This window comes from Rhinolophus sinicus, chromosome 14 (assembly GCF_057876585.1).
Source record: "Rhinolophus sinicus isolate RSI-liver-muscle chromosome 14, RSI-T2T, whole genome shotgun sequence".
NCBI lineage: Eukaryota > Metazoa > Chordata > Mammalia > Chiroptera > Rhinolophidae > Rhinolophus > Rhinolophus sinicus.
This window is the reverse complement of record NC_142514.1, coordinates 81,264,848-81,409,026: the sequence shown is the minus strand read 5'-3', so window position 1 is coordinate 81,409,026 and position 144,179 is coordinate 81,264,848.

Genomic DNA, 144,179 nt, shown 5'->3' with positions numbered 1-144,179 from the left:
TGACAGACTAGATTTAGTGTGGTGATCACATTGTATGGTATATAAAGGTCAAATCACTATGTCATACACCTGAAACTAACATAATGTTGTATGCCAACTATACTTTAATAAGAAACTTTTTAAATACTGGCTTACTTCTGGTTACCTGGGTTCAGCCTCCATATTTCCAGACACAAATCTAAGTAGACATATTTACTAAGTGTATGAAGACTGAGAAAAAAAGAAAGAAAATATATGTGGGACATGCGTAGGGCTGAAAAACAATTCACAGTGAAACACACAAACTCCTCTGAAACCCTAACTTTAAGATAGCAATAGTCCTCTCTTGTTGGAACCTAATATTTATCTTTATGCTATAACAAGGTATTGCCCCCATAACAAAGGTGTTGTTATTCCCATTTTACATGTGAGAAAATCAAAAGTGTAAGATAGGGCAAGTTGCCCATGATCTCACAATTACAAAATGATGCAGCTAGAGGAGATCCAAAATGGCAGAGTAGATAAACACTGTGCCTGCTTCCTCCTGTGAACACATTAAAATTATAACTAAATTATAGAACAATCAACCTTGAGAACTATCTTAAGTTTGGCTGAACACAAGTTCTATAACTAAGGATATAAAGAAGCCATGTTGACACTGATAGGAGGGGAGGAGACATGAAACAAGCTGGCCCCAAAATTCCATGCAGTGGGAGGGACATCTCGGCCACAAAGATATCCCCCAGAGCAGTAAGAGACCTCAGCCCCACACCAGCCTCCCCAGTCCAAATGCCAGGAAGAGTAGCCCCCACAACATCTAGCTGTGGAAAAACAGTGGGGATTCCAACCATCCAGGTGAAATGGAAGGCTGCAGGAAACCCAAACATCCTCTGAAACAGCCTGTGCACAGATTCTCACTGACAGACACTCACCTAGGGCTCCAGCGGAGGGACAGTAACTTGGGGAGCATCAGAGGCATACAAGGGACAGACTGAGGTATGTGGCTTTGGAGCAAGGACTGGAGGACAGTCACTATTTTCTTTGTGGTGGGTCTTTCTCCCGTGCAGCTGGCAGGCAGGCACCAACATTCCTGTGTTGAGCCCTCCCTCACAAGCCAAATCTGAATCTGATAGGCATGGTGAGCTCTGCTGCTCCACACTGCTGAGTCCCTGAGGCCCTGCCACACCTAACTCCCCCAACACTACAGGCACTTTCTCTGAGAACAGCCAGCTCCACTCTCATTGCATTCTTTCTTGAAAAACTATCAGAGTCCAGAGGACTCAGGCGAGCAGCAGCTGACCTCAGTGTGCTCTGTCTGAAGCTTCTGCTGAGTCAGTCCATGTTCCACAATGGCACCAAACCAGAGTCTGCATTAACCTGTTGACCACAACTCTTCCCAGTCTAGTGACTCCCTGATACCCTGCCTCAATCAACTCATGTACCACATGAGGCTTTATCAGGGACTGAACCTTAATGGATCCAGCAGGTGGCAGCAGTCTTCAGGGGGTCATGGCTTTTGGGGGAGCTACCCCAGGCCCAGTACTGATGGCAGCCATCCTCAGTTTGCAGTGTGGCCTCTCCCACACACCTCCAGGGTTAGCACAGGTAGCAAACAACTATGGATCACTTTGTAGCTCCTACTAGGTAGTACCTGGCCAGTCACAGGCAGTGGGTGACCTGAGCCTGCACCAGAGCCCCCTTGCAAGAGGCCCCAGAACCAACATATTTGGAGATTGGCTTTAGACTACAGCAGAGCACCGCCCAATTAGCCCCACAAGTGGGACACCCAAAGGGTGGTCACAACAGGCACCAGAGCCCGCTGAGATGAATCCCACTCACTGGCGTAAGAATCTGCACAGCAGCCCATAAGCTGTGGATGTGACCAAACCTCACAGCCAATCAGCCTGAGAGTCAATCCCCTCCCACTGACGTGCCAATAGCAATAAAGTCTCAAATATAACAGGAGAGCACACACAACCCACACAAGGGACACTCCTGGAGCACCTGGAACAGGTGACCAAGGAGACTGTGCCACACCCCATAATGGCCTTACCACATAAGGCCACCTGGCCAAGACTGGGAGATATAGAAGACATGCCTAATACATAGAAACAAACACAGACAGGCAGCCAAAATGAGGAAACAAAGAAATACATCCCAAATGAAAGAACAGGAGAAAACTCCAGAAACACAACTAAACAAATGGAGGCAAGCAACCTACAAGATACAGAGTTCAAAACAATGGTTATAAGGATGCTCAAGGAACTTAGTGTGAACTTCAGCAGAGAGATAGAAAGCGTTAAAAAAGAAGTGGATGCAAGTGAAGAATTCAATCACTGAAATGAAGAATGCACTAGAAGGAATCACCAGCAGATTAGATAAAGCAGAGAATGAAATCAGCGATTTGGAAGACAAGGTAGCAGAAAACATCCAATCAGAACAGCAAAAAGAAAAAAGAATCCAAAAAAATGAGGGTAGTTTAAGAAACCTCTAGGACAACATCAAGCATAACAACATTTGCATCATAGGGGCACCAGGACAAGAGAGAAAGCAAGGAATTGAGAACCTACTTGAAGAAATAATGACTGGAAACTTTCCGAACCTGGCAAAAGATAAAGGCATACAAGTCTAGGAAGCATAGAGAGTCCCAAACAGGCCCACACCAAGACAAATTGTAATTAAAATGTCAAAGGTTAAAGACTAAGTGAGAATCCTAAAAGCAGCAAGAGAAAAGCAACTAGAAACTTATAACTCCCACAAGATTTTCAGTGGATTTCTCAGCAGAAACTTTGCAGGCCAGAAGGAATTGTCACAAAATATTCAACATAATAAAAAGCAAGGACTGCAACCAAGATTACTCTACTCAGCAAAGCTAATATTCAGAATCAAAGGACGGATAAAGAGCTTCACAGACAAGAAAAAGCTAAAGGACTTCATCACCACCAAACCAGTATCACAGGAATCTTAGAGGGACTTCTTTAAGATGAAAAAATAAATAAATAAAATGGCAATAGCTACATATTTATCAAGAATTACTCTCAATGTGAATGGATTAAATGTTCCCCTCAAAAGACATAGAAGGGCTGAATAGATTAAAAAAAAAACAAGACCCTATATATACTGCCTACAAGAGAATCACTTCAGATTGAAAGACACACACACACACCTCCACACACACACACACACACACACACACACACACACACACGGAAAGTAAAGGGATGGAAAAAAGTATTTCATAAAAATGGAAATGAGAAAACAAAAACAAAAAGCTGAGGTAGCAATACTTATATCAGCCAAAATAAACTTTAAAACAAAGGCTATAACAAGAGACGAAAGAGGACCCAGTAATCCCACTTCAGGGTATTTATATAAAGAAACCAAACACTACTTCAAGGGGACCTGTGCATCCATATGCTCACTGCAGCATTGTTTACAATGGCCAAGATGTGGAGGCAGCCTGGGTATCTGCCTATGGAACAATGGATACAGAGGAGGTGGTACATATATACAGTGGAATATTGCTCGGCCATGGATGGGAGTGGGTTCTTGTTGTCACGGATGGACCTGGAGGGTACTGTGCTGAGTGGAGTGTCAGAGAGAGAAAGACAGATGCAATGTGATTTTGCTTATATGTGAAATCTAAAGAACAAAATGAACTAACAAAACAGAAACAAACTCATAGATACAGAGATTAATGGTTGCCAGATGGGAGAGGGGTTGGGGGTGAGTGAATAAAGTGAAGAGATTAAGAGGTACAAATTGGTTGTTACACAGTAATCATGGAGAGATAGGGTATAGCATAAGGAATATACTCAATAATATTGTGATAACTGTGTATGGTGTCAGATGGGTACTAGATTTGTTGGGGTGATAGATGGGAGAGAGTTAGGGGACAGGGTGAAAGGGTGAAAAGATTAAGAAGTACAAACTGGTAGTTACAAAAGAGTCATGGGGAAGTAAAGTAAAGCCCAGGGAATATCGTCAATAATATGGTAATAACTATGTATAGTACCAGGTGGGTTCTAGACTAGTCAGGGGGATCACTTCTTAAATTTTACAAATGTCTCACCAATATGCTGTACACCTGAAATTAATATAAATAATATTGAATGTGAACGCTGCTGAAAATTTTTAAAAGGGGGAAAAGATGAAGGGGAATAAGAGGTTCAAATTTCCTGGTACAAAAAAAGTAAGTCATGGGGATATAAAGCACAGCATAGGAAATATAGTCAATAATATTATGATAGCGTGGTACGGTGTCAGATGGGCACTGGACTTATTATAGTGATCACTTCTTTAGGTATATAAACATTGAATAACTATGGTGTACTCCTAAAACTAATATAATATTTTGTGTTAACTATATTTTAATAAAAACCTTAAAATAAATTGAAAAGAAAATTATTAAGCTGAGTTTCCAAACTAAGTTTAATCCCTGCACTTTCAACCTCTAAAAGCTATCAAAAACATTAACCAAAGAGTTTTAATAAGATTTTTGAACAGAAAACAAAGAACATCAAAAGAAATTTGAAAAATGATTTGTTCCGAGATCTTAAGTTAGTTATCTTATTATTGTCATGTTATTCATGCTACTATTGACAACCTAACTTCCTTTATGTAGAGAAATATTAAAGAAAATACTTAACACTCTGATTTCTTCTTAAATAATCTCCTTCCAGTTTCCCTTATTCTTCTTTCTCTCAGCTCATTTCCAGGTTGGCCAACACATCTCCGCAGTACCTTATCAGCATAAGACTGCCTCCACCTCCACCTCCAACCATCTCCTAACCCAGCACACTCTCTTCCCATTCCTCCAGATTCCTCCCCCAAGCTCACCAAACCTTGTACTCAACAACTGAGACTTCATCTTCTCAGGCCTTCCCTTCAAGTCAGCCTCACCTATTCCCCATCTCAACATCTGGAGTTACAAAACGCAATTAGAGGAGAGCACATAACCCTCAGACCTGGCCCACCGCGGGCTCACACCATTCCAACACAGCTTGGCTCTGGCAGGTGAGAAATAATCCTAGCATTTGTCCCTCAACTACTTCTTGGCTCCTTTCCCCAGTATACCTGGTACAAACCTTCTCATCTTGTCTTTAAGACTTCAACCCTGGCCAAATACTCATCTACTTCTTCACCAAGTAGCCAGAGACCTTCTAGAGTTAGTTTTGCCTCTCCTATCTCCTGCCTCTACCCCTCTCTCTTCCCTTGCCCCAAATCTATTTCCCTTTAGCATTCCTCTACAAAGCCTGTCCTGGGTATTTCCTCCCTCCCTAAAGTCCGAAAGTACTCCTTGTTTGTACGTCTCATTTGGCTTTTAAGGTCCAGTTGCCAAGTATTTATCTTTTTTTTTATACATTGAATATTCTTTTTAATATTTTAATTGCAAAACAATCTGACTTATCTTTTATGCACATATCCTTTCTACCCAACCAGATTGGGTGTCCTCCAATGCTGTGTCCTTTCCCATCTGCTCAGCTCACTCTCTAATGACTCCCTGGGAGAGAGCTCATCCACTTGCAATCGCCATTTATGCTGCACATATTCTTGCCACCAAGCCCCTGCTCAGGTCCCCCCGGCTTTTGGTTCTTTCCCCTTCCCCTTATCAATCTAAATCCATACTCTTTTCACAAGGCCACTTCAAATTCTAATGTAGCTTTCTCCAGCAAACACAGGTCCACAATGATCTGTTCTTTCTTTGATTTTTCTATTGCACTCCTGTCTATCCCAACATTCTAATGCTTATATATATTCTTGCTTTATTGTGTCTGTAGGTGTGTGTACCTATTTCCCTAAATAGATTGGGAGCTTCCTGGGGAGAGTAACCAAATCTTTGGTTTCGCATTTCCCATAGTACCTAGCAAAGTGCTAGATATTCTGAAGGTGCTTACTAATTATCTTCCACCTACACACATACTACATTTCAAAAATTAAAACATAACTTAGATTTGTTTGCTTGTTTCAAATATAGCACAGTAAACTAAGGTGCCAGCAGCTCTAAACAGTAAAATCTGGAGCTAAAAGTGAGCAAAACCTAAACCCTTAGAGAGAGACATTTGTGTGCTTAAGAATCTTCTTTCACGGGACACCAAGTTCAGTGACAGTGTAGACAACACCAAAGTTCCCAGGGTTGTCTTGTTCAGTTATCCAGTCCCAGAAGCACAACACCTTGAAAGAGCCTGTCTGAATCAAGAATTCAGCACTCATTTGCCCAAGTGGAAAGGTGCATGTAGCCAAGCAAAGCTGACCTGATGAAAGCCAGTGTGCTCAGCTTCCTTTCAAATCAGCAACCATAATTGCCACTAGCATTTAACATGGCACCAATCACACCTGTGTTCTGGGGCCAAGAACAGTGGCCAGCTCAGCACCTTCTGAAACCCAGGTGGCTGAAATCCAAGGCAAACAAGACTGAACAGATGAATTGCAGCAATGAGAACCCAGCAACTGCTATTGTAATCCAAGGAGCTTACCCACAATCCATCAGGGCAGGGTGTAACCTGTAATGAACTGGATTTAAGATTGATTCAACCTTCAACACTGGGAAGTTGGGACTTACCATGCTAATGTTAAGAAATTACCTTGTCTCTTTTTTGAAACAGTTTTATTTTTAAATTACAGTTGCTATACAATATTATATTACTTTCAGGGTACAAAGAGTAATTAGACATTTAGATAACTTACAAAAAAATCACCCCAATACTATACATACTACTCATCTGGCACCAGACATAGTTATTACAATATTACTTACTGTATTCCTTATGCTAACCTTTGCACTGTATTACTTTACACGCCATAACTATTTTGTAACTACCAATTTGTACTTCTTAGTCCTTTTCTCTTATTCACCCTTCCCCCAACCTGCTTCCAATCTGGCAACCCTCAAAGTATTTTCTGTATCTATGAATTTCTTCCTGTTTTGTTTGTTTGTTTATCATGTTCTATATATTTCACATATAAGTGAAATTATATGGCATTTGTCTTAATCTGTCTGACTTGCTCCATTTGGCCTAATACCCTCTAGGTCCATCCATGTTGTTGCAGAGAGCAAGATCTCAGTCTTTTTTATGACTGAGTAATAATCCATTGTATATCTGTACCACCTCTTCTTTATCCATTCACCCATTGTTGGGCACCCAGGTTGCCTCTGTATCTTAGTTATTGTAATAATGCTGCAATGAACATATGAATGTGCATGTCCCTTGTAAAGAAGTGTTTCCAGTTTCTTCAGATAAACACTTAGAAGTGAGATTACTGGGTCCTTCTTTGTCTCTTATATCCTTCGTTTTAAAGTCTATATTTTTCTGGTATAAATATTGATACACCACCTTTTTTTTTATTTCCATTTTTAAGAAATACCTTTTCCGACACTTTATTTTCTGTCTGTGTATGTCTTTTAATCTGAAGTGTGTCTCTTGTAGGTAGGATATGTAAGGGTCTTTTTTACTTATCCATTCAGCCCCCATGTCATTTTTTTTTTTTTTTTTTAGTTTCAGGCGCACCCTATGTCTTTTGATTGGAGCATTTAACAATTTACATTTAAAGTAATTGTCGGTAGATATGTACTTAGTACCATTTTATTATTGATACTTTCTATCCTTTTTTTTCTTCTTCTTAAAAAAGTCTCTTTAGCATTTCTTGTAACACTGGTTTGGTGGTGATGAACTCTGTCATGCAGGGTATCAGGCGGGACGTCATGCGGGGTCTCTAGTCCCACTCTGGGACTAGAATGCAGGACGTGGTGAGGCCAAAGTGGGACACCCACGGAGCCATAGATAGGGGAGTCATACCACTATATTCTCGCTGGCGGCTGGGCTCGAGACACAGGAGGCAGGAGCCACACTATCCACAACCCGCCATCCACTTGTCTCTGCCAAACAATCTCACTTGCTAGCAATCCACTTCTCTGCAATCTGCAATCCACACTCCGCCGCTTGCTAGCTCAGCCACCATCTTCTTGCTAGCCCCCATTTTTCTGCTAGCGTAGCCACGGCAGTTATATTAGTGGCCAATGGCTCACTGATTACAGCTGATGGCCAACTAGCCACAGCTGATGGCCATCCAATCACAGTTGATGGCCATTTACTACCTGAGCCAGCACCCTTTAGCGTGAGGCCAAGAGCCTGGAAACTGCACTCCTGGCTCTGTCCCCACAAACTCTTTTAGCTTTTCATTGTCTGGGAAACTCTTTATCTGTCCTTCGATTCTAAATGATTGCTTTGCTGTGTAGAGTAAGCAATTCTTCATTGTAAGTCCTTGCTTTTCATCACTTTGAATATTTTGTGCCAATCCTTTCTGGCCTGCAAAGTTTCTGTTGAGAAATCAGCTCACAGTCTTATGGGAGCTCCCTTGTAGGCAAGAAACTGCTTTTAAGATTTTCTCTTTGTCTTTAACTTTTGGCATTTTAATTATGCTATGTCTTGGTGTGTACCTTTTTGTGTTCATCTTGTTTGAGATTTTCTGTGTGTTTTGGGCTTGTATGTCTATTTCTTTCACCAGGTTAGGGAATTTTTTCGTCATTATTTCTTCAAATAGGTTTTCAATTCCTTGCTCTCCCTCTTCTCCTTCTGGTACCCCTATGATGCAAATGTTGGTATGGTTGGTATTGTTCCAGAGGCCCCATAAACTGTGCTCATTTTTTTTTTATTTTTTACTTTTTTTCTTTTTGCTGTTCTGATTGTGTGTTTTATGCTACCTTATCTTCTAAGTTGCTGATTCAATCCTCTACTTCATCTAATCTGTTGATTGCCTCAAATGTATTCTTAATTTCAGTTACTGTATTTTTTCTTTCTGACTGTTTTTTTGTTTGTTTGTTTTGTTTTGTTTTTAATGTTTTATACCTCTGTGTTGAAGTTTTTATGTTTTCTATCTCTGTGTTGAAGTTTTCTCTGAGATCACTGAACACCCTTATAACCAATGTTTTGAAATCTGCATCTGGTAGATTACTTGTCTCCATTTTGTTTAGTTCTTTTTTCTGGAGCTCTGTTCTGTTCTTTCATTTGGGACATGTTTCTTTGTCTCCCCATTTTGGGTGCTTCCCTGTTTGTTTCTAAGTGTTAGGTAGGGCTGCTGTATCTCCCAGTCTTAGTAGAATGGCCTTATGCTGTAGGTGTCTTATGGAGTACAGTGGCAGTCTCCCTGGTCACCCAAGCCGGGTGCTCCAGTTGTGTCCCTTTTGTGAGTTGTGTGTGCCCTCCTGTTGTAGTTGAAACTTGGTTGCTGTCTGCACATCAGGAGGAGGGATTGACCCTCAGGCTGATTTGTTATAAAGACTGGCCATGATGACAGTGGTGGAGCTGTGGTGCAGGGGCTGACCCTACAGAGCAGGCTTTGCTTTAGCAGGGCTCTGGTACCTGCCCAGTCTGCCCTTTGGGTGTGTCATTTTCAGAGGCAGGCAGCTGTTCTCAGCCTTGGTCCAAAGCCAGACACTGGGCCTGCAAGCCCTGGGGCCTCCTGGGATGGGCCCCACTGCAGGCCACATTTAGTCACAGTCTGTGCTTTGCCTGGGGCCATCAAGAATGTGCCACAAAGCAATCCACAAATATCCACCACCCATGCTGAGCTTGGAGGTGCCTAGAAGAGGGTAAGCTGTGAAATGAGGTGAGCTGCTAGTACCAAGCTTGGGGTAACTTAGCAAGAGGTACAGGGCTCATTGAGGCTGGATGCTCCTTGCTTGGGAATTTTGACCCTCTGAGAGATTTTAGAAAAATACAGAGACTTAAGTCAAGACAGGCCATTTGTATGGAAAATCCATGGGAAACATCATGGAATCACCAGGGAGGAGTGAACAGTGTTAGTCAAACTCAGATATGGCACTTGCCTATGTCTGCATGCTGGGAGGGGGAAGGCCTTACCAGAGGAACAATGGCTTCTACCAGCACTTCTGTCTGCAAGAAAGTTGCCTCTCCAACTCACCCTGAAGCCAGACAATTCACTTCCTCCCCATATGTCTCTGGCCCCTTTTGAGTTGCTGCTCTTGTGCTGGAGCTAAGAGCAAGTTCATCAGTGAGTAGGTCCATGCATGGGCCCTTTAAAAGGAATTTCTGGGACTCCAGCCACTCTTCTCACTCAGTCACAATCTCCTCTGGTTTTCACAGTCAGAAATTGTGGGGACTTCTCTTCCCAGTACTGAAACCCTAGGCTGGGAATCCTGGTGTGGGGTTGGGATCCCTTACTCCTCAGGGGGATCTCTGCAGCCAAGATACCCTTCCTCATCTTTAACTGCCACATGTGGGTGTGGGACCAGCCTGTTCCATGTCTCCACCCCTTCCACCTCCACAGTATCAATGTGGCTTCTTCTGTATATTCTTAGTTGTAAGACTTCTGTGACTTTAGGTGATTCTTAGTGATGATTGTTTTATAATTTAGTTGTAATTTTGATGTGGTCATGAGAGGAGGTCAGTACAGCATTTACCTACTCCACCATCTTGACCAGTAATTTCAGAAATTCTCTTGACTCTTCCTGGTCTGTTAGCCCATGTTGTTAGCCCTCCTGGATTAGGGAGCTAGTCCCCATCTTAGAAGTGAGGTGCAGCAATCCACAGACACAGTGTATACACACATGACAATGAAAAGCAAACAACCAAAATTCCCAGGCTCTTTCATAATGAATTAAACTCATAGGAGCTGGTAACCACTTAGAATTTCCATAAAGTTCTTAGAATGGTGTTCTAGCAATACAGACCCTCAATGTCCATTACTTCAAAAGCCAGTCAGAGTAGAAATTGAGGCCAAAGTTCAGATATCACAGACTCAGCTGCTTCTAAATTTTGTTGTAGTTTTTTTGTTTTCGTTTTTATTTTTTTGGTGTTTTTTTTCAGTCTAGCAATAGCAATTGGGAGAATAGAAAAAAAAAATTATTCATCCAAGTGCATGCCCCTTGTGGGTGCTAACACTGCCAATCTAGCTCTCTTTTACAAATCAGTGGAGAAAACAACTATAGTCACTTTCCTAGGAGGCCAGCATCCTCTAAGGCATGATAGCAGAGCCACCTAAGCTCAGGGCACATTAGTCCTACTCCTGAGAGTCCAGAACTTTAATTCATTTATTCATTCAACCAATAATTTATCAAACATTTACTACATCCAAGTAAAAGTCTGGGGTATAACAATCAATAAAGTAGGAAAAATCTCAACCCTGTTGATTTTATTTTATAGTCAGGAGGACATAGGCAATTAACAAATAAACAAGTAAATATATAGACCATCAGATAGTGACATGCGTTATGGGAAAAACAAGGCAGATTAAAAAGTACAAGAAATTACCCAGGGCAGGGGAATGTGGATTATGCAGGATGGTCAGGGAAGCTCTCACTGAAGAGGTAACATTTCAGAGCGACTCTAAAAAGTGAAGGGGAAGCCATGCAGAATTTTAGGGAGAGCTTTTCAGGCAAAGAGATCAAAAAGCATGAAGACCCTGAAGCTGGAGAAGAGGTGGTGTGTTTGCAGAGGTGCAAGGGGCCAGAGAAGCTAGAAGAGAAGGAACAAAGCGGAGCGTGGAAAGAGCTGAGATAGGAGAGTTGGCAGGGAGCCAGCTCATGGTGGTCCTTACCAGTCATTTTAAGAACTTTGATTTTTGACTCAGAATATTAGTCAGGGCCCAGTCAGAGACAGAAGCCACACCAGTTATTTCAGTAGAGCTAATTTAATATAAAGAAATATTAGTTAGGAATAAAGTCATTAACCAAGTAAAAGAAATAGCTACTGCAGGAAGCTGTCTCCATCTCTAGGGTTGGGGGAACAAAGGGTGAATTATTAAAATTTAGAAACTCAGAAGAGGATGGATCCCATGGGGCTGGAGTCCACACCATTGAGAGGGGGCAATGGCAGCTGGATTGGTGTCCCTGAGGAAGCACAATGAGATTGGTTCTTGAGTGTGAAAAAAGTTGCAAAATGGATTTAACTGCTGCTACAGGAAAGAACTGCCACTACCAGGATGAAGAAGCAGAGCTGAGACGCCACTCACAGGAGCTACAAGCTGCAGGAAAACTCAGAGAAAACAAAACAGGAAGGAGCAGCTCCCTGTCCCTCCTCCAGTGGTGCCATCTCTCTCTAGCACCCCCTACTGACCAAGCACAAGAGGGAGCCAGCTGACAAAGGAGAAGGGTGGTTTTCAGGGGCCCAGGCCCAGCAACGTAAAATCAAGTATAGAAGACTGGGTTTGGAGTTGAGAGGCAATAACAATAACTGACACCCTCTGGATGGGACAGGAGGTACCAAAGGATTTTGAACAAGGGAGTGACATAAGCTGAGTCACTCTGACAGCTGTGTTGAAAATAGGCAGTAGGAGGGCAATAACAGTGGTGGTGGGAAGAGGTGGTTGGATTCTGGATATTGTTAGTTCCATTGGGTTTGCTGATGACGTGCTTGTGGGCTGTGAAAGAAAGAGAGGCATCAAGGGTGACTCCCACAGTTTGGCCTGAGTAAGTGAATGTGCAGAGAGGGGAGAAGACTAAGCATGAACATACATATAAAGGGAAAGAGTGATCTGGAGCTCTGATTGGGGCAGGTTACGTTTGAGGTGTTGGCAGGCCGTTGGCTACCCAAGTCTGGAGCTCAGGGCAAGGGCTACATTAGAAATGTAAATTTGAGATTCACTCATCATATAGATGATTAAAGCCATGTGATTGGATGAGATCACCAGTGACATGTCAACATGGCTCAGATGCACAATGACTAGGAATAAGATTTGGAGTCAGAATGATGCAGATTTGAATCTGATTCTACCACCACTGGATATTCCCAGGCAGTTCTTTATCACTCTAAGTCTTGATTCCCTCATCTGTAAAATGGGAATGATAGTAATCATACTGATTACATTGCTTATATGAGGACTAAATGTGACAAAGTAAAGCCATTACGCCAGTGCCTGACACTCATTCTAAGCTGGAAATGGGGTAGCAGTCAAGTTTGTCCTCCTCAGTGAGAAAGCTAAGGACAAAGAACATCGAGAAGGGAACGTGAGGACCTCCTGATGTCTATGAAAACTAAGATGGAAGAACTGTTTCTTTCACTTGTGAATAACTGGCCAGGGAGTAAGAGGAGACACCAAACAACCATGAGATATGAACAAAAACAAAAGACAGATTTACCAAAAAAAAGTTCCCAAAAAGAAAAAAGCAATCTTTTAAAATGCTGACACTGAGTTTGCAAGGCAAGATCCACATGGAAACAGACTCCTTGCTGTGGAATGAACTCCTGAGATATCCGTGTGCCTGGCGTGAGCCGAGTAAGCTGTAGATGAGTCAGGAGCAGCACTGTATCACCACGACTCAGCCCCCACACACCAGTCATCACTCGCTCCACGTCAGCCTGGGAACGGAGCCCCATCCTCCTCCCATTAATTGCTCACCTCTCATTAAGCATTTTCACATGAGGCAAGCGTTTCTTTCCAAGAGCTCAACTGCAGGGTTATGTAAGGTTCGACCGTCTTCCTGGCCCAAGAACTGAGACCAGCTGTCTTCACAGAGTGCTCCCTTCCTAGGGGGTAGGTCAATTCAGGAAATCAAACCTTAGAAAATCCAGCAGTGGAGTGAAAGAGACGGACTGCCCTCAGAGTTTGCTCTTCTCAAGCGTAGTGAGCACCTTGCTACTGGACCCCAATGTGTGAAATCAAAGTTTCCTCTCTACAGGTCAGCATGAGGGACCTGGTCACAAAGTCCCTCCATGGCTACCTCGTTAGGTATCAAAAGCTCTTCACATTGTTTTGCTGACAGCAGCCTTTTCCCACACAAGTTCCCAACACTTTCACAATGTAAAAAACTCTACTGTGCAGGGATTATTTTCCAAACAGCTGTTTCTGGATGCCAGGACGGATCCACCTAGCACAAGGATTCTGAACTTCAGCTGCAATCAGAAACTCCAGGGGGAGACTTCAAAAGTGCTGATGCCCAGGCCCCAGCCAGGCCAATTATTGTGGGCTGCATTGTGTCCCCCCCAAATTCATGTGTGGAAGTCCTAATCCCCAGTACCTCAGAATGTGACCATATTTCAGGTAAAGTCTTTAAGGAGGTAATTACGGTAAATTGAGGTCATTAGGATGGGACATCATTGTAATATGACTGAAGTTCTTATAAGAAGAGAAGATTAGGACACAGACAAGTGTAGAGAAGACTTTAGGAAGACACAGGGAAAAGATGACCAGCTACAAGCCAAAGAGATAGGCCTCAAGAGAAACCAATCCTGTCAACACCATGGTCTCTTACTTCTGGCCTTCAGAACTGTGAAGTAATAAGTCTTTGTTGTTTGAGCCTCCCGTCCTGTGGTATATTGCTATGGCAGCCTCAGGAAACTAACATACCAATTGAATCAGAATCTCTAGGAATAAGTTCCCGGCATTAGTATTTTCTGAGGTTCTTCAAAAGTTTTGACTATGCATCTGCATTTTAGAACTTGCTATTCTAGACTATAAATTCCCTCCAGTCTGCTAAAACCAATGCTGACTCTTTAGCTTGTTTCTCTAAGACTGCATCATGCATGATACGTGGCATAAGTTTCCCCCTTCCTTCCTACCTTCCTTCCTCTCTCCCTCCACTTCCTTCCTTCCTTCCTTCCTTCCTTCCTTCCTTCCTTTCCTTCCTTCCTTCCTTCCTTCCTTCCTTCCTTCCTTCCTTCCTTCCTTCTTTCCTTCCTTCCTTCCTCCCTGCCTGCCTGCCTTCCTTCCTTCCGTCCTTCTCTGATAACAATGAAGAGCAGAGACCACAGCCCTCACCTCAGCCTCAAACTCAGTGTAATGGAAGCTAAGTCCTATCTTCCATTAAAATCTGAACCACTAAGTGGCCCCTAAAAAAGTCCCTATCAGAGCCAAAGAGATAGAATAGAGCTTTAATCTGATGAAAGACTCCAAGTGAGGAAAAAGACCCTGTGCAAAGACTAATAGCAAAAGATGAGGCAAAGCTTTCCCTTTTGGAGAATTCCCCTGACAGACAGAAAGTCTTTTTTTTTTTTTTTTTTTTTTTTTTTTTTAACGTCTGCCTCATTTAGCTTTTTGAATGGCCCATTGTCCACAGCAACATCTTGCTAGAAATGGTCAAATGGCTACTACAAGGGCAGCGAGAGATGGAGCTAAAGAAAGACATTGAAGACAGATCTGGGTGAATGGCCAGGCTTCATTTTTCTGCCAATGGTTGGTTCAAAATAAGCCACCAGCAGTGACCTGGTCCCTGCACCTCTGTAAATAATGATACCAAGATGAACTGGAGAGCTAGCAAGCCTGCTCTCCTTCCCTATGCCTCTGTTTCTCTACCTGTCACACAGACACCGGAAATCTCGACATCTGAGTACCACTCAGGTAAAGGTGAACGATTAGAGTTTTAATCGTCCTTGTTTTCAACATCCAAACCTCATCCATATATGTTTCCAGGCCCTTGCTTAACAACCCCTCCCTCTCTTTTTTCTATTCATTCCTGAAAGTTTCTGTTATCAATCACTGTGAGGGGTAAATTTTCGAATCAGCAGTCAGAGTTTTTAAGCTACATGATTTCTATTATAGCCAAAAGGAGGCAGGTGACCAACACCAATGCAGTCTCAAAAATCTACTCCACAGCTTACTTCCTTCGTGTTCATTCATTCATTTTCATGGCATATATCGAGGTTGGGTTTTCACAAAGCCTCCTCTGAGGACAGGTCTATGTTTCACAGATGGCCCAGGGGAAGAGGGAAGTGGAGACGTCTCACTGAACTAAAAGAGAGAAAGGAAGGAGAGTGGGTTTGCAGAGCATGTTTCTTAGGCATTGTTTCACATCTACCAGAGCCAGTTCTGCTAGGAAAGGACTTGTGTTGAGATTGGGTGCCTAGGTCTCTCTCCATCATTCTAGCTTCCTTTTTCCCAGTCCTTGAAGTGGCTCTAAAGGATGCCTTCCACCCACCGGCAAAGCCATCACTATACAGGAGGTTCTGGCCTACATTCCAGCAGCTCTGGAACCCTCTTGACTCTACCTTTCTGTCCACTGAGGAGGCTCTGTCTTGGCCCCCTCCACTCTGATCTCCTGCTTTTTCCTCTCATGCAGCCCTTTGGACCAAACATTCATCTGTACTGCACCTTCGGTATCTGACCCCATATTTATACCCAGACACTACCCTTCATGACATCTGTAGGTTAAGTAAGACCCCCCTGGCCCTTAGAGATTTGGGTAACTGCTAGGCCACCCAATTCTAGGCCACTGAATGTCCAAAGTCTTCCCTGCAATGTCAGCCAATTTGGGGGATGATCCCCTCTGCTTCTGGTTCCTACACCTTCACATGTTGTTTCTGGGCTGCAGCATATTGACAGCCCCCCCCCCCCCACCATTCAATACCACTCCTACAAAATAATTAATAAGTACTATAGAGAGGGGAACAAGAAGAAAGATTTACATCAGGCACAAATTAAGAGTCCATGATATATCCATTTATGTATATATATATATATATATATATATATATATATATATATCCTCTTGTCAACCCCACAATGTGAAGGGAAGGGGATGCTCTTTCTCGGCTCTTCTCTGACCCAGCACCCAGGCTCTTTGCCTCTCCAGTATTTCTCTGCAGAAATTGGAATCTTCTTTCCTCTATTACGTGCAGCAGTGCAGCAAAAACTTGTAGACACAAGTGGCCAGCGCAAAGGTCTCCCCTTTACGATGGCTCACAGCTTTCCTCTGAGGAATGGGCTCACCTCGAGCAATTTCTTGTTCAAAGGCCACTATTATCTAACAGGGTCCTGCCTCCATCTCCTCTCCTCCTCTGATGTAAGGAGCAGAACCTGAGTCAAACAAGAGATAGCCACAGGGCCGGAAGACTCTGCCAATAGGGAAACTCGCTACTATGCAGTAACCAATTGGGTCCCATTAGACGTTCTCTCTGGAAGCTGGGTTGCCAAAGTCAGTCACAGCCAGCCAGCAGTTGAAGCAACGAAGGTTGCAGCAAGTAAGCCATGAGCTATCACAAGAAGAGGAAATGAGCAGAAGCTGGGAAGCCTAGAGGCACGAATAAGCCAATCTGTGAGGTGCAGAAGGGATAGGAAAGCTTGCAGTAGGTAGTGGCAGTTGAAGCAGAGAAGGAGAGAGGTAGCCCCACAAGACTACTCAAGGCGCTTTGGAATGAAAAGAAGCACCCTTTTCCCACCCTTTTCCCACCCTTTTCCCAGTACAGCTCCAGTTGTCCAACTGCAGGCCCAGTGTCCTCTGCTTGCTGATGTCCTTGTGTATGCATGGGATAAATCCCCATTGCCGCTGGTGCTCCAAGGCCTTAGAACCTCAAACAGAGGGTTTAGGACCCTGCTGTGTACAAACTCTGCTTGCCTCTACCAGAGCACTCACCATCTCCCCCATCCCAAAGCGCAGGGATCAGATTTACTGACTCATAACCTTATGGTCACAGCCTCTGCTAGCACAGAGCTGACACTCAGTTTGAATTTCTTGCAGCCCTGCCCTCTACATTATGCCCATGATATTAGCCTAATTTTCTATAATTCCTCATATGTTATTAGCCAAAAATAAACACTCCAAAAGAAATGCCCAAATACAAGACTTTCATCTTTCCTCCTCCAGGTTGATAAACCAACTGAAGGGATAGTTTAAACTAGAATTACAACTGTCTGGGCCCAAGGAAAGAAAGCCAGAAAAGACCTTGTGGTAAAAACAAAAGCTGTGATTCCTTCCCCCAACACCTGGGCAGCTATCCCATCTCTGTGGCAGCAAATTGGAGAGTTAGGGGACTATTGGGTTCCCCTGTGTTCAGATAAATTGTGAAATGGTCAAGCTTGAAAGTCCTCAAGTTACATACAAATTGCCCAGGTAAGGGAAGAATTTTCTAGTTCTACCATAGTCATTCTACACACACACACACACACACACACACACACACACACACGCACATCTACAGAGGAGTTGATTCTGTAAAACTCAGAGAGGGAGCGAATGACTCAATGAAAGCTATGGAGCTAGGAAAAGAAAGACCCAGCAACCTGCAAGGATGACGCTTTCCATTGAATGTGACTGATGCCAAAGAATGAATGCCAGCCTTTGCCTCCTGAAATGGTTATATGTATCAATAGGACAAATTTCAGCTACCATTTCCTCTGAAGGAGGCCTTCCTTCTATTTTCTTGCTGCAAATTTCTGACTCCATTGATAACCAATGTTTGAATATAGTTTATGTAGGTTCAACTCACGTGGCATTTACATACCACATAAGAGTAACCTCAATTGAGTCTTAACTTCAAAAACTCAGGTTATTACAGGGGGATTAAAGTATGTAGACCCATACTTCACTGCCACCCTCTTTCCCTACTGACCATTAACTAGAGTGGCCCAGTAAGTCACTCTCCAATGCAAACCAACCATATCCTCTGAAGGCCCAAGTAGTGGAGGCATGAACTCTCATGGCAGACCTCTGTGTCCCTTCTGACCCAGCCCACAGCCCGGATAATGTTCACACCAATATGGCCCCACAGGCATGTCTGCAAGCCAGATGTATACCCACCCCTTCCTCTCCCACTCCAGAAAGTGTATCAGAATGCAAGAATCTAAGAATAGCATTATTATGGGGGCTCACTTTGAAATTTATTATAATTTAGCAACAAAGTAAATTATTTAAAACTTTGATATTTCAATTATTATTGTTAGTTAGCAAATTCCTTCCCACAGCCAGTGTGTTCACCATGGCTGAGAACACTGACTTCTCAGACACCCTAAGATGCCTACTATTAGAATTTTTGATGCCTAATTAATTACTAAGCAAAAGGAATAAACACTACTATTAACTGACTCATAGAAGATTCCAGAACTTAAGAGGGAATCAAGACAACTCACTCTCTGTCAGAACACGTTCAAAAAAATTCCACAGTCTCCAGTGGCAATAACAAGTATATGGTTATACAATAAAGGCTCTATTGCCCTCTAAACAAAGGAAATGGGATAAAACATGACAACCTTATCATCATTATGGACAATTTTTATTTTTTGTGGCTTTGTATACTTTGTAATTCCCTAAAAATGGACATCCATCACTTTTTTTAATGGGATATTGTTTAAAACGTTATGTAAAAAATGAAATATTAATATTTTCAACACTAGAAATGGAAAGTCATGTGATTTGAGAAGATTCTATAGGATACTGGCTCATCCGCATATTTATTTAAGAACAAACTTAGGGATATGAGAAGAGGGGACATTTTAAAAACACCTCCAAAGAGAGGGGGGAAATCAATACCTATCACTGTTTTAGTAAGAGATTTCTTTTTTTTTTTAATAAATTTTATTGGGGAATATTGGAGCACAGTGTGTTTCTCCAGGGCCAAGTAGTTTTCCTTCAATCTAGTTGTGGAGGGTACAGCTCAGCTCCAAGTTCAGTCGCAGTTTTCAATCTTTAGTTGCAGGGGGCGCACGAGCCCACCATCTCAGGCGGGAATTGAACCGGCAACCTTGTTGTTGAGAGCTTGTGCTCTAACCAACTGAGCCATCTGGCTGCCCCAACTAAGAGATTTCTTTACTGCTTCCCGTTGTGATAGATATTATAACACTCCTACCTTCCCAATAAATAATTAAAAGACACTTTTCTAAGTGCCTATAATATGAGCCATGACTTCTAGGATCTGGTATTTCAAATACATGTTTTACAAGTCATCCGTCAGCTATGCTTCTATGAGTAAAAGGCACTGGCCTCTAGAAAAAGGAGGTCCAAGTACTGGAAATGAAAACCAATCAAAGGTACATACGCTGCTAACTGACACCAAAACCTATTTTTGGTCACTGAGCAAACAAGGGCTTGGGCTATTTCTTTCCAACTATCTGGGCAGCAGTTGAATCAAAATCAGGTGGTTCAGATGCTGAAAATTCAGAGGACCATTGGATAGTTTTTTTCCATATAATTCACCATTTCTGGTGCTGAAAGATGTAAGCTTTGAGTTTGGGTGGTGAGCAGGATGGAGCGGGTGGGGTCAGGGAAAGGGTGAGACAGTTACATAGAGGCAAGTAGTTACAGCAGGAAGAAGAGCAAGAATCAAGAGAAAGAAAAAGACAAAGAGGGAAGATAACGATAAAAATGAAGCCAAGGATATCTTCTTTTCTTCATTACCAAAGTTGGGAAGATGATCTAGTCTGTTCTTCAAACTCATTAGGAGCAGGAGCAGTAACTCACAAAAGTCACAGGACACAGAGAGGACCCCTGGATAACCCAGGCTTTGCAATGAAAATACACCAGGGAAGCAGTGGGCAAACATCTGTGCAACAAAGCTGAGGGAAGCCTCTGCAATCTTTCCCGGTCTTAGTCCTGTCAAATGACAAATGTCTCTTTCATGTAAGGATCAAACAGTGTCGGAGGCAGTCACATAAGCAAAAACTTCAGTGACATTGATTTTGCATGTTAGCTGAGTCGCTTCTAAAGAGGAACTCCCACACCTGCCAGAGAGTTTCTCCACCTGAAAACTGCGACTGTGGCACTCACTTAGCAGCCACATACAGGCCAACAGGAACACATTCATCCAGCCTTTCTGACAGTGGCACATTGACACTTCAATTACCTGATAACTGCAGCAATGTTTTCCTAGCTGAGCCGGAAAACTTCAAAAGAGCTTAACCTTTTTTACCTCTTCAGCTTTCACTAACCTTCCACCACCTTCTGCTTTCACTGCTGAGTCTCCATGGTAAGGTTATTATCCACACATAAATAGAACACACAAAAAAAGTCCCGGATCTGAATTCAAATCCTGACTCCACTGTTTATCAGTGGCATGACCTAGGGCAAGTTGCCGAGACATTAATGATCTTCAGTTTCCTCGTCTATAAAATAGAAATTGCTGTGAAAAATCAAATAAGACCTGTTTGGAACACACAGGGGCTGTGATGATTCCTTGTAATGCCAATAATAGTAAGTAAATAAGGATTCAGTTTACTCTAAAACCCAACACGAAAAGTACATTTCTTCTCACCTAAAATGCTCACTACCTCTTGAGCAGGATATAAGTAGCCAATCTATCTTTAGTTTTAAGTAAAATTGTTCTGCTCCAATTATACTGAAAGTTTCTCAAGGGAAAACTAATGTTTAATCCGATAACATCAGCCTCCCAATATAAAAAATACTCAATTTTGCATATCCAGAAATAATTATAGGTGATTAACATGATGATAATGTTAATAATGAAGAAAATATGTTATGGTCAACACCCCAAATTTACTTATAAGGTTTTTTTTGTTTTGTTTTTGGGTTTTTTTTGTTTGTTTTTTCAGTCTAAAGATGGCAGCAGAGAATATTGCAAGTATCACTGGGCTCCATTCTACTTTCTACAGATGTCTACTAAAGCAACTGGAGTCCCGTTACTGCATTGGTTTGTTGGTCCCTCGTTGGAAGGTCAGCTTCTATGGGTAAGATCTATAGCTACATAGATCTACATACCTAATGCCTGGCACATAGTAGGCCAGGATGGAAGGGTAAATGATCAGTCCACCTGCACTGGCCGGCAAAGTGAGATACAATCTTGAAAAGAAAGCTATTTTATAAGTTTATATAATATTTGTGTCAGTTACGATTCAGCTTAGCAGCAACCATCAAAACTCTAGCAAAAATGGCTTAATCAAAGCAGATGTGTGGTGGCCGGTTAGCTCAGTTGGTTAGAGCCTGGTGCTCTTAACAAGGTTGCTGGTTCGATCCCCACATGGGCCACTGTGAGCTGCGCCCTCCACAACTAGATTGAAACAACTACTTGACTTAGCGCTGATGGGCCCTGGAAAAACACACTTAAAATAAATACAAAGTTTAAAAAGCAAAAACAGATGTGTATTTCTCTCACATAGAGGTCTAGACATATTTTTGTCCACAGCTCCAAAGTGCCAGGGACCCATGTGCTCTGAATCTTATTGTTCTACTGTGTGGGGCTTTCATTCCCAACTTTACACTGGTCCAACGTGCCTCTGAAGCTCCAAACATTACACTTGCAATCCAGGTAACAATAAGGTAGAAGAAAGGTAGCATGGGTATTTGGGGAGCAAAATGGTGAACTGTGTCAAAGAATTTGCTTTTCCCCTCAAAATCCATGTCTCTCCTTTTCAATACCTATTCCAATAACCTTAATTTTTATTCCAGCCTATTGCCATCCATAATAAATACTATATTCCCCAGCCTGCCTTGCAGCTAAGTGTGGCCATATGACTAGATTTTGGACAATGAAATATAAGCAGAAGTATTGTATGAAATGTCTGGGAAGTTTTTCCTCTTTAAAAGAAATACAGATATGATGGCTGGAGCTCTAGCAGCCATCTTGGACCACAAAGACAAAAGCTTCATCCTAAGAATGACAGACTAATAAACTAGAGGGAAGCTGAGTATCAGAAAACCTCAGGGAAGAACCATACCAGCCCTGGATTGCCAACTCTGGACACTTTTTATGAGGGAGAGAAATTAACTTTTATCTTTTCTATGATACTATTATATTTCTGTCTACTATAAAGCCAAATCTAGTCCCAATCTGTCTAGTACAGAAGTAATAGTAATTTTTTTCCTCCCCTTTCCTATATACCAGTTACCAGCAGCATTATTCTCCAACAACGACAGCTGTCAATGAATCTTTCTCTACTTTAACTTTTCTCATAGGGAAGAGCAAATAAAGGACATGTAGCTCATAACTTTTATTTTTGCAAACTATGAAAATTTTATAACAAAAGGAAATAAAACATGAACCATCAACAATTCCCTGTACAGCTATTGTAAGATGAAAAAAATTAAAAGATTTCACCTCCCAAATCCCAGAAGCACTCCTGTAACTACTTAACATTTATGGCCATGTTCTCAGTGTATACTTGATAAGGAAGAGAACATATCTTTAGGTCAATGGTTCTTAATTATCTAATGCACTTAAAAAAATGAACTCAGCAGGGTAAAAAAAAAAAGTTATTGTTCTATATCAAAGAAGCAGATCAAGACCTCTTTGCCACTTGACCTCAAACTCATATTATCAAAACAACTTTATAAATAAGTTGGTGCCAATACCCAGGAATACTACAAATACTTTTCAGGCTAACAGTTGTCTTCCCCTAACATTCTATTGGAAGTATGCCTATCCCAATAACCTCAATTAATAGTTTATTTTATACATATTGAAACTAGTTCAGCGTGCCCACAAGTATACGAGTCAGATGCAGAGGTTTATACATTGACACCACAGAGAGATCAAGTTTAGTAAGTTTTTATGAAGGCAGTGAATTGGTAGCTTCCTTGAATCTTTCTGCAAGGGGACATCTGGCCTCCAGTGATCACTGCAGATCTTATGGTGGAGGAGAGAGACCTGTGGTGGACACAGGGTTTATTTCAAAGATCTAGATTTTGTCCCAACTCCATTTCCAACATGTAGTGTAAATCTGAATGTGTTTTAATCTCTCCAGCCTCTTTTCTGTTAAATGAAAAATAATACCAACTTCAAATGAATTTGATGAGGTTCAACAATATGTGAAAGCAGTTTATAATAGTTAAGAGTTGCATAAATGTGTTATCTGTATGTTTGTATTAATTGGTAGTGTTTGGATTCTTAGTAGTAGAAACTAAACTGTGACGCCGCACACATTTGTGTGTATATATGTACTTATATGTGTGTGTGCATAATATGTATAGATGTTCTAGAAGAAGAAAATGCTAAATAATAGCTACTCTTTGGGGGAGGGCATTTATTTTTCTTTCCTTTGAACATTTTAGGTGGTAGTAATACATTATTTTTAAAATTAAGAAAAACCATATACCATGACTGAGGGTTTTTTTTCCCCATGATTAAATGGGAAAAAGCCAAAGCAATTTAGAAGAAGTAGGACATTCTTTTAACAATAATAATGAGTCCCCCAAATCTACAGTCCTGAAGGTACCTATCCTAGAGACCCACATAACGTCTACTTCAAATAAATATTAATGCTAGGTTGGTCCTAGCAACAGAGCATCAAGATTTGGAAAACAGAAATACTTAACATTGCTTGAGGAAGCCCCTGAATATTTAATACAGGGGTACTTCCGGCATTAGGGGCCAGCACTAAACCCACACTACAGCACCACATTTCCAGGGACTACCGTTTTATTCAGGTAGCACCCATCTCCTTGCAATCTCTGTTGGGGAAGAAAGTGTATGGCTTCCACAATTATTTTATTGATTGTTATTTCCCTCCTCTCCTTCACTGTCTGTTCTATAAATATTCTAGCACTTATACCTAAAGTCCCAAAGAAACTTTGGAGGTGATACACTGAACAGGTGTTCGCCCTCCAACTCCCTAGTCATCAAGAACCCTCTTGTCTTCCATCCTTCCACAAACTAAGGCAAATTCATTTATCTTTGTACAAAATAAATTACTACCCCTCTATTTACAGGAGTCTTCAAGTATCCACCATGGGTTGCTTGTCTCTAGCCTCTCTTGCCTCTTTTGTTCTAAATTCCCCAGGACAGGTACATAGAGAGTCCAGAACACCATCTTAACAACGGCCACCACCTCCATCCATACATTCCACTTCCTCTAATGTCACTCAGGAGGCTGGTCAGGAAGCAACATCCCGGGTAAAAAGAATGCCAGAATGATATTTTTATAGCCGCTATAAAAAATAGTACAGAAGGGAAGTCCGGTTAGCTCAGTTCATTAGAGCACAGTGCTCTTAACAACAAGGTTGCTGGTTCAATCCCCACATGGGCCACTGTGAGCTGAGTCCCCCACAACTAGATTGAAACAATTACTTGACTTGGAGTTGATGGGTCCTGGAAAAACACACTCAAAGTAAAGTTTTTTTAAAAAAATAGTATGGCAATTCCTCAATAAATTAAAAATGGAACTACCATGTGATCTAGCAGTTCTACTCCTGAGTATATACTCAAAATAATTGAAAGCAAGCTCTCAAAGAGTTATTTGTATACTCATGTTCATAGCAGCGTTATTCACAATAGACAAGAGGTAGAAGCAACTGAAATGTCCACTGAGGATGAATGGATAAACAAAATGTGGTTTATACATACAATGGAATATTATTCATCCTTAAAAGGGAAGGAAATTCGGACACATGGTACAACATGGATGACCTTGAGGACATTATGAGGACATTATGCTTAGTGAAACAAGCCAGTCACAATAGGACAAAGAGTGTATGATTCCACTTACATGAGATATATAGAGCAGTTAAATTTGTAGAGACAGAAAGTACAATGGTGCTTGCCAGGGGCTGGGTAGGAGGGGGAGGTGGGGTGTCATTGCTTAGTGGGTATAGAATTTCAATTTGCAAGATGAAAAGGGTTCTGAAGATTGATTGCACAGCTATCTGAATGTACTTAACACTACTAAGATGTACACTTAAATTTAGTTAAAACTGTAAATTTGATATTATGTATATTTTACTATAATTTAAAAGAAAAAAGGATGCCAGAATCTTCTAAGTTTTCCTTAGCAGCCAAGAGCCCCACACTTGCAGCCCACCTGGGCCCTCTAAAGTCCAACCTCAGAAAGCCAACCCAGGTCACACTCAAATCCCACCATGAGCAAATCCCTTCCAGCCAATGAGAACCTTCTGTCTCTGAACTTCCATAGCCACATAATTAAGAACTAAATCTCAGTCCCAAACTGTGTCATAGAAGCATAGTTTTAGATGTAATGGGGTGCCCACATAGGTAGAACTCTAAGAAGCGTCTTCTAGGTGCTGTAATGTTCTGTTCCTTGAGCTTGGTGATGGTTATATGAATGTGTTCACTTTGTGATAATTCATCTAGCTGTATACTTAGGATTTGTGCACATTTCTGTGTGTAAGTTAGACTGATTTTTTTTAAGTTACTTTAAAATTTGTTCAGCCCTATTTTGCTATTGTTTGCTTTATTCACACAATCTTTGGTCTCTCACAAGATGATGAGTTCCTGAAAGCCTCACAGAGTCTTCTGTTAAGAGCTTCATATTTGCCTATTGACTTCATTGAAATTTGGAGATCCAGCAGTATCAGAGGAAACAGGGCAGTGCACAAGGCAGTGGCATAGTTTTCCAAAGTCCTTCAGCATCAGGGAAACAAAAGCTTCCTGACCCCAAAGCTGCAGGTCAGTAATACAACCATAAATATCAGACAGAGGAAACTCAGCTGGGCTGATGATAATCCACACCCTGTCAAAGTAACAGTTTTTATTTTAAAAAGATATATGCATATACATACACACACGCACACACTCACACACACACATCAAAAGCATAGTGTCAATAGGGCTCTACTCCAGATCTCCCACAAGAAGAATTAACACGATGGGGTGAAAGTTAGTGCCTATATGAAGAAGTGGCTTAAACCAAAATAGATTTGCAAGTAGCAAGCTCTGTTGAACCCTCTGATAAGTCTGTCATAGCTGATTGTCAAGGAAAATCAAAGTTTGAGCCAGAGTTCCTTGGTCTTGAAAATGCTGATGCCTACCATTTATTCTAAGAAACACAAGGGCTGGCCAGGAAGCAGAAGGGCTGCTTCCATGGGCCCTTGGGTTTCATGGGCCATGGGTTTCATGGGCCTCACCAAAGGGGTGAGGTGAGGCCCATGAAACCAAATGAGTAGGAAGGGGTCAGTTTGAGCCTATAGCTGGAGAAGACCTTTGAACTCGTAGACACTAAGCCTTAACACCTTCTCATGCACTGGAATGAGAAGAGTGCAGGGGTGTTTCCCTTTCAGCTATTTCGACATGTTCCAGAGAGAAGTGTCCTGTCTGGCCAAACTGGGGAGAGTGATATCTAAAACACAGACCTGACTCCAAGAGAGGCTGGAAGCCTCCCCCATGTTCTGCTGGTGTCCCTCTGTACATGGGTGGAGAGGGAGGCATGGAAAGCAGGAGGAGGATTTGGTGCCAGGGAGATGACTAAGGTCTGACACAAACACCATGCCTGTGTGGGACTCACAAGGCAAACGGGTGTCCTAGTCATGGCGCAGGGAGGCCACACAGCCCCCAAAGCTCATTAGGGAAAATGTACATGCAGTGTCTAGGTCAGTTTAAGATGGAAGGTGAATCAAGACGCCCTTAGTTCTACTCATTTTTTCTCTCTTTCTGGTTTTCTCTTGTTTGACAAATCAAACAGAATCCCAAAGGAAATGCATGGGAGGAGGGAAGAGGCCTCTTTCTTCAGGCCGATTTATGGCATTCTGGATGCAGCTTGCGTCTGTCAGGCCAAAATGGTTAGGGTGGGCTAATAGAGTAGAATTACAGCTTCCTAGAATGGGGAAAGTTAAATAGACAAGCTCTCCTACCCTGAGGAGAACGAAGCAGAGGTCATTGCTGCTGGCTTTGAACATGAATGGCCCCTTCCCCTCCATTCCCTTTCACATGTGGCCTGGCAACAGTAGCAGACAGATGCGACACAAAGACAGACACACCTGATTAACCATGAATACAACAGCTGTCGTTTCCCCACCACCGCCACTACCCACACCCTGGCTCTTTCCGCTTAGTTTTTTCCCTTTCTTTCAGCTAGCGTGAGGAAATTAAACCTACCATTAAAACCCAAGTTAGTGGGAGGGTGTCAGCAGCCGGGCCTTTGTTTCTCTGCTCACAGCCTTGTAATAGGTACCTTCTGACTTGTCCTTTCATCTGAAGAAGAGTTGCCGTCTACTGCTGAGCACTCAGTCAACTCAAAACCTGAGACCCAGAGAAAGGCCAGCGGTGGGTGGGGTAAGATGGCGCTGACTCAAATGAGAAAGGAGAAAGTGGACTGAAACCAGCAGTTTGGTGCGTCTGAAAGTTTGTCTCCCTTCTCCTCCCTCCTCTTTTTCATTCTCTTGTCTCCAGCCAGCCAGAATTCCCTGCTGCTAAAAACATCCGCCCTTAAGACAAATTGGCAGTCATGAATTTATCGATAGGAAGTGGAACTCAATGCAGCATTGTCTTTCCATGAGAACTTACTTATTTTGCCCTATTTTGAGCTGGCTTTAACAAAGAAAAATGAGGGCAGGTGTTTTGGGTTTTTTTCTGTCTTAGGTAGCCAAATTCTTAATTCTAGTTAACTTCTAAGATCTTGCAAATTGGGTAGAGGAGGAAATCTAAGTATTGAAATGCAAATAATGTCTAATGACATAAATAAAACGAAATGTGATTATATGAGCCTCCAGGAATCTACAGCACAGTAATTAGAGGCCTGAGTGTGAGCTCTGATTTTCCTTTTCTTTTCTTTTATTGTCAATTTGAGTTAATCATTTGACCTCTCTAAGCCTGTATTTCTATTTCTTAAAATGGCTCTCTCTCAATTGTCAGAAAGTCCCTTAAGTGGTTATAAATAGAGACTAATGGAAATGACCAGAAATCGCTCAGCAAATACAAAGCCTTATAACAATGGGGTGACAACTGAATCTCACAAAAATTCAACAAAAATCCTTTATTTCCTCATGAATGGAAAAATAATGGAAGAATTCAAGCCTGTCATCTGAAGTTTCACTAGCTAATGAAGCCTCAGGTCCACGGCATACTTCTGACTTCTACTAATAACTCATGGGGTTATCACCATCAAGATAATCAGGAAGAGATCTACCTGCCTAGAAAATTTTGTTTCAGATAACATAGTAGATATCCAAAGGGCCACGTTGTATAGGACATTGGAATTTACCCTAGAACACAGAGGGAGTCTATAGAACTTCAGATGCATTTTTCATCCAGTTGATGAATAGCCATACCCACCGTCAAACCAACCTAGGGATCCACCTCAGAGCAATTTGAAAAGACCCTGCTCTTTTTGCCATCAAACCATCTTCGTAACTCTTCTTCTAGTACCCAAATAGCTTTTTCCCTTGCATCACAGAGTCCACAGTTTAAGCAGAGCAAGCCTGTCTGTTTTCAATTCTTAACTTTTCACACATGACAAATGAGTGGAACTTTTGAACACTGTGATCATCTGGCTGATGAGCAAGCTGTTTTCCATTTCTGGCAACAAATACTTCTGGCTTATCTTGACAGGATGAAAATATACTCTAGTTGGATATCATTGATAACATTTGTCATCTTTGCAGCTAAAAAAAAATTAGCTTAGAAAATTTTTCCTTGGTGTTGCAGAAATGGCAAAAGCACTGACACCACCATTGACATGCCAATTAAATTGAATTCATAAATGAAGTAGCCTACTATGATCCTTTCCATAACAAATACAGCATCATGTCATGCAGCGGGATGAGGACTGGAGCAGGAATAAGGATCTTGGGACCTGGACCTGGAGCTCCATTAGCGGACAGAGCACCTTTAAAGGCTCACTTCACATGTCTGAACTTGCCCCCCTCTGTATTAGTTTCTTAGGGTTGATGTAACAAAGTACACAAACTGGATTACTTAAACAACAGAAATGTATTGTCTCACAGTTTTGGAGGCTAGAAGTCTGAGATCGAGCTGTTGACAGAGTTGGTTTCTTCTGAGGCCTCTTTCTGAGGCCTGTAGATGGTTATCGTCTCCCTGTATCTTCACATGGTTATCCCTTTGTATGTATCTATATCCAAATCCCCTCTTCTTATAAGAACACCAGTCATATTGGATTAGGGCCCACCCACATGACTTCATTTTAACTTGATTACCTCTTTAAAGACTCTGTCTCCACATTTTTAGGTCAGGGGTTAGGACTTCAACATATGAATTAGGGGGAACATGATTCAGCCCATAATGCCCTCTGAGGGATTGGGAATCCAATGCCCTCATTCAACTGAGTAAGCTCGAGTCTATGTCAACTCTGACACAATCTACACCTGTGGCCCGGATCCTCAAAAGAGTGGAATGCTCATATGGCAGCCATCTTGCCATGATTCACTCATAACAAAACATGAAGGAAGTGAAATGGATGGTCATGTCATTCAAAAAGAGGGAAGTCAATTTCACGGATTTCAGAAACTATGCGAATCACGATGCCACCTCTCAAAAGAATCAGCAAGACAAATAAATGAGATTGCTTCTGGTCTAAGTTGAAAGTATCTTATGACTGTGTTCTCTCACCCTCATTGACCATGCCCATTCTCCAAAACCCTTAACAAAAGGGCTTTTTTCCCCTTCTAACATTTAGAAATGGCAAAAAGCAAAGGAATGAATCATCAAACAGGCAGAACAATCGTCCTATGACTCTTTACCTGAGCAAAAACATTACTTCCTGAAAGAGTCAAAAGAGAGAAAAGTGACAAGAGATGACTCACAGAGGTGACTGAGCTGATGCAAAGAACTTGAGGACAGCATGAACTTTAGAAACAGGCAAGGTTTAATGCTGAAATAAAGGTGGGTGAGCACACTCCCTTAGGGAAATAGGCTTGGAGGAGAATTGTGAATAAGAGGCTCCTGAAAAAGACATGTGAGCGTAATTTACTTAATAGTTCCACCAACGTTCAGCAGTGGGTTGGGTATGGTGGTTCTAAATACCCTGTGACGTGTATTTACAAAAGAACGGGTTGGCTTTATTTGAAATGACAAGTCCTTATTCTCATTCATCACCCCCTTTGAACTGCCTGTTTCCAGCACTGCTGGTCATCAGGTTCTTGGCGCAGCACTGTTTAGTCATGTCCATGGGCCGGCAATGGCTGGGAAGTCAGTGACGGGAAGGCCAGCAGCTCACAACTATGGACTTCCATGGAGAGGAAACAGCTTCTCATGATGGCATGTGTTATGGGGTTGACTTGTGTCTCCCGAAAAGTTATGTTGAAGCTCTAGCCCCCAATACCTCAAAATGTGACCCTATTTGGAAACAGGGTCATTGCAGGTATAATTAGTTCAGAAGCCTTCTCTTTTTCCCACTATAAAGTTTTCCCACTCTTCTGCTTGCCTTTGAGTCTCTGTCAAACACAGTGATGGTGGCTGACTCCCTTGTAGAGCAAGCTCTGAATACATAACCTTTGATTGTTCATATCTGGTTGCTATCTGTATATTTCCATACTACCAAATGCAAATAAATTCGATGCTAGAATTTGGAAGGTAAGGAAAAACACAAGGATGTATAAAATGTGATCCTTATACTTAAAGTTTAAAAACTTTTTTAAAGTATTTTTTTTATTTAAAGTCCTTAAACTTTTAAAATTTGGGCTTTGAGATAAAATACACAAAGAACAAGAGCCCATACCACCACAACAAAGCAAGTAATCAAGCAGTCAAGAATAATAAGCCTCAAGTGCCAGTTCTAGTCAGTGGGTATAGATGTTTGGAGGGACGAAATTACTTTTGTCTAGGAAAGTCAGATATTAACTGGATTTCAGTACACAGAAGGAAATCATTCTAGTAAATATTGAGATTCCCCCACTCACACGGTTACTTCAACTTGAAAATCTGTGGGAATAGAAAAGAATACTGGCAAGAAACTTGTTTGTTTCATGACTACTGTGACACTCACTTGAAGAGAAGATGATTGATTGGGAAGGCCCCTTCTTTCTCTTCAGAAGCCTCAAGTGAATAGGACCTTCCCTGAGTCACTCCAACTGTAGACAGGACACCCTTGCCGAGTTAGTCTCTTAGTTAAGTTCACCTGTGTTCCTATTCCAAACTCTCTCCCCCAAATTCTTGGCTACGTGCCAAGAGAAGATCTTTAACTTTACCAGCTCATTATTGGAGGCCAAACAGAGGAGCCCTCACTGAAGCTGAGGTTTTAGGGAACCCAATAAATCCCATCCTCTTCCCTACTCATGTTCTGATCCTATTAAGAGACATGAGGATTTGACAGAGCTAAAAATGTCACCTTTTTTTTTTAATTGATGAAGTCTTGGTTGGAGACGATGACTTCAGGTCTGTGGGCTGGTTAATGATGTACCACTGAACTGAAGTCAAGTAGCCAGTGCCAGGCTTTCCTGGAAGACAAGACACTTGGCCAGATGGGGAGCTGCCCCCTTAAGACTTACGGATTGAACGAGCAGAGACTGTCCACTTTCTCCGGGCAATTCCCAAAGAGAAAGAGAGGTGAGTAGATGAGGCAGCCATGTTCAATTGTTCCTGCCAGAATGATCACTCTCCTTTTCCTCCAGTGAGGTGGAAAGAGCCCAGGAGATCTACCCAATGCAAACATGTCCCCCTGGAAACAAGAGCAGTGGGGAATAAACGTTTGCATGTAACACTTTCAACCAGCAAGGCTAAGTCTCTGCAGGATTGAAATCTCTAACACACACACACACACACACACACACACACACACACACACACACCTACCAATATTGTGGACATGCTTGTAGTTCTGGGATTAGTGATGACTTTTAAGTCTGAGGTGAATTAATGCCCTCGTGGAGAAAATGTCCTCAGTGAAGGACTGCCCTCATCATGGACAAGTGTTAGAGGTGTAGACCCATAAGTCAGGAGTCCTGAATTCCTGTCATAGTACTGGCATTAGGTGGTTCTATAACTATTTAAGGCTGCTTGCCCTCCAGGTGTTCTGTCCCCAGTTATGCACTGAGGATCACAGCACCTGTCCTACATTTGTAAAATGGCAGATAAAATGGGAAAGAGTTACTGGATAGCTCAGCACCACTTCACAGAGGCACCAAGGTGGTCCCATGTGAAGAAAAAGTAGTTTCTCTTGAAAATAGAATAAATGTGGAGCACCCTTCTTTCACTATTGAGAACTTTTTTCAGCACTAGAGAATTCATTCTAGAGTGGACCACCTGAAAGTAAAACGGAAGGGAGAGGTAGGGTGGTCCCTGAACCTAGAAGCTTAAGTTGGGCCGGGTGTTACTGACTCAACTTGGATAGCACGTAGCCAGGGGCTTAATAACACATTTGTGATTAATTACACTGATAGCGCTGAAACCTGGGACAGATTCTCTTTTACCCTCAGGGAACATTTACCTGAATCATTCCTTAGGAACAAGAGACCAGAACACCCCTACTCCAAGAGTTATTCATCAGAGAATGGTCTGAATTTGGAAGGGTATCCAACTTTCCCCCCTGCAGCTTCTTAAAGAATAATAACTTGTCAGATTAACTCTTGGTCCTGACTTCTTTACAACTCCTTTGAAAGCAAATAAGTCTTAGATCTAGTTTGAAAAATGGCGGGAAGAGAGGAAAGGAGAAAGTAGGGTTAAGGAAGGAGAGGAGAAAGGAAGGTTAGTCTTGCAAATACAAGACAAGAGGAAAAATAAAATGCGGATTTCTTTTAACTCCTGACTAAAATTTCCCGAGGTGCCCCTGAGAGCAGCTGCTCAGGACCTCAGAGTCAGAGCTTTGTTTATTGGTGGATATATAGAAAGGCTCAAGAGGAAATGTAATTTCATTGGATGATGTAGAAGGACCTGTATTATTTTGTTTTGTCGATAGGCTCTCATTCAATTTCTTCACCTTTATTTTCTCTATTATCTGCCTCCCTTTCATGTACTCATTCATTCCATACAGTGGCACTGAGACAGGTGCTACAGACATAAAGAGGAAAGAGACACTGCCTCCCACCCTCAGGGAGAGCCCAGTCAGGTGGAGGGGGCTCTAGAATTGTGCTCTGTCACAGGACAATGAGAAAAGCGCTAAAGTACAGATAAAGGGCTTTGGAGGAGCCCAAAGGATGGGGCTGTCACTGAGGGAGTGAGGTAAGGGATCATAGGAGGGGTTCTCATTGGGTTCCCCAAGAAACAGACTCAGAGGCAGACTTGTGTGCAAGAGGCTTCCTGGAGAGTACTCACTTACGAGGGAGAGAAGAAACAGGACTGGGCAGAGAAAGAACGCCAAAGAGTTGCCAAAGAGGCCTCCGCTGACCCCCCAGGGAGGCTGAAGCTGTCACTGTTTGAGGCAAAGGGGCCAGGCCTGGGTGCCCTGCATTGAGCACTCAATAGATGTGGGCACTCCCAGGGGAGGGACAGTACCCCAGGCAAGGCTGCTCCCTGGGCCAAGGGCAAGTCCACGGGAGGGATTCATCTGTGAGCCAAGAGCAGGCAACACCCTGACGGTGGGGGAATGAGCACCTCAGGCCTGACCGGAGATGGAGACGCACAGCACACCAGACCATCCACTACAGGAGGCGTACAAACGAGAAGAGACCTGACTGCATTTTGGAGTATGCGAATCCTGGCAAGGACAGAAAAGTGTCCTAGGCCAAAAGAACAGCAACGTGCCAAGGCAAGGGACCTTCAGAAAGCATTGTCCATTTGGAAAACTACCAGCAATTCAGCAGACCCATGAGACAGGTTGAAAGGCCGGGCCTAAGGAGAAGCACAGAGAAAGATGACCTGGGAAAGTGGACAAGCCAGATCATAAAGAACCCCATTTGCTGTGCTAAAGAGTCTGGATTTTATCTTGGAAATAAGGGAGAAGCCAGTGGAGGATTTTCAATATTGTTTATAAAGTTGTTTTCTGATTTATACTCATAAAGTTTGGGAAATGAATTAAGTACAAAGAAGAAAATAAAATATACCCACAATCCCACCACTCAGAGATAACCATAATTAACATTTTGATGGGTTTCCTTCTGGTATTTTTCTATTTATAGATACATGTATCTAGGCAGAGAGCGAAAGGTTTTCAAAAAATCAGACAGATTATACCATAGGCACAGTTTTATATCTTGCTCTTGCAATTTATATCATAAGCATCTTCACACATCATGAAATGTTTTTCAAACACATGATTTAAATAATGACATAGAATTCTATTAATTGGATATAATGCTTTCCTTATTATTGGGTGGTTCAGTTTCTTCCCAGATCTTTATCTAGGACCCTTATCATATCCCTAAGATAAATTCCCAAAAGGAAATTATTGGGTTAAAAGATACAAACATTTTAAGGTTGAGAACACTGATGGAGAAGATTTACGAGATAAAGCTGGATGCATATAAATTTATTTCCTTTATTTCCTTTATGTTCTGTTAACTTACCTCTTTGTCGTCAATGGAGAACAGAGGGAGAGACACAAGCAACTAACAGGTGTTTCAGTTAACTGAAGGTGAGGCATGGTGATTAGGAGGTTATGGCACAAACCCACCGGCATTGCATGGAAGCTCTGACTCAATCGGTGTTGCAAGACCACGTAGGTAGTGCCTATTTGCCACATCTAAAACTTACTTTGTCCTAACCTTCAACCAATCGGACTATTCTGATTTTATGTTTTCCTTCCTCTTGGAAAAAACCCAAACATCCAAAGCCTTAGCATCGGATGAACTTTAAGGTCCCTCTTCCCGCTGAAATTCTCTGACTGTATCTCTGCAAATGCTCCTTACAATTGAGCTGCATTACCAGCAGTGCTTTCAACATAATGCCCCTTCCCCTCAGGCAGACAGAAGGAAGACCTTCAGGCCTTCTATGGGCATAATAGAAGTTGTCCTAAATACTCTCAAATTTATCTTTATTTGTGCTGCTGCCTATAAATTACTTCCTCATGGGCTATGGTTTGAATTACAGAAACAACCCAATCCTTCCCCCATTGGTTGCCAGCCCTTCCCCAGGCTCACCAAATACTTCTTTTTGATGTTCATATCCTAATTTTAATCCAACTGTTATGTTCTGCTGATGGTCCCTGGAGCCTACATCAGACATAATTCTCAGGCAATGGGAAGTTAGTTTCCGGGAATGTGAGCAGTTCCATTCGTTAGGACCCTTCTGACAATGAGCTCTCTCTAAAACAGCCTTCCTGACATGTGTTTATAATCACTGGGACTTATCTTTGTGGCACTTGAGTTGCCTTCCATCTGAAGTGGCCCTTGGGGTCGTGCTCATTCATCGAGCCTGCCCCTGCTTTTGTTGTTGTTGTTTTAATCTGGCATCTCAGGAGGCACAATCGTCTAATGAAAAAAGCACCAAACTCTTATCAAGAGGTCTAGATTCTTGGCATAGTTCTGCCGCTAACCATCTAGGTGACAGAGAAGAATTTGCCTCCCATCCACCCAGCTCACAGAGTTGTCATGAAGATAAAACCAAGTAATACTCTCCCAAACAGAAAACAATGTGCACACTTGCCTAGATGAAGGTGGTAGTTGATTGCAATAATCTCATTTATATGAATGGAGCAAGAAATACTATAGTCCACAAAGAAAATGTAGTAGTTCAAAAAGTGATTCTTAAGCCAACCAGAAACAAAATCAGGCACCTAGAGGACAAAGAAACACAGAATACAGTCCATGCAGTGAAGGGGATCAGAGACCAGTTGGAAAACAGACTCAGGAACATCACTTGTAGTGACGATAAGCACCTTAACGGACATGTATGTGTATAGTGCAATCTGGGACCACGGAGGAGGAAGCAGCTGACCCTGCCTGGGAAAGTCAGCATAAGTCCACAGGTGATGTTTGAGCAAAGTCTTGAAGATGAAAAAGACAATGTCCAGGCAGATAAATCAGGTAAGAGAGCATCACTGACAAAATCCCCAAGAAGAAAGAGAATATAGCATATTCAGAAAACCACAAGTCTGTCAGGGTGCAGGGGTGCACAGTGTGTGTTGGGACATAGCAAGGCTGAAGTCTTGTTCCCCTGCCATGCGATGTTGCATTTGTCCTCTAGGTAATAGAGCCAGTGACATGCTGTACGCATGGCTATGTTAGTCATGGTCCAGGCAGAAAACATATGGCACACTGAAATCGGTAATTGAAGAAGAGTTTAAAAGGTGCTACGTTCCAAGGTGTGGGCAGGGTGCAGGGAAACCACAAGGGGGCCTGTTGCCATTTTTAGACCTGGAAGGGTGAGGGGAGGAACAGTTACTGAAACTGGGAAGCAAGAGTCATGTGGAGACGGCTGTGATGAGAGCTGTGAGCATCAGTCGAGGGAGGCAGCCAGTGTGTGATGAGCTAAATGGCCCCTCTCATGCTCCCACCCCTTTATCTGCCTCTCATTAGCCAAACTCAGCAAGAACCAGGAGGGCAAAGGAGCTTTGAGAAAAGAAGCTGGGTGGAGAAGGATGGCTCTAGAAACACAAATGGAGCTATCTAGCACAAGGCAAGTAAGACCAGATTGGAATTTCATGAAGCTCATCTCCCTTCATATGTAGAAATGGAGATGTAGAGAAAATGGGAGAAGTAAGACATAATCCAGATGAGAAATGATGGGGATTTGGTAAGGAAGTGATGGAATGCAATGGATTCAGAGACTATTTAGAAGATACAATCTAATGGTTACTCACTGGTATATCTCAAAAGTTCTTTCTCATACATGTACAGTTCATCAGGCAATAAATATAACAACAAAGAAATAAAATGATTCTGTGTGATATAGCCTGTCATTTCTGATGTCTGAGACCCATCTTTCTTCAAGCAGTTCATTTTGGTGATGACACCGATCCTTGGATTTGGAAGCCAAGAACCTACGACAGGCAGTACCATCCTTGTCAAATACCTCAATATCCATCCACCATCTAAGAAACATGGTGATTGTAGCAGGCTGAGTGGTAGCCCCAAAAAAGATATGTCCACATCCCAGAACCTATGAAATATGACCTTATTTGGGAAAACAGTCTTTGCTGATGTAGTTAAGGATTTTGAGATGAGATCATCCTGGGTTATCTAAATGACCCTAAGTCCAAGGACAAGTGTCCTTATAAGAGACAGAAGAGGAGGCCCAAGGAGACAGAGAGAGAAGGCCAAATGAACACAAAGGCAGAGATTGGAGTTAAACAGCCACAAGAGAAGGAATTCCTGGAGCCACCGGAAGCTGCGAGAGGCGAGTAAGAATTCTCTCCTAGAGATTCAGAGGCCTTGATTTCAGACTTCCAGCCTCCAGAACTGGGAGAGAATAAATCTCTGCTGTTTAAGCCACTCAGTCCATGGTAATGTGTTATGGCAGCCCTAGCAGACGAACACAGCAATGAACCAAAGAAAACCATATTCTGACGGCATCAGGTCTGGGCCACACTCAAAATGAGGCCAAACTTCAACTTCATTTTTTTTTTCCTATGTCTAACTGTTTGGTGAGCTAACGTAGTGCCTGATTGAAAAGGTACATGTTTTAGGCTGACAAAAACCAGGCAGCAACGTTTTAAAATTCCACATTTACACCCCAAAATGTGCAGAACATTATGTGATAGTCATGGCACAACAGGTGAAACCAATTTACCTGCAGAAAACTTCTAAAGTTCATCAACACTCCTCATCATCTGTGCCCACAGAGAACTTGCCAAACCACCAGATGAACCTTTGGCTCAGTTCACCATCAGCTCCATGTGTGTGCCTTTAACTTCAACTGCTAAAACACTTGCCCTGAAAGAAAAACGCAAGGACTACACTTGTTTATTTGACGTCACACATTCTGGATGACAGCCGGCCCCAATGAAACGAAATTGCATGAAAGACAGGTTATCAAAGACATCTTGAAACGTGCTTCAAAGTGGTACCAAATATGTTAATGTCAACTTTCACTTTGCCAACTAAGTTTGATCCCATGATGTGAAAGAACTTCGGAGACACTGGCACATAGAAGTACAAGAGATTGCTAGAAAATGTTCCAGTTTTCTGGCTTGGATGTTATCATTGAACAAACCAGAGAACCCAGTAGGAAGAGCATGTGTAATGAGGTGGAACAAAGATATGATGGGCGCCATTTTGAACATACTGAATGTAAGATGCCCGAGTTCATCACGAGGTCTAGATTTCTGGCAGCAGTTTGAACTATGTCTGAGCTTAGGAGCGAAGTTGGAGGGGACATTCCAGATAATTTTTGTTTTCCCCTGAAAAAGCAGAAATTATTCTATTTTTTGGATGTATCTCTTTCTAAATAACATTACCTGATAAATCAAACACAGAAACTAATTTCACTTCTCTATAGCTCAGGGTTTGCTCCTTCCTACCAAAAGCAAGATTTCCATTTGAATACACCTTGCCTCTGTGCAGCCAATTGACCCCATTCCCAGATCCCAGAGTGTTCCCTCGTTAGCCTAAACCTCTAAGGGTAATGCCATCCTCCTTACTGAAGTCACAAATTGGCCATGTGACCCAATTCTGGCTACAAGATGGAAGGGCTAATGGTTTTCTGGAAAAGGAGGTACACTGTGTTTCTGGAAGAAGTACTGGAAACCAGCTCTCTGTCACTAACTCTCACTCTCTGGACAGAATGAGAGAGGATTGGCAATGACCCCAGCCCACAGGAGAGCCAGCCTTAGGATCAAGTCGACTGACCCACAGAGATGGAGACAACCCGAGTTCTTATGATCATCGTTTGATCAGCCTCTCCTGAGCCAATATATGTCCTTATCACTTAGACCACTGTCATATTTTCTATTAACTGTCATGCAAGCACCCTAACCCATACCAGTGCCTTCTGACATTTTGTTCCTAAGCCAAACTACCTCACACCTTCCTTGGTGAGGTTCCTATCGCTTGTTAGCTGTCATTTCTTTGTGGCATACGGGACAACCTGTGTTAAAGCCCCTGTCAGAGAACTTAGCACACATTAGGCACTGGGTAAATGTTAGTTACTGCTGCTTTGTCCTGTTCTCAGCTTTGAGTATTATGTCTCCCAGGTCCCCACCTCTGTTTCTGAAATGTGTTCTGTACTAGGATCCACGTCCAGCAGGCCTCGAGGGTTGGGTGGTGAGATGCCTCACTGTCACGGAAGACTGTAACTGGGAATGCTTTGGTCCAGAAACACCAGTGAGTGGGCTGCCTTCCTTCTTAGACTGCCACCATGGCTGGTTACCGAGATTCTCACTTTTCAAAGGAATCAAATAAGATGAGAGAGGATCAACACCAACACACTTGTAAGCTCGGTAAAATCTGGCTTCCCATCATTCAGAGCCAGCTCAATATGTTTCACACCTGAATCATGATTGCCAGTATCAGTCTTCCCATTGCAGATGTGCAGAAAGACTGATTAATAAAGAATTCTGATTATTAGAATGTTCCCAATATTACTAAAGGAAAGGCCAAGAACTCAGACCAGTAACTATTTTTGAAAAGGGGTCTATTGAATTTCCCCTTCCCTTTACCCGAATGTTCTAGTTTGGGCATTTGGCCTATCAGAGGTTGCATCAGTCCTCATTTAGAGCTGCATCCATCTCAAGCTTTTGTGAATTACAACACTGTCCAGAATGCTCGATTCTATAACCTATCCTAAGAAACCTTCCCAAAATGGTTTTGTTTTGCCCTTATGCTGTTTTGTTAAAATTCCTTCAAATTGGATCTGACTCTTCCGGTAATCTCATGAGACACTTGAAGATGCCTTGGGATGTTGTGGAAATAAAAGCTGAAGCACTGGTCTGAGAACACTAGCCTGGGTGGAACGTGCCCTCCCCATCGTGCCAGTGACTCACTTCTGTGCCTCAGTGCTTGTCACACAGCACAGCAGAGATCCACTGGACCTGTCTGTAGCTCACCTTCCTCTGCCTCCCTAGAGGGAAATGAGGGATCCATTAGATAAATTAGAAAAAGTGCTTTCAGTTCTTCTGGTTATATAAATACAAGGCATTATCATCTCCCAGGGGTTAAGGAGCAGTCAAATGAGGGGAAGTGAAGGTGGGGAAGGTAGGAGGTGAGATCTTACTTTCATAAGTGTGTTAACTAAAACTGAATGCCCCCAACACAGCTAAGACCTAGAAACTTCAAAAAATGGAGAAAATTCTGATTATTGCTTTAACTATTAAAATTTAAAATTTACTGCAAACTTCAAGAAACATAAAAGATAAAATATTGATGTCCCAGTCCAAACTTCTATTTCAATCCTCACATTGCTGATGTGCAGACTATTTCACATGTGTGAAATCCCCTTTCAACCCTGAAAGACTATAAAGTATATGGTAATATTTTAATATTTACACTTTTATTTCTCTGCCACATAATCACCTCAGCTTGGACTTCATGCAAATATGTGAAATCTTCAAACATGAAAATGAAGCCAAGTTACTCACAGAAGGGAAACTCCATGTCAACCCTCATTACTGCATGCCAAAAATGTCAAGCAAATCCATTAATTTACTAGAACCAAGATAGAACTAGCCCAGCCGTACTCAGGAGTTCCCTCTCAAACATATGCAGAGCTAACAAAATACTGAACTTTAAACTCATTTAGAAAATAAGCCTGTGACTTCTTTTTCTTTAGCAAATGCCACTGGATGACCTCGCCTTCAAGTTAAACAGCTAAAGCTAAGCTTGTCCCCTGAGCACTGAGTTCTAAAGGCCACTAGTTTCAATAAATTTTGCAAGAAATAACTTGAAGGCTTTCTTGAACCGGCACTAAAGCCCTTGTAATGATGTCGTCATTTCAAATTAACATCCTAACTTGAAATAACTAAATGTGATTTTTGTTTGTGATCAAAATTTACATTGGAACACCTCTGTGGAGGTGAAATCCAGTACATTCACCCCAGTCAGGGCATTTATGACAAACAAGAATTGGAACAGAAGGTTGAAGTCCAGATGCCAAAATCAAGACTGTTTCTGGAAAGTTTATCTACATTGTCAATCACTGTGGGTTGAACCTAAGCCTCAACTAGGCAAAAGAACCCAGTCTTTCTCTTCCAAACTATTTTTCTTTTCCTGCAAGCATCTGCTAGAAAATAGCGACCTGGAAGAAAAATATCAAAAGAGAGAAAAGATTATTTGTAAGCCAAAAACTGGAAACAACCAAAATGTCCTTCTAGGTAAATATACATCCATGCCATGGAATACTATTCAGCAACAAATAGGAACAAACTCTTGATATATGTAACAACTTGGATGGACTTCAGGGCATTCTGCTGAATGAAGAAAAGCCAGTCTCATTCTCAAAATGGCAAAGTTACAGAATTGAGGAACAGATTAGTTGTTACCATGGGGTGAGGGATGGTGGGGGTGTATAATTATAAAGGGGTAGCATTTGTGAGAGCTCTATGGTGATGGAATAATTCTGTATCCTGGTGGTTACATGAATCCACACATGTAATAGAATGGCATAGAACTCTACACACACGTTGTACGATTGTCAGTCTCCAGGTTTTGATATAGTACTTTAATTATGTAAGAGGTGACCATGAGGGAAACTAGGTGAAGGGTACCCAGACCACTCAGTACTACCTTTGCTATCATTGCAACTTTTTGCAAATCTATAATTATTCCAAATTAAAAAGTAAAGAGAGAGCAAATAAAGAATGAGGGAAGATATAAAAGAAAGGAGAAGAAACAACTTGGGATGAATATTGACCACTCCAGAGATGAAAGGTGACAGGGAATAGTTGGAAGAAGGGAAAGCAAGAGTAAATAGTAGAGGTTACAGTCAGGCAAGCTGACAACCAGAAACTATTTGGATTGTAAATTGTAAATGAACTCAGTGGACACAAAACGGGAAAGATCATTGCACGATTACCCCTGAATGACAAGGATAGAAATGAAGCACAGTGAGCAAGAAGACATGGAGGAATTGTGGCAGCAGTAGGTATAGGCAGGTGCAGTGGGGAAGGAGGGGTGCGGAGGAGGGGGACGTAGCAGCGGATATTCCTTAGTATGTGCCACGTATCAAATGAGAAAAAGAAGGATAACTAGGGAAAATGTCTGACCTGGGAAGAAATACTGGGAAGGAAGACGCATCATAGAAATCAGTAAGTTGAGAAAGAAGAGGCAAAATTCTTGGGCACAAGCAGAATTACTGATCAACTAATGATGAGGGGATCAAAGAATAGGTAAGTGAGTCAAAGGAGAAAAGAGTTTACTTCGGTTTGGGACAATGACAGAAAACCAAAAAGAGCAGCAAAATCAATGACCTCTGGAAAGGTGTTCCCTACCCAGGTCTTAAAAACCAACACATCCTGAATTTTCCAGATTTATTTAACAAGTAGCTTTGATAGCCTCGTACATGTCAAGTATACATCCAGCATGATTTTCACTTCAGAAAGTATGAACTTAAAGATCACAAAGTAACACAAAACGGCAGGAGGGTGAATTGCTGTAAGGGAAGAAAGATTTTACAAGCCAACTTTTGAGCAAAAATGTGGGAGTACCCCAGGACAATGGACCGTATGTAGGACCACAATGCCCCAACAGCATAAGCAACCAATAATATTAAAATCTGGAAATTAATACAGTAAGTCTAAGATCTTAGAATCTGCAATCTAGTGTGGTACTAAAGGAATTCTTATCAAATGGTAAAAGCCCAAGTTTATGATCTCTGTAAGAGACACTGGAAAATTCCCAAAAGAACAACCGAGAGAGAGAGAGAGAGAGAGAGAGAGAGAGAGAGAGAGAGAGAGAGAGAGAGAGAGAAGTGAGAAAGATGGTTGGCCACTCCTCATGGATGGAGAAGTTAAAAAACAAAATACCAGTTTCTCTCCCAGCTACTGGGTAAATATCAACTCAGAATTCTTTGGAAACGTTCACTCAACAGTGGGGAAAGAATTGATGTCATTCTGAAAATGTGGTTAAACAGGAATCCATTTATCTCCACTGCTACCAAGCCCCGACTTCTAGCCTTGGATAGGAAGTCAGCAAGTAACCTAAAAATTAAGACACCCAAAGCATACGGTAAACTTTGTCAGATATCGTTTTCTGATAAATTACGTTCCCGCGGCAATACAAAAAAATCTCATTTTTCTTAGTTTTACATGAATCCTTTGTAAGAAACAGAAATGTACATAATTAGGAGGAATGCTTTGACAAACCTGATCTAAGCCTGAGTGCCCAGGCCCTGTGGGTGGCTGGTGCCAAGGACTGAGAGAGGTGAGGGAAAGCTAAATTGTTCTGCAAAAGAATCATGGTGGGTAGAGAGGAAGAATTTTCTAAAATGGAGAATTTGAGACGCTACTTTGTGGAATGTCTAAAAGACCCAAATACCAATAGCTGAGAACAGAATTGGGAAGAGATAGTACCGAATGGCAATTTGGGTAATAAAGTCTGGGCATTGTGATCTGTAAATTTCCTCTTTAGACTTCCTTATAGACTCTTCAGTAAAACCTGTGTTCTCTACCTTGTGAAGAAAATTTGCATTGAGGGAAGTGCAGAGCCCTGCTTCAAGGCTGGCACGAGGGCAAAAACATAGGCTGTAGCAGTTACTTTTTCATTAACTATTTTTTTTATTAGTTGCAAGTGTACAAAACAATGCAATAGTTAGACATTTCACCCCTCATAAAGTGATAACCCCCATCCCCAATCTATTGCCCCTCTGACATCATATATAGCTGTTACAATTTCATTGACTCTATTCCTTATGCTGTGCTCCATATCGCATGACCATATATATGTATATATAATTATAGTTGACATACAATATTATTCAACTTCAGCTTCGGGTGTACACTGCAGTGGTCAAGCATCTACTCCATCAATGAAGTGGTCTCCCTAGTAAAACTTGTCTTATATAAGATATGAAGAATCTAAGGAAAACAAAGCACAGGGAAAGGAAATGGGTGGGGGAGGTTGTAGGTGGAGCATTTTCTTTTACTGAGCTTTTTAATTCTTTAGTCACTTGCTGTTTCTTGGTTTCCAAACAGGCTCTGTTGGAAGAGGTGTAATCACCTAAGGTTTATTATGTGGGTATCGTCTCCTTCACTTCCTCCAAACCCTCAGGCAGCTTTAAGTATTACAAAGATCCTGCTCAGCTCTAATATCCTTTTCCCCTCCCAGTATCTCAAAAGACTTCCTCCCATCCTCTTCAGAAAGAAAGCTAGGTGACTTTAAACTGATTACATATATTTCCGTTGTTCTGTCATTGCTTCTTCCTATGAGTTATCATCTGATGACAGTTCTTTTTTTTCTTTGTAAAATATTATGGTTAACTATTTTACCAAATCAGATAATCTCTTTGCCACTGCCTTAAATATTGTTTTTTACAGAAGGGTTAGACATTTTAGGAAATTAAAAAATGGAAGTGAGTCTGTGTCTTTATCCCTTTGCAAACAAATTCTATCACAGAGGCTCACTCTATATTTATTATCATTTATGTTGAATCCAGACTATAAGTTTCTTTTTGTACCAAACAGTAAAATAAAATACTATACATGAAAGCAATAGACTGATCTGTGTTGGTTTCATCACGGTCCACATCTGTGACACTCAAGAGAAAGTTTGCTGAGTAGCTTTTCAGTAGGGAGACAGCAGCCTGGGACGTGGATCTACAAGACTTGGAGCAAGAAAGACCTGTTCTCCAATCCTGGCTCTGCCCTTGCTCCTGGAAACTCTTGAGAAATGTTCTTAACTGCTTAAAAAGTCATTAAAGTAAAGATAAAGGTTACCTTACAGATAACAGAAACAACACAAGCACATAGTTCCGTATCCCCCAGCCCCGCCCCGCCCCCCGCCACAAAATATCAATTTATTAGGGAAAAAAAAAAAGGAATTGACACACTACTCCTCAGTTCATCTATTTTTTCTCTATTTTCTTCACTCTTTTAATGTCCTCCCTCCCCCATTATTCTGCCTCTTGTTTTTTCCATAAGTTGTTCCTCCAGTGTATAAGTATTTTCAGAAGAAACAGAGCTATAAGAATTTGCTATAAAAATCACGCGTGCTCAGAGCACCCTGACCTATGCGATGCTAAGTTACTGAGGGAGGAGGCACGGCAGTGTCAGGTGTTACAAGTGCGGATGGATACTGAGGCAGGGGCAGCCCCATCACAGCAGATAGTTGTTTTTGGGGGTTTTTTTCCAGTTATCAAAGGGGCCTTATTCTCCTTGTTCTCCCACACAACGCCTCCAAAACAGTTTTGGTAAAATATCTTTCATCATGCTCTCCCTGCTCAAAAATTTGTCAGTCATCCAATTCACAAATACCTATTGATTGTTTCTCCTAGGCTCTCCCTCAGTCATCAATCAAGATAATGTTTACTTTACCCCAGCAATAAAACACTAAGGTACCCGCCACCTTTCTTTTCTGCCTGTCAGAAAGCTTTCTTTGCAGTCTCTGCAGTCTCCTCTAGAGCTGAAGCAGAAGCCCTGATTGCCAGAAGCCATCACAAAAGGTTATAGATAAAGAAAACCACTAGAAACAAATATTTAATACTGTTTTGCTTTTAGTTCTCGAGGTGAACATTTTGCTCTAGCACCATGGTCTCTTCTAGCCTGTGGCCATTCTTCTCCTGTTCTGTTTCCTTCAGTTCTAACTCTGTTTTACATCTCCCACAGCTGTGAGCACAGCACTTGCAAATACCTCGGTTCAATGTAGATATAGTGTCTTGATTTGATTTCTCCTAGGATCTCGGTAGATTGATTGGCTTGGTTTTTAGACCTTGGGCTCACCTGATGGGTAAGGTTGCCAGATTTGGCAAATAAAAACACAGGATGCCCAGTTAAATTTGAATTTCATATAAACAATGAAAATTTGTATATGTTCCATGCAATATTTGGAGCATATTTATACTAAAAAATTGATTGCTTGTCTGAAATTCAAATATAACTAGGCATCCTGTATTTTATCTGGAAACCCTACTGGTATGTCACCCAAAACTCAGTAAGGGAGTAATCCATATATTCAGTCAGTGACACTTGGACAACAGAGACGACTTCTGTGCAGCAAAACTCTGATAATCCCTGACTACAAGAAAGACAGAAGGGGAAGGAGGATATAGCAACTCTGGCAACTTAGCACATAGGACTAATCTGTCTGGTAAAGAGGGCTTTGTCCCATTCTACTGAGCAAGGTAGCCAATGGCATTTGAGTGATGGGGCAAGGTGAGTAGAACAGGGAGATGTTGAAATAGAAATTATTGCAAAAGAGTGGCATACAGCAACTACTACCCTCCTACGAATGTGAATTCCTCCACACAGAGCCCCACTGGCTCTGCCTTGTAAACATGTCCTAAATCAAGGTTAAATGGAGGCAGGCAGTGTGGTCCAGTGGGCTCCCTGGAAAGTCATCACTGCCCACTAAGCCATCCTACTCCTCAGAGGCACAGCCTTGGATATTTTTAGACAGCAGAGAAATAAACACCCATGCCCAGAATTCAGGAACATCTCCAGAGATTCTGGGCAACTCCTGCAGTATCCAAGAGCGTTGGCAGCCTATTTTCTACCTAGAAAATAAGGGCACTTTTTCCTTTGTAATGTGATTTCTTGGTTGCAGAGGATCTGTTAGGCACCCTGAGATGCTCTGTAGAAATGCAAGATGATATTATATTGTATTAATGTCACTTAATGGTAGCTGTCAATGATAGTGATGAAATAAATATGGAAAGGAAGTTACTGTAATTGATTGACAGTCTGGAATCTTCCATATTAGACCTAATGAGAGAAACCTATGAGCAGCAGCTTCCAGTGCAGGCTATTAATGCAAATCATATGCATCGAACTGGCATGCTGAATTATGCAATGGCATGTGAATGTCTAATCCATTTCACGAGACTTGTCTTTATCCAGAAAAAAAATATTTCACTGACATGCTGATTAGTACATTAGGAGAGTTTAAGAAGTTTGGTGCTAAAGTAGGTGCCATCATGGTGTTATTAATTTAGTTCTGAACGAGACAAACAGCTCTGTGCAGCCATCAAAATCACTACATAAGTCTACAAGATAACTTTGTCAAGACTGATGGGAATTTACAGAAAAGTCTTGTGATATGTGGAAGGAATTAGCAAATAGATAAGGAGCACATCATTTTTCTAGAAAACCACTGTCAGGGACTCAGAACCTGCACAGAACCAGTCACCTGCCAAGACATCTACAATGTCTGTATGTTCGCTTCCTCAGATGCTTAGAAACTTGTGAACTTAGAACAGAACCAGATGTAGGAGGTCAAGGGAACAACAGGTACAAATGAGGTTTAAGGCTGCCTTTGGGGACTCTGGAGATTTAAGTAGTGCCCAGGCATCCCAACACAACAATACTCCCCATGGGGATATACTTTATATGGGAAGAAGTCTTTCGGGACAGAAAAGCAAGTTGCCAATTACACGTTATTTACACATCCCAAGATCTCATAGCTTTGAGAATTCCACAGCCCCAAGCTCTTGACTCCCTGCACGTATCAAGTCTTAAAATTTGGATCAACCGAGGAAATAGCCAGACTCTTACCTATGTATCCCACAGCTTCCTATGAGTTACTGGTGACATGACTGCTATGGGATAGAATAAAGACAAAAAGAATGTGTAATGCACTGCAATTTTCCAGTAGAGTAGTCTGGTGATAGTAGTAGGTCAGTGCATAGATGAACTTTTCATCTAACTCTGCAAAAAAAATTTTTTTGAATACCTTTTGTGTTCCAGGTAATGATATACAGTGGATATACAAACACAGTTTGGGCTCTCATAGAGCTTATATTCTAATGGAGGAGGCAGATATGAGGTGATAATTACAAGAGGTGTGAAGGGTACCGTGTTTTCCTGAAAATAAGACCTAGCCGGACAATCAGCTTTAAGGCATCTTTTGCAGCAAAAATTAATATAAGACCCAGTCTTATTTTACTATAAGACTGGATATAATATAATATAACATAATATAACATAACATAACATAACATAACATAACATAACATAACATAACATAACATAACATAACATAACATAACATAACATAACATAACATAACATAATATTGGGTCTTATTTTACTATAAGACCCAGTCTTATATAATATAATATAATATAAGACTGGGTCTTATATTAATTTTTGCTCCAAATATGCATTAGATTGTCCGGCTAGGTCTTATTTTCAGGGAAACACAGTATTACAAAAGAGGAAGCAAGCATATATGACAGGGGGATAGACTTGGTCTGGGAGGCTAGGGAAGGTGTCATTAAGGCCTTCCTTAAGCTTAAGCCAGCACTCCATGAATATTGTTTTTATTTTTTTTATTTTAATGATCATGTAATAAGAATGTCATTATATATACTGATGATACACATTTTTCCTTTTCAAGTAAACCAATTTAAATTAAAAAGTGAGTCAATTTAAAGAAAATATTAAGAAAATAATAATGCAATTGGTACTCAAATATACCACAAATTGTGAATTTGGTACACGAATGACTGAAGTTTGGGAAACCTGTATGAGGGAAAGGTGACAAGAAAAGTGAAGGGCTGCTGGGAGGAAAGAGCCTCAGGCAAAAAGTTGAAATAACAAAACAAAGGAAAAGAAAGGCGAGACAGAAAGTCCCTCAATGTGCTTTCACATATATTATTTCATTCTTTCACCATCACCAGTCCCCTGTAGTGTAATGTATTCTCATCGAATTTTCTATAGAATAATTGAGGCCTTTACAAGGTTAAGTAAAACACTAAAGGTCACCCAGCAAATTAGCAGCAGAGGTAGAATTACAACGCGGGCCATCTCTCGCCCAGATGAGAACAGTTTCTCTTGCTTCCAAAGTTCCGAGTGTGCAGCAAGGTGGAAAATGAAACTTTATACTATTAAGCAAACTAAGTGAAGTAGAGGACTTCAAAGGGAAAAATAAAGGCTGCACCTAGTTTCAAAAATATAACACTCTTTTCATTACTGTATGTCCTTTAAAATGCCTCCATTTCAAGACCCTTGTAGAAACTTGCTACATATTAATATTTGTTTGTATCTTTTCAAGGAAGAGATAAGCCCTTAAAAACAGGAGTGGCCACATGGTTGAGGGGGGGGGGCCGTGTCACATCCAGCCCAATGCCTGGCTCTCACAGAGACCCAAAGCGGCATTCCATGGAAGGTGGGCTTGTCCTTCTTAATGTCAACTTTATAGTTGTGTTTTCCACACCTGGCTCCCAATTACCCTGAGAAATCATTAAAAGGCAATGTGTCAACTTTCATTCCTGAGTTCCTCTAAACCATAGGGAGGCTAATTCTATTTTCTAGTCTCCATCGTTCTGGGGATAATAAACTCTACAAGCTGATTCCTTGCTGCTGTATGAAGAACAAGAAAGGGCACTCCACCGAAAGTTCTTCCAGGAGTCTGTGCACTCTGTTTCGTGGTCTGAGAACATCTGGAAAGTCCTGCTGCTGTTAAATTCGCTGTCCTAGCAGTGCCTTCTCATGTCTCCCACCAGATTTCACCATCGCCATCTTCTTCCCTGCCCTATCTCTTCCCCACTTCTTCCCTTCCTTTCTCTCCAACCCCAGGCTTTCATGGATTTCTAGCTTCAAAGGTCATGACTCATCCATTCAACCAACATTTCTATATGAGCATCTCCTATGTGCAAGGCCCAGCTCTAGTACCTGGGCATACAAACAAAGTCCTTGCTCTCACAAAGCTGATATTCTAGTAGGAGGAGATAAAACAAATAAACTGGTAGGTTGTTTTTATTTTTTAAATCAAACAATGATAATGCTATCTCTATGCAGAAGTAATTTTTTAAAGACTAATGTGAAAGTAAATAAACAAGTGGAAGCTTTGCAGTCTGGGAAAGGCTCTCTGAGAAGATCTCATTTATGTTGAGATCTCAACCATGGGACGTGCAGGTGGGGAGCATTCCAGACAGAGGGAACAGCTCATGCAAATGCCCTGGGCCACAGGGAATGAGGGCAGGTGCACGGAATTGAGTGAAGGCCAGTGTACAGTAATTCCCACAGGGACCATTAGTGGCAATATTGTGTGGGACACTTCCTTGCCTTTGGGAATTTCTAGCATCCCTGGCTTCACCTCCATGAAATGCCAATAGAGCCCCTGTTTCTAACTACAAACCTCCTTCCACATTTCCCAGTGCCCTTTGGGCATCCACAGTGTTGCCTCAGCAGAGAAGCATTAAAGCACAATGGGTTAGAAGTACGCATAGTTCAAGGGGAGGCCAGAGAAGAAGGTGAGCCCAGATCACACAGGCGTTGTAAGCAGGTGCATTGGTTTCCTGAGGCTGCTGTAACAAAGCATAAGAAACTCGGTGACTTAAAGAACAGAAATTTATTCTCTCACAGTTATGGAGGCTGGATATCTAAAATCAAGGTGTTAAAAGAGTTAGTTCCTTCTGAAGGCTGTGAGGGAGAATCTATTTTATGTCTCTCTCCTGCTTCCAGTGGTCTCATGCATTCCTTGGCTTATTGATAGCATTTTCCCCATGTCTTTACATTATCTTCCCTCTATGCATGTCTGCCTCTGTATCCAAATTTCCCTTTTTATAAGGACACAAGTCATATTGGATTAGGGCCCACCTACTGACCTAAACTTGATCATTGGCAAAGACCCTATTTTCAAGTAAGTTCATATTCATGGTACTTAGGACTTCGACGTCTTTTTGGGAGGACACAGTTCGACCCACAGCACAGAAGAAGGAATTCGGATCTTATTCTAAATTTAACCTGTTGGAGGATTCTAAACAAGTGAGGAAAATCATCTGATTTCTGCTTTCAAAAGATCACTCAGGCATATTTGTGGAGAGTGAATTATTCGGGGGCAAGAGAAGAAGCAGGGATACCAGTTAGTACAGAAATGATGATGTTGGCTTGAGAGAAGGTATGTTGATACCTGTGGTGAGGTATATACAGCATGTAGCCATGTGTGGCCTCTCAAAGAACTACACCTGGAAACGGGTCTACACTCACCTGGAGAACTTCTGCTCAGTGAAGGAAAGCTATTTGGGGATGGTCCACCAAAAGAGGTCAGTTGGAACCTGAAGACCATCAGCCTTCAAGTAGAAACCAGAAAATGACTTGGCCAGGTCTCTGAGTGCAGAGGTCAGAATTAGATGGTTTGTTGAGCGCCCTTCCAACTGCAGGGGTACATAGTGCTAACAATTTCCACACCGTAAGTCACGACAAGGAAGTTGCACCTGGCAACTCAGGCCATGAGAAGGCAATGGTGCCCTGGTTTCCTCGTCATTCCATTCCTCTCTCCGGTCCATGCTGGTGCACTCCAGGGTTGCACACTGCCATTTTCTTTTCAGAGCTGTACTGATCCACATCTCCAATAAATTAATATTTCCTTCTCAGTGAACAAATCACGTTAACATGCCAACAGTGTGGGTTACCTTCCAGAGTTTGTGTGCTGACAGATCAAAAAGTGTGTCAACATGGCTTGATATTAACAAATGTTGTGAAGCAGAAGACTTTGTTTGCTTGGTTTTGTTTTCCTGGTATCATGGTAATGTTGGTGAACCCACGCCTACATCCATGCAAAGGAGGACAGAGCATGTTAAGTCAGCCTGGACGGGACCTTGATATGTGAAAATGTCATCAAATTACAGCTGTCTGTGGCTCACTACTGCCAAATGACTCAGCCAGGAGAGCAACATCAAGGTGAGTGGGTGTGTAGTTTCTCTGTTATGCAATTTGGGGTGATGACATGGCTGTCATAAGATGCACTTTGAAGTGCCAGAGTTTTCATTTCAATATCAAAGGAGGAAGATGGCAACGAAAGAGCTAAGAGATAGGATAAGCACTTGGCAAGTTTTCAAGAGTTTTACTTAAAAAGAAAAAAAAGTTTTAATTATTTAAATAAGGCACTAACTCTGGACCTTTTCTCACTCTCCATCCACAGTGCCTGCCTGTGCACAAATAGTGATGAAGGGCTGACCTTGACCCAGTGTCACTGGATGGGCAAGAGTACACGGCTGCTCTAGAGCAGGGGTCAGCCAACCACTCACTGTCCATAGGTCAAATCGGGCCCACTACCTGCTTTTGTACAGCCCACAAGCCAAGAAAGACTCTCGTATTTTTAAATGGTTGGAAAAAAACACAAAAGAATCATATTTTTTAACATATGAATTACATTTTATGACACATGAAAATTAAAACTGTACGAAATTCAAGTTTCAGTGTCCATAAAGTTTTATTGAAACACGGCCCTGTTCATTTGTTTATGTATTAATATTACCTAGGACTACTTTCATGATACAACATCAATATTGAGTAATTTTGTCAGACAGCACATGGCCTGCAAAATCTTAACTGTTTACTACCTGGCCCTGTACAAAAACGTCTACCAACCACTGCTCTAGAGGTTTGAGGAAGTAGCCTACTGGATCCTGTTATGTGGTCTCCCAGCATTTTCACTCCCCTCTTTGTGAATTACTGTTTTATTCATTTGAAAATATATATTGAGCTCCTACTATGTGCCAGGTACTATGCTAGGTCCCGAGGGTACAATTGTGGATAATAACAGTCTCTGTTCTCAGAGCTCGGAGTCCAGCAGGAAAGCAGGTATTAATCAAATGGTCCTCCAAATGCAGTGTACTAAAAATGATAACCACAGCAAGTATTCTAAAGAGGAGGTACCTGAAGCCATAAAAGCACATAATAGGTGAATTGACTTCCTGTTCTGGGATATCAAGCAAGATATGCCAAAATATAGGTTAATGATTGATTTGGAATTTGTAGGAAATGTTGAAATTAACAAGGAGAACTGAAAGAGAAAGATCTCTTATTTCAATTTGTTCAACATACCCTCCTTACTTTCTTCCACCTGTTATCATACCTCTGCTTGGGATGGAGTGACAGAAGCACAGAAAAAGAGGGACATGAGGAATGAGGTGAGGATATAGAGTTTGGTAGGGGCCAGGCCCTGCAGAGACTATAAAGCCACATGACAGATTTTCTCTTTACCCTAAGAACAGTCGGAAGTTGTACAAGAATATTCTCAGCAGCACTGCCCCCATTAGCAAAACCTGGAAGCACCCAAAAGACCCATACATTGGATAAACAAATTATGGCATATGCACACAATGGAATATGAAGTAGTTAAAACAGACCTACTACAACTGCATGCAGCAGTATGGATGAAACTTAGCAAGATATTATCAAATGAAATAAGCGAGTCTAAGAAGATAACACATAAAATGATACAATGTTCATAACGTTTAAGGTAACTAAAATTTAACAGGACACTTTTTAGGAATACATTTAGGTAATAAAACCGTATTTAAATAAAGCAAGGGAATAATTAAATATAAGGCTCAGCACAGTGAGTTAGCAGCATTATGGGATGGGGCTCAATGCCTAAGTAGATGAACGTTCTTGTTAATATTCCAGTTCTTGTGGGCAATGAATTCATAGATATGTATAATATTTAAAAATTCAAAATTGCAGTAAGAAGTGTGAGATAATAGAAAATATATACATTGGTCTCTGCTCCCAGCTCCTGGCAGAAAGCCCCTGAAACCCTTGTCACTTCCTAAGTGATAAGCATACTAGGAACATCTCTTATTGTAATATTGGTCTTTGGCCTCTGTACCTGACACAGAGCTGCTGAAACCCCAGTAATTTCCTGGATGATAAAAGTGTCACTTGTTCTAATGAGGTGCCTCTGGGTGGCTCCTAGATGGCTCCTGGATGAGGGCTGGTCACCAGAAAGACCAAGCCATGACTATAAGCTCAGCCCCACCCTGCCATCCCCCTTCTCTTGAGAAGGAAGAAGGGCTGAAAATGGAGTGAATGATCAATCATGTCTATGTGATGAAGCCTCCATGAAACCCCAAAAGCACAGGGTTCGGACAGCTTCCCAGTTGGTAGACACGTGAAGGTGCTGGGAGAATAGTGCACCCAAAGAAGTCGCCCCTTCCCTCATATCTTGCTCCACACATCTCTTCCATCTGATGTTCATCTGTATCCATTATCATATCCTTTTATAATAAACCGGTAAGTACACTGTTTTACTGAGTTCTGTGATCCACTCCAGCAAATTGAACCTGAGGAGGAAAGGGGTCGTTGGAACCTCGGCTCTATAGCCAGCCCATCAGAAGGACAGGGAACAACCGGGACTTGTGAGTGGTACCCTGAGTTGGAGGAAGTTGTTGGAACCTCCAGTTTGTAGCCAGTTGGTCAGAAGCACAGAAAACATCCTGAGCTTAACACTGGCATTTTAAGGTGTGGGGAGAGGAGCAGTCTTGTGGGACTGCACCCTTACCCCATGGTGTCTGCCGTTATTGCCAGGTAGGTAGTGTCAGAATGGAGTTGGATGCTCAGACAGCCTGCTGGCATCTGAGAATCGCTTGTTGGTGTGGAGAACTCTTATGCACACATGTTGGAAGTTGGGCCCAGGAACCCAAAAGCAAAGCCATTAGAGTAATTTATAACAAAGTTGTGACACCATCTGATCTGCAATTCAAAACAATCTCTCTGTCTGCATTGAGGAGGCTTCTTTGGAACAGGACAAGAGTGGAAGCAGGTAGACAAGTCAAGAGGCCACTCTACATGGACAGCAAGAGTAGGCTCAGGCTGGGGAGGTGGCAGAGATGGACGCTGTCATCCCTTTGCTCAGACTGACTTGCTGTCTGTTTTCACATTTAAGGCATCAGCATTAAAGAGACAGTAACTCAACATTTTATCACATAGATTGTAAGAAAGGCAGATAGGCAAGAAAATAAATCAGGATACTCCCTTTTACCAATAAATGTCCAAGCCTCCTCATATCAGATGAATAAACATAGACTACATCTAAGTGATGATTTGGAGACTATTAGGAACATTTTCATCAGCAAGGGCAGCCAGCTTGGGAAATCTCATAGAAAATCCCCATATCTCCTAGAAAAATAAATATGAGAAAATTACAACAGAACTACATGCAAAAAATGTCACCCACTCTCCCAGGGCAGTTTTCTCCCCTCACTTGTGTTGTTCTTACCTCTTACCTCCACAAACGTACTTAAAATTCTCCCAAGTACCTATTTTGGGAAACTGATTTCTTAACTGGCATATTTTGTTTGGTTAGAAACTCATTTGTGAATGCAATTTGAGGTTCAATGATCAAGGTTAAAGTCCAGTAAAGGCCAGTGATGATTCTAATACCCATTCTCCCAAGAACGCTTTCATAATTTAATGGGAGGTTGCCTTCTTCGTTAGGCAGTTGTTAGGACAGCAGAAGGCAATGAGTTTTAGGCCTTTGAGATTTCGGCTGCTCCATCGCTCGAATATTCTTTACTATGAGCAGTCCAGCGAAAACCCTTACTGGCTGGGCTGGCTGGGCACCAACCTATGACTCTGACAATACTGGGCCCATGAAGACCCTCTGTAAGCGGTGGTCACCTACCCCAAAGAAGCAATCTCAAAACAGCACTGCCTATGTTAGTTGTACCCTGTTCTCTGCGTCATCATCAAATAGTCCACAATAACTCCAACTTCTCAACCAACTGGTTTTATTTTCTCTTACAGACTCAAGACCCAGACAAGAGCGAAGCCAGTGAAAGCTGTTCCTGGAGGTGACAAACTCCTCTTTTTAAGCCCTAGTGTGTCTCCCACCGTCACCCACTGAGTTGAGGACTGGACTTATCCTCTGGATACTGAACGGCTTCGCTTTGTTTTTCCTTCTGCTTGGTTTTTCATATCTGATTACTTGTTGGTTATTACACTTGTAAATCAAACAACTCAAAGAAAAGAACAACAACAACAAAAGTTAATGGGTCAACCACCCTTCCCTCTGAAGGGAACCAAAATGTTGCCACCCTGATGCTGCCTTTTTTGGGATATTGATTTTAAGCTGTTTATTAAGAAATAAGATTCAGAACCTTTGGCTCTCCCCCCTGCCCCCCGCCCTTTTATACCTAAGAGATTCAGAAAGGAAAATCTGCTTTAGGAAGGGAAACTTGGTTTAATCACCTTAAGAATCTCCACCTTACCATTAAGCAGGAAGACTCTGCCTGTTAGCTAGATACCCCCTGTGTCCCATTGTTTCTGAGCTACCTAACAAGAATTTTCCTGCCATGTATGCTCCACTCTCCTCATTTACCTGTAAATCACCCATTCTCACTTCTGAAATCTAATATGCCTTCCTCTCTTTCTCTGTTTTGTCCAAAATGTTTTATATACCCAATGTTGCTTCACTATCTTTGGAATTTTCACGCTTATGTGAATTCCCCACGTGTATGTATTAAAATTTTGATTTTCTGTTAATACATCTTTGTTCATTTGATTATTAGCACAGCTAGAAGAACTTAGAAGGTGGAAGGACAAGTATTAATTTTGTTAGCCCTTACACTTCCACCACACTCCACCTCCTTACCCAATATGCCCCCATCTCTCCTTTTCTCCCCCTGACCCAAGGAATCGCAATGACATTATTTACTAAGCAAGTTTCACAGTGTCAAGCTTTCAAGGCTTCCAAGTGAGTTTTCTGAATCTGTGCGATGTAAGATAAGAAACTGCCCCTCAAATAATATGAATAATAATAATGGTAATCTTTTTAAATTGCTGGAATTACAAAGGCTATGAAAGCCCTGCAGAACAGATTTTCAATTCTGAGAAATCGGGAGCATGGTTGTTTAGACAGCCTCACACATGCTCCAGGGATGCGGGGATGGGGCCAGTGGTTACAATTCTCACTCTAGAGCTTCCTGAGCACGTGATGCTTACATGCCTAGTGGAAATGGGAATTACGCACTCAGGTAACCCTCATTTACATTGAAACTTGAACAGATTTGCCCCCAAGTAACAGATAAACACATTGACATGGATTGTAAACCGCAGCACTGCAGAGATGGGAAGGGTCTAGAGATCATCTAACCAAACTTGCTCGTGTTACGGAAAAGATAACTGAGGCCCCCAAATCCCAAATTCCTGGCCCAGCTGCACCCAGTGGCTACCAGTCCAGTCCACTTGGCTCACACGCCCCCATGTGCCTCTGAACTTGAGTGAAATGATTCTGTTATCTTACAAGAGACAGAAAAGTAATGAGAGAAACAAGATGAAAAAAAGAAATTGAAACAGAGAGGGAAGGATGGAAGAGATAGAGAGTGACGGGAATTACAGGAGGGACTCTCAGTCTGCCCCATCTGTCTTTATCTGTCTCTGTATCTGCCTGATCCCATTCTCTTCTGTAACGTGTCTCTATCCTGTCTCCCTCACTGCTAGCTAACTCCCACAAGAGCACAGCATTATTTAATGCATTCTAAATACTTCTGAAGAGGGCCTGCAAATGAGCAGAAGCCTGGTGAGGATAGGAGAAGTTTGGACAAATATTTCAGAAACTTTGCACCGTGCCCATCTCATGCCCAATTCCCCTGCACTGCCAATGAAGGGGTGAGAGCGGAACATGGAAGCCTCCAACTGTGGCTCATGACCATCGCCTGAAACTGTGACAAATGCAGACTCTTGGGCTCCATCCCAAACCTAAGAGATCAGAATCCACATTTTAACAAGATGCCCGAATGATTCATAGGCACATTAAAATTTGAGAAGCAATGGATACGGAGAACACTCAAAATGTTTCTTCACAAGGATTCCTCCTTCAGTCACAAACTTTCTTCCAGGTCCGGGGAGGAGGACAAGACAGAGAATTGAAGGTGACCTAATTTTGCCACTCTAAAGCTGCCTTTTGGGATATTGATTTTAAACTGGTTATTAAGAAACAAAAGACTCCGAAAGAAACTTCGACCCTTCCTCTTTTTTGCCTAAGAGAGTCAGAGGGAAAGACCCACTTCAGGAAGGAAATCTTAGGATGTTTGCCTTAGTGGATTAATTTGAATTGAGTACGGTGGGTGGGAGAAGTCACGCTGGGGTCTGTTTACTGAGATCACCACCTCCCTCCCCATTGTTTCTGGGTAGCAAAAATTTACCTGCCTGGTGAGTTCCGTGCTCCCTCCACTATGTAAGCTGCCTGCTTCCTTTGAAATCTCAGACCACTACCTCCCCTTCTCCTTTCCCAAAATGTCAAAACTTCCCAGTTTTACCTCACAGTCTTTGGGAATTTTCCTGCTTATGTGAACTCCCTTTGCACATGTATTAAAATTTACTTTTCTCCTGCTTCTCTGTCTCTGTTAATAGCAGAACTTAGAAGGTTGAAGGGAAAGTATTATTATTTTTTCTTTAGCCCCCACAAAATTTAAAGATTCAGTACAATTTTCAAAGTCTTTAAAATGCTAAAAATCCATCTTGGGATATGCCTCAAGAACAGATACACTCATTTTAAATAGCTCATTTCATAGCAGTTGTGGTTTTTGGTCTTTACTCTTCAGGGTGATTGTCATCTGTGACACATTCACAAGAATTCCTGTAAAAGGTTGGGTTTTGCAAAATCCAAAGGGATGTAGGATCTCAATATTCCCAGCCATTCCTGAATTGACGAAGTATAAACAGCAGGAAGAACTTAAATATTTTCAACTTGAAATTCTCTGGCAAAATAAATCTCCTTCCATGCCTTGGTAAAAAGGTATGAAGTTGGAAGGTATGGATAGTTCTAGAGTTTAGCAAAAGCAATCTTGCAGCTAAGGTTTTCTAACGAGCAGCCTTGTGCAAAATCACAATACAAAATTAGTAGTAGAAAAATTTCAGGTGTCGTTTCCAATCAGAGAGTAACAGACAAGGAGTAAGAAGCATTTTATGTAAAAGCATTTCCAACTTTGAAGCCAGTAAGGGAGTGCTGACTTATATTTTTATTTTTCACAAGTGTGATGTCATCCCATGTGTCATGGTGAAACTGACAAGGACTTCTTGTTAAAGAATCCCTTTGCCAACATCGGGGAAGAGTCCTGCCCTTTGATCTAAACAGATGTAATCTGGAGACTCGCCCTGCTTACACATCTCCAGTTAGACTGCTCCAAATAAGATTTCTGAAAGAGAAGAGAGGAAGAGAAAAGTACACATAAAAGTAGAATGAGTAAGTGAGAGAGAGAGAAAACAAATTCTAGAATGTGCATCCTATGAATAGACACAGCTTTATGCAATGTGTATAAAGCATTCTACACCCTTCACAGATTTTACTTAATCTGCAGTTTTGCCAATCACGTTCATATTTATAGCCATTTGCAACTCTTCATAATGCAAAAACTAAAACAAAGGCCAAAGTTCTACCCTGGAGAATCTGAATTCTGTTGCTTTCCCTTCCTTACACACACACACACACACACACACACACACACACACACAGACACACACAAACATATACACACAGATACACACACACAGACACACATATACACACACACAGACACACACACATACAGACACACACACACAGACACACATATACACACACACAGACACACACACACAGACACACGCACGCACACACACACACACACATAATAAAACTCTCCTGTGCTCATACAACATTAACGTCGTGTCATGTCTCAGTTCAGTCATCAAGACTAACAGCCTCACTCCCACATCGGATTCTTCTTCGTCACATGGAAAGGACACATTAATGTCACATGGATGGAAATGCTGGTGTGGTGGGTAGCTTCAGGATGGAAACAAAACTCCAAAGTTACCCACCATTTCACTCACTGTAATGCAACCATAAAATAAGACACACACACATACTTATGCCCACCTATGTTTCCTATGCTTTCAGAGATATTTTTCTCTATTTTTATGGGACATGGGATCCAGTAGCAAGACACTGACAGTCTGACAATATTTCAATCTGCTTCATGTACGAGCTGGCTCCAGGCAAGACAAGTAACTTGTCGGTCACTTCCATCCTGCTATAAAAACCAGCAAAGCTGAGCTCAGTCTTCTCATGATGGTCAGGTTGATTGTGGCCAAGACCCAGTGCTAAAGATCGGGGATATTTTGCCTCTTCAGGAGAAGTTTGGGGTACACAAAAAATGAACAATACTTTAAGGAATCAGCCCTCTACATTGAGAGGCAACGCAGGGGAGTGTTTGGCTCACTGCCATTGTGCAAGTGTGTTTTCAAAACGAATTATGATGCTGTGATCAGGCAGAATATCTGTTCCTATACCTGACTGCTTACACTAGTAAGCTGGGGCGGGGGGGGCTTTGCTAAACTCATCTCATCCTTGGGGGGGGGCACTTTTCTGTAGAAGCCTCTTGATGGAAGAAAGGATTTCATTTAAAAAGCACCTTTTTTCTTTTCCCATCTGTTTCTTCTCACAGTACAATTTGAGCTCAAGTCAGGTCTTAGAACATTCTGAAGGAAAACTTGGCACTTTCCTTCTATAAATTTGAATATATAGAAGACAGAAAAGGGCTTACGTTTACTACCTGTTTCACCACAGAGAAATACAGGGCTAAAGGGAAACTCTCCAAGTGCCTCTAAGGAAGAATCTGTTGTAAGCAGACACGGAGCGAATGACTTTTGAAGGGGGGAGGGGAAGGACACCCCAAAGAAAACGGTATTAATGGAATTTGTTCTCAGAAACTGCAAAGTCCTGTATCTGCTCAAAGCAAATGAGGCATTAATGCTACAAAGACCATCATGCCTGTTTCACTGAACCTCCCCAAGTAGAAGGGGCATGGGCGGCCTCTCCCGCACACCTACTTTGCCTTTGGAAATGGTGAGGTTTGGCTCCTGGAGTTTAAGCTACTGGGATATGGCCTGAGGTTTCTGTGGACACTTGGTCACAAACAACTTGAAACCTTTATATGAATCCAAGAAAAAAGAGAAAAAAAGCCGAAGAGACTTTTTATCTAGCTGCTAAACAAAATGAACTCTCCCTGCTCCTGGCCTTCTTTCCCTCTTCACATCAGCCAGCCTCAGGGGGCACCCTGAATGGAGAGGTAATCAAGCTGATGGTGGCACCGAAGGAGTCATACAGCTTCCATCACCACCATCGCATGTTCCCTGGCTGTCTCCCCAGGAGCAGATGTCCCCCCGCCCCTCCTCCTCTGCAAAACTCAAAGGTACAAGAAGCAATTCTCTCACTACAAGCACAGTCCTGTTTTCTATTTTCAAATATATGCTGAAGAAAAATTGAAATAGTTTACAAAATGGCCCTTGTGAAGGAATAACTAATTCTACACAATGCGTGTAGCCCAGGTAAAGGGGAAAATGGAAAGGATATGAAAGAGAAATACGGATTTACTTAAATGGGTAGGTAAGTTTTCCACATGACACCAAGGAAAATGATGAAATTCAAAAGTTAAATTTTGAAAATCAAAATGATGTGAAAATTGAATATTCAAATTATATTACATATTACATTATATCAAATAGTAAGTTAATATAATAAATTAGCTTCATTTTTTAAAAAATATAAGTATAAGTGCAATGTTTAGGGGAGTTTTGGGTCAACTAGAAAGCGCCAGTATCTGCTGACGTGGTTTAAAATCAAAGGCCAATACATTCTTGCAGAACAGTAGAGCCCTTGAGCTAGTTTTCTTAGAAAGTACTTCTGCCCCCCTCTCCATTCAGTTCATGTGACTATCACCCTCCCCAGTGATGTCCCACCAGGAAGGAGAGTTTTTTGAGGATGGACCTGACTCGAGCCTGGGCTGACTGTTTGTATTCAAAATTTATATATTGAAGCCCTAACCCACAGCATGATGGTATTTGGAGGCGGGGCCTTTGGGAGATAATTAGGTTTCAATTAGATAGTGAGAATGGGACCCTCACTACGAGATTAGTGGTCTTCATAAGAAAAGACAGATTCTCTCTTTTTCTCTCTCTGTCTCTTTCTCTCTTTCCTCTCACCCCCACCCTTTGACCACCAAGGAAAGGCCATGTAAGGACACAGCTAGAAGGCAGCTGTCTACAAGCCAAGGAGAGAGCCCTCACCAGAACCCGGATCTGCTGGCATCTTAATCTTGGACTTCCAGCCTCCAGAACTGTGAGAAATACATATGTGTTGTTCCAGCCCCCCTTGTCTGTGGTACTTTGCTATGGCAGCCGGAGCTGACTAAGACACACCTAACTCTGTTCCTACCCCCACAGCCAGCCAGTTTCTCTAGGTCACCTTCCTCCAGCTGCTAAAAATAATCCCCGCCTTAACCAGGCCCAACTGATCTTCACTTCCTTCCTTCTAAATATCTAAGCTTCTGCTTCTGGGAGGGAAAGACAGAAACAAAAAGTGTGTGTGTGTGTGTACACCCTTTCTTTCAAAGATCAACTAGAAAAACACAACAGCTACCAGTGGGTTTTCATGAACATCATTCTATAGAGAGGAACACGCTCCACATCCTTCCAGCTGTGCTTGGCCTTCACTCACGTTATCTCTCTAATATGTGTGCTGTGTCTGGTTCTTATAAATATCCTCTTGAAGAGGGTGAAAAGGTCATCCTGATTCACATCGACCAAAACAAGAGGGCATTTGGTGGAGCTTGTCTCCGTCAATGATATATTTTCGAAACCTCCTAGCAACAACAAGCCTCTTTGTTATTGAAGTGAAATGTTTTTGAAACAAGGAGACACAAAAAATACACAAAGTCTGGTACACTCAGACACACAGAACTCTTGCACTTGACAGCGTGGTTATGTTTCACTGAAGTGAGTGTGGTGAGAACTGGCGGGGCAGACAACAGAAGGACAGAGCCCAAGCTGAGATGCGATTTCCACACTGTTTCCCTCCACCTGTCCCTAAATATTGCCCACTTCCATGCAACTTGGAGATTTTAGCTCTAGACTACCCAGGTGATGAGCCTTGGTTTTTCCAAGCTTTCCCAAAGTCAAAAGCATCATGAAGCATGCTATAATTAAACCAACAGTTGTCATCTCCTTCGCATGCTGCAGTAGAATGTGAAACTATAAGAAAAAGAAGGTGAGGTGGCAAAGGAGGAGGTTTAGAGGAGAAGAGAATTCTGGAGACAGCTGAGTAATAGGGGAGAGGCATAGACCTCTGCCTTCCAGGGAAAAATAGGAGAAGCCTTGCTGACCAGAGGGGGAGCCTGGGGGAAGATTAAAAGCAACCCCTAAGTAGACTGGGTCATCACAAGTTTCAGGAATGTACACAGGAGTGGGGGGAGGCAATGTAATCCCACAGGCAAGCTAACATTTACTGCATTCCTCTTGACAATCCCATCCCAGGGACATGGGGCCCCACAGGCAATGTCCTACTGTCCAGACAGGCCTGAAGAGTGTCCAGTCAGGATATGACTCAGGTCAGGTCTACTGGGAATGGCTCACGTTTTGTGGGACAGAAAAAGGAAGGCAGGGCAAAAACTCTGAGGCAGGGCCATTCCAACCACTTACTCTGTGCCTACAGCAGCATGTCTGGCCCTTAACAAGGCTGTAGCTCCTGGATGCTCTCATTTTCCTCTTTTCTGTGGCTCATCCCCCCATCATTGGTGGTGTGCACACTACACCTGCCTCTTATTGCCCTCCATGGCTTCTTCTGGCTGCCCAGCCCCTCTACCTGTGTTCTCAACTCCAGACCTCCCACCAGGGGCTCACACTTCCTGCTCTCTTCTCTATCTTCTGGTTTTTTAACCTTAGTGTGAGAGAGTGGCCTTGTTTCTGCCTCAAAGATAACCAGGAAGAACATTCAAGGAATTCACTCTTACAGCCCCTCGTACTTGGAGGGAGTTTTTCTCAGCTACTGCTCTAATGCCTGGTGATTCCACCCACTGATTCATGGCTAGTCTGGTGCCAGCCCTTCCAGACCCAGCTCTCTTTTCCTTCCAAGACGACTAGGATGGTGGTCATCTATCCCCCAGGTATCTCCTGACTTACTGATCTTTATCACTCAACTCTGATGGATGCTTAAAGAATTCCTTCCTGGCAGGTCAGTTAGAGCTTGCTTTAACCTTAGATGTAACACCAATGGATAGAATCATACTTGATAGCTCTGGGCACAGTATCATCTTTGGTCCATATGGGCCTTTCTCGCGACTGTCTCTCTGGGTTTTTGTTTTACCCCTCCCCTTTGTCTCCACTTATTACTTCATTAATTCTTCCCCATAGGCAATTATTCTAATGTGTTTAACATCCATCTCTTTGTATGTTTTTCTTGTACGGTGCTCTTTGGTGTGCATGTAGTTTTAACTTACAGACACAAATTGTGTTGCACATTTTCTTCTTTTTCTTACTTTTTTCAATCAGCATTGTGTTCTTTAGACAATCCGTGTTGCTAATGTACATTTAGCCCATTGCTTCTAATTACTACATAGCACTTAAATAGAAGACCTACATCTATCACATTTTACCTGGTAATTCGCCTAGTAATAGACAAAGTCTCTAACTCTCGGTCAAGACAATAGTATAGCAACATATTGATATGAACATTCTTATATATTTCCCTGTCCAGAACAGTGTGAAGATTTCTCAGGGATATACACCTAGTCATGAAATATCTGGGTTATGGTTTATGCCAATCTTTAATTTACCTAAGTAATGCAAGATTACTCATAAAAAGAGTTACACATCAGTCTAGACTCAACCGGCAGTACGTAAGGGATGCCAGATAACCCAAATCTCATTCTCCATCATCAATTGACATCATTTGGTTTCTAATTTTTTCCAGTCTAAGTTGGTGTAAAGCAAAATCTCATTATTCTTATTTGCATTTCTCTGGGTATTAGTACATATCAGCATTTCTTTATATGTTTATTGCCTTTTAGGTTTTCTCCTTCATAAAGTGCCTGTTCCTATCTTTTGTTCATTTTCTATTGGAGTTGATCTGTAAGCCTGCTTTGCGTAGTCTACATACTAACCCTTTGTCAGTTTTAGACATTGCAAATACCTTCTCCCATTCAAGCAGCTCAGGTCTATCTTTGAGCTTCCTATTCTGTTCCATTGGTCTACATGTCTGTTTGTGAAGACTATTTGTATTACTATGACTTTGTTGTATGTTTTAATATTTGAATAGTTCAGTACCCCTTTTACTTTTCCGTTTCTTTTTAAATATTCACTTAGATATTTGTAAATCTTTATTCTTCCATAAATTTATTGAGTTCCTGAGGAAAAAAATACAACTGGAATTTTGACTGAGAGTGCGTTGAGATTATATATTAATTTGGGAACAGTTGCAATCTTCATAACATTAAATTAGTCATCCAGAACATGATATTTATTGATATGATTTTCTACATCTTTTATTAGTTTTAAAGCTTTCCCCCCATGGAGGTGTGATGTAATCTTGATTAAATCAATTCCTAAATATTATGTTGTCTTTGTTACTATTTTATTATATTTTCTGAATGAGTTAAAATGTGAAAAGACCACTACAGTGTAGAAGGAAGTGAAATTGTAACTTTCTCCAACTTAGTTATTGCTTCTTACTAAGGGAAGGAGGTCTTCCCCAGCTGAGCCTCTGCGAGGAGAATGCCCCATCTGGAAGCTCCTTCCCTCACGTTTCTCACTCTCTCTCCAATCCCCCATCTTTTCCATTGTCCTATATGTTCAAGTCTCCCAGTGTGGAGCATCTGCTTCTTTTCTCCACAAATCTCACCACTTTTAACTGGAAGAAGTGTTCTACTGCTTTCATTTCTTCTTGGTTCTTGCAAATGCACAACTTCAGTTGAAAAGAGTAGATGTTGGGAGCATGAGTGAGGCAGAAGATGAGCTCCAGTTCTGAACAAAATTAGGTTCCCAATTCCAGTTTTAAATATTCGTCTCCCCCAAGAAGCACTCTGGCTAACCCCAACTGGTTTCCTTAGTAATTGCAGTGGATGGCACCAGCTCTGATTAAGCTTTCTGCATTTTGGTGGTTTTTTGGGGTTTTTTTTTTTGTTTTTTTGTTTGTTTTTGATGCCAAAGAGTCCTCTCATAGGTGGGGTGAGTGTTAAGAAGCAGGGAGACCTGAACCTACTAGAATCTCTCTCATGACACTAGCAACACTATGAAAACTATGGGATCCAAAACTTCTTTTCCCTCTGCCCTTCCAAGATCAAACTAGGAAAGGCTGCCTGTCCTACAGATAAACTTCTACAGGCTTAGAGGGGGCAGTGGTGAGAATACAAACCATTCTAGGGCCAAGCCGTCAACATTAGGTTTTATTGTAAGGAAATTTGATTGTTGACAGTTTTACCAAATTCTTTGGTATTTACATGTGAGCCGGGATTACTCTAAACCTGGAAAACATTTCAGTTGCAACGTTAGCTCCATTCATTCACAGAGCTGTTTCATGCGCCTATGCCTTCAGTGACTTTTCTCCCTGTTTACCCTCTCCTTTAACCAGAGACTCCCAACCTTCCATATTCAAAACCACCTCTGGTTTGAGAACCACTGAACTCATGACAGTTTCAAAGTTTACAGTGAAATGCAGCTAGGTTTCAAAAACCAGCTACTCTAGGGCCCTATATATGCCCCCGTTTTCACAACAGAATTTACCACTTCCTCTCGTCAATCACTGTACAACTCCCTGGCGAATACACTCATCATACCCAACAGGGCAAAAAAAAAAAAAACAACAACAAAAACTAACTCTCTTCTCCTTCCTTCTTCTCTTATACTGAACTGTGGCTAAAAACAGCACTCACTATTAGTGATACTCATTTGGTACTTAATTATCCTCAGCCTCACATCTTCCTTTAAATCTGTTCACACTTCACCTCTGCACTGAGGCTCCAAAACCAGACTGAGCTCCATAGGGAGGATCTAACCTGGTAGATTTCTCCTGTAAGACCCAGCATTAAGAGTTCTTAATACATATTGAACCATTTCATTAATCAGCAGGGAGGAACCACAGACAGGGAATGTTTACACGTGTATGTTAAGTCAGTGGGTCTCAACATTTCCGGTATCTCCTGGGTTTTGCCTTTTCTGTTTTACATTTTACTGTCACATAAGAATTTACTCACATCCAAGTGTGAGAGGGAGACACACTCTAGCCTCCATAGCATGTACCCTAGGAGTGGATATTGTAGCCCCCCGAGGACTTTTAAGCCCCCTGATGAACTTCCCATTACACATTCTCAATGGAGAGGCACATTGTTATGTTTTCAGCAGCCTGCAAGAGAGAGGCCCTGCTGAGCAGGATGGAGAAAGTGCTGCAGACTAATTGGTAGAGTTGAATTGTTTACAGAAATTCTCTCAGTGTACCCCAGCTCAGGGCTCTTGACTGGACTGGCTAGAGGAAAAAACTGGGGGTGGAGACCAGGATGGAGGGTGGAGTCTGGGATGGAGGGTGGAGTACAGGAAAATGCCTCTCATTAAAGCCCCAATCAAGCCATTTCAGCACTTTTTTTCCCACAAGGCATTTGCTTAGAGCCCAGTATGTTATACTTGTTGAACACTATTATCATAACAGATCTCTGCTCTTTCCTAAAACCTGAAATTATTTGCTTTCCTTGGAAAATTTTTATATAGGTTGTGTGTATTGAAAAACTCGTATGCTGGATCCTCAAGAGAGCATATGTTTGTACGTTAGTATCTCTGACAAGATGCATTTCTGTATATGGGTACACATATGTACCTATAGCATGACACAGAGATATGTGTTTGCTTCCTTCCTTCCTTTCTTCTTTCTTTCGTTCCTTCCTTCCTTCCTTCATCTCTCTGTCTCTCTCTGTCTCTCTCTTTCTCTGTCTCTCTCTCTCTGTCTCTCTCTCTCTTTTTCTCTCTTCCTTCTTCTCTTCCTGTGTGTATGTTGGAATGAAAAAGAATTGGCTATTTCTCAAAAGTGGGCCTTACGTTAGTGCCTAGAAAACCTTTCCTTATATGAAGATGGCCATGAGGGCAGACACCTACTAGGCTGTTTAGTATGTTTAGTTCTCTTTTCTGAAACTGCCTTCCACCCTCCCGCCTTGGTTGCAGGGAGCTCCCAGAGGCCATCTGTGTTCAACATGGTTCTTTATCCCGAGTCAAGTTGATTGGGACAAGAGTAGGCACCAGACCCATTCCAGACCAGTGAGAATCCCAATTTCCAGGACTTTGGAATAGAAATTAAGGGGTGGACACCAGGGTGTGGCTGTGTTTTCTACCATGTGAACTGAGGTGACAATGAAGTCATCCTGCTGAAAGAAGAAAAAAACTGAAACAAGTGTACAAAAATAAATGAAAGGGCAAAATGGAAGGCGACTGCTGCCTGACTACCCAAAGGCCCAACCGATGAGCATCCTGTCTCTGGGCCTGACCTATCTATCTGACTTCTGTATTCGTGGAATAAGGGCCCTTCCCCTGACACTCAGGGCTGGTGAAGAAAGATCAGGAAAGAAAACCCCATTGAGGGTCCTAAGAAAACAATCTTCTTCTTAGGAGAAACATTCCTATGCCTCCTATATATTCCCACCTCCTCTAGCAGTGAACTCCTGGCAACAAAGCATATCATCAAACACATCTTATTCAGGGTAAAAGTATCAGTGTATTGTTGTCATAATAAAATTTGACCCATATCAAAATAGCTACTCAGAAATCCCATGTGCTATATACTTATCTGCCCACGGTACTGAGAAACCTAGAAATATAAAGCCTGGGAGGAAAGGTTAATGCTGTGAACATTACCCAAGATATTCCTCAATATTGATATTTACACAGGTGAGTAATTTGAGTGGCATGGAAAGGATAGCTTGACTCCAAATATTCTTAACTCTTTCTAGCTGCTATGTTGCTACCTGTAAATTCCATTATTATAATCAGCCTTCTATATTATTATGAATCTTCTATTTCCAAAATTTTCCTCTTAAGATGTGCATATCACATAAAAGATTTTATACACTAAACCAGTAACACGACAGCATGAATTTACTCATCACATTAGTTAGTTGATATTTTAAAGCCTTGAGGATTTGGGCTATCTGATGCTAATCTTTAATGCAAGAGAAAGCAGAGTTCCCTTGTTTTAGAGAGAACTATTGAATCTCCACTATATGTCTGAGATTCTATTGGTGACACATAATAAACATGACCCTGTTCCTTCCTCAAGAAGCTCTCAGTTAAGTAGGGGCTGGAGCAGACAGACACATAACAAGTACATCACAATATATGTAATAATTGAGGTGTGCTTGATACAGTAATTGCCCTGGGATGGAATAGGGGATGGGGGAGGGGTAGGATGGAGGTGTGGGATAGACAAGATGTAGCTTAGGCTGAGTCTTGAGTACAGGTAGAAGTTTATCAGGCAGAACTCCCTTCCAGGCAGAGACACCAGCCTGTGCTCACCTGTGACACGCTAAGGAGAACTGAAGTATGGAATTTGATGTGATTTTCCGTCACACAGAAGGAGAGAGGGGCTGGAAAGAGCAGACAAGATTGAGATAATGGAAGGTTTATCATAAAGGCTAAATATATATCAAGGAATTTGCATATTTTAAAAATACATTCACCTCTGGAATCTCTGCTAATTCTAGCAGGCTACCTGCCAACCCAAGATGAAATATGTAGAACCAATAGGAACCATTAAGAGGGCAGTTTCTGAATTCTCTAAACAGAGGCCTGCCCAAGGGAAAACCAATTTGACTCTTTCAGCTTTTTTTAGTCCTAGGCCTAAACTTCAAGGTCATAAATACTTCCTCAATTGACTTTTTCTTTCTCTTTTCTCTAGTTTTGGTTATTTGTAGGGATTATCACAAATATGCATGACTTCCTATTTACAACTCCTGTAGCCCTACTTCCAAAATGGACTGACATTTATGTCACTTTACGGTTAATACTTAAGGCTTTCTCTGCATTAAAACTCAACTAATTAATATTTAGGCATGCTGAGGTCCACATATGTGTGATGCTATATCTATGGCTATGTCTCAAAACAGCAAAAGTTATGTTAAAGTGAAAAACTACCCACATTTGCACACAATGAAAGGATCATTTAAGGTCATTCAAAACCAATCTCTGTAATACATTTTGGAGAAAGGAAAAAATAATTTTTAAAACAAAATAACAAAGGACACCATGGACAAAGCTAACATGTGAAATATTGGAAGAAGATATTTGCAGCGTCAAAACTGACAAGGGACTATAATCTAGAATACATAAGGAACTCCTACCAACCTACAAGAGCCAGGCAGTCATTCTGTAGAGAATCTGGCAGTACTCAGCCAATGTCAAAACATATATGCTATGACCCAGCAATCCAGCCCTTAAGTGTGCCATGAACTCCAGGGAATCTCCTATCGGTCAAACACAATGGGTTATGTTTGAGGATGTTCATCACAGTGTTTATGATAATGGGGAGTTGGAGGCCATCCAGGTGCTCATCACTATGGGGACAAGTGAGTAAAACGGGGTGCTGCACAGAGAACATGGATGCCTGTTAACATGTAGAGTGGAAAAAGAAACAGAACGAGGTTTCTTACATACCGTTTGTGTAAACTTAAAACACAGGTTTACAACACAGAAATATGAGTTTTATAAGAATACAGATGAATAAAATAATGCACACAAACACATTAAACTGGGTGCCTCTGGAGGGGAAAAAAATGGGGGTGGGGAATGGGAAAAAAGGAAAACATTCAATCAAGCAAGAGAAAGGCCTTGACGAGACCAATGAATATAGTGTGCCATGAACTGGAATTCTGCATCTGATGTGCAAAAACAAACAAAAAACAGGGGAAGCCACTGGGTCATCAGGTCTTTGAGGAGAGGGTGCAATGAGCTTTCTGAATCCCCAACAGCAATCAGCACCGCATGCTATCTTTGGGCAACATCTACTATTCGGACAATAGATATTTGACTGATGGATATATAAACAAATGGTTGAATAAAAGGAACAAATAATCTAATGGAGGCTCCCAGGAGACATGGCACCACCCTCTGTAATTAAATAATTACTGATGCTCTCCTATGTGGCAGGCACCGTTCTAGACGCTGAGAATGAAATGAGTGAAGAGGGAAATGGTCCTCACAGAACTCTGCGAAGTAGGGGAAATGGGTGACTCCAGTAGCAACTATGACACACTATGTTGACAGCTATGACACAGATAAGAACAGGGGGACCTGGTGACACTGAGGAGGGGTTCCTAACCCAGTTGTGGAAGTTTAGGAAGAGCATTCCAAGAATGGACTGTGCTGAGTCCCAAAAGATAAGTAAAAATTACACAAGCAAGGAGGTGGGACGTAAGGATGCACGAGAGGCAGGAGGAATCTCATATGCCATGCGGCCTGTATTCAGATCTTTGCTATGATAACTGTGATACCTACTTCAGAAGGGCCTGTCTTCCTAGCCTTTAGATAGCAGTTATTTTAACAGTTACTTTAACAAGTGAAGCTGCATGTCATTTATTAATGTTCTCGAGGCATCTTTATCAAAGAACTGATCTCTAGGTAAGGGCAAAATCCTTTAGTTCTCTTTTCAGAGCAAGTGTGTACATCCAAGTTGATGTTAGGATGGTGCAAATGTAAATGTGGTTTAAAAGGTTAAAAATAATTGCAAAAACCACAATTACTTTTGCACCAACCTAACACTTCCTAGAGCGTTCCAACAGAAGTTGAGCATTTACCACTGTCCTGTGAAATCATCTCAATCCAACAAAGAGAAATATAGAATTCTGAAATGGAAAGGCTTTTAACCTGCCAAGCTAGTTCACCTCCCTGTAGTTTTGTTTTCATCCCATGATTATAATTCTTCATTTATAGGTCAGCAAGGATGCTCATGGCTGATACACATGACAAATTTTACTCTGAAAGTGTTATCATGTGTATGTAGGGCTTTGGGTTTGAACTGGCTTGATAAGTGGAATCTAACAGTCATACAAATGCCAATACTAGAAACATATTCCGGAGGCTCTCCAAGTTGAACGTGCACAAGCATCTCCTAGAGGGCTTGTGAAAATAATACAGATTGCTGGGTGGGCCTAATTCAGAAAGCCTCAGTTGGGGTTTGAGAATTTGCATTTCTAACAAGTTCCCACGCAATGCTGACGCTGCTGATCAGGGGATCATGCTTCGAGAACCACCGAACTCCTCTAATTTTACTGATGAAGAAACTGAAACTCAAAGAATGTAAGTGGCAAGAAAACCTACCTTTCTCCTCCTCTGTGTCTCCACTATCACACTCACAGCACTTTTGACACCAGATGTGTGTGGAGGTTGGGGGTTCCCACACCAAGGAATTCTGCAACACCAGCGGGCTGCCCTACAAGTAACTCAATTCTGACACTATCTACCTGGAGATAGCACTAGGTTCCACAGGTTAAGACTTTAGTCCCACAAGACTGCTCCCTCCACCCACTTCAAATGCCAATCACCAGTCCAGGTTGTTACCTGTGCTTCTGACCAATCCGCTGTGAATTGGAGGTTCCCACCACCCTTTCCTCAGGTTCCACTAATTCCTTAGAGCTCACAGAACTCAGGAAAACAGTTGACTTGCTGTTTACCAGTTTATTATAAAAGGATATGATAAAGGATATAGGTGAACATCCAGATGGAAGAGATGCACAGGGCAAGGTATATGGGAAGGGGTGTGGGGCTTCCATGCCCTATCCAGATGCATCACTTTCCCAGCACCTCCAATTGTTCACCAAGCTGGAATCTCTCTGAATCCTGTACTTTGAGGATTTTTATTGAGCCTTCATCACATATGCATAATCGATCATTAACTCCATTTCCAGCCCTTCTCTCTCCTGTCTGGAGAATGGGGATGTGGGGCTGAACATTCCAAGCTTGTAATCATGGTTTGGTCTTTCTGGGGACCAGCCCCGATCCAGGGGCCCACTAAGAATCAACTCATTAGAACAAAAGAAACGGCTATCACCCAAGAAATTCCAAGAGATTTAGGAATTCTGTCAGGAATCATAGCCAAAGACCAAATATTAGAACAAAAGATGCCCCTAGTGCTCGTATCACTTAGGAAATTACAAGGGTTTCAGAAGTTCTGTGCCAGGAATCATGGGCAAAGACAAATAATATTTTTTTTCTGTCATCTCACAGCAAAGTGATTTACATAAGATCATACAAATTCTTGGTGACTCAACCCAGGTCTTCAGGGAATATAGTGTGTAGGAAATAAAGAACTACAAAGATTTTTGAACCAAGGCCCTCGCAATTATGGCCTCATATGTACATATGGAACGTCCTCTCTGGTTCTTACAACCCTCTTCCTGCTTCATTCATTAACGCCTCAGAGTGCCGCCAAATACTGGGGATTGGGAGGAGGGCTGTGCCAGCAGAAAAAGAGGTGGAGAGGTTCTGATCATCAACAAAGTCCTAGAGGTACCTGCAAGTCAGTGCAGGTAGTACTTAGCACTATGTCTCCATGCACTCTGCACAGTGCTCAAGGTGGAAGTAAGTCAAAACTATGGGAACTACTGAGGACTGTGCCAGAGCCTCCTTAACCCATGCTCTATGACACTTGAAAAAGGCAAAAATGTGTCCAGCAGATCAACGTGATAGAGCATTCTCCACCTGTCAGCCCTCAGTACCTATAGAAGAAAGGCTGCTTCAGTCTCACAAATCCATTGAAACCCTCTGAGGCACAAAGGAACTGCTGCCAGCCTCCCTCTCCCATTGTAACCCTGCCATTGTGCAGGTTCTATTCTGGGAGAATGATGGCCCCAGCAGTTGTAGGACTTGCGATGCTTTAAACAAATGGGGGAAGGGAGCAGTACTACACAAAAGCAACAGCAGGCCTGTTTAGCAGAGAAGGCTTAATGGGTTTAAAGAGAAAGAGCAGGAAGTCTGTGCTTTAACTCTCATTTGTCTGCACCTAGGTGCAGATGGATACAGATTCTGGTTTGTCACCCTTTTTTGTGGTGTCCACACAACACACACCACCTCCCTCCGCTTTTTATGAGGAGTTTGATGGGGGAGGAAAAGTAAGTCATCAGCTGGGGCCATTGCCATCAGCAATGTCAGTTATTGAGTTGGAGGTGCATTGTTTAGGCATTAAGAGTTCAGAGGTCAAGTCTCTCAGACTGTTTGCCCAGGGCCCCAAATACTCTGAACATCTACAATTATTAACTGAGATTTCATTTAAAAATTCCTTTCAAAGGACCTCATAATGATCTAATTACAATGATGGAAATGTCCTGCTTTGCAAGAAGCATGATTTTGAATTCCACCAAAACATGAACTGTTCTGTTCCATGAGCAGTTCTGTTCCATGAGATATCTTGAGAAAAATGTCTCTCAGCTGCTAAACAACTGGTGTTACTTTATTTTTTAATACTTTTTAATTTTTCAATTACAGTTGACATGCAATATCATATTAGTATCAAGTGTACAATATAGTGATTAAACATTTATATACCTTACGAGGTAATTACCCTGATAAATCTAGCAACCATCTGACACCATGCATAGTTATTATAATATTATTGGCTGTATTCCCTATGCTATACATTACATTCCCATGACTATTTTGTAACTACCAATTTGTACTTCTCAGTCCCTTTCACTTTTTCACCCATCTCTGCAAACGCCCTTCCATCTGGCAACCATCAAAATGTTCTCTGTATCTATGAGTTTGTTTCTGTTTTGTGTGTTTATCTTGTTCATTAGAGTCCACATATAAATGAAATCATATGGCATTTGTCTTTCTCTGTCTGACTTACTTCACTCAGCATAATAACCACAAGGTCTATCCATGTTGTTGCAGATGGAAAGATTTCATTCTTTTTTTATGGCTGACTAATATCCCATTGTATATCTCTACCACATCTTCTTTATCCATTCATCTATTGATGGACACCCAGTTTATCTCTATATCTTGGCAACTGTAAATAATGTTGCAATGAACATATAAATGCACATGTCCCTTTGAAGTAATGTTTTCGGTTGCTTCAAATAAATACCCCAAAGTGGGATTATTGGATTCTTTTTTATCTCTTGTTTTACCCTTTGTTTTAAAGTCATTTTGTCTGGTATAAATAGTGATAGCTCACTTTTTATTTTCATTTTCATTTTCAAGAAATACCTTTCTCCAACCCTTTATTTTCAGTCTCTGTGTAATTCTTTCAATCTGAAGTGAGTCTCTTGTAGGAAGCATATGTAAGGGTCTTGTTTTCTTATCCATTCAGCCTTCCTATGTCTTTTAAGCGGAGTGTCTAATCCATTCACATTTAAAGTAATTGTTCATAGATATGTATTGATGTTTTATTACTCATATTTTTATATTATTATTTAAAAAGTCCCTTTAACATTTCTTGTAATACTGGTTTGATGGTGATGAATTCCTTTAGCTTTTTCTTGTTTGGAAAGCTCTTTATCTCTCCTTTCATTCTAAATGATAGTTTTGCTGGGTAGAGTAATCTTGGTTGTCTTTCATCATTTTGAATATTTCATACCAATCCCTCTGGCCTGCAAAGTTTCTGTTGAGAAATCAGCTGACCATCTTATGATACCTACATCCCATGTAGGTAACTACATTTTTCTTGCTGCTTTTAAGATTCTATCTTGTCTTTAAGCTTTGGTGTTTTAATTATGATGTGTCTTGGTGTGGGCCTCTTAGAGATCATCTTGTTTGAGACGCTGTGCTTACTGGGCTTGTATGTCTATTTCCTTTGTCAGGATAGGGAAATTTTCTGTCATTATTTTTTCAAATAGGTTTTCAGTTTCTTGCTGTCTCCTCTCCTTCTGGTACTCCTATGATGTGAATGTTAATATGCTTGACACTGTCCCAGAGGCCCCTTAAACTATCCTTATTTTTTGGATTTTTTTTTCTCTTTGCTATTTTGAGTGTTTTATGCTACCTTATCTTCTAAATCACTGATTCGATCCTCTGTTTCATCCAATCTACAGTTTATTCCCTCTAATGGAGTCATTATTTCAGTTATTGTATTCTTCATTTCTGACTGGTTCTTCTTACATTTTCTAGTGCTATTTTTATGTTTCCTATCTCTTTGTTGAAGTTCTCCCTGAGATCACTGAGCATTCTTATAACCAGTGTTTTGAACTCTGAGTCTGGTACATTGCTTCTCTCCATTTTGTTTAGTCCTTTATCTGGAGCTTTGTTCTGTTCTTTTGTTTGGGACACATTTCTTGTTCTCCCTATTTTGGCTGCTTCCCTGTGTTTGTTTCTATGTATTAGGTAGGGCTGCTATGTCTCCTGGTCTTAGTAGAGTGTCCTTATGTATTAGGTGTCCCGTGGGACCACAGTCTCTCCAGGTGTGTCCATTTTGTGTGTTGTGTGTGTTGTGCTGTTGTAGTTGAGCCATGGCTACTCTTTGCACATCAATGGGAGGGCTCAACCCTCAGGCTGATTGGTTACAAAGACTGCTGTGACTACAGTGGAGAAGCTGTGGTACAGGGGCTGACCCTATGGGGTAGAATTTACTTTAGCAGGGCTCTGGTACCTGCCCAGTCTGCCCTTTGGGTGTGTCACCTTCAGAGGCAGACAGCTGGTGCTTGGACTTAGTCCAAAGCCAGCCACCAGGCATGCCAGCCCTGGGGTCTCCTGGGATGGGGCCCACTGAGGGCCAAGTTCAGCCTCAGCCTGTACCCTGTCTGAGGCTACCAGGAATGAGTCACAAAGCATTCCACAGATGGTTGCTTTCCTCACTGGGCTTGGGGGTGCCTGGGAGAGGCTAAGCTGTGAACCAAGGCCAGCTGCCACTAGTGCCAGGCTTGAGGTTGCTTAGCAAGAGGTATGGGGCATGCTGAGGCCAGATGCTGCTTGTTTGGTGTTTGTGAATCTTTGAGGGAGTTTAGGAAAGTCTGAAGCATGAGCCAAGACATGACATTTGTATGGTAAAACCAGTGGAATTGGCTTGGGTGGGTCTACAATTTGGGTGGAGCAAACTTTCAGGGAATCACCAGGTTAGGGCAAACAGTGTTATCTCGATTGATAGAGACTCAGATATGGCATTCACCTAACACTGCATGCCGAGAGGGGGTAGAGCTCAACAAAGGAACAAAGCACTTCTGTCTAGAAGAAAGCGGCCCCTTGAGCCCTCACCCAGAGCCAGACAATTCAGTTCCTCCACATATGTCTCTGGCACCTTTTGAGCTGCGGCCCCAGCACTGGACCTCAGAGTGAGTGAGTCTGTCAGTGAATAAATCCATGTGTAGACCCTTTAAAAGGAATGCCTGGGACTCCAGCAGTTCTACATCTCAGCCACAATCTGCACTGTGTTTAAAGCCAAAAATTGTGGGGACTTTTCTTCCCAGCCCTGGAACCCAGGGCTGGGGAGCCTGGTGTGGAGTTGGGACCACTCACTCCTCAAGGGGGACTTCTGCAGCTGAGATATCCCTTATGATTTTTAACTAACACATGGGTTTTTTAACTAACACGGGGTGCGGAACCAGCCCGTTTCCCATCTCCACCCTTCCTACCAATCTCAATGTAGCTTCTTCTGTATATTCTTAGTTGAATCTATTCAGCTAGGTTCTGGTGATTCTCAATGATGGGTGTTCTGTAGCTTAGTTGTAATTTTGAAGTGGTCATGAGAGGAGGCAAGCACAGTGTTTACCCTCTCCTCCATCGTGACTGGAAAAATCTTCACAACTGGTGTTACTTTAAAGCTACAAGTTCTAAGTTTGCTTCAGATTCTCTTTCAAAACTACATAGATTCTCTTTCAAAACTACATTTCTCCAGAGACTTTTGTCACAATGTGAATTACAAGTAAGAAGATGGTTTAGGTATTTCATTCCAAGAAATTCTAGTTCTAGTTGACTTGAGGATAGTTGAGCAAGTCATGTAACAATAAATATTTCATTTTCTCAGATAGCAGAAATTTTGTGAAATACTCCCAGACTACTATTTAATTCAGTTATCAACCTAATGTTGAGAGCTGATTTCTGGTTGATAATCAAGATGATCTGACCACTAGCATGAGCTCACCTGACTTCCTATGGCCACTGCTGAAAAGGCTGATGGAATCAGTCTACTACACCTACAAAAGTCTTAATTAGAAAGGTGTTGGAAGCCAGGGCTTCTGAAGTTGGGTCCCAGAGGCACATTATCATTTCTTTGCCTTGATTTCTGACCTTAATAGCCTCATTCAGAATTTTGAAAAATGGAGGCTCCCAGAAGAGCAGCACATACCATGCTGAATCACCACCCCTCACCGTGCTATAAAGAGAGTTAAAACCTCCCTAAAAATTAAGTCCATTCTTGTGGTTGCATCCTTCCCCTCCTCCCACCCACAACAACATGCATGCTAGCAGAACTCTAATGTGGTTTTGGCTTTCCAAGGGTCATCACTTAACCACCCAAGACTTGGGTTAAAAATATCCCCATAAAGTTCTTTATACATTTGTTTTTAAATTGTGGGAATGACTGATTGACTTCCAAAGAAGGTTTGGAGATCCTCAGAGCTATGCAAAGATCCATAATTATCAATAATTGCTAAGGCAGCTTAACCCTTCCGTAAAATATTACGCATACAAATTGTTTTATTTTGAACCAGTTCACACTGTTAAATTTGAGCCTGGTATGGGGTTTATCCCAAAGCAGTACTCAGTAACAGCACAGTAGCAAACACCTTGGCTGTATGTCTTCCTGTTTGGTTGGCTTGTTTTATATCTTTGCATGTTTAAATAGGCAATGGGAGTACTAATTAAAATGCAATCATGCAGATAAATTATACCATGCTTCTAAAAGGTAAAATGAAAACTCTTTGATTTCAAAATCTTTGTGATATTCAAGGCAAAAGCACAGTGGGATACTGAACACAGAGCAAACCTTTCATGATTATAGCATGTTTAAGACCAAAATTCATTTCTTTCTTTTAGATATATGGATTATGTAACAAATTAATTATCAGTAGTTTCTTATGGGAGTAGACTCAGGGTTTCTAGTGCAAATGCTCAAGTTGTAGGTCACTCTGAATAATTTCTATTGTCTGAGTTCTGCCTGTAAAATGGGAAGTATAATGTGTATTTCAAAGCCTCCTTCAGTCTGCTTAAAGGGGAAGCCCCAGAACCAATGGTCACGGCTTCCCCAGGGGATTCTCCATCCCACCTATTGCTATTCAGCTCTCTGGTGAACCTCACTGCCAGCAACCAAGATGAAAACAAGTATGCTCATCTCTCCAAACCTCAGTTTCTTCCCCTGAGTCTCAGCAAGGCATTATTGACTGCTTTTGAGAATATAGACACATTTGGGAGTGTGATGAAAATCATTTACACTATTCCCAAAAAACAGCAGATGTGAACTCATCACAAAAGTGTGCTCATGCATCTACTGACCCTCTGACGCGTATCCATGGGCCTCCAGTGAAGAAATCTAGGCCTCTACAGCAATGAGGTTCTACATGTTAGAGACTCACCTAAGACTGTTCTGGACTCTAACCTGCTCCTTTTACTGAAGAATTAATCTTTGCCAAAAACCATATGAAAATTAATCTTTGTTTCAGCATGAGGGTATTCTGCTGTGTATATGATTTACAGGCCAGGAAATAACTAGAAACCATTTAAGTAATACAACTAGTTTGGTGTAATCAAAAGCATTAGACAGTCCAGGAGTACTCATTTGCCCTCTGCCTCCTTATGGAGGCCTGTAAGTCCTTTACCCTGGGACTTCATTTCAAGGTCAAAGGCATGGTTTCTCTCACAGATTCTCATTACTTTAAAATTTCCAATCCCAGACTGAGATATTCTCTTAGCCTGTTTTGGTGTTTGGAGAAAGATCGCTGTTGGGTGCTTAGTTCTCACCTTTCAACTTTTAATCCTCATCCCTCCAGAGATTCTAAAGTATCACCCTGAACTGTCCTCTCCCCTCTCTCCAGATCTGTTCTAGAACAGCAGTTCCCAGGGACTGTACCAGAAAACAATGTGTTCCATGGCCAAATGAATCTGGGAAATCTGTACCTTAGAGACTCCCAAAGCATTTTTATCATGTTAAAGGCATGAGAAGTTCTTTATAAATAAACCAATTTAATTTTGCTTTCCAATGTTTCAAAAACGTATGTGATTGTAGGATAACATTTCCCTATGACAGAGCACACTTAGAGAAACTCAAAGGTCTGGTTTCTACCATGTCTTTAGCCAGTGGATTCTCAATGAGCTTAAACTAGATTCTCTGTTTATCAGGTTCATTGGTCATTCCATTCATCTAAATATCATTTTGTACAAAGACCTGTTAGGTCTTTCTCAACTTTCTTTGCTTGCTGGTGTTTTCAAGCCACCTGGGTCCATTCTCCTCCCCTGGCAGTTCATATCCACCCTCCTTTTTGGAATTTACAGTGTACATTTGCATTTAAAAAGAGAGTCATCATCCTGTCCAGGGAATAACCCTTGTTTTCTCCCCTTCAAAAGTGTTTAAATAATGTCTTAGCAATTTGGAGCTAAGATGAGGTGCTTAGAGCTCACCCAATCATTCCTCTAACTTTATAAACAAGAGGATAAGCCTAAGAGGTTAAGTGACTTGACCCAAATAAGACCAGAGCCCAGATTTTCTGATTCCCAGTCCAGTGGCCCTAGGAGGCAGCATCCCAGAGGCACAAGAGATTGACTCATTCCAGAAGTAAATTTACGAATCGGGATGAAGAGTGATGTGTCTGGCATACGACCAATTATGTACACAGACATTTACCCAATGATTTAATTACAGTTGGATGCTTTCTTGAAAAGGATGGGGTTAGAGAATGAGGAGTTAGATTGTCTTAAGGAATTGATGCACTGGAGAGAATATTGGACTGGGAGAAGGAGGCTGATTCCAAATTTCTCACCACAAGATCTTAATGTCATTGGCTTCTGTTTCATCATCAATAACATGGCAAGAAATTAGACAACTACCTTTAGGTCCCTTTAGTGCTACATGTTAGAATTCTGTGATTCTAATTTCTTTCCTTTAAATTATTCTGTCTTTATATCTTCAGCATCCCTTTTTATATGTTAACACACAAACCTCTAGCCCTTGGTCTGAGGTCTGTTAATGTATCACCATCAATTTTTTAGAGTGGGTCCTTTTTGTCCTATCATGGGCATTCAATAAATCTCAAGAGTCTTGGATAAAAGGTTCTTCTGAAAATAAACAAACGAACTAGGTATCCACAGCTGTTGATTTGATCTTGAATAAACATTAACATCCCCATCTCTTCCTGAAATTTCAGAATTAATGTAGTTCCCCTTCCACTCACCAATATCTATCCGTTTTATTTCCACAGTAAGACCTAAAGCTCCCAGGGAAGGCAGAGCCACATTGTGCAATCTAGACTATTTCATTTGATAGTTACAGCAGCCTCCTACAACACCAAGTCACAGTGTCATTAGTGTCCGATTATGATGACAGGATATCCTAACTCGAGTCTGTGATAGTGCTTTTAAATCACTCACACTACTAAATTGTTTCATTTATTTAAAGAATGTCCACTGCCCACCGGGCCTCTCAGCATGGATACAAAATACTGCTATCAAGAGGGGTCCACAGCAGGTCTCAGTAATCCACTCGCTGCTCATTATCACACTTTTACCAGTAACACTGAGTACATCAGCAAGAATGAACTATGAGAAACATATGATTCTTGTTCACACTTACATAAAATAATGACAATGCTGTTAGTAATTAGTTACCAGATCCTCAATTACTTTGTTTTTTGGCATTAGTAATATGCCACTTGAAGTTTTACACCAAATTAACATTACCCACATTTGACTGTTTCCAAGCCCCTTGAAAATGTGCTACCCTTCTTTATAAGTAAAGACGATTTGCCTGACAGTGAAACATGAACTCTGAATGGTTGGCTTCCAGCCTCTAGTTCAGAGTATGCAGAGTATGATCCATTTTGGTTCAGGATTATACTATTCTGACATCATCAGCAATGATGATGAAAGATTATGTCATATTTAAACTACCTCACCTGTCTGAGAAATAAGTTTATTAGCGTGTAATTCTGTCCAGCCATCAAGCCGAACAGATCAAGGTGAAGGCACGCAAACTCTGAATATAACCAAGGACATTACTCAACTAGGACTCATTTTGGTTCTATGGTCAGCTCATAGACAGAAACCTAATGCCAGAATTTTAAGGATTAAAATTTTAAGGATTAATAGTTTTGTAATCAATGTTGCTAAGTCCCTTCAATTTTGTTTCTATTTTTCTATTTGCAGAAAGTTAACGACATCAGTTGATACCTAAATTATTTATGAAGATGTGTGATGTGATAACTACATAAATCACTTCCATTTCTAAAAAAATATATATTTCTGAAATAAAAGAAGTGAAGAACACGCAGAATCCCAAAAGCAGCCTCTAAATTCTGTACCAAAAAAGTGGGTGTCTACTTTGTCAAGAGAAAAAAAACACTATTTCAATTCTATCTGGAGGAATTACGCCCACATTTGTCTTATAAATGACCCTGTAGACAGTATTTACATAATACCTAGGGATTTTTGTTTTGTTTTCCACTGACACTATACAGCAAATGTTTTCAATTGACACTGTAACTAGAAAATGGATCTAAATTTCTCACTGGTTAATGTAGCCTTATAAGATCTGGAGTCTTCCGGCTTCATTTGCAAATCTTTCCAGAGCTTTGACTACCCATTTCAAATTGAAATACGAATGTGTTGCTTAGCACCTGGCTTTAGAGAGTTTGCATTGAATCCAGAAACTCCAGATTTTTGCCACAGGATTAAATATTTTATATGCTATAAATGCAGATCTTAGAATTATATTTAATCTTTTTCTTTCCCATATTCTAATTTAATAAAATGTGATGGTTTTGTTGTTGTAACACAAAAACATGCTTTTGAGACTCCATTGTTATCACCCACCATTTCACCAAATTTGCCTCACAACCATGTGAAAGATGACTGTTTGGACTAAAGGGGCCCCTCTGTTAATCTAAAAGAGAGGGTTGTTTGGTTTTTTTGCATTAAATAACATGAAAGAAATTTATATTCATGATCTTTGATTCTTAATATCGTGGTCTAATAAACTGAACTAACCATCCCAGATATTATAAAAATGTGATCCAACATTTATTAGGGAAATATTACCTTAAGTATTTAGTTAATAAATGTATTCTAGATTCTAATGTTTTTACTATGTTGGCAAACAGAAAAGAACTATAGGATTGGTAACAAATGTTTTGCTCCTGCAAGTAATTACTTCACTTAAAACCAAATACTCAACTTTTTTTTATCTTCCGTAATGTGAATTCTTCGATCCTTTTGGATAAAAGGCTCAGATGATCTGTTTTCTCTAGCCAGAATGACTGCATATGTTCAATAATATATCAGTTTCATAGAATAGGCACATATGACAATAAATCATTTTGGGAACTTCCTGAATCCCAGCCAAGTTGTAGACAATAAAAGATTCTGCTTGTAAAGGCAGCTATAAAAGTTAATTTCATACAGGTTCCCCAGCACACATGCTACGGTTCAGTTCCAAACAGATGTGATCTTGGAATAGCAATGGAAAATGGCATGAAGCATTTTCGCGAACTTTCTGTATCAGGAGATTCAAATACTTCATGTTTTGTGCAACCTTTAGTCATTAACACGTTGCAGCAGTTATGAAGGATAAAATCACGTTATCCTGATTTTAAACAATAGTTGGATTCCTGGGCAGTTGCATGTTTGTGTGAATTTTTATCATTTGAGCCATTCTCTATGCACTAGCAGAGCTCCCCATTAATGGTTCTCTGGAATCGATTTGTGACAATAATGATCAATCCTTTGGTTTATCTTTTGCTGGAATGGGGATTTTCCAAATGTGGTAAACATATACCCTCTCTTCAAAAGCCCTGTTGAGGTTGAGAGTACAAAATACAATTAGAGTCTGAAAAATTATAAAACAATTCAGTGCGGAGGGCTGAATGAGGGCATCATTATCATATCAATCATACACCTGAAATTAATTAAGGCCAACCTAAGGATTAAGGTGCTCCAGGCCCAGAAGAAAAAAAAACAAAACCGTGGGTTGATGATGTTATGTGGTGGAAATTTATATAATCACTTTTTTTTTTCCTCTGTTTTTTTGTTGGGTAACGGTATATTTTTTCCAGGACCCATCAACTCCAAGTCAAGTTGTTGTCCTTCAATCTAGTTGTGGAGGGCACAGCTCAGCTCCAAGTCCAGTCACAATTTTCAATCTTTAGTTACAGGGGGCTCAGCCCACCATCCCATGCGGGAATTGAACCGGCGACCTTGTTGAGAGCTCGCGCTCTAACCAACTGAACTGTCTGGCTCTCCCTATATAATCATATTTTATACTAGCAAAATTCTTTAAAATTAAAAATGACATCTTCCATCCGTTAGTTCATATAAACATCAGGCCAACCTCATAAATTTGTGAGGGATTCTTATTTTGAGGGTTTGAGGAAACAGGCTCAGTGACATTAGGTGATAATCCCAAAAAAGACAAAGGAGATAAAGGCTGCAATCCCAAGCACATGGCCTTGAAAGGGCAGGAGACTAGGAGTCCTAACACCACTCCAGGGATACCACTCACACTGCATTCTGGGACTGAGCTCCAGAAGGGTGATCACACAAAAGACGTGAGAAATAAGGCTCTTCTATCAGCTCAGCCACTGACCAACTGTGACCTTGGCACGTCACTTTAACTATTGGGGCTCCCTTCCATATCTGCCCTTCTATATGTGTTCTCTGGGAGGAGAGGGCAGAGATGAACTATTATTTATTGGTAAAAGGCACTAGAAAATGTGCTTTGTGAGACAGGTTGGTAGTATCTTTGCCCTTTAGCCATGTTTTATCACAAGTGCTTTGCATTTTCAAAAAAAAATAGGTAAAATGTGTCAAACCATGGGTGGGGTGACCTCAAAGCCAGAGGATATTTGTTCTCATACCAGAGTGAGAGACAGAGCAGAACCCAGGGCAGGCAAGTCAGAGAGCAGAGAGGCAAGGAATAAAGTCAGCCCCACTGCAAACTTTCAGTTTGTCTCACCTGGGTTTGGTTCTCAGTTTAATGGTTGGTTTTCTTGGAACTCAGACGAAGTGGTTTTGCTTCACCAAGCAGGTCAGAAACCAAGTACTTGGGCTGTGACTAGCCTGATCCTTGACCAAGCAGCTAAGCCTACTGTGGTGTCTGTCTCCAGATTCCTACAGCCTCCACTTTTGACCAATGGGGCTAGTGTCACAAGCAAGAGTAAGTCTCACATCCTGTCTAGTACAAAATACAATTGGAGTCTGATTTGTATTTTCGTCCTCCCCCATTTTGCAATTCAGAACACAGCAGGTCTTCATTAGCAGTCAGTCTATTGGTTGAGTATTAAAGGTCCCAACTGTTCAAACTTTAATCTGTGGCATTCAGTCGAAGTAGGACTGGTCTGATGTCCAGACTTTACAAGGAGAATAATTCCTTCATTTAGCAGTCCCATGAAAACCACAGTCCGATGTTTACAATAACTAGAACATCTATAACTCGTAGCAATTACTCTCTGTCATCATCTGTTGTTATCAGAACAGACCAATTTACAAAATAATAGAGCTGATTTGGTTTTATTTTACCTAGTGGGTCAGCTCTTTGGAAACAAACCAGGTATTCTACAAGGTAATAAATAGTACTTTCAGGGCAGGAAGAGTCCTTATCGGACTCACAGAGCACAGCTTTTTACATGGCAGGATATAGATCAATGGTTTTTAGTCCACATTATTTCCTAGAAGGTGTTCACTACAAAGGAGCTCTTCTTTATATATTCCAGTGTTTGCATAGAGGAGTGTGCTCCTCTGGGAGTGGCTAATCCAAGACCCGGCACTTTTAAACAAATCTCCACTCTCAAATGCTTTGTAGCAGCCCTACAGAGCAGCTTTGCGAGGTAGAAATCCACCAGTGGGCTTCCCATTTGACAGATGAAGACCCTCACGTAGAAAAGAGATGAGCCATTTGTCCAGGCCATATTTGTCCAGGGACATACTCATGGTCATCTGACTGTTTTTGCTCTGTATTACCAGTTCTTAGATGACAGCCAGAAAAGAATAGTTCAAAGGAAGGGCCTTTTATATTGAGCATGGATTTCCTTTTATCTTGAAATTATTCTGTAGATAACATAATAATGCCCTGGGCAACTTCTCCAAGTAAGTAAACCTCAATAACATGATAATTCATTTTAAAACAATGCCATTCAATGTAAGATTTCTACAAGCTGGTTTCTCACTGAGGGAGAAGGAAGAAGTCACACACTGGTACTGGTAACCAGGAATCTTTCCTGGTATTTTCACCATCGCTGGACAGAGACTTTTTTTTCCAGTTATAAAATGTATTTCATTACCAAAACAACTGCATAAGTCTTATACTTTGAGAAAGAAAATGAACCCTGGACATCGAAAGACAATTCCAAATACTTTAGAAAACTTGCATTTTATATCAAAAGGAGACTGGGCAGAGATTTTTATAGCCCCAACCCAATTATTATAATAGTTTTGTAGTTTTATACAATTAATGGTTGAGCTTCAAAATACCCAAGCTGGTATCTGGCCATTCAAAGTTATTTAGAAGTAATAAATAACTGACAATTAATTAGTAATAGTCCTAATAAAATCTAACATCTGTACAATGCTTGAAAGTTGATCAAGTGCTTTCACACCTATCACATTTAATCCCCACAAACTTCTCTACCTTGGCTACTATAATACTCCTTTCATAGATTAACATGGTGGCAAAAAAAAAAAAAAAAAAGAAACTCTCAAAAAACAGGACTCATACCCAAGTCTTATGAATTGAAATCTACAGCTCCTTTCATTTTACCACAAATAGATCTCAGCAGAGCCAGGTCAATTTACAGTTCATGTTGAGGAATCCTAAGCTGAATAAAGAGTAATTTTACATCTCTGAAATTATACATGCACTAATTTTAAAATGGGTAAAACATCATAAACTAAGAGGATGAATATTGAACACGATGTACTCAGCAGTTCTCCTTCAGCTCTAATATTTTGCCTGATGCCGTGTCCATTTATAATGTATTCCCAACAACCAACCAAGATTACTTTAGTTCTCTGGGGCAAAAATCTTTTGGTTCTCTGATGGTTTGCCTCTGTATCCCTCAGAGGATTTCATTATCTCATTCCATCTCTATCTCTAACACGCCTCCAGAAGAAAAGACTTCAGATTCTGGGTAGAGCTCTATATAGTCAATATCTATGGGCTACAGGTGGTTTGCACGTAGTGTTCAGCAATCCTTGCTTCTGTTCTCTGAAACCTCCTTGGAAAATAACAAATTACCCCACTGATCATGAAACACATGCCACTTACAGCTGCCCTATTATGGGCCTAGCATGTGAAGGGGTTCAGAACAGGCCTCCCCAAGACTTGCCACTTGGGCATGTGAATAATTTTGAGCTGAAGGCAATCAAGACCCTGCGGGCTCTTGAGAAATTTTTACCTCTCCCTTAAAGAGTTTAAAGTTGGGGCCTTGCCCATAATAAGGGTTATCGCCAGAGATAACTGTTTATGACGTATCTATAGGGCAGGGAAAGCTTCTAATTACTGAACATCTGCTCTTCTTATCATCCTATGAATGGCCTTCCTCCCCTCTGAAGCCCCAGGTGCCTTACCTCATCCTTAGCTCAGAATGTCATATGTACCTAATTTTTCCTTTCTGTCTCTGAAACGCCTCATGTATGTGGAATTCCCATATATACATATGTAATTAAATGTGGTCATTTTCTCTTATTAATGTATCTCATGTCTATTTGATTTCTAGACCAACCAAAAGAACTTAGAAGGATAGAGAAAAGCTTCTTCCTCCTGCACACAGGGAAGGCTAGGAATAGACTTGGCCTACAGAGAACAAAAAGGTTTGGCTAGCAATTGGCCAATAATTGCCTCTTCAATTAGAATTTTAATATTTTGTTTCATGGTTGTCTTCTAGGAGAATACCCAGTAAGTAATAAAGGTTAAATTTTTGTCTGTTAGAAGGGGAGGCAAGGAGGAAGGATAAGAGAGAAGAGGGGAGGGAGAAAGAAAAGAAAGGACACAGGGAGGGAGGGAGGGGGGATGGAGGGAGGGAAGAAAGTGATTGTGTTTATGCTTCTGAGGCCACCTCCAGGAAAACAGATCAGGGGCAAATAGGTTCAAGTGTGTAAGCTTTTAAAACAAGTTTTATCACGATGTGCTTCTTCCCGGGGATTTTTACCCCACCTCCCTCCCCTGTATAGTTGGCACATCTAGTCTAGAAGCAAGATCTTCTACATGATAACAAGAGCATCTGTCACTGGGAGGGAATGTCTTTATCATTGTCACGCGGGAGACCCTGCTCACTGCGCCATTTGTCATGCGAGGCGGCCTGCGGGGTAAGAACCCAGGATATGGCTAGGCCAAAAAGGAACACCCACGGAGCCATAGATAGGGGAGTCATACCACTATAGTCTCACTGGAGGCACTATAGTCTCACTGGAGGCTGGATCCACACCACCTGCAACCTGCTGTCCGCTTCTCTGCCTGCCAGCCAACCAACCAATCAACCAACCAACGCAGCCACAAGTTATATCAGTGCCCAATTGGCTAACTGGTCACAGCTGACAACCAACTAGCCACAGCTCACAGCCATCTACTACCCAAGCCAGCACCCTTCCACGTGAGGCCGAGAGCCTAGAAACTGCTCTCTGGGACTCTGTTCCCACAATCATGGAACAAATCTGCCATCTCCCACTGTGTCTAACTTCCTGCTTTGGCCTCTGATGGAGGGCTCCAGAATCTGAGAGCTTTCTGTCCTGCATGTCAGCCTGCAGCCTGGAGCCACACTTGGTGGGTCTTTCTACCCCTGGCTTTGCTTGTGCTCCACAGGCCTGAATGGTCCAGCCCAGAAAACCAAGCCTGTGTCCACCAGAGTCCATATGTTTTCTGTCTCATATCCCAACCTTCATCAGGTGGGGGTCTCTTTCCAGTTTACAACAGGCCCCTTCCCTGACATTCTTAGCCTTCCCACACAACTCCTTAAGGTCTTGGGATATCACATTCTTCAGGTCCCCAGACCCCTGTTTCTTTTTTTTTTTTTTTTTTTTTTTTTTTTTTTTTTTTTTTTTTTATTGGGGAAGGGGAACAGGACTTTATTGGGGAACAATGGTCAAATTGTTGTCCTTTCAATCTTAGTTGTGGAGGGTTCTGTTCGGCTTCAAGTTGTTGTTCTTTCAGTCTTAGTTGTGGAGGGCGCAGCTCAGCTCCAGGTCCAGTTGCCGTTGCTAGTTGCAGGGGGCACAGCCCACCATCCCTTGCGGGAGTCGAACCAGCAACCTTGTGGTTGAGAGGACGCGCTCCAACCAACTGAGCCATCCGGGAGCTCAGCGGCAGCTCAGCTCAAGGTGCCATGTTCAATTTTAGTTGCAGGGGGCAGAGCCCACCATCCCTTGCGGGACTCGAGGAATTGAACTGGCAACCTTGTGGTTGAGAGCCCCGCGCTCCAACCAACAACTGAGCCATCCGGGAGGCAGCTCAGCTCAAGGTGCCGTGTTCAATCTTAGTTGCAGGGGGCAGAGCCCACCATCCCTTGCGGGACTCGAGGAATTGAACTGGCAACCTTGTGGTTGAGAGCCCACTGGCCCATGTGGGAATCGAACCGGCAGCCTTCGGAGTTAGGAGCACGGAGCTCTAACCGCCTGAGCCACCGGGCCGGCCCCCAGACCCCTGTTTCTTGACCTCAGGTCCTGATCACCAACTTAGCAGGTCAGTGCCACTTAAAGATATATTCTCTGCAGAGAGAAGAAACTTCCTCTTACACAATTGCCTGAGTCTTGTTCCCAACTCCTCTGGCTGTCTCTGTCCCTGCCCTGTGTTTATATCAGAACTGAAATTTTGTTTTCCTTCAGTCACATGTGAATAATTCTTCCCAGGTTGGGAGTATTAATGGATAAATCATAGGGAATGTTTTAGGAGGTTAAACCCAGTTGCTTACAGGGACGATGCCAACCCCCTTTCAAAGGGAAGAAGAAAGAAGGGAAGAAACGAAGGAAGAAAGGAAGAGAGGGAGGGAAAGAAGGAAGAAAGGGGTAGGAGAAGGTGTTGGAGCAGAGGGGAAGGAAAGAAAGGATCTTAGGGAGATTTTAGCTTAGGGCTATCAAAGGCTACTTGTCCATTATTATAAGTTCTCCCTATATTTAATAATGCAAGTTCTAAATTGTACCTGGGCATAGCCTCTCAGCTGAAGACTACATTTCCCAGCCTTCCTTGCAGCTTGGTGTGGCCATGTGATCAAGTTGTACCAAAGGGATGTAAGGGATATGTGCCACTTCCAGGTCACTTTCCTGGATCTTTTCTGTCTTCCTGCTGATTGCATTTGTAGCCACTGCCTTGCCTCCAGCCCCAGCCTACTAACCTCTGGACTGTTACATAAAAGAAGAAACCTCAATCCTGTTTGCATCACTATATTTTAGGATCATTCTGTTTTAATACATTAGCCTGTGCCCTAACAAATGCAATGGTTCAGGGCTTTCATCTTACAGTATGCAGCAAGACATACAGCTAAACTGTGGTTTACTCAAGTCTCTGGTTCAAATGAGTTTTTAATTTTATGTCAATTAGTTTGCTAAGTCAATATTTCTCAGCATTTCCCTATTCAGGGCACTCTGCTTGGCACTGTAGATATATATGACAGACTCAAGAAATTTGTCATCTAGCCGTGAAGACCAGACATAAAAATACCACAAAGCAGTACTGTACTTCATTAATCTCCACACAAGTGGCATCAATGGTGAGTGTATAGGCACACTTTTTCCACCTTCATCAATAATGTTCTTCCTGGCCTGAGGGATCTCCTAATTTGAAACAAGGTTTTATGTTGTTTAAATAAGTTTTCCCTTTCCCAGATCACCTCATTTTCCTCTACCTCAAATTTTCCAATTAGGAAGGGTCCCAGAGCAACCATCGATGTTCTCATCCCTTTGACTTTATGACTCGGGCTTCCCGACACGCCTCCTCATCTCTGGTGCTAAGGTACATGGAAGTGAGTCCAGACCACTGCATAGTGTTTTGTTTTTCAGTCATGCACTATTGATGTTGGAAATACGCATAACCACTCAGCGCCTCTCTTCTTGCCACCCAAATGGCAAAACTTGCATTGTTTTATTGGCCACTGTTGTGTCTCATGCTGAGTGACTGCTTTCCAGGAGCCAGAGAAAAGTGACTGTGCAAACTGGCCTAGAGGCCCAAGCACCAAAGCCAGAAAAGGAAAAGATAAGCAGGCATGAACTAAATCAGGAGGTGGATTGATGAAATAAGAAGGAATATAGATTGAGTCTCATTATATGACATTGGAAAGTGAGTCTAGAGCATTTAAAACAAACAAACAACAAAAAAAAACTAATCAAATGGTTTCATTCTTCACCAAAAGGTGAGAGTAATATCTGTCTACAATGTTGACCAAATTAAATAGAATACACACATGAAATGGAGTTTTATCTATTACTTTGGCTTAATTACATCTCCAAGCTAGTTACATGGGGGAACTTGAACAATTTCTAAAGGTTAGGTGAATTTTAAAACATTCTCCATCCAGCTATGAGGGAACCATTTGTGATACAGAAAAGAGTGAAGTTGTTTGGTGTTGGAAGAGAGCTGCTCGACTACTTACCACAAGTCTGACTTATCACGCATAAAATTGGGATAGCAATGCAGGATTTCTCTGAAAGTTATAAATGAAAGTCTCTAGCACACTGCCTGACCCAGAGGAATTAATCACTGGTTGTTAGCTCAGTCAGAAATGAACATTTAAAAATGCTAACATTTATTCCAAAATGAAAATAAGAACCTAGAGTGACATAGAGGGAAGGGCTGCCAAAATATGATATGCAAAAACTAGAAAAATGGTTTTGGGGAGGAAAACTCTAGCCTCTGAAAAGGAGCAGTTTCGGGCCAGCCCAGTGGCTCAGGTTGTTGGAACACCGTGCTCCTAACACCGATGTTGTCAGTTTGATTCCCACATGGGCCCTCTGTAAATAGAATGAAGTCAATGAGCTGCTGCTCAGCTCCCAGGTGGCCAGATGGCTCAGTTGGTTGGAGTGCGTCCTCTCAACCACAAAGTTGCCGGTTCAACTTCCGTAAGGGATGGCGGGCTGTGCCCCCTGCAATTAACAACGGCAACTGGACCTGGAGCTGAGCTGCACCCTCCACAAACAACTAAGATTGAAAGGACAACAACTTGACTTGGAAAAGTCCTGGAAGAACACACTGTTCCTCAATAAAATCCTATTCGCCTTCCCCAATAAAATCTTTTTTAAAAACCTGCAGAAATCTGAATAAAGTATGGATTTGGAAAATAAAAATTATGGGGAAAAAAAGGAGCAGTTTCAGAAAACATGAGAAAACTGGCAAAGACACAGCATGAAGTGACAGAGAAATGTGTAGGAATGCTCTGAAACCAGAGGGGATCTCCAAGGACATGAACCCATAAAAGAAAAAGAATAATTCATTGAGCTTTCCTATGAGCAGGACATCGGAGAAGACTCACAGAGACTCAAAGGATGCATATGGATTATTTTCAACCACAACTGAGGGAGGGGTCTTGTGAAACTTGCCCGGTGGTCAAAGTTGAAAAAAGAACTGGAAAGAGATACAAAAGCCTGAGATAAATAGCATGAAAAATAATAAAAGATTCTATATTCCTGTAATTTGCCAAATAGTAGAGAGTTAACCTCATGAGACTTCCATGTGTTGTGCAAAATCACTTTGGATGCTGACAGCATGTCTAACGTTTCAGAGATGCCAGCTTTGGAGAGGAGGGTGGGGGCTGCCAGGTGCTGTAACCTACATTGTATGAAGCGAGAGATGAACTCCAAGGACACAGCCATGGGGCCCTGGGAGCCTGCATGCCTCACCCCTTGTCCAGTGATACTCCAGATTCTGTTCTCTCAGTCCACCCTGAGACTGAGATGTAATTTGATTTGTTCCTTTTTTCTCACAAAGTAAAGGATCGGGGTGTCTGGATTTAACCAGTGCTCCCCTTGGCTATATACAGCAGTTATATCATAGAAGAAACATCTACTTCTTGCTGGTAGGTAAACACAGCACAGAAGTGACTCTCCAAGGGACTCAAGAGTTCCTGATAATTAGAGGAAAAAAGAGGGAAGGAAATCCTTCCCGAACCCCTGATTTCAAGGTCACAGCTAGGTCCACGCTCACGCGCGTTGCTGCTTTGCTTTCTCTCAAGAAGCAGGCAGAAATCCTACCCCACACTCCCCCGCCAACCTCCAACTGTGAGCAGATCTGGGGCACCTTCCCTGTACTCGCTCGCACCTTTGGGGCAGGGAAGGGCAAGGAAAGCCTCAGCACACTGAAGCATGATAAATGGTTTCCCCACAGTCTGCAAATGGATACACCCGCCCTTCCCTTTCATGTGCCTTCAATCCTGCCCCCCATCCAGCACCCCACCTCCCAGTCCTCGCTGAGCAGGTCCCTGAGTCCCACACTCTGATGGAGGAGAAGAGACAGAGGGAAGACAGCACTGCTGCCAGCAACCTAAAACAAACCCAGGCAGAACTGCGATTTGACCCACATGGGGCAGCCAGATGGCTCTTTTTCTGCCTAGGAATGCATTTTCCTCAGATAGCCCCCAGCTCCAAGGCAGTACGAGGGCCTGTCGCTGCAGGCATACATCAGCCTGTTTCTCACCAGGACTGAAAGGCCCCAGTGCACCCTGGCTCCCCTGGACCCTCAGAAAGCTCAGAGCCGTTTATTTTCCTTTGCTTCACCTCCTCTCTTTGCCACCAGGACAGTGTGAAGCCTGGAAATCTGTGCTCAGCACAAGAGAAAACACAGAGGAAGAAGCCGGCACAAAATGTTTTCTCCAGCGTGCTGCCTGGGGAGCCAGGCCTTGACTTTGACATGTGCTGAAGGTGTGGTGTCCAAAGTAAACCTTTGAACTATTTTTTTGGAACCTCCAAAAAGACCCTGCACATCAAAGGGGATCAGATCCCTGCTCCGTGTGTTGCAGGCATCGTTAAGCATTTTGCATGAATCAACCACCTTCTGAAAAAGAAAGGAAGCCCAAACTCAAAGCACATTGCCAGTCTGTGGACCCAAACGTGGCCCCAAGCACATGCTCACCACATGGCTGCTTCCCCTGGTTCACTGGAATCAAACCCGACTGACACGCCCTGGCCTCCTCCATCGCACAGCGGTAGTCCCAGAGCCGCTCTCTGCAGCCTCCTGGTTCAGGATACAATGGGGCCACTTGTTGGAACAGGCTCATGCCCCTCGCCCATGCCCACCTCGAGGGAGCCCACATGAGCTCTGACTCCAGTCACAAGGGGAGCCCTGCTGGGCCGCCCCACCCCAAAAGCCAGTACAGGATACAGTTTGGGGCTGAACAGGGAGACCTGTGTGAGCGCCTTGGCACCACGCCCAGAAAGGCACATCTTATGCAAGCGCTAGTACTGGTGGGCATGGCAGAGAATTCCAGTCCCTGAAAGAAGGCAGAACAGGGAGCAGATCTGAGGCTTGACACTCTTCTGCCATCTACCCTTGTAGAATTCATCTGGTTCCCCACAGGCAGCTACGGTGATCAGCAGGGGATGGGCTGACACTTCAGAGGCCGCAGTTGCCTCAGCAACTCCTAGAAATTGGTAAGATATTCTCTTCTGACCAGCATGAGAAGGAAAGCATTTTCAGACCCTTACCTACCAGCTGCGCTCTCTACAGACCCACAACTGAAGCCATCATTTGAGGACAGCAGGGAGTGGCCCTGGGAAGCCACTTATGTCCTCTCTCACCCCTAACAGTGTCAACCCACTAACAACCTTTAAAGCACTAGGAAGATATCTGACCCTATGATTTCATTGCAAGGACATTAAATAGTTTTTAAGACAAGATGCTATCGTTCTTGGCAATTGTCTGTTTAAAAGTCATTTTCTCTGGTAAGCAAAGTTCTAGGTTCAAGAAAAGAAAAAAGGCTTAAAACTGCTAATGCAACCTCATTGGTAAGAGTTTTAATGAGCAGTTCAAAAACTGCCCACATTCTGGGTTTTTAATTAATAGGCACAATTTCTGTTGAGTTCTACTTCAATAGGAGCTATATAAAGCCAGGGAGTGGGTGACATTATTCCATTCAAAAAAGAACCATAAGAAGAAAAAGAAAGCTGAATTAGGAGGAATAGAGAAAACAAATGAACTGTTTCTCTGGGTTATACCATTATAAATAAACATTGTTACTTATCACCTCTCGCTGGAAGCCCTTTGCCCCATGACCAATCAACCCCTTGAATCATTTTAACACATTGACACCCTGACCCTTGAGTCTAGACTCTGAGGATTCCAGTCAGATACCCTCATTCAACAAATACTGACGGAGCAGGCTATGTGTGAGCACCAGCCAGGTCCTAAGGATGCTGAGATGAAAGAGCTGGTCCCCGCTGTCCATGGAGCTCATAGACTTACAGAAGACGAGACATAAAAAGAAAAAAAAGAAAAAACGCTGTATGGCTGGACGACAAGCACCCAAGAGCAGAAATACTCTTCTTCATTTTTGCAGTCCCATGATCTAGGCAAGGTCTAAACACAGTAGGCAATTATTGTTTGTTGAATGACTATAGGGTGAATAATGGGTGCCTCCACATGTAGAGTAGTGGCACAAAGGTGGGGGGGTGATCAGCTCTGCTAGGGAGGGGAAAACCCAGATGACAGTTACCTGGTACATCGAGGCCAGCCCAAACCAGGTCTTCTCCACTGCATGTGTTCTAATTGCTTAGAGTTCAAGCAGACCACTTGTTAAATATATTTGTCATTCCCCATAGGAGGGAGGTGAAACCCTGGAGCTGGGTCTCAAAGACCAAGTGGGAGTTTGTCAAACAGAAAAGCTGGGAAGGGCATTCTGATAAGAAGGAGCAGTACAGACAAATGCAAAGAAACCCGAAAGTTACCAAACAAGTTGGGGAGTTCTGAGGAAGGAGACTGGGGTGACACACAGGAACCAAATCCTGCAGAGCACCATCTATCACAGGAGTGCAGCTTTTGTTCTGAAGGTGACAAGACGTCGTCAGAACCTTTAATCCAAAAGAGACCTGATGAAACCACTTTGATGAGAAGAAAGACAGATCTGGGAAGAGACCTGTTTGAAGGGTTTATAAATGGGCAAGTGGAAAGATGTGAGAGGTTGGAAGTAAGGCGCTGGCAGTGGGTTTGAGGAAATACATAAATAAGGGAATATTTTGGAGGTAGGCTATCCTCAGACAAAATTTAGGAATCTATTAGATGTGAAGGATGATTGAAGAAGTTTAAAATACTTCTAGCAACAAAAACTCATAGACACAGACAACAGTTGAGTGGTTACCAGTGTGTAAGGGGGAGAGAGGACGGTAGAAGAGGGTAAAGGGGGTCAAATATATGGTGATGGAGAACTGACTCTGGGTGGTGAACACACAATGTCACGTATAGATAATGTGTTATAGAATTGTACACTTGAAACCTATGCAGTTTTACTAACCAACGTCACCCCAATAAATTTAATTTAAAAAAATAAATAAAATAAAATAAAATAATAAAATAACTTCTAGCTTTCTGGCTTGGGTAACTGGGGGGAGGGGGAGGTGGGCGGACATTCTACAACATGATAGGACACAAAGGAGCCCAAGAAGGTTGGCACAGGGAAAGATGAGTTTTATATGGTGAAAGTTGCTTTTGCCATGACAGATGCAGTGATCCAGTGTGGAGCCTAGTCTTTTAGAGCTCAAGCAAGAGATCTGTTCTAGAGAGTTAGACCTCAACCAGTCCGGGACTTACATGGCTTTTTTTTTTCCCCCAGGCTCACGCAATCTCTCAATCTCTCCCTCTCTTTCTCTCTCTCTCTCTGTCTCCACAGATTTCTGGATATGACATCCCCCTGATAAGAACACTTCCATGGTTGAGAGAAACCTGATGCTAAATCAGAAGATGCCATGGAAAGCAGCGCACAATTAGAAGGCAGCTATGACACTGACAAGTTAAAGTTATGACAAAGCAGACTCCAGGAACACTTCCAAATAGGGAGAAATGCTCAAACTTCATTTCTCATAAATGTTCCAAAGAGCTCAGAAAGAAACCTCAATGCTCTCAGCAACCTCAAGAAACCTTTCCCTCTTTAAAGAAGAAAATAAATAATAAAATAGAATCTTGCTTAGCACATATCATCAGTCTTAGCCTATGCTTAGCTGCTTGATCTGAACTATGAGCAGGTTTCTAATACAGTGACGATCCCACTAGACTTCTACCTGTTGACTTCTGAACAAGAAATCTTGAACAATCAATAGACAAAATGCCTTATTATTTCCTTCCCCTTAGATAGTTTTCTTACAGTCCTGGCTTCCCCAAGAACCACGCGATTCTTACTGAATATTCATACCAATCAATCTGTCCTCAATTCAATGAATCAACCCCTATCCAGGACACACTGTAATTTCCAGGTGGAGAATAAAGCCCAGGAAAAAACCCAAGCCTGTATGGTTGCAACACAGCCAGAGTGATCTTCACAATCAACTTGATCTTCCACCAGACCTGCCTGTGAATTAAGTCAGTCCTATTGGTCTCATTTTACTACCTGGATAGGAGAATAAGCAACCCCTATGATATGATACCACAAATTGGCTCTAAGAGTTCAGCGTTAAGATAAGTGGTCCCAATTATGATGGTCAGGAATCCCTGTCATGGAGAGAAATGAAGTCTACCCATCTCTGTGAAGAGGGCAGTCTGCACATGTATTACTACGCCAACTATTAAGCTACCCCTTATTCAGATAGAGTACAGCCCAGGTGAGCTGCCCAGGAAAAGGCTCAGCGAGGGGTTCTACAGATCTTGTATGTTACAAATAGAGTTGGTTGGTTCTAATTATTCATGGTAGTTATGTTAAAGTCTTCATGAACACTGAAACACTGCTCCTAGGGAAACTCCGGGTTAGGTTTCTGCAAGCCTCTAGTCACAATATTTATACCAACCAAGCAGTATATAACTTTGTTTTATGTGTGTTTCTATTTAATGACACTTCATTTAATATGCATTGCTGATTCATTTATGTTGAACTCACAGCCAATAGCACTATAACTCATGCCTGAACAAAGACTATCTAATACATGTATTTACGAGGTGTGATCACAAAATACAGTAAACATTTAAGTTAAAAAATTATTACAGTAAAAGACACTTTGCGATTAATTCCCCTCAAAATACTCCCCCTTGCTTTGAACACATTTATCCCATTGTTCTTGCCACTTTCTGAAGCAGTTCTGGAAGTCCTCTTTTCTGAGTGTCTTTAGTTGCGCTTTCATGGCTGCCTCGATGTCCTGAATCATTCTGACTTTGAGGAAGAGCCAGAAGTCACAGTGCCAGATCCATTGAATATTTTTATTTGACAGAAATTGCCATACACCAGAAACGATGTGTGACACAGAGCATTGTCATGATGGAGGATGATTTACTACACACTTTAAAACACATCTTCTCTCAACCATAGTTCACACCTGACTGATTGCACCAAACAAGTTGAAACTTGTCACACACTATTACTAAGGTTCGACACGCCATTCCTGTACTGAAGATCCCTGACTTTCTGTTGGATGGCACTCGGCAGCAGCATTCACCATATTTTGTGATCACAATGGAAAGGTTCCATGTCACACATCACTTCTGTTATGGCAATTTCTGTCAAATAAAAACATTACAGTGTGTCCTCATCCACCTTATTCATGTGATCTGGCACTTTGAGACTTCTGGCTTTTCCCCAAAGTCAAAATGACCATGAAAGGTAAACGTTTGAATCAATTCAGGATATCTAGGCAGCCACAACCGCACAACTAAAGATACTCACAAAAGAGGACTTCCAGAACTGCTTCAGAAAGTGGCAAGAATAATGGGATAAGTGTGTTCAAAGTGAGGGGAAGTATTTTAAGGAGGATTAATGGCAAGTGTCTTTTACTATAATTTTCTTTTTATTTAAACATTCACCATATTTTGTGATCACACCTCATAAGACGCAGCACATCATTCCTGTACATAGGAATACTAAACAGCACGTCTATGCTAGACTTGGGGGCCATTTTAAATAGTGAATCACCAACAAGAAGCACTAAAATGTGGGAAATGTGACACTATATAGACCATGAAAAGGACACTTATTCACTGTATGAGAGCTGAAACCAAAAGGCAAAGTGTGGCCTTGTTCAGTCTCAACTGGAAATGTGAGTATTGGGTGACTCAAATTTTTCACCACTGTGTGCCTGTCCACAAGTGACTATGAAAGCACTGTAATTATTCACTAGCAGTTACAAATATTTTAGTCAGTACATAAATTCTCAAATATGGATCTGTGAATAATGAGGATTGACTGTAGATTGCACTATAGCTCTTTTCCGTAACTCAGCTATTGTGCAGAAGATCTAGAATAGATATTTAAATACATAATCATTTAAGGCAATTCATCTTCAAGGTCATTCAAGCCACTTTCTTTTATTTTTTATTTTAGTATACTTTAAAAAAAATGAAAATGAAGAAATGACCGACTGGGTTATTAAAAATGTACTACAGTAGTCCCCCCTTATCCATGGAGGATATGTTTCAAGACCCACAGTGGATGCCTGAAACCATGGATAGTACCGAACTCTACATATACTATATTTTTTTCTATATATACATACCTATAATAAAGTTTAATTTATAAATTAGGCACAGTAAGAGACTAACAACAAGTAATAATAAAATAGAACAGTTATAACAATATACTGTAATAAAAGTTACATGAAAGTGGCCTCTCTCTATCTCAAAATATCTTATTGTACTGTACTCAGCCTTCTTCTTGTGATGACATGAGATGATAAAATGCCAAACCTGTATCTGAATCTGTGTAATCACCTATACTTACAGTAAATGGCTTGGTGTCATTCACTTCTGGGGATCCGTTTTTGAAGTCTTCATATAGGCTCAGTGCTTCCTGGAGCAAAATGTTGCCAGCAATTGGAACACGGTTTCTGTTCATGTCTTCCACACACAACTTTAGTGCCTTTTTCATCTTAACTAAGCACTTATCATGTTCTGTGGCCTTTCACCTTTTCACTTAAAGGAAGCACTTTACAGCTTCTCTTTGGCATTTCTGAATTGCCAGAATCACTGCTCCTGTGATTTGGGGCCATTATGAAGTAAAATAAGAGTTACTTTAACACAAGCACTGTGATATTGCCACAGTCAATCTGATAACCAACCAAGACCCTTACAAAAGTGACTAAATGACGGGTAAGGTATACAGCCTGCACACGCTAGACAGATTTACATCTTTGGCGGGACAGCATGATATTTCATCATGCTACTCAGAACAGCATGCAACTTAAAACTTAATGAATTTATTTCTGGAATGTTCCATTTAATATTTTCAGACTGTGGTTGACCACAGGTAACTAAAACTGTGAAAAGCGAAACCGCGGATAAGGGGGGGACTACTGTATATTTTAAATGTTTGTATTTGACAAGTTAATGCCTTTACCTCACAACACCAATACAATATAATACAATTGGCACTAATCAGAAGATAGTCAAAGATTTTTAAAACATTAATTCATGGATCATCACAGGCAGTATGGTCTGGCAGAGGAACACGCGTTTTAAGTTATATGATGACAATCGTCTTTTGCTCCATCTGGGTATTTCTGTCTGTGCCCTCCTTTGAAGCGAATCCCAACGTCTATATTTGAAGCCCTTTTTGAACATGTGGCTCCAGCATATGAGTTTCCTGATCCTCTCTGTGACAGGCTCAGAAGTGAATGATGATCAAGGTTCCTTCAAGAAGGCGATTACTCTCTTTCTAGTTCACAATGCCGTTAAAGGAACCTATTGTTTTATCTGCTGGTGAATAGCAACAGAGGCCCTCAGAAGGAAAGAGGCCAGGATATAGTAACGGCCAGAGTTGAGACTATCCTTTTGGACTGTATGATCTAACACAAGTCACTTTCTGTCCCCAGGCCTCAGTTTCCTCAACTGTAGTTAGAAGACACTCAGACCACAGGTTAGTAAACATTTTCGGGAAAGGTCCAAGTAGTAAATACTATAGGCTTTATGGGCCAACAAGCCAAACCAAGGATATTTGTAGGTATTTATATAACAAGAAAGAAAATTAATTTCCGCAACTTTTTTCAACTCTTAAAATATCAAAATCACTCTTAGCTCGTGAGCTATACAAAACAGGCAGTGGGCTAGATTTGGTCCATGGGACATAGTCTGCTGGCCTCTGCTTTCAGATCAGTGCTGAACAGCAGACCTTTCTGTGATGACAGAAATGTTCTCTGTGTGGTAGCTGTCGAACACTTGAAATGTGGCTAGTGTGACTGAGGAACTGAATTTTTAAGTTTTATTTCATTTTAATTAATTTAATTGAAATCAGCACACATGGCTAGTGGCTAAGCACAGCTTTAGACCTTCTCTCCACTGCCTCAGGCCCTCATATTTTATGGGTCTACAGTTCACTGCCTTCAAGAGCTTCTGTTTTATGAATTTGGCAGATGTGGGTAGGCTTTGGAGATTTCGCTGTTGTTGATTACTTTGGCCTACATCGCCATTTTCTTCCCTAGGTTTTCAAAATGCCTCTAGTCCACAATACCCATTCTTTTTTCTTTTCTTTTAATTAAATGTATTGGGGTAACAATGGTTAGTAAAATTACATAGGTTTCAAGTATACAATTCTACACAATGCCCATTCTAATGCTAAATTCCAAAGAGTGCAGAGAATTACCACAAAGTACCACAACAAGGGAGTGCTACAGAAAACTTTAAATTTGAAGAAACCACATTCTATTCAGCATCTATCTCTACTAGCTCGAACTACTACTAGCTCAACATCTTTCCAGTAGTTCATATAGTGGTATATGAGCTGTATAGTATATAGTGCTATATACTGTAAGAGCTATATACTATAAACTAGTTCCTCGTTCATAGCTTCATCACTACCGTGTTTCCCCAAGAATAATACCTAGCCAGACAATCAGCTCTAATGTGTCTTTTGGAGCAAAAATTAATGTAAGACCCGATATTATATTACATTATATTATATTACATTATACCCGGTCTTATATTATAGTAAAATGAGACATGGTAGAAAGTGCTGCGTTCCTTTCAGTGAAGTCATATCTTTGAAAGCTGGGTTTTCAGCAGTTGCAGTGATTAAAAAGCAAGACACACAGTGCTTTCTTAGTCCACTCAGACTGCTATCACAGAGTCTCATAGACTGGGTGACTTATAAACAATAGAAATTTACTTCTCACAGTTCTAGAGACGGAAATTCAAGATTGGGATGCCAGCATGGTCAGGTTCTGCTAAGAGCTCTCTCCCAAGGTTGCAGACTGCTGACTTCTCTTCATGTCCTCACATGGTGTGAAAAGCAAGAGAGTTCTCTGGAATCTCTTCATATAATCTCACTTATGAGCAGTCCATCCTCATGACCTATGTACCTCCCAAAGGCCCCACCTTCAGACAGCATCACATTGGGATTAGGGTTTCAACATACAAATTTGGGGGGATATGCAAACATTCTGTCTATTGCAGGTGCCTAATATGATTCCAAGATTTTTTTTTAAGTATGGCTTTTATCCCCTTCTTTTACTCTAACTCAGAAACTGTGCCTCTGATTTTTTCCTAATCCACAGAGCTCAACAACTTACGTAATGAAATTTCCAATACCAGTTAGTCCTGACAAGAACTAAATGAACTTTCCCTGTCAACGTCAAAATCTAGCAAAGGCAAGATTTTGCCTAAGGTTTATGAGAAAACTTTATGGAAGTATGGTTGACTCTCGAACAACATGGGGGTTGGGTGCTGCCCCCTGTGGAGTCAAAAATCCACATATAACTTTTAACTCCCCCCAAAGCTTAACTACTAGTAGCCTATTGACCAGAAGCCTTACCAGATAACGTACTCAGTCAATTAACACATATATTGTGTTATATGTATTATATACTGTATTTTTACAATAAAGTAATCTGGAAAAAAAGAAAATGTTATTATAAAAATCATAAGGAAGAGAAAATACATTAACAGGACTGTACTGTATTTGTCAATACTGTACATTTACAAGAAGACAGATGTCCATGTTATAAGTTGACCGACCCACCCAGTTCAAACCCATGTTGTTTAAGGATCAACTGCATTTGTCAAATGTAGACTGGGGTTTCCTAACTTGCCATCAGGAATACCTGTTTGTTTTATTTTGAGTGCCTTCAGTTCTCATTTTGTTTGTCTCTTCAATAGTTAACTCCTCCCCCTACCATTTATTCCTGCTTTGGGAAGAAATGGGCAGAAGCCGGGTCCTGATACTGGTCAACATTCTCCCTGCCAGGGAGTAAGAGCCCATTACATGACCATTGCTACCATCCAACGAACAGCCCTTTTTCCACCTGACTTGCAGACACAGAAAGTGTAAGGGGTGACTGTAATCTTCATGATGTTCTTTCCAACTCCCAGGGTTCTCTGGTGTCTGGCTGCAACCTGCATAAAGAGCAATGAACCTGAACCATTAACATTTTTTCCATTTTGATCATGGGGAAAAGCTGGAAAACATAGCAAGCACCAACAGGGGGGAAAAATATTTATATATTTATATATTTATATATATATATATATATGTGTGTGTGTATATATATATACATATATATACATATACATATACATATATATATATCGTCTGTGCTCTGTGTTTCCCCTAGAACCTTCATCTAGAACTTGAAATCCAAGGTGGGAACTATGTGAGGGGTTACCTTCTGCCAATTATTGAGGCAGCTCAGGGGCTTTGTCCAGGTTTATGGTAAAAATCTGTAAAACTGGGGCTGCTGCTGCATCCCACACTCATCCCCAAGAGAGTGGGCCACACACAAATACGTTTCACCATGGGGTCAAGTTTTCGGAAGTTCTGGCTTCAACCCTACAATTTCCCTTGGCTGAGACTCAGCCCACTTTACTTAGTTACTCTCTACTGTGTCATCTTGGGGGAAAAAATATCTTTCCCACTGAAAACAAAAGAAGACCATCATCCATATTACTAAGAGCAGAACACTTCAGAGTCCTGTTCAAATACCTCTGAATTCTGGCAACACCTCCTGATGGACTGGTGGTAGCAGGGAGTGGCCGGGGAGGTGTAAGCCCAGCAGTTTTTTCCTCTACAAAGTGCTTATATTTAAAAGCTAAAGAACAGCTAGATAATCTTCTCCCCCTGAGATTTCATGATTCTATGGATAGCTTTGAGGGGTTCTGTGGGTGGGCTCTCTTTGCTGTACAACTATGAACAAATTATATAACCTCTTTATACTTTCTCCCCCTTAATTTGGCTCCGTTAGGAAATCTATTATGTTCCCAGCAATATGCTAGGTGCTAGGGAAATAATGATGATCAAGGCCCAGTACTTGTCCTCAAATAACTCAAAAAAGAGGTTTTAAAAGAAAGATGCATAAAAAATAACTCAGTGTCCTCCAAGAACATGGCAAGGAAGTCAAGGACTCTAAACAGAGGACATTGCCTAAGAAGTTGAGCACACTTGTCCATTGGGTACCGGTACCCTGGAAGAGCATCCCAGGCAGAAGCAAAGCATGAGCATGGGTTGGACATGTGATGCATTTAAGAACAAGCAACAGCATTTTTCAGACTCTCAACTTGTCTCCCACCTCTAGGCTTGCCCCCTCCAATCCTTCTCTCCAAACCAGAGCAATCGTTTTATAATGCAATTCTCCTAAAACCCCTTCCTTAGTAGGTACTCTTAGAATGGTTTGAAATGCACTCTGTTTTCTTGCCACTCCTTATCTCTCCAGCCTCAACTTCATCATCTGACCAGTTTTTGTACCTGCCACTCTGTTCCCACCACCACCAAGCCTGGCTAACTCCACCTGATATTCCAGGATTTAGCTTAAGGGTGCCTCCAGCGAGAAGTCTTTCCCCTCACCCAAGGCTGATGTAGGTTTTTCTTCTAAGTGTCCCTAAGTATCCTGCAGCACACACCACACTGTATCATCATGAACTTCTCGTTTGTCTGTACCCCCCACAGGGCTGTCAGCTACTTAAGAGCAGGCACTCATTAAATATTTGTGGAAGATAGAAAGTAGGGAGGGAAAGAGAGAGGGAGAGAGGAAGGAAGTGGGGAAAGGATGAAAGGAGGAAAATAGGGAGGGAGGGAAGATAGAATCCTGGAAAAATCTCAAATATAACAAATAAACTAAAGAAGAACTAAGAGCCAGGGAGAGAGTAATGAGAAACATGGAAGAAAGAGTGCTATCGTGCAAGCAAAGAAGAAGATAGCATTCAGTAGGAAGCTCTTCTCATTATAAGAGAAATGTGCTAGAGAAATCAGGTAGCTAATGATTAAAACCAGGTTCTTTGCCTTTTTTGTGTGCCATGAACTTTTTTGGCAGTCTGGTGAAACCTACGGGCATCTTTTCAAAATACTACTGTTACATATATAAAATATAACATATATAATAATACTACTATTGATATTGGTTATCAAAACATTAAAACATTACACTATAGTCATTTACGTGCTTCTTTATTAATTAAGTAATAAGATCTAGCAGTTAGTCTATAAACCACTGTAATTTCCCAAACCTGATTAAAAAAAACCAATACTTCCAGATATGTGCAATAATTATAATGTGATTCTGAAATTCCTATGGATACTATTAATACTACTGTGGTTTGCTGCCTACATTCATAATAGCAGGACATGCTAAACTTTGGTTAAAGATTAGAATTTTCCCTATGAAAATTCATAGACTCAAGCAAAGTCACCAAATAGTCAATGAGGTCCTAGCAGACCTCATTGAGGTCTTTGCCAGATCAGTTTCAGGCAGTGGTGGGGCAAAAGCCAGAGTGAAATTAGGTGACGGATAAATGGGAGGAGAGAAAATGAAGGCCATGATTACAGGCTCCTTTTTCCAGATGTTTGTGTGGCCAAAAGAATGAAAAAGTTGGAAGTAGCTTGAAGGAGAGAGATGTAAAGGGGATATAGAAATAGAACACACTGTTTCCTTGTGACCCAAAAAGTAACATCAGGAACCCGGCTAAATCCCTGTTGGAAGCAGTTCTACCATCATGAACAAAGGACACTAGATCAGGACAGGGAGTGATTCGCACTGTTTTTCGTAGCACAGGAGAGCATGAAGAGCTGTACAGCCTCTGTGTCAGAACTGCAGGAAAGAGGAGAATCAATGCCACGGGGTTCTTTTCCTCTGAAAAATAACTAACTATTGTTGTTTGGAATAGGACAGATAATGGGTTGACTTTGGAGTCAGTCCGCAATTTCAATTCTCTGTGTAATGCTGATTATAGAAAGGACCATAAAAAGAATTCTTCTAATCTACAGGGAAGACAGAAATGGCTCCAGATACAGCCTTTCTTGTACTGATGAGAGACGGTCTCAGGGCAAGGAAAGTTATTTAATCTGATATTTTTCTGGGTCAAGACTGAACAATATCAATAGTAGTTGATATCTGAGACAGCAGATGTTAAAAAAAAAATAAAAGAATGGGTCTATGAGAGACAGATACAAAATTAAAGAACATGGCAGAACAGACCCAACAGTTATTAAACACAGAACACAACTAAAACAAAAATTGAGAAAGTGTGGGCTTCTTAACCTCCTTTTTTGAGCCAAAGTCAAAAAAAAGTCTCCTGAAATCCAACGAGCTGGCCAGCAGGAGCCTTCTGAGAGTTTGGAGAGAAAGGGAACAGAGGGAAAGCTGTGTAGATATGCAAATACCCTATTTAAATCCAGGCTTTGCTTTTCCTGCAACTGAGGGTAATTAAGTGGTTAGAGAACTGCCTTCGAGCCTCTTCTCCTCAGAAACAATCGTGGATTTGTTGGCTAGTTGACTTCATCCGGTCTTAGCCAGCCCAAGATGAATCCAATTAAAGGTCCACTGACACAACCCCACAGCCTGTGGGACACTGGGAACCACTAAAACAGTGTCTGGGTATCGGGGAGCTGGCCATGTTGTGCCTGGGTTTGGAACGGACGACTGGCACTCATGTGCGGCTAGGCATGAGCCTAAAAGAACAGTTACACCACCCGTCTTGATCATTGGACACCGTTTGTTGTGCTTTTCTGTGCAAAAGCCCAAAGCCCTTTGCAGAAGTGACCTTCAGCAGCACCCCCACACCTCCCGGAGCCCCAGCAGCCAGCAGCCAGATTACATTACCAGCCCATATTCCAAGTCCAGAATGAGCGGGAGAGGGATTTATTCAAGGTCTTCCAGCAGCTGGAGGCCAAACCTTGGGTAACACTAAATCCTAACCTTGCGTCTCGTCTTTCACGGCACTATTTATCTCGACTTGTGGCTTCCAGGGAAGTAACAAAACAGAAAAACAAACAAACAAAACAAAAAAAAAGCAGTTTTTTTCCAAGAGCAGTCAAGGCCCTCCTTTGTGGGAGCAATCTGGAGTTCTCAGAGGATCTAACACAAGAGTTAAGAGAAAAAGATCACATTTTTCAAACCTAATGGCTCAGGTTTCTCACACCCCACCCTCTAGCTGAATAGAATAAACTCTGGATTCCTGGAGACACTACGAATCGAACACGATGTGTGAACCGGAGATGTTTCTGAGGAATGTGAGACTCCATCAACCCTCAGCTTTGGGTACCTCCAGATTTCAAGGATCAACTCTCCAACGAAGGGCTGCTAGACTTCACACCAAAGATCCCCTCAGAACCACTACAGTTCACTGGAGATTCAGGACCTCCCCCTCCAGCTCTCTCTGTTCCATTCAGTAATCAGGAGGTCCTACAGAAACACAAACAAGTGAATCTCCTGCTCGCAGGAGCACAGCTCTGTTGGTAGAAGAGGAAATGAGGCCAGACTGTCATCCAGCAGGGATTTGGGGATGACTTGTCTCAGGCTTGGCACAGATGCTGGTTTCCAGAACAGAGGGTTCCTATTGAGCAAGTCACGAACTCTGTCTGACTCACCTGCCTGGCGCATGTTTGCTCTGTGTGGTCAAATAACTATTGGATGAAGTCCCAAGAAACAAACATTCTATTTGATTCTCTCCTGGTAAGAACACAGCTGAATGAGGGAGAGAATGGGCAGAAGGTGAGGGCAGGTGTCTGCACTCACCTGGATGTTCCACCTATTGTTTGCTCTGCTCTGTCTCTGTCGGGTGTTTGCTCCTGACAGTCAACCAGAAGCCATGTGTGGGGACAGAGTCCGAAAGAGCAGTTTCCAGGCTCTCAGCCTCACGTGGAAAGGTGTTGGCTCGGGTAGTAGATGGCTGTCAGCTGTGGCTAGTTGGCCGTCAGCTATAACCAGTGAGCCATTGGCCACTAATATAACTGCCGTAGCTACGCTAGCAGAAAAATGAGGACTAGCAAGAAGATGGTGGCTGGCAAGCGCGGACTGCAGTTAGCACAGCGGAGTGCGGGTTGCAGATTGCAGAGAAGTGGATGGCGGGTTGCAGATAGTGTGGCTCCTGCTTCCTGTGTCTGTGGGGACAGAGCCAGGAGTTCAGTTTCCAGGCTCTCGGCTTCACATGGAAAGGTGCTGGCTCAGCTAGTAAATGGCCATCAACTGTGATTGGATGGCCATCAGCTGTGGCTAGCTGGCTACCAGCTGTAATCAGTGAGCCATTGGCCACTAATATAACTGCTGTGGCTACGCTAGCAAGAAAAATGGGGGCTAGCAAGAAGATGGTGGCTGAGCTAGCAAGAGTGAATTGCAACTAGCAAGGGGTCGGTTGGCAGGCAGAAAAGTGGACAGCAGGTCGCACGTCGTGTGAATCCAGCCTCCAGTGAGACTATAGTGATGTGACTCCCCTACCTATGGCTCCGTGGGTGTTCCTTTTTGGCCTCACCACATCCTGCGTTCTTATGTGGGGAGCGGGAGCAGAGACCCCGCAGGCCGCTCCGCGTGACAAGCTCTCTGCCCTTCTGGGTTTCTTCCTACCTTGCTGTTTCTCTTCTGTCTCCTTCATGGATCCACTTCCAAAGGTGGAAGCAGGGGGATGATCCACTCCCAGGCCTCATCCTTGTATTTTCTTCATCATTCGCCTGCTCTGAAATAGCACATTGGTCCTCATTGCTGATAGAACAACATACTGATTCATGTTCCTTGCCTTTGAGGTCTTCCTCATGACCTTACCCCAACCTTATCTCTCCCTCTTCCGTTTCGCTCCAGCCAGGCTGCTGGCCTCCTTCCTGGATCACAGATGTGAATTCACTGGTTAACTCCAAGGCTCTACTTGAACCACATCCCTTCTACTTTCCTCCTCTCTATCTAAATCCTACTCTTATCTCAAAGTCTAGCTAAACTCTCATCTTGTCTCACTTGTATTATTAATACACAGAAAACCAGGAAGGTGTCTTATACTCTTGTATATCCCCTAAAAGCCTATGGAAGATACATGGAAGCCAAACAAAGCCAAATATATCAAAGATATTAAACAAATTCACTTAATAAATATACTTTATATATCTTTTTGTCTTGATCATCAGAGCAACAAGCAAAACGTAAGACATCGTTTTTGTTCAAATATTGCTTACTTTACAGACATTGGTGACCACAAAGTCTATTACTGTACATTAAAGTTTTTATTTCATAAGTTTAGGGCAACAAGCCCAGTACTAAATAGACCTATTTTTTTCCTCCTACTTATTGGCAGGGATTAGGGTAAGTTGTCATGACCTAGCAATAGCGTGTCACACTTGGCTACGTGGCCTAAACAGGATGGCTTATGCCATCGACATAGTTTCACTGAAATGGCGATAAACAGACTTTTCCTATTTTATAAAATAGAGCACCTTGTTAAAGCAGCTAAATTTAAACACCCAATAACGTCATACCAAATACTGTTTTAAAGACAACACTGCTGCTGTAGCTTACTATTTGAGAAAATAAGCACCTAGGGGGGAAAATTAGTATCTTTCTTATACATATTTAATTGTTAATAACTTAATCTAAGCTTTTTATTTCACATATTGTTTAAAATATCCCTCCACAAACCAGATCTGCTGTATCAGAAACAGCGAATTGTTCAACATTGTGCATTCCCTTCTTCAGTACTAGAACACTAATTTTTAGTTGCAGATTTCCCAGCCTGGCTTTCAGCTAGATATGGCCTGTAACTATGTCTGGCCATTGAGATATCAGCAGAAATGTCATGTGCAACTTCTGGAAAACATCTAAAGGAAAGGCGTGTTCCCTTCTTTCTCTTTTCTTCCTTCCTGATGATTAAATATAGACAAAACCTTGGACCCTACAAGCCTGTTGGGCCATGAATGGAAGCACCTGTTGAGTATCGTGGAGTAACCAAACAGAAGTAGCCTAGTCCTGATTTTTATAGAGCAGACACACTAGCCCTGCAATACCTGCCTCCAGAGTTCATTTCATGAAAGAGAAATAAGTATCTATGCTATTTAAGTCACTGTTACTGGGGGTTTTTCTGCTATATGCAGCTAGACCTCATCTTAACTGACTTAACTACCTGAGAATCAAAACTTATAACTCAATTTATAACTTCCAGAAACTCCAAAATCCTACCATACACACACGCGCATACACACAGCTTTGCTTCCGAAGTCCATGTATATGCCAATCCTTTTCTTTGTATATTAAATGGATTCATGACTCATTTCAATGAAATGGACTAAAAAAAGCATTATTGTTTTTCCTCATCTTTGTTCCTTTGTGGCTTTCTTTACACAGATAAAAGAGAAGCTGAGTGGTGTCGTGGAACGCGCATGCAATTTGCAGTATGGGAAGCTTAAGTTGAGTCTCATATCTGCCCTTTATTAGCCATGTGACCCCGAGTAAATGATGTTCTGCATTCAAAAAATGGGGTGAATACTTTCCGTTTGAATCATCAAAATCCCCACCGAGGTTGCTGTGAGAATTAAGTGACATAAATATGTTAGAGCCTGGCCAGTATCTGACATGTAGGCGGGGTTCAGTAAATGCTTGTGGAATCTAAATATATATATATACACAGAACATACAGCTCCCAAGTGATTGGCTTCAAATCAATAAGTATTTCCTTTTTTAAGTGGAGAGAAAAACTGTGTTGCTCACAACTGACATACCAACCTGAGAATCAAAACTTATAACTCAGTTCATTACTTCCAGAAACTCCAAAACAAAATCCTGGGGTTAGGGTCTTCTATACAGAGCTGCATACTGAGACTGTCAGCCTTGAAATGTTAGGGTTGTGAAGTCCAGCTCCCCGATAGACAGTAAAGATTCGTGGGGAGCCCATGACGAGAACGATCATTTCATGCAAGTTAAAGGGTGCCACAGAGCGCCTGCAAAGATGGCAGCTAACCACCCTCTCAACTCCACACATACACTTGCACAACAGTCCTTACAGCAAGAGGACTCTTTTTACCCTCCCCTTGAAACTTGCTTTCACCAATAGAGTGCAGCAGAATGGCATCCTGGGAATTACAGGCCTAGGCCTCAAGAGGCCTTACAGCTTCTTTTTGTTCTCTTAGAAGCCAGCCACTAAGTAAAGAAGCTTAGGCTAGACTACTTGCTGAATGATGAGAGACCTTCTGGAAAGAACCAAGGCCTCCTAATCGACAGCCAGCACTAAGACACCAGATAACCACCCTCATGGATGTCCTAGCCCCAACCAAGTCCCGGACACGTGCACCACAAATAGTTCCAGCTAACATCAGGAGGAGCAGAGCAGCCTAGCTGGCCCACAGAATTGTGAGAAATAACAAATCACTATTGGTTTAAGTCACTACGTTTAGGGAGGGTTTGTTACACCGCGATAAGTAGCTGATACAAAAGATGAAAGCTGTCCGCCAGGGTTTAAAGACACAGAACACAGGACCCACCACCTCAATGCCTCCTTCCAATGAACCCCCAAGCCTGTGACCTCAGAGAAGACGTCTACCTATAAACTCAGCAGCCCCTACTTAAAGGCACTTACTTATCCTCACGTACCCACACTGTTTGAGGTAACTGCTTTACTAAGTCCTTTGAGCTCATTTTTATTATTCTCTATCTCTTGTGTATTATCATTAAATGGTAGCTAAGAAATAATGCAAAGGGAAGAACTATGAGGATAACCCAGACCCCAACAAAGAAGTTTAGTGAATTTCTCCCCACTAGTTGGCTCTGCCAATTTGCCATAGTTAAATTCCTATTTTCCACTGTGAAGTGAATTTCTTGTTATTAAACTCTGCAGTAAAAGTAATAACAGCTAACATTGATTGCATTCTTACCATGCACAGGCCACTGTGTCAAGCATTTCAGAAGCAGTATCATTTCATTTTTTAAACAACTCTATGAGGCAGATCCTATCCATTTATTTATCAAATGTTAATCAACCAGGCTCTGTTCCAGGTACAGGGGATAAAGAAATAAACAATATAAGCAAAGCACCTGCCCTCATGGAACTTGCATTCCAGGGTTGGAAAGAGACAGTAAATGCATAGTGAGGAGAATGGTGAGAAATGCAAAGTAAGGAAAAAATAAAGCCAAATAAGAGCCTAACTGATCAGGTGACCTTTGAGCAGAAAATGAGGGTATTTGCCCTGGGGATAAATATGTGGGAAGAGTATTCCAGGCCAGAACACTTCCCTGAGCCAGGCACGGGCTTAGGGTGATCTGAGAATAGCAAAGAGGTCTGAACGGCTGGATCAAGACAAGAGCATTTAAGGGTGAGGACAGAGAAGGAAGGAGGAGACAAGTCAAGCGGGGGGAGGGGGCTTCGACGCCATGGCAAGGACTTCGGCTGTGTCCTGAATGGGGATGGAATGCACAGGAGGGTTTTGAGCTCACGTATCTAAAGAATCATTCTGTCTACTACATGTATGGCCAGAGAAGGGTGGGGGGGGGGGTTGCGGGTTAAGAGACTAATAGAATAATCCAGGTGGAATGCAATGGTGTCTTGCACCAACGTGGCAGCAGAGGAAGTGGTGAGAAGCAGCTTCCAGAAGCATTTGGAAGGCAGGGTTCTCTCTATTACTGTTAGCATTATTATGTCCATTTTACAAAAGAGGTAACTAAAGGTAGAGTAACTTGCCCAAGATGATACAGCTAATAAATGCAGAGCCAGGACTCAAATCAGAGTTTGATTCGAGAGCTCATCCTCTTTGTCACTCTGCCCTACTGCCTTACTTTCAAAACCTCTGATCTTCATAAGTCAGAAATTCCACGGGTCAAACTGTCCCAACTCGACCCTGCCCGATCCACATGTAAACCAGAAATAGGCCAAACCCCAGTGTCAATTCAGCAGATTACTGAAGGAGCACTGTGCCCTTATGACTTGAATAATCCCTCCCCTTTACGTGACATAAGACCCAAAGCCACATTCTGGGTCGTGGACAAGCCCAGCCACAGCAGGCTTTACCAACCACCCGCAGGTACCTCAAAGATCTGGATGAACGGCTTTCTCTCACAGGGAGGTTGCCAAATGGGTCCTCTTAATGATTACCTAAAGACATCACAGCAACAATGTTATCAATTACAGAGAGGACTTACGAAGCAGTAATTTTTTACATGTTAAAATGATTTTATCACAACCTGCCACTCAGTAAAATTAAATGTGATGTTGGAAAATGAAGGTTTCTGCTCACAATTTCCAGGAAGTGAAGAGATTTGATTCTCTTACTCTGCTTGGAATTTTATTGCTCATGAACTTTCACAATGACACAAAGATAATCCAAATGTGTTTGTGTGGGTGCTTCTTAGAAGAGATGTGTGTACACAACGGCCCTTACATCAAAGAACATGGCACTGTAAATAATCAGACAGTCATGACCTGAGGGACTCCATTTTGAAATTTAAAAAACATATATTCTTAGTAGTTTAAAGCCTTGTGGAAAATTATTTAACATAAAATATATTTAATAAAAGGAGCCTAATTCCCTTCCCCAACTTTCAAATTTCCTATCACCAAAGTTGAAAACACCAAAGTATCAACAAAGTTGAAAAAAATATATTTTATTAAATAAAATATATTTAATAAAAGGAGCCCAATTCCCTTCCCCAACTTTCAAATTTCCTATCACCAAAGTTGAAAACAAAAGGGCCTTTTCTGAACTTCTCTCTCTCTCTCACTCTCTCCCCTCCCCCAACCCCCTCTTTCCAAGGCAGAGGACTCCAAGATTTTCAGCTGCAAAACCTTGGAGACTCCAGAGGTTCAACTGTTAAGAACACCAATTTCCGACTAAGGAATCACTCGCAAAGAGAGTGAAGGAGATAACTGACATTACAATTTATTGCCCAAAAACAACCTTCTCAACTCAAAGCAAAACCACAATTATTAGTGAGAAAGATACTGCCTGTTAACTGGCGGTAAAAGAGTGATTTACAACCATTCTCCCTCCCAGTAGAAGGCCTTTTGGCAATCACAAATACAGGTTTTGTGTATTGAGAAGCAAAGCTCAGAGGAGCGAAAGAGAGTAAAAAGGATACAGCATGGGGAATGTGCCCTTTTCTCCACATTTATTCCATAAAGTCACAGCACTAAGCTTTTGGAAAATTCCCCATTAGGAAAACAAACTTGTACCATGATAAGAACACAGACTAAGCACTTTCTTTTTTTCTTTTTCTTTTCCTCTTTTAAGTAGTTTCATATCCACTGAAATCTCCCTCTCGGTATTTATGGCTTACAGGAAGACAGCACTTGCACTGATGAGGAAAATGCTAATACAACTTTCAGTCACAGAATGACACAACCTAACCTTGCCAGAGATACACGACTTAAAATAGTATTAAATTCTTGTATCTGGGGGCTGTCGAGCATTAAAGGTAAAACAACAATACGAGATAAGCAGGCATGTAAGAGTACACTTTCCTGATGTTACCAGGAGAGTCTAGTTAAAAGAAATTGCAGGAAGGTTTGGAAAATGAAAAGGGCGGGAGAAAGGAAAGGAGTCTGGAGGAAGGAGAAACCAGCCCAGGGAGCAGAGCTTCAGAGGAAGTGCCTGGAAAAAAGAAACTGCTTGGCAGTGGGACCCTTGTTTCCTACCATTCCCATTCCAGGTAGCATATTTCCAGAGAGCACTGGATCAGGAACCCACTGAGACTTCTCCCAAAACCTGGAAAGCTTCTTACATGTTTGTCCTAGTTTTTCCAGTCAAAACAAATGCCCCCCAATGCAGGAACACAGGACTCATTTCCCTCCTAAGACAGACATGGTCTCCCAATAGGATGAATCTTTGGAAATTCCCTCCAGGGGATTGGGAATTAGTCCATTTTAGGACTAGTAGGAAATGGGTGTATATAATAAGAAAGAAATGAGTATGGATTACAATCATCTTTTCAGAGTTTTCTTTAGCAGATATGAATGCCTATACCCGCAGAGTGAGAAAGGATGGAATTCAGAACAAAAGGAAACCTAGGGTTCAAATCCAGTCTGTCTTCAAGGAAGTAGTAACTTAAACTCTGGTCTTATCTGTCCCATGGGGTTGGATTAACTATGTGAAGGAGATGCTGGTAATAGGCCGAGGAGATTTATCCAAAGTGCCTGACACAGGGCCGCCACTAAGTTGATGCTCAGTGTGGGGAATATCCGTCCTGTGCTGCAGTATCAGAGTTAATCACCCTAAAACCACACACGTGGCTTTGTAGGATCACAGAGGGCTAAGGATCAGTTGGCTGTGTTGGCTGTGCTGAGGCTAAAAATGAGAAGAAAATGAAATATCTAAGGCAAAGAAATAGATTGTCCCCTGTCAAGAAGACTCGATTGTATAGAGAAAGGGAGAGGACAATACCTGATATCCTATCAGCACACCAGCCACAGGCCTTGGATCATGGCTGGGGTTGTCAGAGAAAGCACAGGACACCCAGGTGCCTTTGAGTTGCAAGTACGCAAGGAATAACTTCAGTATCCGTATGTCGCAATTATTGCATGGGCACACTTGCACTCAAAATTGTATTTGCTATTTATCTGAAATTCAAACGTAACAGGGCATCCTCCATTTTCACTTGCTAATCTAGCAACCCTGCTCATGGGTTCACCAAAGCAATTCAGAAAGAGATCCAAAAACTGTTTGGGCAATCAGAAAAAGAGAAATTCAGGGAGCCCATCATCCACTTTGCACTCACTGACTACAGAATGTCACCCCCAGTTCTTAGGCAGGATCAAGTGGCTGGGGAAGAGTCAAAAGGAGTAAAGGCGTAGGGAAGAACAGAGCCAGGTTTGGGAGGAAGGCACGGGATGAAGAAGGAAGGGAAAGGGAAAGCAAGAAAGAGAGAGCAGGATAGGAGGAAGGGCAGTGGGACAGAGGAAAGCAAGCAACACACACAAGAGAATTCCTTAGCTAGTTTGCAACGATACCTGAATATATGGCACAGCATACTCTTTTCTTACAATTTAACAATGGATGTGAAACTCATTTCCTACCACCAGGTGCCGGGGTGGGCTGAGGTTAGGGTCTGTCTTCTACTAGTCCTTTCCTGCACACAGAGAGTTAAAGTCCAAGGTTTCATCATCATTGCAGCATCCCTAAGCCTCTCAAGGAACAGGGCCACTGCTCAGGTTCCACAACAAGAGCCTGGGCTTTCTGCACTCACATGATTGCTTTTCTCTAGACACCTTCTTGCATTTGCCATAATTGCTATGTCTCTCCCTACCTGAGGAAATAAGCCTCCCCCCGCACATCGGGTCTTGCCATCATCCAAGATATAAATCACACCTGCAAGTTGTCAACAGAGATTCCCCTTTCCCCAAAGCCTGTACTGCAGACGAAGCTGGGTGTGAGAGGTGAAGAAAATAACATTGGCGTAATGAGAACTTTCCTCAGGGGTCCACGGTCTTGGGCTGGGTGGACACACAGAAGAAGGCCTGGAAACCTTGAGAGGGTAAAGTGCAAATGCATACAAGACAGACACAGTAGATTTGAAGAAACACAGCCTTCAGTTCCTCTAGGCCACAGGGAATGTTCAGCACTTTGTGACATGTTCAGGCTTTCCCCACTCAATAAACATAAAGGAAGCTGGGACCAGGACTAGTGCAAGACAAAGAAATCCAGGGGCCCCAGCAGCAAGCTAAAAGATGGTTTGTTAGCTGTGAAGAAAAGACCAGCTCTTGCATTTCCTCCTTCCTGCTGTGGAAATGCACAGTTGATGAAGCCCATTCCATCACCCACAACCCACACACATCATGGAGCGGAAAACACAAGTCTGAAAGTCAAAGGAGGAAGGTAGGGGAGGAAATTGCAAGGTCAAAGTGACCTCCTGGGGAAGTCTGATTACTTGACATGCTTAAAGCATTATTAGATGGTCTGGAAGTAGTAGGCGCAGAGTGAAAGGGGGAGGGGGCCCAAAAGCTTAGCAAAAGAGGGGGCTGTAAACTTGAGAGTCCCTCCTGGAGTTTTACTGAACAGGCTGCAACACTCCCCGGGTGCAAATTAAGAGAGGGCAAATGAGTAAGGATTCAGCCAGCCAAACACAAAAGGAAAGGAGTGTGGAGTTGAGGTTAATTGTGGCCGTCAGAGATGAGCGGTTACATGGGGAGATTCATTTAAAATTAACGAGGCGTTGGTTGCGTTTTATAGGTCTTCCTGGGTAGGAAGATCATAAGCCAAAGGGGCAGAATGGAATGGTTCCTTGGAAACTTTTCCCAACCTTTCAGGCCAAATAGATAGACATGGAGTCTCCACACCAGAGAATCACAAAGGTGCATGGAGTCCAATAGCCAAGGATAGAAGAGGGTCCCACCCAGCGTGCACGGGTCAGAGCCAGTCCAGAAGAAGGCATGGCAGTCCTGGGGAAAGGCGAAGCCACGGGCCCTGAGGACGGACATGCGTGACACTTGAAGCTGGACCGTTTGCTCTGCCCTGAGATCCCATGAAAGAAAGAAAATCTCAGTCCCACCGTGTTTGAACTTCATCTTACTCTCACCACCCTCAGACCTAGAAGGAGGATGAACAGGGGATTTCTTTCACTCATCCAGGCAGTGCCAATAACTGGTTGGCACAGATGCTTCTAGAATCTGACTTGGTATGGGGGCGAAGATGGACTAGCCAGACTCTTGGTGTCTCTATCAGCGTGATCCTGAATCAGAAAACAGTCTCAAAGTTGCCTCCTCTGAGAAGCTTCCACTGAAGCCCAGGCTCAGTGAATTATTTCCTCCTTTGTGCATTTTGTTCAAATTTCTATTATCTTGTTTCCCTGATTTTTTTTTTTTTTTACTGTTTGATTCAGGAGAACTCTGTCTCATTTATCTTTATCCCCACCACACGGCATAATGAAAGCTTAATAAAATTGTCCGTAGGTAAAGGAATGAAAAGACAGAGTGAGTGTCTAACTATAGTAACTAACCAGAGATGAGAATGAACCAGAAAAAGAGGGAGGATTCAGGGGAAGACATGTCCTAAAGCTGCAAGCTCAGAAGGAAAGGGGATCATGTTAGCGGGCAAGACATCCAGAAATATTCCAGGTGGACTGGGAACATGAGCCTGCAAGCACTGTACTGGTGAGTGAGTAAAGAGAAGAAATTAAAACAGAAAGACAAAGTGCCTATCTCTTCTTGGAGGATCCAATTTTCCCAATGCCAGGAAACAGACTCGTACGACTTCAGGAACCAGAAATCATTCAAATGGTCAAAATTTCACCTAGCCCCAAATGCTGTGGCGCTGAAGGGGACCACAGTTTTGCCTTTGGGAATATCGATTTTAAGCTGATTATCAAGAAACAAAAGACTCAGAAAGAACCTTTCATCCCTCCCCTCTTTCCTGCCTAAGAGATTCAGAGGGAAATCTTAGAATGCTCTCCTTAGCCTAATTTGAAGTACGTATGTTTACTAGATGCCCCCCTCTGTCTTATTGTTTCTGGGTTGCCTAGAAAAAATTTACCCACCCTTTGCTTTCTGCTCTTCCTCAACTATCTGTAAATTGCCTACTTCCTTTGAAATATCAGACCCCTAGGCCCCCCTTACTCTTTTGTTCAAAGTGACATACACCCAATTTCACCTCACTGTCTTTGGAATTTTCATGCTCATGGGAAGTCCCTGTGTGCATGTGTTAAAATTTTATTTTCTCCTGTTAATCTGTCTCTGTCTGTTTGATTATTAGCCCAACTAGAAGAACTTGGAAGATGGGAGGAAAAGTTATTATTTTTTTAACCCCCACAGCCCTAATGCTGAGATGTCTAAAATTGTAATTGACTGTTCACCAGTCGATTTCTCATCAAATCCACCCTGTGAAGAAATCTGAAATAGTGGACGAAGAATCCTGACATGAATCAACAAGCTCCCCTTTTTCCTCTCTAAAGAAGCGTACCTACAGAGTGTGCAGGTAATACCCAAAGTCAAGAAAATAGAAATGAGTTGTTCAGATGAGACACCAGGATTCAAAGTAATAAATTATAAATTCAAGGAACTAAATTCCAAGCTGCATACTGGTCAACACTTCCTTCCCCTAGGAAGACCTCACCAGGACTGCTTTGGAAATTTCAAGCACAGACTCAGTAGCCAAAATACCTTCTTCCTCTTTATTTAATTCTTATCCCACTCGCACAAAAATGTACACATTTTGAACCTCCAGGGTAGAGAAAGAATGTCTTGTATGTCTTTTGCAAGCTTCCCTTCCTCTTCAAAAGAGTAGGCTCATGGTAGCTATTCCAGGCCACATGACCAAAGCATAATGGGTACTAGGGAAGAAAAGTGGTTTAGGACTATTATTCTGAACAGAAAGCTGAAAGCCAGTAGAAATTGGATGGTGAAGAACCATACAGCCCACTTAAAAAGCTTTATCTTAACTCTGTCAGAAATGGGGAGACATTAAGGAGTATCAGGGAGGGAGTCATGAGGCCTTCATCTCAGATAGATGACCCTGCAGAGGTAGATTTGAGGGCAGCAAGCCTGGAAGCCATTGTAGTTGAATAGGCAAGGGCTGACAAGAGCCTCACCTGGGCCCTGCAGTGTGAGGAAAGAGGAAGGGTGTGAAGGTGGTGTAAGCCAGACACTGCAGGGGGTACAATGGCAGATCACACAGTCCCTCCCTTTGGACTCTTGGGAGGGGCCAGTATGAGTTGTTTGTGGATCCAAAGGGCTTCATTGAGATGGGTGGTTGACCTTGGGGGCCAGACTTACCCTGGGGGTAAAGGTGCCACTTTCTTCTTAAGGAAACAAATGTGTCCATTGTCAACCATGCGAGCAACAGAGAATGAGTGGGCTTTGAACTTGGAGAAGGTATCAAAGAGAAATTGTACCCAAGATTTGTTTAAAAATAGCTTGACAGATTTTATTCCAACTACTGCAGTAGGGGACAGAGGCTTCAGTATAGAAATGAGCTGAACTCCAACCACAGCACAGACAGCTGCGGATGTGTAGCCAATGAATAGAATGATGGGTCAATAGATGGAAAATTACTCAGAGGAAATTGATTAGATATCCAGTGGGCAGGAGGGGGGATTCTCACCAAACTGGGTTCAGCAGGCCAAGGCCAAGGCCAAGGCCCGGCCCAGAAGAAGGTCCAAAGGAGCCTAGTTAAAGTTTGGTCAAAGAGAGTCCTTGTAAGAAGGGAAGAAAACCATCTCTGCTCTACAGCCAGGGCCCAGGAAAGGGGCCTGGAGAGCTCTCCACAGATACATAAAAGCAGCAGGGAAGAGGTATAAGGGAATCTGCCGGAAGCCAGGCAAGGACCTGAAGCCAGGTTTGAGGCCTCTAAGACCCGAGAGAACCCACTGCAGGGGTGAAAGAAAAACAAGTGAGCAGGCAACCTAGAAAATTCCATGACTGAGGGAAAGGGAGATCAGCAGCGCATACTGGCAGAAGCAACAAGGGTTGATCCATACATCAGATTTAAATAACAGGATTCTACCAGGATGGATTTGTGGAACAAACTGGCATCCATCCGGAGAGCCAGAACCTGTAAGGGAAACCCTTAAAGAAACACTAAACTTCTTCCATCTGGATATAACATAATAGAGCTCTCAGCGTGATAGTGTTTTGAACATTACAAAAAAATGTGACCTTACTTTATACTCTAAACAGTGAGGTAGGGCATTCTGGCTACCACAGATTTTATCTTTGTAAATGTCCTATGTTCTAGGGACCAACTCTGCTGACACAGATTGGTAATGATTTTTGTTTGCGGGGTAGGAGAGAGCAAAGTCAACCTGAACTCAGAGAAATATTTCACCTGGGGACTCAAATTTCTTTGTCCACCCGGGCCCTGAGATCAACAACACAGTCCTTGCACAAGTGAGGTAGAATCTTCCAGCATGCTGCCAAAGAAAGCTAAATTTACAAGCTAAACTCGGCTCGATTCAATTCAGCATGTTACAATCCCTTTCCCAGCCCCCACAGCCGATTCTCTTGGCTTTATTATATATGATCAAGTGAGTTTGAATGAAACTGCCTCCAAGTCCTCATTTTTATTTCATACTGACAATATTATTTTTATCAAGCTCATATTTCAAGAAGCTTTATTCTACTCTGACTTTCCTGAACCAAGGGAAATTATCTTGTTCCTTCCCTTGGGTTTGAAAGAAAACCTTTCCATAACTAATGTTTATCAGTAGCGCAATTTCTTTTGCAAGAAATTGAAACCTCCTTGACATAGCAAGGAAAACACCAGGGCTGGGATGACAGACACCAAGAAAAGCTTTAGAGAAAGGGAAGTCCATCTTCCAAAAGCTCTGCGCTCTGTGCTTCTTCCTGGGCAATGTACTCTCAGAGTCTAGCCAAGAGTGGTTTCAAAACAGGTAATAACCAGTGCAGCCTGGAAGCTGACCAATCAGAACAGCAAAAGGTCCCTGGCTGAATTCCTGCTGGGCAGGCTTTAACTCTTTCACTTCTGGATCATGGGAAAATCTCTGGGAAAGGGCAGCAAAGGGGGTGTATTATTCAGGGTTCTCCAGAAAAAGAGAACTAATAGGAGAGACAGAGACAGAGAGAGATTGAGATTTTAAGGAATTGGCTCATGCAATTATAGGAAATGACTAATTCAAAATTGGTAGAACAGGCCAATAGCCTGAAAACTCAGGCAGGATTTGATTGATGCTGAAGCCTCGAGGCAAAATTTCTTCCCTGGAAAACCTGTTTTCACTCGTAAGGCTTTCAACTGATTGCATGAAGCCCACCACCTTATCAAGGGAAATCTCCTTTACTTAAAAGCAACTGATAGCAGATGTTAGAGGCACATCTACAAAACGCTTACACAGTAGCACGTAGATGACTGTTTGACTGAGTAACTGGATACTAACTAAACCAAGTTGAAACATAAGACTAACCATCACCGTGGGGTGGGGTTGGGGGGAGTAGAAAAAAGGGGGGAGGAGAAGGGGGAGGGGTCACTCAGGAGATTTGAGGCAGCTGCTATCCATCACCACATACAAGAGTACTTCAACATTTTAAATAGTAGCCCTGGTGTCCTGCCTAAATGGGGTTTCTGTAAAAGCTCACCGCCCTTTAGTGGTTGTAGCTACAACTTTTTATCATGGTTCTGTGCATGTGACCTCACAAGGGCTGCTGGTGGGGAAAGCAGGGCAAACTGGGGCAACCCAAAAGGGGCCTCCAGGAGCAGTTTCTAGGAGGAGCTGCTCTGTAGTGACAATGGAATTTCAAAATGTCATTGATCTTCAGGACAAAATTCTGCCTCCAAACTTCATACCCACTTGGAGGAAACTATCACCCTCACCCTAAGAGGAAAGGCAAATTCACTGCCATTCTCACAGCAGTAACAGCTGTGAGATGCCATGAAAGCTTCAATAATAACATTTAAAAGGTAAGGGTTATTATACCCCCTCTACAGATGGAAAAACTGAGGCTTCAAAACATCAAGCATCTTGTCTAGCACCATCCAGGTAATAAGTGGCAGAGCTGGGATTAAATCCAGCTCTGCTCATTTCAAAGTCCATGCTTTTGCCACAATATTATGGAAGCAAATGGATGTGCTAACTGGAGATTGGTGTGGGGTTGTGGGTTGCTCTAGTTTTGGTCATCTGATAAAAGATGCCCAAGGTTAAAGACCAGCAGTTTTAACCAGAGTAGATGAGTAGTTTTCATTGTTGCTTGTTCATCTCTGGTAACCAAACCTCACATTATTGGTAGAGCTAATTTTCAAGAAGATCCACTAATCCTTTGTTTTGCTTTGGGCTTGCCAAACATTTACATTTTCTTCCAGTTCCATAAGTCTAATGAGAAAGAATGCAAGCCATGGTTGATACTCTAACACACATAACTTTCTATTAACAATGTGGTAAGTAACTAAAAAATTTATCAGCATATTTTGCTGCTGTATTATTCTGAATGGCATCCTCCTTGCCCCCAAAGCAATAATACTTTGATTGCAAACTATTTCCCTAACCAAATATACTCTTTCCCGCAGAGAACCACTACCATGGAAATCTATGCAATAAATTCATTTTTGTGGCATTGCATATCAAATTTGACAACATAATTTTGACATTTGGTAAAAGTACATCTTTGTCTACATCCTCATAAGAAGACATGCTTAATAGCATTTTCCACAAATGTTTCTACAGTACATATTTTATGCTGACATCAAACATGGGGGCAAAGTTATCTTGTTTTTGGTTTTGCTTTTGCTTTTTGGTTTATGTTTTTCAGACATCTGAAGAAGAAGTTTGCACAAAGTTAAAAAGGTACATGAAAATCAGGGTGTGATGAAAAATGATTTGCAACTACACAGAGTATTCACTGTGATGAATTCAGTACTAATGGCCAATCCCCCTTTTGCAACACCCCTAACCACATGCGTTCCTCGGCATTCTTCCTGATGCCAAACTCCTTTGGAAAGATTACTCTGAATTGGATTCATAGGAAACAAATTGGACTTATTTCACTCCAAGAAATTGGAACCACATCTAATAAAATAATGCCAAATTATGCTTGGAACTAGGATATGCTTGATTCCGATTTCTCAAGACAAAAGAGTTCCAGATTACAATGAATGTGTACAATGTGGAATAAATCCTTTCTTATTTTTAGATATAAATGTCCCTACCATTGTGCAAAAGAAATTCTTAATTTTATTCCGCCTTCACCATATTACTGCTCCTTAAAGAGCGGGATTTTATACAAAAGCGTGAGTTAGATACCATCCAAAAGTGTTTATTTATTGAGGTTGCAAAAAAGGGCTTATTACGAAATGGTCTCATAGTTGGTTTGAAAGCATGAAGCTCAGGTAATGTTTCATAATGAGGCTCCAGTGAATTCCTTTTAAGTATCTACTGAACTCAATGTTAACAGCTTACCATTGACAAAATAATCTGTCATTTCATTCTCTCCCCAAATGAAAAGTGCCACAAGGTTACTTCTCTTTTAACCTCATGTATGAAGAAAAACGGAGAGGGAAGACCTACTTTCTGGTATGTAGATGAACTCTTCATGCCTCCAAAAGCATATTTCAATCAATGACTTTTTAAAAGATTTTTATTAAAATATAGCTAACATACAATATTGTGTTAGTTTCAGTTGTACACAGTAGTCATTCAACGTTTATATACCCAAAGAAGTGATCAATGTGATAAGTTCAGCAATCATCTGACACCGTACCATAGTATAATAATATTATTGACTACATTCTTTATGCTGTATATTATATCCCCGTGACTTATTTTGTTTCATAACTGGAAATTTGGACCTCTTATTCCCCTTCATCTTTCTCCCTCCTTTTAAAATTTTTAATTATACTTGACGTTAAATATTATTTTATATTAATTTCGGGTGTACAGCATAGAGGTTAGACATTTATGTAACTTAAGAAGTGATCCCCCTGACTAGTCTAGTATCCACTTGGCACTATGCATAGTTATTACCATATTATTGATTATATTCCCTATGCTTTACTTGACTATTTTGACATGACTATTTTGTAACTACAAATCTGTATTTCTTAATCCCTTTACCTTTTACACTCTGCCCCCCAAACCCCTTCCACATATCACCCCAATAAATCTAGTACCCATCTGACACCATAGTCATTACAATATTATTGACTGTATTCCTTATGCTATACCCTACATCCCCATGACTACTGTGTAACAACCAATTTGTACTTCTTAATCCCTTCCCCTTATTCATCTACCCACAACCCCTCTCCCCTCTGGCAACAATCAAAATGTTCTCTGTATCTATGAGTTTTTTTCTGTTTCATTTGTTTGTTTATTTTGTTCTTTAGATTTTGCATATAAGTGAAATCGTATGACATTTGTCTTTCTCTGTCTGAGTTACTCCACTCAGCACAGTACCCTCTAGGTTCATCTATGTTGTTGCAGATGGCAAAATTTAATCCTTTTTTATGGCTGAGTAATATCTCATTGCATATATGTACCACCTCTTCTTTATCCAGTCATTTATTGATGGACACCCAGCTTTGACTTCATATCTTGGCTGTTGTAAATAATGCTGCAATGAACATATGGATGCACATGTCCCTTTGAAGTAGCATTTTGGGTTTCTTCCGATAAATGCCCAGAAGTGGGATTACTGGATTCTTTTTTGTCTCTTGTTATAGCCTTTGTTTTAAAGTCTATTTTGTCGGGTATAAGTATTACTATCCCAGCTTTTTTTCCTTACATTTCAATTTTCATGAAATATATTTTCCATCCCTTTACTTTCCATCTGTGTGTCTTTCGATCTGAAGTGAGTCTCTTGTAAGCAACATATGTAAGGATCTTTTTTCTTATCCATCCTGCCACACCATGTCTTTTGGTTGGAGCATTAATCCATTTACATTTAAAGTAATTGTTGATATATATGTAGTTATTGCCATTTTATTATTCATGTTTTTTGTCTTTTTTTTTTTTTTTTTTTGTCTTAAAGAAGTCCCTGTCACATTTCTTGTAATACTGGTTTGGGGGTGATGAGCTCCTTTAGCTTTTTCTTGTCTAGGAAGCTCTTTATCTGTCCTTCAATTCTAAATGACAGCCTTGCTGGATAGAGCAATCTTGGTTGTAGTTCCTTGCTTTTCATCATTTTGGATATCTCATGCCAATCCCTTTTGGCCTGCAAAGTTTCTGTTGAGAAATCAGTTGACAGTCTTATGGAAGCTCCCTTATAAGTCAGTAGTTGCCATTCTCTTGCTGCTTTTAGGATTCACTCTTTGTCTTTAACCTTTGTCATTTTAATTATGGTGTGCTTTGCTGTGGGCCTCTGTGGTTTCATCTTGTTTGAGATTCTCTGTTCTTCCTGGGCTGGAATGTCCATTTCCTTCACCAGGTTAGGGAAGTTTTTCATAATTTATTCAAATAGAGTTTCAATTCCTTGCTATCTGTCTTTACCTTCTGGTACCCCTGTGATGCAAACATTGGTATGGTTGATGCTATCCCACAGGCCTCTTAAACTGTTTTCATTTTTCTGTGCTGATTGAATGTTTTATGCTACCTTATCTTCGAAATTGCTGATTCAATCCTCTGCTTCATCTAATCTACTGTTGATTCCCTCTAATGTATTCTTAATTTCAGTCATTGTATTCTTTATTTCTAACTGGTTTTTTTTTTAATGTTTTCTATCTCCATATTTATGTTTTCTATTTCTTTGTTGAAGTTCTTCCTGAGATCACAGAACATCCTTATAGCCAGTGTTTTGAACTCTGTGTCTGGTAGGTTACTTGTCTCCATTTTGTTTAGCTCTTTTTCTGGAGCTTTGTTCTGTTCTTTTATTTGGGATACATTTCTTGGTCTCCCTATTTTGGCTGGTTCCCTGTGTTTGTTTCTATGTATTAAGTAAAGCTGCTATGTCTCTTGATCTTAGTAGAGTGGCCTTATGTATTAGGTGTCCTGTGGGACCACAATCTCTCTGGTCACCAGAGCTGGGGGCTCCAGGTGTGTCCCTTGTGTGGGTTGTGTGTGCCCTCCTGTTGTAGTTGAGCCTTGGTTGCTGTCTGCATATCAGTGGGAGGGACTGACTCTCAGACTCATTGGTTGTGAGGACCAGCCATGACTGCAGTGAAGGGGCTGTGGTGCAAGAGCTGACCCTGTAGAGCAGGATTTGCTTTAACAAAACTCTGGTGACTACTCAGTCTGCTCTTTCAGTGTGTCATCCTTGGAAGCAGCTGTGTGATGCTCTGGCTCAATCTGAAGCTGAACACTGGATGTGCCAGCCCTGGAGCCTCCTGGGATGGGACCTGCTGCAGGCCAAGTTCAGTCACAGCCTGTGCCTTGCCAGGGGCCACCTGGCATGAGCAATCCACAGATGGCCACCACTCACATTATGCTTGGAGGTGCCTGAAGAGGCCATGCCATGAACCAAAGCCAGCTGTCATTAGTGCCAGGCTGAGGGCTGCTCAGCCAGAGGTATGGGACACACCAAAACCAGATGCTGCTTGTTTGGGTTTTGTGAACCTTTGAGACATTTTAGGAAAGTCCGCAGCATGAGCCAAGGCAGGCCTTTTGTACAGAAAAGCCAACAGAAGTGGCTTGGGTATGCTCCCAAGTTAGAGGGGTGGGGTCTCTGAATCACCAGGGTGGGACCAATGATAGAGACTCAGATATAATGGCCTCCAGTGTCTGTACCTGGATGGGGGAGGGCTCAACAAAGAATCAATAGCTTTTGCCAGCTCCTCTGTCCTGGAGAAAGCCGCCTTCCAGCCCTTGCCCTGAAGCCAGACAATTCAGTTCCTCCCCGTGTGTCCCTGGTGCCTTGGAGCTGCTGCCCCAGTGCTGGAGCTCAGAGCAAGTGAGTCTATCAGCAAGTAAGTCCATGCACAGGCCCTCTAAGAGGATCCTCTGAAACTGCAGCCACTCTCCATCTCACTCAGCTACCATCTCTGCTGGTTTTCACAACCAGAGTTATGGGGACTTCACTCCCTGGCACTAAAAGCCTGGGCTAGGTAACCTGGTGTGGGGGTAAGACCTCTCACTTCTCTGAGGTGGAGAACTCAACAGCCAAGATATCTCTCCTGATTTTTAATGGTCACACACAGGTATGGAACCAGCCTGTTCTACCAATCTTAAAGTGGCTTCTTCTGTATGTTTTTATTTGTAGGGCTTTGGTTCAGCTAGACTTCAGGCAGTTCTAAGTGATAGTTGTTCTGTAGTTTAGTTGTAATTTTGATGTGGTCATGAGAGGAGGTAAGCACAGCATTTATCTACTCCACCATCTTGACCAGAAATCCCTAATCGATGATTATTAAAAACCTGCATAATTGAAGGTATTGGTATGTTCAGTTTATAAATTCCTGGTTCATTCTTCAGTATATCTTGTTGCTATTTGAGCTTAGACAAAAGGCCAAATAGAAATGATATCTTCCATTTGTTTCTACCAAGACATTGGCAAAAAAGTTCTTTCGCCCAATACCTGTGTTAGGAGCAACAAGGGATACAGAAGTGCATTATGATGGCCCAGTTCTTGAGAAGCTTAAATGCCATTATAAGATGGTATATACATTTGCTTAACAATTATCAACAATGCAGAACAAAAACAGGACAATGAACACTCTAGTTTATTACACATCTATCCGTTTATCAGTCTCTTGATCCATCCATCAATCCATCTTATTTTTTTGTTGGATTTCAAAGTAAATTGCAGACTTCCCCCTAAACACATCAACATGCATAACACTAACTAGAGTTCAATACAATAAAGAATGTTGAACATGATCAAATTTGGGGGTGAGACAGAACCCACTATTGCCAGTGGGGAGGATGGTGTGCAAGGGAAAGGCTCAGAGGCTGGGGGCAGTCAGGGAGGCCATTGCCAAAGACCCAGAGAGAGAGGATGAGGGCCTGGACCGGGGAAAGTGTAATGAGGTTAGAGAAGAGGGATAAGCTAATAGCTCTTGAACTAAGAGCTCTTGAAAATTAGTTAAACATGGTGGGGGGTGGGGGGACTGGATAGGATGAGGGAATGGGAGGATTTTACAGTAACTCCCAAATTTCTACCTTGAGCAATAGTTAGGAACTGATTTTAGGAAGGTGAAACATATTTGGGGGGAAAAGTTGAAAGTTGAATTTTGGATGTAATTTTGGGATACCTATGAGACATCCAGATAATTGGCCAGTAAATAATAGGATAGAAAGTTCTCAGTTAGAGAGGCAGATTGGAGAGTTAGCAGCATTTATGTGGTGTTAAAAGCTTTCATATATAAAGGGAGAGGGTGCAGCCAGAACTAAGAACAGAGCTTAAGGCAGCACATGGATTTAAAGGGCTGGCAGTGGGGAGGTGCCTGTAAAAGAAACTGAGAAGAAGCAGTTGGTGAGGAAAGAGGAGAAACAGAGAGAATAGGATCTTGGGTTTAAAGAAAGGGGACAGTTTCAAGAAGGTGAACTTGTCAATGGTATAAAATGCAGAGAAGTCCAGAAAGATGGGACTTAAGAGTCTATGGGATTTGGCCACTTGAGGGTTGATGGTGACCTCTGTAGAAAAGAATTTTCATAGAGCTGGGGAAATGAAAGTCAAATTTCAGTGGGTTGAGAATTAAATGAAAAGTGAAGTTATTGAAACAGTACATGAAGACTAATTTTTCTAAAAGTTTAGCCATGAGAGGAAGAAGAGAGGTAAGGCATACGCATTGAGAGGAGGATGAGGGTCATGGAGGACCTGCCTTACAAGCAGAGCACCTTGGTCATATAAAAATGAATGCCTGTACTATTCAACTGATATCAAAAATACATGGCGTTACACTGAGAATTTTTATTGTGCACCTGTATTATCTGCCTGTCAGCCTTAAACTTCCCTAAGCAAGTGGACCATGTTCTGCACTCAGAGTCTTATGGAACATAAAAGCTTGACTATGTCAGAGATCATTTACTCAGCCTGTCATCTTATGGTTGAAGAATCTAAGGCCAAGAGCGTGAGTCACTCAAGGTCATGCACAGAGTAGTTTGTGAAGAACTACCCAGGCCCTTTACATTGCATTTTGCAGGAAGGAGAAAGGTTTTGTTTCCCAACACAATTATCTGGAAGTACCAGTCTGGGAACCATCTCAAAGGCATAGCCCCTGATCACATGGATTTCCTTCCTGTGTCTCATACCAATGTGGTCATCTTTACTTGGATAAAACAAAGTCAACCTCTACTCATGTCCCCAAATTCGAATTGATGTGTTGGTACAAAATTTCCAGGCAATGCGCTCTTGCAATTCCTATCACCTCTCCATCTTGCTCATCTCGGTCGCATTTAATACTAAATAGGAGCATTTTCACATTGCAAGACAGAGACTGTTCCTGGTTTTTCTGGCCTGTCAATAGCAGGTGGATAGCAACGTTTTCAAAGGAACACCTGCCTTCAGAACCCCACATATGTTCAGGAATAATATTCTATGAGTTAATTTTGGATTTCAACTAATAAAATGAATTTGGCCAAAAGTGAGTGAGTCAAAGGTTTGGGCCAGACTTTTGAACCTTTTCCATTTTCCATTCCTGCTTCTCCAGCTCCCTCTTCAAGTTCCTTTCATTAGCTAAACTTCAAGCCCTTTTAAGTTCCCTAATATTGGGCAAATGTAGTTGCCTTATGCAGAGAAAGAGAAGGATGAGATAACCCACTTTCAGGGCAACTGATTTATTACATGCAGAGAAACTTCTTGTTAGGTTCCCAAAAGTTATCTCTCCTCTTGTAATTTGGTAAGCACAGTAATTTTCCACTTATTCTCTGATGTAAAATAGATTGTTTGAATCTTAGAGGAAGCTCCTTTGTGTGTGTGTGTGTGTGTGTGTGTGTGTGTGTGTTTTCCTGGAAGACCACCACAATCACTTGGCTGTGCAGGAGTTGGTTACTGCACTCTACCACACGTGTGGGGAAAAAAAAAAAAAATAAATAAAGTTATTTTCTAGAAATGGCAAGAAAAAGCCTCTACAAGCTGAACTTATAACATCTGCCTCTCCAAAATACGTTAATTTTATTGGCAAAAAGAGCATTTTGTATTTGTTAAAGCCGACTTTAACTAAGTTGTTGGAACAACACCATTAAAAGGATGATGACAATATTAGACTCAAATAGATTTCCTTAAAAGAATTGCTCTCCCCCACTGAGTGCTGGCATGACACTAGTGATGCTCTGAATGGGTCATGAGGCCCAACAGAAGAGTGTCTCTTTCTGACCCATTCTCTTTTTCTTTTTCTCATCCATACTTGCCCCAATTGTACGATCTATTGAATCTTGTTTTCATACCTGCATCACAGCCAATTACTTTTTGGTTGTTGTTGTTACAGTAAATATGTAGCTTCCTCAATAGTCCAGCGGTTACTGCTTCTTTATATTGTCTTGATGAAAATCTTTTTATTCTGGGAGTCAAACATTCATTCTGGGAGTCAAACAAAATTAAGACACTGATTTTGAGAGCTTCACCATTACAGAAATTGATTGGTCGGCCATGAAATCACAGGTCTGCATATTGTGCCTCTTATCTTAGGTGAACGTAAGAAGGGTGGCAATGACCTACATGAAATAGAGGGCATCCAATGCTTGCTGGGAAGAGACTGAGTCAGGACTGGTCGCAGTGCCTACCTGTGCTGTTTGGCTGGGGTTGGGGCGTGGAGAACAACCTGGTTTGTGTAGGAGAGGCTGGCATAAGGCTGTGAATATGAACCAATAGGGAACTCAAGACTGTGTCTCTGAACAAGAAAGCCACTAGAACCAAGGGGAAATCTAAAATGTGAAGTGAAAGGTATCTGGAAAAGAACTGAGGAGAGGCAAGACAGAGAGAGACAGAATTTAAAGAGATTCCTGGAGACATATGCATGTAGATGGAGAGGGCATTTTATAGTTGCTCCTTGCTCTCATTGGGCAAGGAGGAACTTGTTTCAAAAATCAACTTATAGGGCCGGCCCAGTGGCTCAGGCAGTTGGAGCTCCATGCTCCTAACTCCGAAGGCTGCTGGTTCGATTCCCACATGGGCCAGTGGGCTCTCAACCACAAGGTTGCCGGTTCAATTCCTCGAGTTCCGCAAGGGATGGTGGGCTCCGCCCCCTGCAACTAAAATTGAACACATCACCTTGAGCTGAGCTACCTCCCGGATGGCTCAGTTTGTCAGAGTGTGTCCTCTCAACCACAAGGTTGCCGGTTCGACTCCCGCAAGGGATGGTTGGCTGCGCCCCCTGTAACTAGCAACTGGCAACTGGACCTGGAGCTGAGCTGCGCCCTCCACAACTAAGATTGAAAGGACAACAACTTGACTTGGAAAAAAGTCCTGGAAGTACACACTGTTCCCCAATAAAGTCCTGTTCCCCTTCCCCAATTTAAAAAAAAAAATCAACTTATACAGGAGAAAAATCAGACTACATATTCATTGTTTTATGTCCAACTCAAACAGAGGCAGTTCGTAAACTAATGCAGAATATACTTAATCTCTGTGTGAATGCAGTAGCTCAATAGTGGTACATATGAAGTCAGAGGGTAGAAAGCATTAGCTTAATTTTGTTGATGTTGAATTTCCGTTCAGCCAGTGTCACTGGATTGACAGATCACTTTGGCAAACCTATCCAGAGTTATTAAACTAATAGTTTAAATCATGTCATCTAAAGATCTTCTCTCTTTTCCTCCATTTAGAATTGTATTCTAGATATACAATCAAGCTGTGAGTACTTGGTTTTTTCCCTAAGTGATGCATGGAGGATGGATGAAGGAAAATTGAAACACTTTTCTGCTATGTTACCTTTTCAACCCATTTGTTTACAATTTATCAACTACTTACGGGTAACAAAGAAAATTCACCATGATTTATTGCTTGGAAAAATGATGCAGAGAATTTGAGAGAGAATCTCTAATAAATTGGTGGTGAAGTGCTTTGTTAATATAGAGCGCAATTGAAATGTATAATGAGGAGGCCCCTACAAGGCCACGCACTGAACAAGAGGGAGAACTCTAGGTGCCTTACTCTTCACCTAACAGACCCTGGCATACAAAGTCTAAATATAGCACATCTTTAACCCCACTTGGGTACTTCCGAAAGGGGTCCCCACTTATTTCTACCCAATAATCTGGGCAAAGTTAACAAAGTAAACAAGGCATAGAGCAGTGCTTCTCAAGCTTTAATGTGCAAACAAATCACCTGGGATCTTACTAAAATGAAAGTCGTGAATCAGTAAGTCTGGGGTGGGGTCTGAGATTCTGCATTTCGAATAAGCTTCCAGGTGATGCTAATGCTATTCATCCAAGATGGTACTCCAATCTAAAATGTTTGGAGAGATACACAGATTCTTTTAGTCATTAGGATTTCAATGTGCTGCAAAAGACCATTTCCAAAGGAAGATAAAGGGTTTTTTGTTTTTGTTTGTTTTATTGTTCAAGATACAAAAACAAAAGCAACCAGGTAGAAATGCCCAGAGGGCAGCTGGAAATGTAGAAGTGGAGTTTAGGAAGACAGTAGAGCTGTGGATAATATTTTGGGAACCATCCACACAAATGTTTCAATTGATAACATGAGTATAGATAACTCCATTGATAGATAAACAGATGACATGGAGGCAGTTCATGGCACGTTATCATCAAGGGCACATGGAAAGCCCCATTTTGGTTTGATGTTTTATAATTAATTATTTCATGCATTCATTCATTCATTTCCTTTTATCCCCATCCTCCCTACCACAATTTTCTAATGTGTTTGATGGTACCTTTTTATTTTCGTACCTGTTTTTATATAACGTATCTTATTTTTAGTGCATTTTTTTAATTGAGGTATAACTACATACAGTAAAGTGAAATAACTAATTATACAGCTTGTTGAGTTTACACACATATATATACCTATGTAACCAGCACCCAGATCAAGACATAGAGTATTTTCCGCAACTCTGTACACATATTTTTAATTTACATAAGTGACATTATAGAATAGATACCATTTTGTTTCTTACCTCATTCCACAGCACAACATTTTCAAGGTTGATGAATGCATCCATGTTTCTATATTTGCTTCCAACTACTTCAGAGTATCCCCCTTGTGCATCTGCCACAATTTATTTAACATTTCCCAATGAAGGACATCTAGATTGCCTCCAACTCCTTTGACACCCCCCCCCCCACACACACACACACAAAATGCTAGAATGACCATCTTCATTTATGTTTTCTTATGGACCCAGATGAGATTTTTTTTTTCTTCTGGAAATATAGCCATGAAAGTGATTACTGAATCATGATGTGTACACATAATTATCTTAACTAAAAGTTGAGATTGCTTTCCAGAATGGTTCCACCAATCTGCACTTACAAATACTTTCTTCCTAGAATCAAATTTATGTTTCTTTTGAATGTTCACTATGTTAAACTGGACTCAAAACAGCCAAGTTTTATTAGGGTTATATTTAGATTTTGCCTATGAATGCCAATTCATTCATTCACTGAATATTTATCGAACACCCACAATATGCCATGTACTCTTCGAGGAGGCTGGGAATACAGATGTGAAGAAGATAATTTTCCACCCACATGGAATTTGTGTTCTATTCATCATAACATTAAATGGGTGAGATCATTTAGGAAGAGAATATAGAATGCGTAGGAAAGAAAACCAAGAGCAGAACTCTGAGAAACATCAAAAGATTAAGGGGGACAGAGAAAAAAACAAAAGCTAGAGGGAGATTAAAAATGTTCTCAGAAATAGCAAGAGAACCAAGAGAAAATGATGACATAACCAAAAGACAAGACAGTTTCAAGGAAGCACAGCCTACAAATGGCATATAATTAGGAGGTGAATGGTCACCAAGAAGGCTTTGGCACCATTATTGGTGGAGAATTGGACAATAATAGGCAAGTACACATCCTGTGGTCCTCAGTCAGGTCCCTTCTGACATGGTAACAGTGTCCGTAGACCAAACCCATAACCTCCATTTTTCTGAAAACATTGAGACCTTCTCTTCTCCCTTCAATGTACATTCTTTTCTAAGAAACTCCTTCCTCCCTCAGTAAAGAGACCTGGCTCTTGCATCCCTCTAGGCCACAGCATAAATTTTGAATTCTGGTGTACACACCACTTAGTGATCAAGGATAAAATTTTGCTGATTATTCCAAAAAGTGGGACCCTTGTCCTATCCAAGAATTTTGCAAATCCAATGACAAGTCTCTTCTTACAAGAGAGAGGGAGAGAGAGACTTCAGACAAATCGAAGAGGAGAAGACATAGAGACACAAAGATGTGAAAACAATGTGAAGGTGGCAACAGAGATTGGAGTGATGCTGCCCAAAGCCAAGGAACTCCGAGGCATGCCACCAGAAAGTAGAGACGCAAGGAACAGATTCTTTCCCAGAGCCTCCAGAACGAATGTGGCCCTGCCAACATCTTGATTTTGGACTTCTGGCCTCTGGCACTGTAAGAGAATACATTTCTGTTCTTTTAAACCAGGCTATGGTAGTGTGTTAAGGCAGCCCTAGGAAACTAATAGTCATTCTTTCAAGTGAAAATTGATGTTCCATGACAAAAGCTGCTATGTTAGCTGGCAACTCAGTCACACAGTACTTTTCCTCAAAGTGGTCATTATATTTCAATATGGAGCAAGTGCTTTATGCACACTCCTCATTTCATCATTCAAAATATTTCAAAAATATGCACTCAAGAATTAAGATCTAATTAAATTAGTCATTTGTAATGCATCACCAGGGACACTTTTAATTGAAGCTGACATTTTTTATACTATGACTGAGTGGCAGTAAAGAATATTGTGACTACTGGTATAGTGGGTGCCACTGCCTCAGTTCACGCTAAGGCACCAGAGTTTTACATGCTCTCACTTTTGTCCCATCCATGCAAAATCAACACAGAAAGAAAGGCAAATCACATTTTAGCATAATTATTAAAATTGCTCTGATCCCAAGGATCCTCTGAAAGTGTCATGTCGCCTCCAGGGCCTGCAGACTACATTTTGGGAACTACTGAAGCAAATATAGCAAGAGGCTGATTATAAAATCAGAAGGTAGATCTACTGGTGTTCACTGTACTCGTCTTTATATTTTTCTATTATTTTCAATTTTCATAATAAAATTTTGGGGGCGGGAGGTGTATGTATGAAAAAAAAAACAAAAAAACACCTTGTTAGCTTGCTATGTGTTTCCAAAACTGAAGGGTGAAATTACTATTCTTGGCCTGTTGTGTTCTGGCTCTGCATTCCCTGACTAGTCTCATCTCTTTTTAACTTGTCTTCTTAACTACCTAATGATCTACAAACACTGGCCTGCTGGGAGCCATCCAAATGTGCCACAGTCTTTTCTGTCACCACTTTTTTTCACATGCAATTCCCTAAGTCAAAATGCTAATCTCGCCACTTCCACCCCTCTTTGTCTTCCAGGAAACTTTTAATTTAGCCTTCAAGTTCAGGCTCCAATACTTCCTCCCCCTAGGAAACTTCCCTGTCTCCTTTCCGCCTGACTTTGGGGCGTCTGCTCCTAGAGTTGCATTAAAGAGCAGGGCAGCTGGGCATCTGCCCAGGACACCAACAAACATGAGATGCTAAAACCACTGGAATAAATTTGATGGATGATGCCACTTAACTCAGGTTTCTACAGATGACTGTTTATATAATAGGTGAAATATAAATTAATAATGACTGTTAAAGTACACAGTGATCCAAAATGGACCCATTCTACTTCTTCACTGACCTGTCTCTCATAAGCATTTTTGCCCTGGACATGAGAAATTGTTTAAACAAACGCAGGCCATTTCTGAGACATTTACCTTAAGTCATAGTTGGAAGTTACAAAAACTCTGAAATCAAACAACACATGGTAGGACAGTATTTACCAGGAATAGGTGGGTTGTATTACTATAGAAATCTTAAACACTTCAGTATTCCTCCCCAAAAGTTGCCTGATTTCAAAAATTGTAGTTTCGAAAAGGTTAAACTGTTCTGGATTATTCAGTGTCTGTCATAAATCTCTTATTTTGAACGAAAAGAAAAAGTTATTATTAATAGAGAATATTTTTCTTTACCTCCATTCTGATTATAGGTTGAATATACACGGAAAAGTATCAGCTTGAAGAATGTCAAATGAGTCGTCTGCCTGGGATACACATATGTTTTTAGCCAGTCTTTTATCTTCCATTCTTTCATCATAGCATGATCTCATTGTAACTTAGTTATTTGGCATTCCATCTCCGAAGGTGATTACAAACTCCTTGAAGCCAGGGACTGTTTAACAATCTTTGTGTCCCAGGGTGTAGCCCAGTGCCTGGTACCTAGGACATGCTCAATAATTATTTGTTAATTAAGTGAATCATGACAGTGGGGGTAGGCCTTGGCACATTCAATAATTCAGGCATCCATTATACAAATCCCATCTATAGTACCTGCATTGATAATAAAAGCTGAGGTCCCAAGGAGAAAACCCAGCTCCTTTGGTGATCCACTCAATCAATCAAGTATTTGATGAATGACAAACACCAGCAACTCTCCAGCCTCACAGCTGAATGCTGGGGGAATGCAGAACAAAACAAGGTCCCTGCCCTTCTGGAGTGAATAATGCCAACTCTACAGACAGCCACGAAACAATTTGAGAAAGATTAAGCGTGTGGAATTCCATAAACAAAAGCTGGCAGAAGCCCTTCAGGGGACCCAGAATTTGAATGAAGGATGCTACAGAAACCTGTTCTTTTATTGTACAACAACTGAATGCACATAATGGAACTAGGGAATCTGAGGCCCAGATTTCCAAGTAAGCTAATAGGCCATGCAGTATATGTCAAAAAAAAAAAAAAAAAAAAAATCAAGTTAACAAGAGAGAAAAGAATTCTAAACAGCATCTATATACAGCATATCCAAATGTCTACTCAAAAATGAAAATTAGAAAATTTTAATCCTGTTTTGGTTAACCAACCCATGGGCTAACCGATTGTTTTTCAGGTCCTAAGGTAAATTTACCATTCACCTTACCCAGAAGAGATTAACAATAATAATAGCAACCACTGATCAAATAATTTTATATTTGTTATCTAATTAAAACCTCACACATCTCTAAGCATCAAAGTCCTTAGACCTGGTACCCAGGGTCCCTGTTCTGGGCCTCACATTCCAGAGCCCCTTTCCTGCTGTCCTCCAGTCACGCCCTTCCCAGGGAGCCAGACGCCAATCATTTTTTTATAAATAATGTCTCATAATTTATATATATACATTTATACACAGACATACACACACGCACACACACACACACACACACACACACATGAAGGTGGAAAGTTCATGAACTTAATTGTCCTACCTAGTTATGTATGTATATATATGTATATATGTGTGTGTATATATATATATATGCACATATATGTATATATGTATGTGTATACATATATATTATATATGTATATGTATGTGTGTGTATATACACACACACACACAAACATATAGGAGGTGCCAAAAAAATGTATACAAGTGGGCACTTTGGTCAACGTTGCTCAAGCAGTAATTCACCATAATCAGACGTTTCTAGACTCTGATGGTAACCACTTTGAGGACCTCTAGTAATTACAGAAGTCAAACGTGACTTGTATTCTTCATCGTTTATTATTGGTATATATTATTACAATTTTAATAGAGTTTTCTTTTCTTAAAATGTGTATACATTCTTTTGGCACCCGCTGTATATGTCTCATACTAGTGAATTCCACCCCAACTGTATGACTGAGCCAAATGCCACCAGCCCCATGCCCTCATTCCCTCCCACTCTGTGCATGGCTGGGAACAATCGCTCCCACTCTCTGCACTTTCTCTGTACCTCTGCACTGCTTTCCTTCCTATCCCACAGCACAGGACGGTCGCCCCTGTGCATGTCTCACCTTCCCTAGATGAAAGCTATTCGCTGACAGAGACCTGTTGTAGGACAGTGCCCTGAAATCACATGTTCCTTAAACTAAGGTGTTTGAGACTTGCCTGTTGAAACCTCGACCTTCCTCATATGCTGGGGTTCATGTTAAGCCAGAGTGAGATCTGTGCTTGGGAACCCCGTGACTCACGGCTGCATGACACATTCTTCCTCAGTGTCGGTGAGTCACGGAGGAGCACTTGAGGGGCCCTCCCTGTACCTCACTCTCCCAACCCCCAGCACAGCTCTTCAGAGAGCATCACTGAGGAAGGTGAGGCATGACAAGTAGCTGCTTCCCTTTTCTCTTCCCTCATTGTGATTGATAAAATTAATCTCATTAGGGAACATCTATCCCTACAGATCTGTCTCATTTTTCTCCCTGAAATTACATCAAAAATCAATATATTTAAATTATAACAATCTTAAAAGTTAGTTACAAACCAATAAGAAAAAGACAAAAGACACTCCAGGAGGTCAGGCCATACTTCACAATATTCACAAAATAGGCAAAAGGGCATTTAAAGAAAACTCAGGCTCATTATTATTCAGATAAATGGCAACTACTTTTCCTTTAAAGTTGCAAAAAACACATTTAAACTTATAAGACAAGTTTTTGGCAAGAGTGCGTTGAAACGGGCACGCTTCTGTACTGACAAAGGAAGTGTAAACTTGAAAACGTCTCTGGAGAGAAGTTTCTCAGTTTGTACCCAGAGCCTTGAAAACATTTATATTTTTCTGACCTAACAATTCCATTTATAAAAATTTCTCGTGAGAATACATCAGATAAGCACTTGAGAGTTTTCACAGCTGCGTTATTTAAAAACAAAGAAAAAAGTGTGAAACAAATAAATGCCTAACAATAGGGGGATGACAAAATAAAATTTAAAATATGCATATAATGAAAAATTGTTGTTGTCATTGGAAATCAAGTTTTTAAGAGAATTCCCGACATAAGAAAATATTGTATTAACCAGGATAAACTAAGTTATACTATACTAACAACTTCAAAATTTCAGTAGTTTAGCACAACAAAAAATGTTCTTGCTCACATTCCACATCCAAATGAGATTAGGCCGGCAGGACGGGGGAAGCTCTCTCTCTCAGGCCCCAAACTCTCAGGCCCCAAACTCTGAGAGGAACATATGACGACCCTCTTAACAGGGAAAGATACAAGTATAACCCCACAGATATTATATGTTCAGTCCAGAAGCAACACACATTACTTTTGCTGGCATCCCTTTGGCCAGACTAATCATAGCTCCACTTACCTCCAAGATGGGTGAAAAAATGTAATCCTACTATGTGCCCAGGAGGAGAGGAGAGCCAGATATGGGCAGTGCTAAAAGTTTCTACCATTATATTGATGATATACTAGTAAAAAAAAAAGTGAAATACAAAATTGCATATTTAACACAACCTAATTTTAAAGAAGTATTTATGATAGTTTCATATTTGTATGTATAAATGAAGGAAATCCACTATACTAATACAGGGATCTGGGTTGTGAGATTATAGAGGTTCTTATTTTCTTCTTTGAACATGTTTGAATTTTCCAAATTTTCTATAAAGAACACATAATAAGAGGGAAACAAGTTTTATGTTTCAGTACTAATCGTGATATCCTGGGTTTTCTTGCCTCCCAAAAACAAATTTTTCTTCTCCCTAGTTCAGCAAATTTTTTTCTCTCAGCTCCATCCATAAAATGGGTACCATATTACTTGCTCTTCTAGCCATAAGGGAGCTAAATGAGAAGTAACCAATAAATGTTCCTTTATTTCAACATTTGGTTCAACAGTATTTGAATAAAAAAATACATTTGCATCAGGGGGGAAAATATGCTCATTAGACACAAAACATTATAATGTTTCCCTCAAAACTGGTAATTAAATTGTATCACTCTACATAAGAGATTAGATAATATCTTGCTGCCATTTACCCCAAAGATATGCCCAATTCATTTGACTAATCCCTAAGGAAATATGATCTTTGCCAAATAGTTCAAATATATGGAAAAAAAGTAGCTCAGCATATTCACTCTCATAAATGAATCCAAGTGAATGGATTTTATCTCTTGGTTACCAAGTTCATTGCTGCTATCCCTTAAGTCTTCCTGGCTAACTTGGACTCCAGGAGCTTTTGCCTATCTCTGAATCCTTATTGTACTGTATCAGACAACCAACTGAAACACCTTGTTTCAAATACTAATTTCCAGAGTCGGGGTTCATTTCCCTAGCAGGGCAGAGACCCTCTTGGTTCCTCTCCATACCTCTTTTTGTACCCCGGACCATCCAGCTCAACACCAGCATAGCTCAGCTCTGCTTGATATAGACTTGTCAAGTTGATCTGAACCCTCCAGGGGGGAAAGTAAGTTGTGGGTATGATCCTGGCCCCTTCCTCACATTGCACCTCATCCAATGCCTTTATGCTAATACTGGCCATGCATATAAATTAGAAATGGGAGCAGAACAAAGCATAACCCTCAGGAACCAAATGGAGAGTCTGTTATTAAACAAACAAACAAAACAAAACAAACAAACAAAAAAAATCACATGCTCTATCTATTCAAAGAGAAAAGATGTAGTTTTACAAGGCCTGTCAGCCCACCCTCTTCCAGTGAAGAATGAAAAGAAAATGTAACTGAAGGAAATCCCAGTGCATCAGGGACAGATGGAAAGCTGGCATTTGGGGTCTTTTGTATTTTTAATACATCCCACTAGCCAAAGGTCTCCATCGATGTGACAAGAAATTAATTAGTGCAGCATCACCATTGCAGCATAGTTTAATTGCTGATGTGACAGTGATGGGGAAGAAAAAAGAAGAAGAATGGGTTTATCACAAAACAGATGAAGTTTTAATTAACAGTGTCTTGAGATGTCACTTCTTCTGGAACAAAGTAAGAATGACCTCTTGTCAGGTAACGGATCCAACGCCACATTCACTGTACAAACATAATACTCACTTTATCCATTTAGTTCCCAACTTGGAAGGAGAAGAGTGGAGGAAAATGTTAAGGTGGCAGGAATATTCTCTGAGCCTCATCACGTACCATCTCTGCAGGCCCAGGGACACAGAGCCCCAGGGGGGCCTTTCTGGGTGACACATGGGTATGGGGTACAGTTTTACCAAAGCATTCACATTGGCTTCAGGTTGTGCAAAATCATGCATTTGTGACCCAGGAATCACAGTCCGACATTTAAAATGATTACCAACCCCTTTTGACTTCTTAGCTGTAAGTACAAGATTTAATCATAACATTTGGCTCTGTGATTTATGGATATCATAAATCACCTTGTGTTTTTAGTCTAGTAGTATCTGTCACAGTGCTATGAGACCAGAGCAACTGGCATTTTAGGAAGCGATAAAAACAAGACTATTTATAAAGATATTTTGGAGTAAATGACTTACTGGAAGCTAGAGGAAATGGTACTAGCCACAAATCTTCCACCATTCCCTTTTCACTGTGGTGTGGGTGGGAGCTGTTATTGGTCTTCCTCCACCGTCATCTGATCCACTCTCTCCAGCCAAACACTGGCACCGATCATCACCTCCTCCCTTGATGGGGACACAGATAGCACCGCTTACAAAATCAATATCGCTCCGTTTTTGCCTAACATGAATTATTACTCTCCAAAGATAAGAAGAAAAGTTATGAAAAGGAAGACTGACTTATATTACCTCCTGGGGCTGTACTGATTTGTGAAAAGTATGGAGAAGAAAGTTCAAGTTCACCTAATAAGTTAATCAAGTAGCACGGATTAGAGCTATCGCCAAGTCTTACACGAACTATTATACAGTACACCCGGCTCCTTTGTTTTTGATTGACATTATACCAATAGCTCACTTCTGGACCTCTGCAACTATTGGCTTCATCCTAATGTTTAATAATCCAGATAAGATTTGCTTGCTGTATTAGTTTGCTAGGGCTACCATAACAAAATACCACCAACTGGGTGGCTTAAACAACAGAATTTTTATTTTCTCATTTATTTCCAGTTCTGGAGGCTAGAAGTCCAAGATAAGATGAGAGCAGGGTTAATTTCACCTGAGGCCTCTTTTCTGGGCCTGCAGATATCCAGTGTCCTCACACGGTTATCCATTGGTGTGTGTGTCTGTGTCCTAATCTCCTCTTTCTATAAGGACACCAGACATATTGGATTAGGGCCCACCCACATGACTTCACTTTAATCTTACCTTCTTCAAGACCCTAGCTCCAAACAAGGTCACATGTTGAAATAGTGGGGTTAGGACTTCAACACATGAGTGGGGAGGAGGGACACAATTCAGCCCATAACATTTGTTTTTCCCATAGTATCACCTAAGGTCAACATTTACATATACACACACTTTATGTTTTTCTACAATATGCTCAGAAATTCCTATTCTAACTATTACGGTGGAGCTGGGAGGGGTGGGGTGAAGAACTCAGTTTCTTGTGGTTCCAAACAGTCTCACTGGAATATACCCAATCACTTCCAGTAACTGCTCAGTTGTACAGGGTGTCTCCCTTTCTCACGGACTCCCACATCCCCGTTGGCAGGTGTGAGGTGGCAGGGAGGCCAGGTGTCACACTCTCCTCTGGGTACATGTCTGCCTTTGCCATCACTGCTGCTGTTGCTGAAGTGCCCAAGGCCAGCATGACTCGGTGTCTGTTCTGGTGGGGGCCCCACAGAGTAGATGATCCCAGAAACCTCAGCCTCCCCATTCCCTGCTGACTAGCACCCACCCACCCCCCGCCCCCCCAGTTCTCACAGGCCCCACAAGTGCCCCATGGTCTGGCTACAGCTCCCTTTTGATCCTCAACTCTGGCAATCAGCCTCTTTTTAACCTTGGGGACCTCCGCCAGCAAGCTCACTGAGCCAGGCCCTCAGCCATCATCCACGTCTCCCAAAACACACAGTGGCAGCAGCAGGGGTCAGAGCACAAGGCTCCTTTGACTAACACATGTGCCCTTTTCTTCTCTGGGGAGCTGCCCCACCTCAGCCTGTGGCACCACAGGAGGTGAGCTCCTTTGGGTTCTGAACGTGGAGTGGGAATCCCGGTGCCTCTATGTCAAGTCCTCCTCAGCTTCTCTGGGATGTGTTTACTGCCTTCCACTTCCTCACCTTCACGTTCCTCCCTTCACCAAGAGGTCTAAACTCTGAGGAAGGAACTAGAACATACCTACTATTCCCTTTCTCTCACTCTCTCCTCAGCTCTACCTCCCTGGCCTGGACAAATTTTCTATTTCCAGCAGTATGGAAACTTTCCGTATGTGATATTCTCTCTTCTCCACCTCATGGTTCAAAATAACACTCCATCTCAGGCCTCCCAGGTTTACTCTTGATATACAGATGGAAGCTTTTTGGAATTTGGGAAACACTGTTCTGTCTCAGCAAAGCATGAATTTGAAGACTCTCTCACTTTTCACATAACAATTCTAACATGAAACACAAAGCTGAGCCAAGACTCTTTATTCTGGGTGGTCTCCCCTCTTCCGCGGAATTAATAGAATCAGTGCCAGAACAACCTGATAGCAAGGAATAAAAATACATGGAGATGTTGAGAATAGGGTTCCTGCTGCAACAGCAACTATGAAACAAATATTCTAGTACATCCCCCAGAATAAGCTGATTTGTGTTATGGACATTTATTGATCTAGTTACCACTGGCATTATTTTCCTTAGTAGATGGACAGCGAGGGAGGCAACAGAGAGAACCATTAAATGCAATCATTGAGAATTTACTAGCAGGCACCTT